This window comes from Gastrolobium bilobum, unplaced genomic scaffold (assembly GCF_033153095.1).
Source record: "Gastrolobium bilobum isolate Gb01-03AN ecotype WA unplaced genomic scaffold, APGP_CSIRO_Gbil_v1 utg4519, whole genome shotgun sequence".
In the NCBI taxonomy this organism is placed as follows: Eukaryota; Viridiplantae; Streptophyta; class Magnoliopsida; order Fabales; family Fabaceae; genus Gastrolobium; species Gastrolobium bilobum.
This window is the reverse complement of record NW_026898712.1, coordinates 200,114-322,009: the sequence shown is the minus strand read 5'-3', so window position 1 is coordinate 322,009 and position 121,896 is coordinate 200,114. Positions and strand designations below refer to the sequence as shown.

The 121,896-nt window shown below is 33.2% G+C and overlaps 13 protein-coding genes across 21 annotated transcripts in view; 7 read left to right on the top strand and 6 right to left on the bottom strand.

Annotated features, from left to right (window-relative positions):
• Positions 1 to 3,902: 3,902 nt before the first annotated feature.
• Positions 3,903 to 7,185, top strand: LOC133318620 (uncharacterized). The gene is made up of 6 exons (XM_061520642.1): positions 3,903 to 4,306; positions 5,530 to 5,658; positions 5,742 to 5,862; positions 5,959 to 6,040; positions 6,530 to 6,683; positions 6,779 to 7,185. The coding sequence occupies exons 1-6, from the start codon at positions 4,073 to 4,075 to the stop codon at positions 6,902 to 6,904; spliced, it is 846 nt and encodes a 281-aa protein (XP_061376626.1). The 5' UTR covers positions 3,903 to 4,072; the 3' UTR covers positions 6,905 to 7,185.
• Positions 7,186 to 17,009: 9,824 nt separating this feature from the next.
• LOC133318629 (putative serine/threonine-protein kinase-like protein CCR3) lies at positions 17,010 to 19,636 on the top strand. The gene has a single exon (XM_061520652.1). It carries the CDS (start codon positions 17,067 to 17,069, stop codon positions 19,458 to 19,460), a length of 2,394 nt encoding a protein of 797 aa, XP_061376636.1. The 5' UTR covers positions 17,010 to 17,066; the 3' UTR covers positions 19,461 to 19,636.
• Positions 19,637 to 22,271: 2,635 nt separating this feature from the next.
• Positions 22,272 to 30,254, bottom strand: LOC133318595 (NF-X1-type zinc finger protein NFXL2). The gene is made up of 13 exons (XM_061520607.1): positions 29,130 to 30,254; positions 28,913 to 29,026; positions 28,756 to 28,811; positions 28,194 to 28,260; positions 27,391 to 27,483; positions 26,315 to 26,400; positions 25,871 to 26,033; positions 25,571 to 25,741; positions 25,150 to 25,340; positions 24,901 to 24,982; positions 24,288 to 24,494; positions 22,738 to 22,827; positions 22,272 to 22,652 (listed from the first exon to the last, which is right to left on the bottom strand). Exons 1-13 carry the CDS (start codon positions 30,252 to 30,254, stop codon positions 22,497 to 22,499), a joined length of 2,601 nt encoding a protein of 866 aa, XP_061376591.1. The 3' UTR covers positions 22,272 to 22,496.
• Positions 30,255 to 31,487: 1,233 nt separating this feature from the next.
• Positions 31,488 to 36,253, bottom strand: LOC133318610 (phosphoinositide phospholipase C 2-like). 4 transcript variants are annotated; one of them, XM_061520630.1, is made up of 10 exons: positions 35,823 to 35,956; positions 35,154 to 35,260; positions 34,861 to 35,057; positions 34,178 to 34,313; positions 33,858 to 34,103; positions 33,526 to 33,758; positions 32,982 to 33,099; positions 32,506 to 32,658; positions 32,171 to 32,257; positions 31,490 to 32,044 (listed from the first exon to the last, which is right to left on the bottom strand). In XM_061520630.1, the coding sequence occupies exons 3-10, from the start codon at positions 35,043 to 35,045 to the stop codon at positions 31,751 to 31,753; spliced, it is 1,452 nt and encodes a 483-aa protein (XP_061376614.1). In that variant the 5' UTR covers positions 35,046 to 35,057; positions 35,154 to 35,260; positions 35,823 to 35,956; the 3' UTR covers positions 31,490 to 31,750. The 4 variants fall into 4 exon arrangements, with proteins under 4 accessions (XP_061376612.1, XP_061376610.1, XP_061376614.1 ...); XM_061520628.1 differs by lacking the exon at positions 35,154 to 35,260 and having other exon boundaries at positions 31,488 to 32,044; positions 33,526 to 33,739; positions 33,878 to 34,103; positions 35,823 to 36,253; XM_061520626.1 differs by lacking the exon at positions 35,154 to 35,260 and having other exon boundaries at positions 31,489 to 32,044; positions 35,823 to 36,252.
• LOC133318611 (phosphoinositide phospholipase C 6-like) lies at positions 35,978 to 43,599 on the bottom strand. Of its 3 annotated transcripts, none has more exons than XM_061520631.1 (10): positions 43,162 to 43,599; positions 40,975 to 41,171; positions 40,700 to 40,835; positions 40,400 to 40,609; positions 39,925 to 40,085; positions 39,693 to 39,810; positions 38,990 to 39,142; positions 38,830 to 38,916; positions 38,128 to 38,451; positions 35,978 to 36,095 (listed from the first exon to the last, which is right to left on the bottom strand). In XM_061520631.1, the coding sequence occupies exons 1-9, from the start codon at positions 43,492 to 43,494 to the stop codon at positions 38,158 to 38,160; spliced, it is 1,689 nt and encodes a 562-aa protein (XP_061376615.1). In that variant the 5' UTR covers positions 43,495 to 43,599; the 3' UTR covers positions 35,978 to 36,095; positions 38,128 to 38,157. The 3 variants fall into 3 exon arrangements, with proteins under 3 accessions (XP_061376615.1, XP_061376616.1, XP_061376617.1); XM_061520632.1 differs by having other exon boundaries at positions 39,925 to 40,082; XM_061520633.1 differs by lacking the exon at positions 43,162 to 43,599 and adding an exon at positions 41,172 to 41,255 and having other exon boundaries at positions 40,975 to 41,085.
• A 1,038-nt stretch (positions 43,600 to 44,637) lies between these two features.
• LOC133318612 (phosphoinositide phospholipase C 6-like) lies at positions 44,638 to 48,612 on the bottom strand. The gene is made up of 9 exons (XM_061520634.1): positions 48,283 to 48,612; positions 47,411 to 47,607; positions 47,126 to 47,261; positions 46,761 to 46,997; positions 46,405 to 46,622; positions 46,155 to 46,272; positions 45,733 to 45,885; positions 45,553 to 45,639; positions 44,638 to 45,066 (listed from the first exon to the last, which is right to left on the bottom strand). The coding sequence occupies exons 1-9, from the start codon at positions 48,610 to 48,612 to the stop codon at positions 44,761 to 44,763; spliced, it is 1,782 nt and encodes a 593-aa protein (XP_061376618.1). The 3' UTR covers positions 44,638 to 44,760.
• Positions 48,613 to 52,845: 4,233 nt separating this feature from the next.
• LOC133318613 (peptidyl-prolyl cis-trans isomerase CYP19-4-like) lies at positions 52,846 to 55,763 on the top strand. The gene is made up of 7 exons (XM_061520635.1): positions 52,846 to 53,048; positions 53,174 to 53,252; positions 54,337 to 54,384; positions 54,494 to 54,517; positions 54,594 to 54,776; positions 54,884 to 54,959; positions 55,435 to 55,763. The coding sequence occupies exons 1-7, from the start codon at positions 52,890 to 52,892 to the stop codon at positions 55,571 to 55,573; spliced, it is 708 nt and encodes a 235-aa protein (XP_061376619.1). The 5' UTR covers positions 52,846 to 52,889; the 3' UTR covers positions 55,574 to 55,763.
• A 1,135-nt stretch (positions 55,764 to 56,898) lies between these two features.
• On the bottom strand, positions 56,899 to 57,672 carry LOC133318630 (protein EARLY FLOWERING 4). The gene has a single exon (XM_061520653.1). The coding sequence runs from the start codon at positions 57,611 to 57,613 to the stop codon at positions 57,182 to 57,184; it is 432 nt and encodes a 143-aa protein (XP_061376637.1). The 5' UTR covers positions 57,614 to 57,672; the 3' UTR covers positions 56,899 to 57,181.
• Positions 57,673 to 72,592: 14,920 nt separating this feature from the next.
• On the top strand, positions 72,593 to 82,437 carry LOC133318621 (GDSL esterase/lipase WDL1). The gene is made up of 6 exons (XM_061520643.1): positions 72,593 to 72,764; positions 74,025 to 74,102; positions 74,995 to 75,135; positions 75,920 to 75,996; positions 76,102 to 76,251; positions 82,024 to 82,437. Exons 1-6 carry the CDS (start codon positions 72,654 to 72,656, stop codon positions 82,235 to 82,237), a joined length of 771 nt encoding a protein of 256 aa, XP_061376627.1. The 5' UTR covers positions 72,593 to 72,653; the 3' UTR covers positions 82,238 to 82,437.
• Positions 82,438 to 86,495: 4,058 nt separating this feature from the next.
• Positions 86,496 to 89,288, top strand: LOC133318594 (cation/H(+) antiporter 15-like). The gene is made up of 3 exons (XM_061520606.1): positions 86,496 to 86,546; positions 86,932 to 87,936; positions 88,041 to 89,288. The coding sequence occupies exons 1-3, from the start codon at positions 86,496 to 86,498 to the stop codon at positions 89,286 to 89,288; spliced, it is 2,304 nt and encodes a 767-aa protein (XP_061376590.1).
• A 907-nt stretch (positions 89,289 to 90,195) lies between these two features.
• LOC133318618 (putative ABC1 protein At2g40090) lies at positions 90,196 to 96,654 on the bottom strand. The gene is made up of 12 exons (XM_061520641.1): positions 96,598 to 96,654; positions 96,264 to 96,489; positions 95,762 to 95,916; positions 95,499 to 95,624; positions 95,275 to 95,370; positions 95,036 to 95,136; positions 94,765 to 94,801; positions 93,341 to 93,559; positions 92,807 to 92,918; positions 91,509 to 91,780; positions 90,987 to 91,100; positions 90,196 to 90,778 (listed from the first exon to the last, which is right to left on the bottom strand). Exons 2-12 carry the CDS (start codon positions 96,439 to 96,441, stop codon positions 90,563 to 90,565), a joined length of 1,626 nt encoding a protein of 541 aa, XP_061376625.1. The 5' UTR covers positions 96,442 to 96,489; positions 96,598 to 96,654; the 3' UTR covers positions 90,196 to 90,562.
• Positions 96,655 to 111,828: 15,174 nt separating this feature from the next.
• On the top strand, positions 111,829 to 114,492 carry LOC133318624 (uncharacterized). Its single transcript, XM_061520647.1, has 4 exons — positions 111,829 to 112,440; positions 112,537 to 112,799; positions 113,957 to 114,135; positions 114,232 to 114,492. The coding sequence occupies exons 1-3, from the start codon at positions 112,164 to 112,166 to the stop codon at positions 114,020 to 114,022; spliced, it is 606 nt and encodes a 201-aa protein (XP_061376631.1). The 5' UTR covers positions 111,829 to 112,163; the 3' UTR covers positions 114,023 to 114,135; positions 114,232 to 114,492.
• Positions 114,493 to 116,646: 2,154 nt separating this feature from the next.
• LOC133318588 (nuclear pore complex protein NUP88) overlaps positions 116,647 to 121,896 on the top strand; it is a 5,952-nt gene continuing 702 nt past the window's right edge. Inside the window, exons 1-10 of one of the 4 annotated variants that reach the window (XM_061520599.1) lie at positions 116,647 to 116,927; positions 117,008 to 117,159; positions 117,316 to 117,438; positions 118,358 to 118,502; positions 119,370 to 119,431; positions 119,657 to 119,873; positions 119,986 to 120,289; positions 120,578 to 120,894; positions 121,023 to 121,070; positions 121,592 to 121,841. In XM_061520599.1, coding sequence (XP_061376583.1) covers positions 116,655 to 116,927; positions 117,008 to 117,159; positions 117,316 to 117,438; positions 118,358 to 118,502; positions 119,370 to 119,431; positions 119,657 to 119,873; positions 119,986 to 120,289; positions 120,578 to 120,894; positions 121,023 to 121,070; positions 121,592 to 121,841 — 1,891 coding nt within the window. In that variant the 5' untranslated portion in view covers positions 116,647 to 116,654. Of the gene's footprint in view, positions 116,928 to 117,007; positions 117,160 to 117,315; positions 117,439 to 118,357; positions 118,503 to 119,369; positions 119,432 to 119,656; positions 119,874 to 119,985; positions 120,895 to 121,022; positions 121,076 to 121,591; positions 121,842 to 121,896 lie in introns of those variants that run through there. The other 3 variants (XM_061520597.1, XM_061520600.1, XM_061520598.1) reach the window with 3 other exon arrangements.

Genomic DNA, 121,896 nt, shown 5'->3' with positions numbered 1-121,896 from the left:
GGTAAAAAATGTTGAAACAAACATGGTGTTTCTAAAAGCCATACTTGAGAAACATAGATATCCTTTGAAAAGCTCCCAACCAAACACCATCTAAAGCATCCATGGCTTTCCTATCTTTACAAGTTGTCAAAAAGCATTTCAACTCACAAGCTCAAGTTAATAGGTGAATGTCACATTAATGATTTTATATTATATTTTTCTAACATGCCCCTCACATAATAGCCCATTGAATTTGAATGATGGATAACTCATCAGAGAAGGTCTGATACCATATAATAAACAATTTCAATCCAAAAATTTAAGTTCTTAGATGAAGGCTATATTAATAATTTTATATTATATTTCACTAACACAAGTCTACGTAGCATTCATTATCTGGGGGAAACATCTCACAAGTAGAGTTGCAATCACATTTTTGGCTTGTTTTATATCGAAATAATATAATTTGCAAACATACTCTGAAGTTTTGGCCCGTTATTTTGATGTTTGGTGCATGGTAGTTAAATCGGAAGTAGGATGAAAAATCGTAAAACATAAAATCTTAACATAAAAAAAAAATCGTGAAAAATCACAAAATCGTAAAAAATTGCAAAATCGTAAAAGAGTTTGGAATTTTGATGAATTCGTTTTGATTAAAAAAAATCATAAAATCATAAAAACGCATATTTAAATCGGAATTTTAACTAACTTGGTGGGTATCTCCAAGCTTTGTCTTCAAATGAAACAGTTTGGATCAATGTTGTTAAAATCGAGTTTCTACGTAGAAACGGAAGGGAATGGTAGAAACGTAAATCATAGAAACGACACGAAACGTAAAGTTTTTACTACTTAAGGTCAAGGTAAAATTATATATATATGCATGTAAAAAAAATATCACATAAGTCACTATTCAAAATTCAATGAATAACTTTATATTTAAAAGATACAAGTCACATAACTATATAAGATATAAGTCCAAAAACACAAAAAGAATTTAACAACTTCTATAACCAAGTTCTACAATAACAAAAGAATAAAATTTAACAACTCTTGAATGAAAATACAGCGGCCTCGCATGAGGATTCTTGTTTTCAAATAGCTAGAAAAAAGATATTGTGCATTTGATTTGAAGAAATGAAAATAGGGTTTTTTATTATTAAAAGTATAAAAATAAAACCAATCATAGGTTAAAAGTTGATCTGATTTGATTTTTTGGTTTAAGTAAAAACGTAAAAATACGTAGTTTTTATCAGTTTTTGCTAATGAGAGTTTTTACTTGCGTTTTAAGACGTAAGTTTTTTCGTTTTTACATTAATTTTTAACAACAATGGTTTGGATAGTATATCCAAATCCAACGATTATAAGAATTAATGAACTCCTTTAAATTGTAAAGTATACAGTTCTGAGTGTATCTCTTTCTAATTTTGATTGAGATTAAACTGCAGAAAAAAAAGTAGAAAGAATTTAACCAATCATTAAGCCAACATGTTTAATAAAAAACGGATCTAATTAGTTGGTTATCATTATTATTTTTTGTGCGTATTAAAAAAATATAAATTTGAGATGGTCTCGTAGACTATTATATTGAGCACAAACCCTTTATTTTCATTTTTTTGGTACAGAGCACAAACCCTTTTTAAATTTCAATTCTTTCTGTGTCGAGAATTGAGAGTGAACCGATATATCCTTTTCCCTATAAAGCTTCCTCCAAAAATGAACATATACCTTTTTTCTTAAAAGACGCAACTCCTTCATTGCACAATTCCATGCGTGTTTCACTTGGTTATTATATTAACTAATATAATTTTAATGAAATCTAAATGGGTTTTAGTTTAAGAGCAGTAGGATTTGGTCGTTTACGGATTAAAAAAAATGTACAATATTTTAACCATAAAATATATTTATTTTCAAGTAAAGTATGAATTATAAAACATATGTTCACTCTATTTATCAAAAAAAGAAATATGTTAATTCTCGAATGAATAAGAACTGCTAGTATTAAATTGAAAGCAACGTTTCGTGTTATTTGATCATAACTATTTATTGATGTTGAAATAAGAAAACAAAAAATATAAATTTTTAAATAAATAATTATGATCAAATAATGTAATTACATAACCATTTTTAAACGTAAATGATTGCCAGCTACACCTATGTATTAGTAGCAGTATGATCTAAAATCTAATTAACAATGACGAGGCTTAGAGGGACACAATCTCAATCTTTAAGGTGGTGTTTGGTTTGGAGCTTTTTAAAAGATATCTATATGTTTCTCAAGTATGGCTTTTAGAAACACCATGTTTGTTTCAACATATTTTCACCAAAATCCCATCTATGCAATTTGTATGGATTTATGAGAAACATAGAGAAACCCAATTTGAAGGTGGAATTTTTTAGAAAACCAGTTATCTCACTTTTAATGCACTGTTGATTTCATAAAGTCACCTAATTTTCTCAGTAAAGTTTTTTCCCACCAAACAACTTTTTGTTACATTTTTCTACTTATCTCACTTTCCAATCATTTCTCTGTCTATCGTATTTCTCTAGTATTTCAAAAAAATTTACTCAACCAAACGCCACCTAATAACCCGAACATTGTCTTCTCTCATTGGCTGATTCTGTATTACCAAAGGTTCTTCCTCTTTTTCCAACCTCTTTTTTTTTCCGTTGTCATAATTAACATCCTCCTCCTCCTCACGCTCCCTCCAAGCGCGTTCTTTTCATTCTCCTCAATCATCTCATCACCAATCTGCTTTCCCTCTTCCCTCGATTACATTTTATTTCATGTGCAACTGATTTATCATTAAGCACAATTTTTATTTTTTTTGTAGATTTCACAGCAATTATAAAATAGTTATTTTAAAAATTAAAAATAATTATTTTTAAATTATTTAACTTTTACTTAATATGAGTTTGTTAGTTAATTTTTTTAATGAATATTACTATAATGGAGCGGGATATACTTATCAGTTATCATAAAAAATATTCACAATCTTTGCAACCAATTTAATCACCGTTGATTTTCTGTTAATCTAACGGTTATAATTTATTAATAATTAATTAATAAGTATAACCCAATAATTTTTAATAAAATATAACTGTTAGATTAACGAAAATCAACGATGATTAAATTAGTTATAAGAGTGATTGTTAGGTCCTGAATAGACCGTATTGCTATACTAGATAGTACGCGCTCAGAGATACCATAAGAATAAGTATGTTTATTCAGGACCTAACAATGATAAACATTTTTGGAGATAAATATATCCTTTCCCTACTATAATAAAGCACTTCACTCCATCTACTTTATAAAACTCTCAAATATAATCTTAATCAAAATACTTTTTAATTGATATTCCGATACATAATGATGAAATATATTATTACATTTTTTTATTTACTTAAGATCTATTAATATATTTAATTTAATTAAGATTTTATATTTAACTAAGATTCATCCAAGATTTCATATTCGATTAACATTATGATTTATATAAGATTTATCCAATCTTTATATTACAAATACTGTGTAAGGATTTTGTATTATTTAAATTTTTGCAAATAACTATAATATTAAAATTTTCGTTTTTCGGTGTAGTATCTGAAACACAAACAAGACAAGTACTATGTGCCTACATATAACATTTTTTATATCGAAATGTTCATAAACGGCCTTAGATATAATAAGATTGCCTTTTATAGTTTTTGTACAACCCATTTTCTGTGTTTAAAAATATTCTGAAATAGACAAACAACACACACACTACAAGACACAGCTCCTCCTCGTAGCAGCGCGTGGGACAGCATCTCTCTCTCTCTCTCTCTCTCTCTCTCTCTCTCTCTCTCTCTCTCTCTCTCTCTCTCTCTCTCTCTATAGACCTGGTCGAAGCAACGTAGCCAACCCTGTCTCTCTGAAAATCAAACACAATATACAGAAAATAAGAAAAAAGGAAAAGGAAATAAAGAGAGAGACAAAGAAAAGTGAAACGGACGTTAATATCGTAGGCATCACGGCACAAATCACAATCAGCAATTGAAGGCATAATAGCTCCGATTGAGATTTGGGTGAATCATATTTTTTTTGTGTTCGTTGATGATAATGGGCGAGTTGACTCAGACCGAGGTGTACCCTCCCATAACTCAGCAAGCATGGAACGCACTGTTGAACTGGTTCGGCTTCTTCTCTCAGATAGTTTCTCAGATCATTGGAGCCTTCGCTCACTACCCTTTACTCTCTTTCTCATCTTCTGATTCCTCCTTCGACCCTTTACCCACCGTTGACCACCCCTCCTCCGCCGTCGATCACCGCCCTCTCCAAAAGCTCACGGTATGATAACTGCCCACATCTTTTATGGTTATTGGTTCCATCGTTTGTTATTGGGTATGGCTCAAAATGCCTTTTTTTTTTTTTTTTTTTAAGGAAGAAAAAATTTGTTGAGGGGTTTTGCTTTTGTGTCATACGTTAGAAATTTTTTGATGGGTTTATTATACTTTAATCGTGGCTTAGCAGGAGGAGGTTGAATTTGTAGCTCAGTGGTGTTAAACTGTTAAATTGTTAATACTTGCTAGAGGGAGAGAAAAAGGAAAATAGGATTTGAAAAGAAAAAAAAAATTCCCATGATGGTGTAGAAATAGAACAGCTTGCCTTTTTGTTTTTGTTTTTTCTTTTTTTGGAGCTATACGTGGAGTATCATTGCTTTAGGTAAAGATTACTGAGTATTTTACGTGACTGAACCGGGGGCGGGGAGCAAAGTACAATAGAAAATTTTGTATTGATTGGATGGTTTTGTTGACTTGTTCAGTTTGGAAAGTGATCAACTACTATCTTCTTAAGGTGCTTTGGAAATATCTGAATAAAAAATGATATTAACAGTAGCTTTGAACAGCTTTGTCTTGTTTGGGGTGATGCCAAACACAATTGCAGAAGCTATTCCTCTGTTGTTGGCTGCATGTAGCATTTTCCATTGCTTAAACTCACAGAATGGAGCGGATCTTGTCACGATCTATGCATTCTACCTTGAAGCTACGAATCTATCGTGTTTTGGCTTCTTATAATGAATATAATTCTGATATTTTTGTTTTGCTTCTAACAGATAATTGTGTTTTCTTAGGACTTGTTATTGGTATTATGGTGTGGCTTTTCTCATTGCATTATCGTATATATTTCACTTCTCCATCACTTATGTGTTTATCCCTACAACGAAATTACAAATAGCTGAATTTGGTATACAACATTGCCACTTGATAGAATTCAGTTAGTGGTTGACGTCAGAGGGTGTAATATCAAATTATGAAACATAGTGTTTTTACTTATTTTTGAGTGAACTTATTTTCTGAAGTCAATTTGTAAATAACAGGCTTTCATGTTAGTTTCAAATATTATGTCAGGCAGAACTCAAAAAAGAAAAGCTGTTACGAGATTACTCTTTGTATTGTTTTCTTTTGTTGCTTCATCCCTAGCCCCCCTTTTTCCCCCTGGTCTTCTATTCCAATTTAATTTGAATTTCCTGTTGTTAATGTATATTCTGATTTCAAATGTGCACTTTATAGGTTGTGCTTGACTTGGATGAAACACTGGTATGTGCATATGACACGTCAAGTTTGCCGGCTGCACTACGTACTCAAGCAATTCAGGCTGGTTTAAATTGGTTTGAGCTGGAATGTGTATCTTCTGACAAGGTGTGTTACTTGATTACTTGTATTTGATTGCTCCTCTAGTGATAGAATATTAAATCTTAACATGGGATTGTTGGGTTTTCAAGGAAGCAGAGGGAAAACCAAAAATCAATTATGTTACAGTCTTTGAACGCCCTGGGTTGAAAGAATTCTTAAGGCAACTTAGTGAATTTGCTGACCTTGTGCTGTTTACTGCCGGTCTTGAAGGTTTGCTCCAAAATACTAAGCTCCTCTTATTTATCTTTGTTTTCTGGGAATTCTTTGGTATTTTTCTGAATGATATCCATCTATAAATTCTCACAGGTTATGCTAGACCCCTTGTTGACAGAATAGACAGAGACAGTTTGTTTAGTCTACGACTTTATCGGCCCTCAACAATTAGCACGTAAGTGCTTCTTCATTTCTCATCTATGAGTCTTTATCTGTGTAATTGGTCTTTCTTTCTGGTCCTTTGTTACTTGTTTCTTTGGTACTAACATACGTCTTTCCATTCTATTCCTGTCTTCTCTATAACTTGAAGTGGAGATCATTAAATAATTTGAACACAGATAGAAACAGACATCAATACTTGGTGCAAATTTGTTGAAATTTTATAAAATCACTTGACTCTTACACTCTATGGCAAGGGACTGATGTGCATTTTTGTTCATCATTTATGTTATGATTTATTTGTTTCTTTTTACATAACTTTAAGTTAGCATGGCAATTCTTTAATAACATTTAAAAGTATATTATTGAATAATCCGAGTCCTTTCTGAAATTTTGAAAGTTATTCTGTAATCTGTGTTTAAGCTTTAAGTTCAGAGTGAAGTCTTCTGGATGAATGACAAATTTGTGTTACTAGTAAATTCTCATAAATGCTGGATGCTTGCAGAGGATACCGAGAACATGTGAAAGATCTTACCTGCATATCAAAGGATGTATGCCGCATTGTCATTGTAGACAACAATCCCTTCAGTTTTTTATTGCAACCAGACAATGGAATTCCATGCATCCCATTTTCTGCTGGGCAACCACATGACACACAGGTGCATTGATTACCTCTCATATATTCCAATCACCCATCTGATGTTTGATGATTTACTAACTGTTATTTTTTGTCTTTATTTTGCATGTTTATCAGCTTCTAGATGTCATTCTTCCACTTCTCAAGCATCTCTCTGATCAGGAAGATGTTAGACATGCGCTCCATGAAAAGTTCAACATGTCTGAATGGTTCCAAAAGCAAGGGATTCCAGTTTCCAGTTGACGTTGTAGGATTAAATTTGTTTACTATTTTAACTCTTGCTCTCTCTTTTTTTCTCGTAAAATTCTTAGTTATATTGCTGGGAAGCTTCTCATTGGACAACATAGATTTTTATGTGTATCATCAATTTATTTCTGTAGTATCCAGAGTTTTCAAATGCTACCATAATTCCGATTCTTGTTTATAGGCTTGCAATCTGTTGGAAAGTGTCTCGTAATCCCTTGTACAGTTATTTATTAATAATTATTAGCAGTTCAAACATTCATTACATTGGTGTAGTTTGTTGTAGCCATTGTTAAAGACAAACATGGAAATATTCTGTGTAAGTCAATCTAAATGATTTGCTTTGTCACTGATTTTTGTAGTCCGGGACAAATACTTATTGAGTTTAAAGTATGGTCGATGGGCTCAATTTAAAGTATGGTCGATGGGCTCAAAGAGGTTGTTAATATTGATAAAATTCAAAGCTACTGTTCTTGGATGGATTGTAGTTTGTAGTCTTTGACATTATGATAATAATTACGTAATGCCTTAAATATGCTATTGATCAGGAACATTATGCCAGGAAGTGAAACTGCAATCCTAGGCTGTTGGATTGTCATGGCTTTCTAATATAATGCTGCTCACAATAGCTTTACTTTGCAAGAATGGAAGATGGTTTTTTTTCCTCTCTGAGAAAGAAAACTCTATTTCCTTAACCTATCTCTTTAACATTCTAATCTCGAACATGGACCCGAACTTGATGCTGCGAAGTAGGTGGCTTTCAGTTTTCACTAGCCTATCAATTATCAAATTAAAGTCAACCTTGTGCACAATGTACTCAATTCGCCTTTGAATGGATGTAAATATGTAATCCATAAAAAGAACATTCTGAAAGTATATGTTTGAATAGGGTTTTATATTTCTGCTTTTCCTGTAGAACAATATTTTCTGCCACACTCGTATAAAAGTGAGTGGTCTCACTAATATTTTATCTGTATTCTTTTTACAATAGAATTCACTTACTTTTATGTGAGTGTGGCAGAAAAATTTCACTTGCAGTATAAGTACAATCATTTTTCCCTTTTGAATTTCAACTTTGAGAGTTCAAGTTCAAATTTGATTAGGATGCAGAGGTGATGCTTTTATGAAAAGTTTAAGTAGGGCCACCTTAAACTTAAATGAAGCCATTCATACAACTGTTTGTTGTAAGAGTGGTATTATTTCAACCAACACCCCTATGGAACCAAAAAGCTGAAGCTTATTGTACCAAAACAAAAAAAAACAAAAACTGAAGCTTATAAATTTAATGCAGGCATGTATTTAAGGAGAAAACAAATGACAGTTGTGGGATCCATTGGCAGAGTAAATGAAGCATAATTTAAGTTTGAGAGTTAAATGGGTGAAATAGTATTGTTCCGATTATAAATACAAGAATTATTATGTATATTACATTAATTGTTTGGGATAGCTCTGTATAGAAGCAAGCCTGGTAGCTGATTTACTGGCCTAAACAGCTAACTTAAGAAAGGATCAAAGGTATTTCTGGAGTATCCTAGGTGTGTTTGCTTCAGGAGTTTTGAAAATTTTCCTGGTGAAGTGTGATTCCAGCTTACGGATCTCATGATTTTTACCCATGAATGACAGTTGCCTAGCTTTCTTGAATTGCATGTTTAAAAATTGACAAAGCACTGTTCCTGAATGCAGCTTGGAAGATGGTATTTCTCTTAAAATCGGATAAGTTAATAATGTGGTACAAAACGGTGACAATATTACCCCTGACTTTGGATTGTAAAGTGTTATTTTTAAAAGGATAATTTTGTAATTTCAATAATTTTTTCCATCAATATTTTATTTTCAACCAAACACACGTTCAAGAATTTTACTCAATTTTTCTGGTAAAATTTTGCTTAATCAAATAACTTTTTTAAAACTTTCATATCTAACTCACTTTCTCTACAGATCTCTAGTAATTATATTTCCCTAGTAAATAAAATTTCACATGAAACGAAACACCACCTTGGAAAACAGTTCTTTGGGATAATGGGATAACCCGGAGGATGTCCTTTTTGAATAATTCCAAAATGAGATCACTTATATATACCTTCCTCTACTTCTTGTCAGTTTGTATTCAAGTGGTGCGGAATCATTCTTGGATTATGGTCTTACAAACTTCTTGGTTTGTAAACTTTGTGATAGCTCCCTTGAGATATGTAGTGGGCCTTTGCATGCCCCATAACCGGGGACTCTAGCACAACTTCTATTTCCTTTTTCTCTTCTATAAGAAAAACAAAATTTTCAAAGAACGAGACATCAACATCAACAACATATTTATTCCAAATTAATTACGATTTGTAATAGATGAACTCAAATAAAAAAAACAATTGAGAAAAAAGATAAAAACAAAATTTAAAAAATATATATTTATAACATTATCCATTAAAAATAGCGATAAGCAATTAAAAGAAAAAATAAATTAAAATAAAGTAAATATAATGATACATAAGAGGGAAAAAAGAATAAGAAATTAAAATTTAAAAAAAAAATGCATAAATAAATAAATAAGAGAAGAAAGATTGAGAGGAAAAAAAGAAATAAAAGAAAGGACAAAAAAAAAAGAAGGTAAAAAAAGAAAGAAAGGGAGATAATGGGGAAAATTATTAAAAAGGGACAGTATTGAACTTAGAAAAAAAAAATGGGTCTAGTCATCTACGATGCTAATACTTCTCCTCCAATCCGTCTTGAGACATACTGTTCGCTAATCAATATCTCACTTCATTAATTTTTGTTTTACTATCTTTCTCCAAGTAAGTTTCGGTCTACTTCTTTCTCTTTTTGTGTCAAGTTCTTGCTAACAAGGTTTTATTCTTACGGTAGCATCTAGGGATCTCCTCGTTACGTGCTCAAACCATCTCAATTTATGTTCTCTCATCTTTTCAATAATCGGTACTACTCCTACCTTTTGTTGAATATCCTCATTTCTTGTCTTATTCATCCTCATGTGTTCACACATCCATCTTAATATTTTCATTTTCCCTACTCTCATTTTTTGCTCATATTATTCATGTGACAGCTAACATTAAGCTCTATATAACATTTCAAGCCTTATTGTAAAAAATTCTCGAGAATGAGAGTCCAAGAAAAATAGAATATCTCTAGACATTTGGGAGGAGTAACTTATGTAAGTTATATGTTCAACATTTCAAATTCTAAACATTTACTAGTTGGTATTTGTTAGTCCTAAAGCCTCTTGCAATGAGATCGGTGGCAAGGCAAACTAAGCGACTTAAAGTACATGCCTTATCTGTTAAAGAATTAACCATTAATTAATGATTGGTTAGCATCCTAACATCATGTTGGGTGTTTGGGTCGTTTAAAAAGAAAAGGCAAAAGAAAAAAAAAAAAAAACTACTCATTCGGTCTTTCCAGCTTGTGCTGTCTCTACAGCTCTATACAATATCCCTCAATACCTTGACAAAAAGGGGCACTTGCTCTAGTTCTCTCTTCTCTTCTGCTTCTCTAAATATTACTTTATACCCTTTATTTATCTGAATACACTAAAGGGTTTATTAATTTCATGTTACATGAGATAGTATTTTTATGTGGGTGACACAAATATGTGAGATTCACAATCTAAAAAGAAAAAGAAGAAAAAAAATTGACACGAAATTCTATGAATGTATGACATAAAATAACTTTCTTATGCAATATGAGGGTATTATATCCCATGCACTAATTCATATGCGTTGTCAAAACGTCACTTTTTAACGTCAAAGGCTGCTTTCAATGTTAATTAGGCTGCTTCAAAGGTTGGTATATGAATATCAAATTCAGTGCTTTGGGATACCAAAGACATTGATTTCATTTTTGCTCTTTAGATTATAATTATTTGATGCATGGAAAATAAGTCCTATTATGAAAACCACCGAGTCCGCGTGGTTCGTGCATCGATTGCGGACATGATTTGCCCACAAGAATAAACAAATGCATATTTACATAACAATTATGGCATATGTTACTCTATCTGATTACAATGAAGATTTGATTGTAAAGTATGTCAACTTGTCAAGGATGTTTATCTTCCAGTAGTACTTGACAATTTATTTAGAAGCTCTTTTGCTTGTCAAGAGCACATGGTTTATATTTCATTTGCGTTCCCATTGTACTATGCTTTTGCAGCAGCTATGATTATTCTTACAACATAATGTCCTGCAGCTCTCAGCTTGCTATTTTTTGTTTAACTCTTTTGTTCTGAGTTGTGTGCATTTTCTTCCGTTTGAAAACAATAATGGATCCAAAAAAGTTGGTTCAAGTGATACATTTTTTATTCCGTTTAGGTAAAATTTTGAGTTCAAATCATTGTAAATGTAAAAAATTCTCTTTGAGAGAGTTAGTCCCACTATAATGTGAATGTTTCGACTCGAGCAAGATTGTCTCCCATAAAGAATACTTGTAGTTTATATATATAGGGAAATAATCCGTTTATAAATTTTTTTTATAAATTTTTGCAAATTACACTATGTACTACTGAAAATACATAGTGTAACCTAGTATATTTTCGGGAGTACATAGTGTAGTTTGTAAACAAAAAATTTGTAAATATAACCCTCCGTATATATATATATATATATATATAGGATCAGGATCATTTTACACCGATGTAAGATTAATAAGTCTTATACCACATCTCAACCGTTGATTTTCGTGCATCCAACGATTATGATTTAGAAAGTCATATGAATCAATTAATATTAATTACACTATAAATGACAACAGATGATTTTCGTCCATCAACGGTTGATTCATATGACTTTCTAAATCATAATCGTTGGATGCACGAAAATCAACGGTTGAGATGCAGTGTAAGACTTATTAGTCTTACATCGGTACAAAAAGATCCTGCTCATATATATATATATATATATATATATATATATATTTATATATAAAGAGAGAGAGAGAGGTAGGAGTCAAATTTGAAATTTGACATCTCACCTGAGAGCCATTAGATAAAAAAAGATCAACGACTCTGATTTGTAAGCATGTGACACCATTGATATTTTTTGATCTAATGGCTCTTATATGAGGTGTTAAATTTCAAATTTGACACTGGTGTCAAAGGATTCTACCTCATATATATATATATATATATGGCTTTAATATTTCTACGGTGAATGTAGATAAGCTATCTACATTCACTCCCAAAATGACGTCGTTTTAGGTTGAAAAATTTAAAAATTACAATACAAAAGACTGTTATAACTCTGGAGTAGATTATAATTACAAAAATACCTTGATTTCCGCCACAAAACGACGTCGTTTTAGGCTCAATGTAAATAAGTTATCTACATTGATTGTAGAAAAAATGAACCCATATATATATATATATATATATATATATATATATATATATATATATATATATATGGGTCAGGATCATTTTACACCAGTGTAAGTTACACTCTTTATCTTGTCCGTTAATCTCACTTATATCTAAGGGTTCAAATTTTTTAGTAATGTGAGTCATTGGATACAAGTGGATCAATGGTCAAGATTGAGTGTAAGACTTCTAACTCTTACACCGGTGTAAGAATATCTTGTTCCTATATATATATATATATATATTATATATATATATATATATATATATATATATATATATATATATGGTTAAACCGGAGCAATTTCACGCCATGGTAAATTCCTCAGTTTTAGCTTACCAAAATAAAATAAAATTTCAAAGCAGTTTTTTAAAAGCATTTGTGAAAGTGAAAATAAGTAACTTCACTTATTTTCTTCTATGCAATCTGTGACTTACGAAAGCAATATGAAACACCTAATATCATATATATTGTTTGGATTAAAGATATTTAAATTTTGCAAACAGATCTATGGGCAGTCAACATCATTTGTTTATAACTTGAATACCATATATATATATATATATATATATTGACATATTCATTTTTGTGTACACACATTCACGTATTCTAGAACAACTATTTGAAAGGTTAATAATGTACATTCTTCCAAATTCAAATGTGTTTATTTAAACTACACTTATTGAGCTTATATAAAAATCCATACACACGGTGGATGAATAAAATAAACTTAAATTACTATTATTTTAAAGAGGATTCAAACTAATCCAGTTGAATGTAGTGTGTACTCACAAAAATTATTCTACGATGCATAATGAAACATCTGCAGTGCATATTTTTATTTTATGCATTCCACTTCTTTAAAAAAACGGGGAAATTAGTAGAATAAGAAGTTTCAGTAAGGTTCTACTGTATTTGTTTGACCCTTATCCTCACTAAAATCTGATCCTCATAAAAACAAATTCCAAGTTCCAAGTAAACAAATGAGAAAGTACCCTTCTCACATTTTCCGTCTCTTTCTCTCGATTTCTTCTTTGTTTTCTCTTTGCAACCAAACACCCAAAAATTTATGTCGTTTAGTTTGACTATCTCATTCTGGTTCTTGGTCTTACATTTGAATTTCAAAGGAAATTAATAGAATTATACAGAATATTCAGCTACTTGGATTGAATAAACAATAGTAAATTACTAACAGCTTAAAATAAAGAACTCATTCAATTATGAGATTAATTAATGTTTGTTATATTATAGTAGATAAATTTATGAAATTAATATTTTTCATATTATAGGAGATAATTTATCTGTTACACACATAAATGTGTGGACTCATGTGAAGGAAAGAGAGAAAAAAATATGAATTTCAGATATTTTTATGTGTGTAGAAGATAAAATCTACAATATGATAAACATTAATAGCTAAATTTATTTTTATATATATATAAAAGTGTATGAGAAGAAAATAGAGAAAAAGAAAATATACTCCAACATGTGTAGAAAAGAAAAAGAAAAATGAATCCTTAAATTATTTAGTTCAGTTACCAAATTTGAAAATATATGATAGGCCCTGATTTAGCATTTAATAATCCAAATCACAAATGATTAAAAAAAAAAAAAAAAAAGCATTCGCAGCGTTTTTAGATTTATGATTATGGTCAAACCCTGATAATTAAATCCACTTCTTACGTATAGTTACGTTTTTTACACCGCGGAGGCGCGTGAGAAAACATTTATGGTACGCGTGGATGTCGGCTGTGGCGAGTACTTCGTTTGGTGAAAACGTGAAAAATTACGACATTATAATGTCCTTCTTCGAAAGTACGTTTGGTCCATTCATTGTTGGTCGGAAAGGCCCTGTTTGGTTTATGCATCGTCCAATACATAATAACTTTAGTTTCACTCAATAACAATAATAATTAAAAAAAGTTTTTTTTTCGATTATTACATTTCGTAATGAAACAGAGCTTGCATTACTTTTGTATCAAATGAACTATAATTATTTTATCCTCGGATTTTGATTTTTTTTTATCATTTGTATATAATTAACAAACAATTAACTGTTCACTTTTGTCCTTGTGATTTAAGGAAATGTTACTTTATCAACCTACAATTTCATTTTTTTAATATAAATAAATACTTTCCATAAGATATGTAAGTGCAACAATTTTCAAAAGAATAGTTTAAGAGTATTCAAAATGAGTTTTTGAATTTACGGATAAAAGAATAATGTTTTAACAACTCAATTTGTATTTTATTTTAAATTCAAACATGTGACAACCGGCTCCAAGGTATGTATTATGTATTTATGAGTTTAAAGATTTTTATGTTTAGAAAATAAAATTATCTTCTATATTTACACATAAAAGTACGTGGAGCATATGTAGGCTCGAGAAGAAGAGGAAAAAAAAAATTTCGCGTGCTTTTATGGGTTCGATTTTTCTGGAGTTACCTGCAGATATATTATCTGTAATAAGTCTAATACGGTATCGTTTTGGGAAGGAAATCATGGTATTTTTTATTTTTAATTTATTTCAGAGATATTATAGTCTTTATAATTATAATTTTCTAATCTTTCAATCTCCAAACGACATCGTTTTGTAAGTAAATACAGATAACTTATCTGCATTAACTGCAGAAATATTTTTCTGTACTTTTATACATGTGTAGGAAATGATTTACTAACAAAGTCCAGCAAACTGATCTCCCGCCTCGAAGGATTAATCTTCCGCTACCAGCAGGAGGTTATTTGAGAAACCTAAAAAAAAGAAAGAAATAATTTATCTCTTACAACACAATAAATTTTAAACTCGATATTTAAAACTTATTAATTTAAACTTTATTAATGTAAGATAACGACATTTTGTTTTCTTAATAACAGCAGACAAATTTCTTTAATACGGTTTCAATATTAATTTTGCACGTGTAATAATCGTTGAATTTTTCATAAATAATTGGAGTGTCGGTTTCGGAAGATGTATACTATTGTTTAGGGTATAGGTTGATTTTCAGGTATCTTCATGATCTAAGACTCTAAATGTTTCGTAAAAGTGAAAAGTATTTTGAGTTTTTGCTCAAAAAATTTCTACAGAAATGTCTTTAATTAATGCTCAAAATTATTTTTAATTTTTGTGTTAGGTATTGAACAAAGAAGTTCAATGTATATAAATAACAGTAAATATCTATTAATTCATAAAAATAAATGTTATTAATTTATTTATTTTAACAAAATTTATAAAATATGTTAAATGTAAAAAATGTTTACCTACCAAAAATAATGTTTCAAAAAATCATATGAATCAAATATTATAAGATTGGAGAAAACTTTGTTATCGTGTTGAACTTGATGGAATTAGTTGAATAATCGATAAATTAGTGGAATATATATATATATATATATATATATATATATATATATATATATATATATATATATTGTGCTCTAAAATTTCTGTTTCCTTTTTTCTAATAATAATTTTTTTTTTTTTATAAAATTAACTGTTATATAATTTGAACATACAGATTTCCAACAAGTATTGTATAATATTGTCACAGGGAAACATTGCATTTGTGAATATAGACATGAGTTGCAAGTCAATCCTCAACACATTTTCAGTAATCTCCACTAAAGTTTAGAAATTCTAATTGTGATTTGTGAAGGTTGATATAATTACATCATTTCAGGAATAAATTCTCTCTCACATTACAATTTTATATGATTTGGTCATGCAAAAATCTCTTCAAAAATAGTAATTGAATCTCGCTTATTTAATGACAATAACAAAAGAGCTAGATAAAAATTTTCCACATTACTAAATCATATAAAATTTTAATGGGAAATACTTTTATTATGTTGTAGGAAAATGTTTACCTCATGTTGTAGAAATAAAATTATAAGTGGAATTCACAAGTAAGAGGAGAGAGAAAAAAGAGTGGTGAGACCCAACCCTTTTTGTATGTGTAAAAAAATTGTTTATCTCATGTAAAATGAGATAAAAATAACCCAATTTTAATATGATAAGATCCCTCCCCACCATTCCCCTCCCGTGTTTCTCTCTTATTATGCTTTATGATGCATCTCACTCATTGATCTATTTTTTTTTTTTTTTTTTGGTACATACTCATGGATCTACTTTGTTTACAACAATCTTCGTACAAAATTATTTGCAAAAAACAATACTCCCCTTCCATTAATTTAATTTCTGAAAGTATGAACACATAATATATTAATCTTAACATTCAAATAATGAAAATGAAATGTGTTAATAAAATAATTAAAACATTAAAAATTTGAAATAATAAAAAATTAAATTACAAGAAACTGAAATGAAAGTGAAAGCATATTTTATAAACTAAATTCTAATAATAAGTGTACACAATAAATACACAAGGATATTTATAAGGGTTTTACTTTTCTCATGTTGTAGGAGAGAAGTTATCTCATGTTGTGAGATAAATTAAGTGGAGCCCATCAATTTAAAAAAAAAAGAAAAGAAAAGAAAAGAGATACACGTCTTTTTATGTGAGTGTAAAATGAAAGAGTAATCTTATGCAACATAAGAGTATAATTTCCCTTATTTATAAAGGGAAACCAAACACAGCCTAAGAGGCTATGCCTATAGTAGTTTTCAGAAAGGCTTTGCATTTCAGAGTCAACAACTACCACTCTGAAAATTTCCATAAGATATATACACTCTTCACTTTTTTCTCTTTCTCTCTCCTTTCTTCTTCTTCGTCTTCTTCTTTTGGCCAACTCTGCCAATGAAGCAGAAACCACCACCGCAACCTGACATCAAAATCCATTCTTTTAAATGAAGAAACCACCTTCCTCCGCCGTCAGTGTCTGTTTCGCCGCCGTTTTTATATTCTGTTTTCTACCTTCATCCCATGCTCTTGGCTCCGGCGTCACCCTGGCCATCACCGACGTCTCTGCCACCGTGTGCGGCATCGTAGCAGGTGAATCCACGCAGCGCATTGAGTGTTACCGTCGCGGGGTGATCGTTCCCATCGTCCCCAACGTTTCCTTTTCTTCCATCTCCGGTGGGAAGAACTACTTCTGTGGCATCAGGTCCGGTAACTCTAGTTTGTATTGTTGGGACACTGTCTCTTCCTTCAAAAGGAAAAGACTTTACAACAATGGTTCTGTTCCATTGGAGAATCTTGCTGTTGGGGATGCTCAAGTTTGCACGACGGTGGTAGGTGATGGAACGGTGAGGTGTTGGAGAACCAATGACACGTTTCAATTGCCATCTGGGTCTGATGAATTTGCTTCAATTTCATCTGGGTATGGCTTCTCTTGTGGAATTCTGAGGATTGGTTCTTTGGTTAAGTGTTGGGGAGATATGGATATTGCGAGTCAGATAGAGAATGAGTTTGGAAACATGTCCATGTTGAGTATTGTAGCGGGTGGTTCACATGTTTGTGGGTTGAATTCAACTGGGTTTTTGGTATGCAGAGGGAGTAACAGTTCTGGGCAAGTGAATGTTCCCCAAGGTGGGGCTTTTGAGTATGGTGGGTTAGCATTGGGAGCTGAGCATGGTTGTGCAATTAGAAGATTGAATGGTTCGGTTGTTTGTTGGGGTGGCAATGGTCAATTCTCTGTGAATGTTACAGAAGGAGTTTATTTTGAATTAATTGTTTCTGGGTCCAATTTTACTTGTGGATTGACAACAATAAATTCTTCTGTTGTTTGTTGGGGTCCTGGTTGGTCTAATGGTTCTGATTCTAGCTCAAGGTTTGAGCTTCCCTTATCTCCTATTCTTCCAGGGCCTTGTGTTCAATCTTCTTGTAGTGAGTGTGGTATATATCTTGATTCTCAATCTCTGTGCTCTGGCTCTGGTAACATTTGCAAGCCAAGGCCTTGTGGGCCTCAAGTAACACCACCGCCGTCCCTATCGCCGCCATCACCGCCGCCGCCGCCGCCGCCACTCTCTCCTCCATCATCATCTCGATCGAAGTCCTTGACCAGGGGCTTATTGGCATTTGCCATTGTTGGATCCGTGGGAGCTTTTGCTGGTATTTGCACAATAATTTATTGTTTATGGAGTGGAGTTTGTTTTGGGAAGAAGAAAGTCCATAATTCAGTGCAACCCACAATCACAAGAGGTAGTAGCAGTTCCAATGGTGGGGGTGGTTCCAATAATAGCCGATCTTCAATATCAGCTACAATTAAGCGTCAGAGTTCAAGAATAATGAGACGCCAGAGGAGTGGAACTTCATCATCGAAGCACACAGAGAGGGCTGAGGAGTTCACGCTTGCTGAGCTTGTAGCAGCCACCAACAATTTCTCATTTGAGAACAAGATTGGTGCTGGAAGCTTTGGTGTTGTGTATAGAGGTAAACTCTCTGATGGTCGTGAGGTAGCAATCAAGAGGGGTGATACAGGTTCAAAGATGAAGAAGTTTCAAGAGAAAGAGAGTGCATTTGATTCTGAATTGGCCTTCTTGTCCCGTTTACACCATAAGCACTTGGTTAGGCTAGTTGGGTTCTGTGAAGAGAAAGATGAAAGGCTCTTGGTGTATGAGTACATGATGAATGGGGCATTGTATGATCATTTGCATAACAAGAACAATGTGGAAAAGAGTAGCAGTGTCTTGAATTCATGGAAAATGAGGATCAAAATTGCTTTGGATGCTTCACGAGGAATTGAATATCTCCATAATTATGCAGTTCCATCTATAATTCACAGAGATATCAAGTCTTCCAATATCCTTCTTGACGCGACTTGGACAGCAAGAGTATCTGATTTTGGATTGTCATTGATGAGTCCAGAACCTAACCGTGATTACCAGCCAATGAAAGCAGCAGGAACAGTTGGATACATTGATCCTGAGTACTATGGTCTAAATGTTTTGACAGCAAAGAGTGATGTCTACGGTTTTGGAGTTGTATTGTTAGAACTTTTAACGGGAAAGAGAGCTATATTCAAGCATGGTGAAGATGGAGGAACTCCATTAAGTGTGGTAGACTTTGCAGTGCCAGCTATTTTGGCTGGAGAATTGGTGAAAATTTTGGACCCCAGGGTTGGAGCACCGGAACTGAATGAAAGAGAGGCAGTGGAGTTAGTGGCCTATACTGCTATGCATTGTGTGAATTTGGAAGGGAAAGATAGACCAACTATAGCTGACATTGTGGCCAATTTGGAGCGGGCTTTGCTTATATGTGAAAGTAGCTATGACAGTACAATCTCTATTGTTTCAGACTGATATATTCAAACCCTAGGAAAATGTGGAAAAAATATTGAAAGTTTTGCCCATTTCTTATTGATTTTTTTCTGATAAATTTTATGGTATATCTGTTGGTCTGTAAAGAGTAGAAGTATCATTTAACATTAAGCCGTAGTATTTGTAGATTGTAAAATTTTACAAAATTACTAACAGCCAAGCCCAATGGATCATTTACAATCTATTTTGGAAATTTAGTTTTTCACAAAATAATTTACAACCTGCAATCCTTGTATGCATTTTGACAGTTTAAAGCATCATTATGCCTGATGCATGTACAAGCACACTAGTATTTTTGTCAGTCAAAATTTGGGGTTGATGTTTGAGCATTGTATTGTACTTGTTATTGCCTTTAAATTAGAGTACCAGGGTTCAATCAGGAAGGAAATAGCAAGTAGGGGTGTTAACGGGCCGAGCTTTGGTCTTAAAAGGTTAAGTCTGTGTTTAAACGTGTCAGTCTGACAAAACCTGTTACCTGTTATGAATATAATTATCGACGTGTGACTTGGCTATTAGCAAGTGTTTTAACTATTATTAAAGCATTGTCATGTAAACATTTATATAAGGCAGGAGGAGAAGGCACTTTTCACAAACTTTCCACTTATTTGGTCTTATTCAGATTAGCGAGCTACGTAGGGGTTTGGGTTTACCAAGTCAACCCATATGATAGACGTGTGGGAAAAGGTGCAGAAGAATGTGAACTGAGTTTGGCGTTTAGAGCATGATTAAAGACTAGGCAATTGCGGTCTTCATTCTTGGTTGGTCTTTTGAGCCCCCACAAGCACCATAATTAATGATTTTCCTCATTTCATACCTTTTCAAACATGGTCCCCACTCCCCAGCACAAGTAGAGTTGTTTTAGTTTTGTCTCTCTCTTTAAAGGTCGTGTCTGACTTCCACGTTGAGCACAAGTTTGACCAAAGGCAAGGAGAATACCAAATTAAGAGGTGGATTGGCTAATGGATATTGCTTCTTTCTTACGCGGAAGGGATGGAGCAATGACCCACCCACAAGTTTTGAACTAAGAAGATTGTAAGTAGGGGTGTAAATGAGCATTGCTATCTAAAATAGGTTGTAATAGAATAGATTTAGACTTTTAAAAAAGCATGTCATGGGTTTTTTTCTACATGCTCGGTCTGTAAATTTACACGTCAATTTATATCATACTATTTGTTTTAAATATAATAAATAAAATTATTATTTTAATGATTTTAAATAATAAAGTAATATTTTTCTAATTATTGAATGCATATAGATTTAAACAAGCTAACATGCCTGGGTTTAAGCTTTTATTTTTTAAATGTAGGTTATGTCAGATTTATAATTTGGGCCTATACAAGGTTAACAGACCAAATCAGGCCTAAAGTGTTTTACATAAGCTTGACCTATTTAAGCTAAAAAAAAGACTTTTAAATACATCTAAAAAAGGACTCAAGACTTACAATTTGTACCAGTTCATGAAAAAAAAGGAATCCATGGATGAATATTTGAGATATTCCAATCGATTCATCGCTTCGCGACTAGTCTGATTCAGAAACCTCTCCCAAAGACGATACTAAAAAGAATTGAACACATATTTTTATCTCCATTTACTTAATTTTCTGATATCAATTGAACTACCATCATTTAATAATTCATGGATGAATTTCTCTCTGGCATATCACATGCAAATCTGTATATACTGAAAAGCCCGTGGGTCAATATGGGCCATTGGTCCAACGGGTTGTAAATTAATCACCTCTTCTCTCCACCTTTCCAGATATGCATCTTATAATTGAACCCCACCTCAAAATGGCCATGTACTGCAGCTCATTTTGGATGAGTAGCAATATCACTATTTTTATTTATTTTTCTAAATTCGTAAAAGGTTCGAGAACACCTCATATTCTTAAGAGGTAAGTTGTATAATTATTGCCTTAAAATTCTCTTAAAGTCAGCACAAGATATATTTCTAGAGAGAAAAGTAACAACGATTTTTATTTTTATTTTGAACAAGTAACAACAAATTTGAAAAGAATCATTCATCCGAAGGCTCAACTTACCATGTCAAGTGTAGAAAAATATTTATTTGAGCTCATTACGTAACACAAAATGTAAAATTATACTCGAAAACTTTTCAAGAATCTTAAATGACATGTCAGTTCTTCCAGTCGCCATTTCCTTATCATGAACCCAGCCAGTCAAGTTTTCCAGAAAGTTAAGACTCATTTATTTCAAGTCTATACCATATTGTTTCTGACACCTAGGACGAGTTGGTTAAATAAATTGTGCTCAATTAAAAATTTTAAGGATAGGTTGTTCAACCTATCTTTTTTTTTCCATACATATCACTCAACACGTTGTATCAGAATCTCAACTAACATTTATCATTTCTCTTTTCTTTTAAGATTCTGATTTAGCGATATTAAAAATTGATAGGCAATGTAGGCTTAAAAAAAAGATAGGTAAAATAAAATATCCCTTAAAATTATACTTGAATTCATTAAAAATAGTAAATTTCTATACTACTCTTTAATTGTTATTTTAACCGAGCTCCAAAAATGCTTTTTAATACACATAACAGCAAGTTATTGACAATTGTGTAATAACCCAAAGTATAATTTCCCAAATTTCAACTCTGCATATCTTGCAAGCTGAATTTTTGCCATATGGTTATTGTAGATGTTAACCCTCTAGCAGAAACAAGGGTACAACCCAATCAATTATTGATAATTAAAATGCTTAATGCTGCTTCATGACCAATCCACCAAAATAACGGGGTCATCATCACAACAATATCACGTATACAAGGATGTCACGTGTTGAAGTATACAACTAAATTTTTAGTAACATTGGACACATGCAAATTCATTGAAACCACACACAACAAAAAAATATAAAAATAAAGATAAATACACTTTTGAAACTCTGAGCATGTCATGTTATCTACGGAGTGATTATTTTCTTGTCTATGTAAAAAGAATGCACTACATCCTCATGGATGGGGGAAAAAAATAATGTAACTAAACTGTTAATAACTCATTTGATTCGAGAATATCTTTGTCTTCGTTCATCAACCTCGTTCATCCATTCAGAGAGCCGTAGAAGTCCCTTGTACCCATAATATGTAGCAGCAAGAAGTATGACAAAAATAAAGACAAATAGAAGAAGTTGCTTTGTTCTGGAAAAGATTTTCTGTTCAATGATTACAGTCATAGGTGGTCAGCGAAGGAAATCATAACTTAGAAATCACTCTTTTTTTATAAGAAAACTAACATACCTGTAGTTTTGATGTTTCCTTGGATTCTAGTACCCGTTCCCGCCTTTTTCGTCGCTTTGGAACTGGTTTTTCATTATCTGGCTCTTTTACCTTCAATAATTACAAGGGTATTAGACTTACATCAAAACAATTTACTACAGTTTTAGACACTACTATTGCAGAGCTTACTTAGGAAAACATGCCTCCCCAATTTAATGAAAACAACAAAACATAATAAAATTTAGAAGTCAAAGCCATTCAGCATTGGGAGTAAGGTAATCAATCAGTCAAAACTAAAAAGTGGAATCACACCCTCACATATAAAGAGAGAGAGAGAGAGAGAGAGAAGTAATTTATAATATAATGAACTCATGCCAGTAATCAGAACAATCTACCACCCAAAGTTCAACCATTTTGGCCACACCATTAAGTTGTTTCTTGAGTTGAGACAAAGTTGAGGTTCAGGCGAAATGGAGCCAAAGCATCAGACATCGCCTTCATCTTATTAAGAGTAAATGGAGCAAAGAAACCGAAAATTACTATTAATGCTGAGTTCTTTTAATTGGTAAAGAGAGAAAACATGCATCCACTCAATTTTTAACCAGTGATCCCCATGTCCGTCATTATTCCTTAACCAACTTATTGCTATGTGGAGTTTAAAGTGCTGTGTGGGACATTCCCAGCAGAAGCAACTTCTTGAACCAGACTGGATAGCCACTAACAAAAAGATTAATCCTAGTAGTAGAACACACTGGTTCTGTTAGTTCAAATTGACCCACATCATTGATCATGGACAATGTCATTGGGGTTTTTTTGGCCTCACGCCCTCACTCATCCACTTGACCTAGCCCTTGAATAATATTCCTTCCTCCCATAATTTCCAACTCTTCAGTCTTTATATATAGGATTAATTATTCTTGACAATTCAAGGTATCGTATTGGTTGAAATTTTAATTTATAGAAATTATAATGACAAAAATTTAAGAATAAAAAGTCTTGCACCCTTTATTAGTTGTTGATTTCACTTACATCTAACGGCTCTAATTTACTAGTCATATGCCATTAGATATAAGTGGAACCAATGTGTGTGTGTGAGAGAGAGAGAGAGAGAGAGATAAAATATATAATTTATAAGCATTGCAAAATTTTTCAACAGAATAATTGGTTAAAATGGTAATTGAGCAAACTACTTCTGTACACTAATAGTGTATTAAGTTCTAACTCATCTATAAACTTCAAGTTCGGAGAAAAGAGAAAATAATTTAATTCTTTCACTCCATTTTTTTGTGCTCTTAAAAGAGTGGTTGGTATTAAGATTTCAGGTGCAAAATATGAACCAGTGGAGAATAATAAAATACACACAACATTTTCCCGGGCTTCCATCTCTATATTTGTTTATGATTTGGTGTACAACTCTAACTTGGTTTTGAAATTTATAGAGATAAAGATGCCCTTTCAGGAGCTAAATCTCAAGGTGTGCAATCCAAATTCATAGTGATGATGAGAACAAATAGTGAAGCAAAGCAGATAACTTTGCATGTATGTGGAAAGCTCTGATGGAAGCGGATTACCTCTGATACTTTAGATTTACGCAATTGTAGTTCTGACTCAACAACCTGCACTTTACTCTTACAAACTGAATCGCAAGGAATAAGTCCGATTCCAAATTGATTTTTTAGTATATCCCTTGGATGGCAACCAGCACGATGATACGCTGCTTGAACATCTTGACAAAGCCACTCCTTTTTTAATGTTTGACATTTGCAACGAACAGTAACCTTGTGAAGAATTAGATCATATTTAAGAAGACAAATTGGATCAGTAATAGGTCTACTGGTTTGTTTAGCTTGCAGTAGTTAGAATAGTAATGCAAAAACTAGATATTTAGGCTCTGTTTGATTACTGTTTTTTAAAACAGTTTTTTAGTTTTCAGAACAAACAAAAAAAAAACTCGTTTGGTAAGGCCTGTTTTGTAAAAAAAGTCTTAAAAACTGTAACTATTTTTTTGTTTTTAGAATCAAATTTAGAGAACATGTCTGAGTTGTTTTTGTTTTTTGTTTTGGTTTTTAACTTTCAAAACAAAAAAATACATAGAAAACAACTGTTTCTATAATTATTCTACAAAACAGTTTTAAGAACAAAAAAACCAAAACACAATCAAACAGGCCCTTAATCTCGCAGTACCTTTTTACAGCATTTCTCAGGATTTGGACATTGTCCGGGATGACATATCTCTGGGCATAGATGTGTACAATTTGGCAACTTTCTGCAAAACCAATGTGAGCAATAAGGGCCTCATCCAACTTTATGAGAACGAGGAACGAGAAGGGAGAAAGGATCAAAAGTCTAACAGATATTTTTAACTGAATGTTGGTTTCAAATGCTAAACTAGATTTTTTTAAAAATAATTAAAACTGCTACTCTCTAAATTACCTATGACATGGTCCACCACATGAACGAGCAGTCTCTTGACCCTTTGCAGACAAGCTGTTGTAATATATGCACTCAAAAGCATGGACCATTGCGCCACAGTGACATGACCGTTTAATGAGCACCTTGCATGGGGGACAGTCTCCGGGATGGCATCGCCGAGGGCAGTGATGTGGACATACAGGCTCTCTTTCCTGGTCAATGCAGTTTACACATCAAGCAAAAAATTCAGTTCTGATTTTGGAAAGTAAAAGGGAGAGTTTCTCAACCTTACAAAGGAACACAAATGAGAAACTTCATAAAATCAGCTTAAATACAGCAATAATACATAGAGAACACATCACAACCCAAGAATGAAGATGACACAAGTACAAAAGAAAAAATACAATACAAAGGATTAACTGAATTATGGAAGATTCAACACCTTTTGGCAAGGAAGAGAACAATTTTCACAAGGCTCGCTCCTCTTTAGTTGGTTCACATAAGTCTGGTCCTCAAAGGGATGACAAGTTTTAGTACAATAATGATTTCCGCATGGTAGAGGATTACCACATAAATTTTCACAGGAGAACTGTGATTCATTAGAGCAGACCATCTGATAGGAGAGTGAAAAAAAAAAGTAACCTCATTAAAAGCATAAAAGCAGTTAATTTTGGACAAAACCATTTAAAAGAATCTTGCATGTCAATGTTCATATTCAGCTTCGATGATAAACAAAACAAACCATTCTATCTGCTCCAATGTGTTGCCCGACACATGATCTCCACACAAGTTCTGGGCAACGAGGGCATGGAGTGCCAGAAACACTTTCACTTTGTTGTATTATCTTCTTTTTCTTTGGTCTGAGAGTAAACTCTGGATTAGGAGGAGGTTTAGCACCATGACACCTTCACATAGAACAAACAGCATCAAGAAAAGATATTAACTAAAATTTGAATGTACGGTCAAATGTTGGTTCAATCATATGATACTATATTTTTATGAAACTTGTGTACAACTTTGTCAAGACTCAGGACATTAGTAGAGACAAAGGAATCTCTGTTTTTGAACTTTCCATTCATGCTTAAATGCTTGAGAGTTTGAATGTCTTAATCATTTAAAGCAATTTCTTCAAAACGATACCTATTAACATCAATCTTATATATATGGAGAGAAAATTTTCTCAAACCTTAATTTGCATGTATGGCCACATGGGAATTCTTCTGCACAAGGTAGCCGACAAGGAGGGCAGGCTCCATAATGGCATTTGTGTGGCTAGGCAAAATAAATATTTGTTAATAATATGAAAAAAAAAAAATACATTACCGGCAACTAAGCATATATTTTCTTTCAATGATTATAGACAAAGCCTAATGATAGGACCAAAGTTATCAAATGCGGATTGCGGTATGTCGCGGCCAATCCCGAAAAACACTATAGCGGGTTGCGGTTGCGGAAATAGCGGAATAGATATATGACATAAATAATGACAAAAAGAAATATTTTTTAAAGGCAGATATAGCAGAAGTGACAGAGAGAGATGCAGATAGACTAAAAAGACCCTTAAAAATTTTCTGTTACACATTTAAATTTAGGACAAAATTGACATTTTGCCTATGACAACAATATGGCAGCGATTTGGCCACAAATGTGACCGCGATGGCCGCTATTGCGTTCCGGTGCGGTTTCTTGCGGCAAGGCACCGCAACACCATACAGCGCAGCTCGCGGTACTATTGCGACGCAATTAACTACTATGGATAGGACTGTTTAACCCGAACCTGCCCCAAAATATTCTCCATTATCCCAAAAAGAAAACAATCACACAATAACAATGAAAAGAATGGATAGCTATTCAACTTAAAATCAATTTATTTATCATTGAAATAAAGGATATAAAATCATAAATGTCTGCTACTATACTAAGCTTTCATCAAATACTAAGGGCTTCAGTACAATATTCGAAATTCAGCTACAACATGCAGAATTACACACTTATGTTTATGATCGTGATCAAATAATACGTTTCATCATAAAATTTAATTTAAAACTCACATGTAAAATAATTTACCATTTGTTTAAAAAACAACTTAAATTAAAGATTTTTGTTTTATAAATTATTTTCCTCTATCATAGCTTCACCCAACTAGTTTGGGATAAAGGTGATGTTGATGTTGATAGCTTCACCCAAGTACACAACATTCCAATATATCTCTGCTTGCAAATGTGAACACCTGAAGCAAAACAAGTCAATAACCAATGATACCTTGCAGTTTAATGCATGCCGACATAAAGGAGTAATTGGACATGGTTTGGGACATTTAGGTGGCTTTTGATCCATTTCGGTACCACAAGGAACCTGCTACAAAATCCATCTATCAGCACAGATTGTTTAAGCATGGGCTAGCAAAAATTGATGAAATCCAACCATAAAGCATCAAGATCGAGAAGATTATATAAGATAAATGGACAAAAAAGAACACACACATCCACCCACGCACGTACGCGCACATACACAATATTAGAGAATGCTATGAAACACAGACAATAACAGAGAATGCTATGAAATTAGCAAGTGTCACAAGTAATATACAACGGGGAATATCACACTGACTATGGTGTACATTACATGAATTAACAACAAAGACTAGTATGAGCTTTGCCATTCATCAAAAATATTTTTCTCTGCTAGTTACAGTCTCAAAATGAAATCAGGTTTTCACTGTTGCTGCTGGGAAATGAGTGACACACGTAAAACCAAACTTTTTTTCACTAAATGTTTCAGCCGTAAGTTTTAAACTTAATAACGGATAATGTGCCTGGCATCATATGGTCATCAACTTCTACGAACTAAGCAACTAATGCTGTTATTGTACGTGATTTCACAGTTCACACAACAATTTGCATTAAAGAATGTCAAGTTTTAGGTATCAGATTATCAAATCACACAAGAAATACAATTATGAAATGGGACTTCACAATAATCACAAACATGCACAATTGAAGAAATAAAATTTTATGTAACATATGATGAGATGTAGACAGAATTAAAAATGATCAAACTCAGACCTCAAAATGTGTCGCCCCACATGCACACGAAATTGTCACCATTATTGGACAAGGAGCACAGGCACCTCTGCAAGAATAAATTTAGCTATGTGTTCAGCCTCTGTCTTACACTTCAGGCTCCACAATTTACAAATTAAAATAGTGTTTTGTCAATATAATATGCATAAGATATCAATTTGGTCCCCATGTTCTTAACTAAACTGACCAGTGAATAGCTCTACTTTTTTCAAAGAATAATAATAATAATAACAACAATGTATTCCTTCTCCATCTAGTCCATTGTGATCACATTATTGGTAGCAGATGACTCTTGTACCCAAAACAAATGACTTCAGGCCGGCCTAATATCAGACCTAAGGTAATTGGGCTGGCCCAATGTCAGCCAGAAAGCATCAGGCTGCCAGGTTTTCAGCTCGGAACTAAGATCATAACAACAAGTTTTAGTTAAGGAATGATGAAATTGATCTTTAATTGAAACATCAAAGACAGTATTTCAGCTATTCATTCATGTTGCCTAACGGACTCCAGGCAAACCTCTTGCAAATACAGAAAGGGAACATACCTATGACATGGAGAAGGGCATTTATGATTCTTACAACGAAGCTTCCTGCCACATATCTAATAGTTTTTCAAAACAAAAGAAAATTGATCAATGGCATTACAACTTACAACAAGCCCCTCGTTGAAATGAAGTAATAAGTAACAAAACATGCACACACCTCTGAGCATGGAGGGCAATCCCCATCACAGCAGCGACGTTTACACGCATGCCGACCACAGTCACGCATCCTCTGACACTTCCTTTCACATGCCAAATCTTGATAGCAAGGAACCTATTCTAAGTTCAATTAACTTAAACCAACTATCACACAACTAGAAATCAAAAAAAAAAAAAAAATTGCATCCAAAAAATTCCAAGAATTGTAACACACTTACATCTTTCTTGAGGCTCCCACAGCGACAGGACTTCCTCACAACAATCCTACAATTCTCAATACATTTCCCACGGTGGCATCGCTCATGGCACCTGTGATATCCACAGCTCAACATTTTATCACAAGTAGCTCCACAAACCTGCAAAGTAGCATCACAAGGCATTCCTTCATACACCTTATTCCCACAAGGGCAAGTTCTCTTCCCCATAAGGGGACACTCACCACACTCACCATAATGACACCCTCTCTCACAAACATGCTTCCCACAACTAAGCTTCTTCTCACACGGTTCACCACAACAGAAAACACCATCACAGCACTCTCTCTCTTCCTTCACCTTCCCGCACCTGCACCTGTACACGCCACGTGTCATGCAAGCAGGGCAAGGACCATTGTGGCAAATCTCAACGCACTTGTGAACACCGCAATCCAACAACTTGGAACAAGTTTTGTTGCAAGAGAATTCCTTGAACCCGCATCTTCTAACATCTTCAAGGGACCCACAAAAGCAACGAACTTTAACGAGTTTCGGGCAGGACGGGCAGGGCCCGGGATGGCAGAGAAGCAAACAATGGTGCCCGCAATTGTGCTTCAATGGCCTCCCACAAACTTCGCCACATGAATGTGGCAAAACCCATGGATCATCACTCGGAGGGTTCTCCGATTTCCCACAGAAGCAGAGGTACGTTTTGGGAATGTGATTCTTCGGGTATTCGACCCTGCATTTCGGGCAGTTCCAGACGGCGGCTTCGGAGGCCTTGTCGGAGGAAATGGGGAGGCGCGTGGCGGCACGCGCGGCGGCGAGATCGGAGGCTTGTCGCGCCCAGCTTTGGATGCAGATGAGGTGGAAGACGGCGAAGCAGAGGGAGGTGCAGGACCACGTGGGATCAGAGGGTTTGATGCGCTCGAGGCATATCATGCATGATAGAGCGCCGGAGGAGGTGGAGTTGAGGAACGATTGAATCTTGGAGAGGTCGGCGGCGGAGGAGGATTGGCCGGAATTATCGAAGTAGGATTTGAATATGGATTCGGAGTGGCGGAGGAGGTCGCTGGTGGAGGCGCCGCCGTCGGAATCAGAGTCGGAGTCGGAGAGTGACGGTGGCTGTTGGTGGTTCGATGAGGTCATTTTGGCAATTCGTATTTGTTTTGCGTTTCAGATTTGGTTCAGCTTTATTTGCTCATGCAAAGTTTTTATTTATTTATTTTAATTTCAAATAAATACTCAATTATTATTGTTTGGTAAACAAATACTCAAATTTAATAGTTAAAGATATTTCTCAATGTTAGAAATTAATATGAATATATGATTGACGCGGTAAGAATTAATTAACTACCAAAAAAGAATTAATTGAATCATTTGTCATTTTAATTTAGGTAAATTACAACTTATATATATATATATATATAGGAGATAGATCATTTGACTCAACATCCTAACCGTTGATTTCCGTTCATCCAAAGGTTATAATTTAGGAAGTTATATTAATTAATTAATTATTAATTATACTATTAATGACAACCGTTGATTTCCGTCCATCAACGGCTGGGATTTGGAGTAAGACTTAAAAGTCTTACTCTGGAGTCAAAAGAACCCTCCCCATATATATATATATATGAGGCCGGATCCTTTGACAACAGTGTCAAATTTTAAATTTGACATCTCACCTGAGAGCCGTCAGATCAAAAAAGATTAATGGTGTCAAAAAAGTATCTAATATTACTTTAGACAACATTGTCTAATGTTCATCGAAATGACGTCGTTTTGAAGATGAAAAATTAAAAAATTAGAATGATAAAGACTATTATAACCCTGAAATAAATTAAAATTACAAAAACACCATGATTTTCGTTCTAAAACGACGTCGTTTCAATGAACAGTAGATAAAGTTATTTAAAGTAACTTTAGAAAAAACAAAGCCGATTTACGTACAGCAACGATAGATGAATTCTCCATATTTAATGTTTTCATCCTTTGTATAGTTATGATTCTCCGCATTTAATACTTTCAAGTATATATATGACAAATATTTGATTGCTGCACGTACAACCCCCCGTGAATATATATACGCAAATGTATCACAAGTTCTTGTAATGTCATTGTATAACACTGTTGATTTGTTATAAATTTTTAAATTGATCAAGAAAATTAAGAGTCATAATAGGCATTTTTTAACCTGATTACAAATGAGGAGTAAGGATATTAAATAAAACTTCTCTAATCAATACCTCTGAAATTGATTTTTTTGAAATTTGTTTTCAAATTGACTACGGTTGGAGCCATACCTAATAACGGTAAATAATAAGAAGAGGAATTTTTCTTGATCAGTAAAAATTCCGAAATCAACACATACACAATAAGATTTAATTACATAAGAAGATATCACACATACACACATATATAATGCATAATTCAAAATCTGTGAAAACGCACTCTATAAGACAGAACCTTTGATATCCCGAACAGGATGAATCTCACACCCTTAGACGTTTGAAATAAAAAAATAAAACAAAAAAAAAATAAAAGAGCATCATCCAAAACAAGCAACATTTACAATATTACATAGCTACATACTAACATATTATGATGGCTGCACAAAATATAGAGCAGAACGACGCACACAATCAAATGAATTCAAAGCCCATGAGAAGCTTTACATTGTTGTATTTATCTCCTTTGCGGGTATAAAGTGGAACTGCTCGAATTCCACTTCTTAGTTCCCACACTGGTAAGCATGTTTGTCCACCAAAGTCATCCTTCTCAGACATGTCATACTCATGAACTTCTATGCGAAGCAAGGCCAATTCTGGAACAGCTAGTGGGAACTGGAATGCCTCATTCCAAGAAGGCAACCAATTATCCTCTTTTGTCTTAGTTTTCTTCATATCAGTATCATAAGGGACTCCAGCAATCCCCACCTGCATAAGAGTTTATCATATAGTTTTGAAAAATGATAGAAGAATTACAGGGAAGGTACAATTATGAAGTGAAAACATGGATGTTATCACTGGAACATAATGATCTAGTAGATTTTCTTAACATACTCTTGTATAGAAGTCTGGAGGTGAGAACTGATCAAAGTGCGTTTGCTTGAAATCATAATACCATCCTTCCCCCATATATACAGTCACCTAAATAAGGGTAAGAAAAGATTGACCCTTGTTAGGATCTAGACTAAGACACTTGAAAGAGGTGAATCTCTATCAATGAACTAACTAACAAATCAGAATATAAGTGAATTTAACACCATATCTTAATCCAAAATCTTAAAACAATAAGTCTATAGTCTTTCCGCTAATATGATTATCATGTAGTCCATTACTAATCGATATGAGACTTCATCACTCAAACTTGAATTCCCAACAAATAAAGCCCTCACCTTCAAAGTAGTCTTCACGGACAACTGAACTTTAGGATCAAAGACATCATTACTCAGAGTAGGCTTTAATAGAAAATCTGGTTTTTTAACATAACCGCATCCTCCATTGGCTTTGAACATTCCATGCATCAACCAGAGAGATCTCCCATACCCCTGCCATGAAACCACCCACAAACGAAAACTGATTAGTTTGTAACAACAATGTCCTGATATTGCTGAAAGGAAATGCGAATGAAATCTCACATCCTCACCACTAGGAAAGTCACAAACAATAATAACACACATCAACTAGAATAAGTACAAATTATCCTTAAAAAGTACTGCTCCAAATTTTCAAATTGGCACAGTGCTACACCTCACAGGTTTAGTATAGTATCTTGTTATTACCTGGAAGCTTGCCAAGTTCTTGTCACCCTCAAGAAAACCCCAAATAAAAAAAATAAAAAAAAGGGCAGGGGTAGGAAAAAAATAGAAACCTGCATGTTAAATGCAACCATTTGAGCTCCATGCATCCACCCAATTAATGGGTTATAATTTGTCGAGGTAATGCGAGTACCTTTTGGATACACCCTCAGTATATTCCGCTGAGTAAACCTGCCAAGAATCAGGAAATAAATACTTTTCTTTTCATTTGCACATAAATAAATCACCCTGCAATAGGTTTGGTTCAAAGCTAAATAGAATAATACAAAAGCTTTGGATCTGCTTCAGTTTTCAAAGAATGAGAAAGCCATTGGATACGCCGCCTAAAACATAATGCACTCTGAAGTTTCAGATATGACCACTAACTCTGAGAGAAAGGTGCCATTAGCATTAATAAGTATTAATTAGTCAGATACTTAAGCAGTGCACCATCAAGAGAGCCAGTAAATCATAGTCAAGGACTATCTAATATTGCATCACATATTTCTTTATATAACAGTCAAATTTTTACCACATTTGCATTACAAAAGAGATTTATAGCCAGAAGCGCGTGCAAATGAGTTCTCTCAAGGACTAACTGGAAACAGTTAACAATACCTGACAATTTCTTTTCCATGAGTTTCAGCAGCTTTTTCAAGCTGCAGCTCACTTAAACTTAGACGTCTCACTTTATCAGGATCCACTTTGAGACATTCCTCTAACCCACCTTTAGGCTTCCCAGCATGAATGGCAATCAAACGTCTGTACTCAGCTGATGCATTTTGACGTGACTTTTCTGCTTCATCAAGATCTTCCTCATCATCAAGATCATCTTCATCCCCATTTCTCTGCTAAAAATGGTAAGTCATAAAATGAATCAACCAATCTCCCTAAAAAAAAAAAGTTAAACGTAGTTGCAATTTATATACAACGTTGACATAGTATCAGACCTTGTAATCAGCTATAGTACCACCTCTCAAACTAGGGACTTCCTTCCCCCATGCTTCTTCATCACCTGAAGGCTTTCCCTTATGTGATTCCTCCTCTTTTTCCTGTACTTCTTTTGCCTCAAGGTACTCCTTAGGTGGTTTAGTTGATATAATAATCCTCTTCTTAAGTGATTTAGGAGAAGGAAATTCCTTCAAGCTTTCTGAACTAGGACAAAATAGTATGTCTCCAAATGTTTGAGTAATCATCTAAAAATTTGAACAGGATTGTCAAGTGTCAACTAAAAAAATGTAAGCATTTTGAATCCCAATAAGTAACTAACCTCGGCCACTTTGGCCTGAAGATCAGGAGTGAGGTGGTCTTCTAAGGTTATTACAACTGGATATTCTGACGCTACAAAGGCATACTCCTTAATTGACCTCAAACATTTGATGAGCGCTACAGGAGAAGTCAACGTCCTGTATTATAAAAATAGATATGCATAATAGAACTATGATTCAAAGTATCTAGGAAAAGAATTTCTAAATTTCATTGCCATTAGTAACAATATATTGGAATGATATAATTTATATATAACTTGTTCTATAACCATGATTTTCAGTTAATTTTTCATGAAACAGATTTTTTCTTTTCTTTTCCTGCTAAGAGGGCGAGCTGAAGCAATGGTAAAACTGCTTCTTTGTGATTGAAAGGTCACCTCACCCCACTCTTGTTAATCGAGATTTAATAGGGAGTGGTTGTTTTTCCTGTGCCAGATTGCAGCATTTTGTTGCAATCAGAAAATAGATGATTAAGCCATCTTCACCTCAAGGCAATGCATGCTTATAATCACGACATCAAATCAGAGTAGAGATAAGATAACTGAAATTAATAATAGCTTTCGAAAGGGATGAATTGCGCCCTTTTTTTTTAAACAAATCATGAGGGTGGATAAAAAAAACAGAAACAAGGGGAATGACTTCAATTCATGTTTAAAAGTCAGCATCATTCAACTAAGAAACATACCTTCCATGAAGAACGTCTACATTATCCTTTGATGCATTAGGCCATATATCTAATTCAATCACCCTTACACCTCTCTGCAGTGCATTGATGATGGGGACGTCACTGCAATCACTGCTAAGCTGATTCCCAGTTAGATAGGAATTATGACCAGTATATATGAAATAATGAGACAATGGTAAAGACATATCTTGGTGCACCTGGAATAGAATAAATAATATTAATTAGCCAAACACTATAATTAAAACAACAGAGTAAATATAACAATACACGATATAATATCAATAATTCAATACCTATGGAAGTTATTGATGACTTGTTAGAGGCTAAGATGGAACCCAAAAGTTTCTTATCTAAAACTTGGCCCCAAACCCTTTGTTTTTAATAGCTTGCAGCTTTAAGTCTACAATTTCCAAATTTGAATAGCCAATGAGTTCAACCAATATGCACTTAAATGATTGAAAGTATAGATTTAGCACCAAAATGAAACTTGATCACTATAAATTCAGCAGAAATTGACCTTATTAATTGTTGAAGATACCATCATACAAAAGCAAAAATAGTTAGAATATAAAAGAAGAACGGCAATCAATTTAGAAAAATCCAATCTAACAACAAAAACATCCACAATGTTAAAGTTAAACTATAAGTATAATGTAAAAAATCAATTCAACACAAAAACTTAAACTATTAAATAAAGGCCGATCAATGATTTATATATTAGACTTGAATGGTGGATAATGCACACGCCAACTTACCTGTGCTAAGAAACTCCACGAGACTTAATTATTTATTAATTAAATGAAGGGCGGTGATAATCGACCATGTAATATTGAAACAATTTAACCAAAAATCTTAAAAGTTTAAGGTATTAAGTGAAGTACTTCAACTCTTTATATACTCCTCTGACATATAGGACAAGAATGAAAGCAAATGAAAGTACAAAAAAAAAAAAAAATGTTTACCCCAAGAGAAGGTAACAGAGGAGGGTTATTGTCACTGAATAGGTACTTGAAGAAACTCTCGAGGTTGAGTCCCCTTCGGTGAAAGATACTCAAATGCTTTTGGCCATCGATGATGGCCTGTGCTTCTTCCTCCGTTGTCTTCTCTTGTCTCTGCACCTCAACCATGAAACTACGCAGGTGAGAAGCTGTCATGACTCCGTGCTCATCAGAGTATCGCCTGAAAAGGGCCCTTATCTCCGGTGGCACCTCCGACACGGCCAGTTTGAACCGCCGCTGGCAGCAGAAGCAAACCTTGTAAGTCTGTTTCGACATGCCTATGTTTCACGAACACACAAACACACACACTCTCTCTTTCCCAATTCTAACGAGATAAACAAACTTGGTGAGCGCGTGCAGGGCGTGTACGTGTGAATTCTGTGTGTTGTGGATAATAATAACCTTGTGATCCGAGATACGTTTTTTTTTTTTTTATGGAAATGAAGAAGAGAGAGAAAGAAAGAGAGCACCAGAAAATCCCGAACATGTCTCGGTGTCGCATGTGAGGGACCCACTTGTGGGTCCCATAATGCAACGTTCAGCCAATCAGACGTTGGACACTTGGCACTTAGTGTAGAAATCTATAAAGGCTCGGCTTTGGAACTTTATATGACTCTGTTTGTATCGGGTTTGGATCGGAGTTGTATTGTTTAACATAATCATCACGTGTCTATGTATTAAAAATATATATAATCATGTAAAAGAATTATATTTATAGGAATATATAATTATAAAAGATGAAAGAGTATAAATTTATATCTTTTAAAAGAATGGACATTAAACTCGGAACAATGACCAAAGTGTCACTATTGGTCAAAAAAATTATTAGACTGTCACGCTAACAGTAAACTTTGTCAAAATACCACGTGACATATTTCGCTACACTGTGTAGCGAAATATGTGTGTAAATAATTCGCTACACAGTATAGCGAAATATGTCACGTCAGACTGCTCAGAACCAAAAATGCCATGTGTCAAAATTGAAGAAATTCGCTACATAGAATAGCGAATTTCTACAATTTTGACACGTGACATTTTTGGTTCTGACGTGGCATATTTCGCTACTCTGTGTAGTGAAATATGTGTGCCACGTGGCATTTTGACAAAATTTACTGTTGACGTGACAGTTTGATAATTTTTTTGACCAACAGTGATAAAATGATCACTGTCCCATTAAAGTCTTTATCCTTATATAATTATCATTCTATCACATTATCATTTTAAATAATATATGAGATATCCATTTCCTTGAATTATACTCCATGCAATGGAACAAACTTTAGTGGCTCCACATATTCTTAACGTGCAGTTAATATGATTGGTGATCTACTTTACACGTGGTGACAGCAAACAATAGAATGAATGAAGCAGATAAGTGGAGCCTCTCCATCAATACCAGTTAATACTTAATAGCCTAGTGGCAGTCTGGCAGATGACCTCATATCAATTTGTATCTTTGCATATGCAGCTTAACTGAATTTGGAGTATTTTTTTAATATATAAAAGTGTTATAGTAACTGAGATTAAGTATAATATTTAATTCATTATAAGTGTGAAGTATTTTATTTAATTTAAAGATAATGTTTTCCACACCAAAAAAAAAAAAAAAAGGATAATGTTTGGACCTTATTTTTTTGGCATTAATACTGGTACTGTACCAATCTTTAGGGTTACTACAAGCAAGGCAGAAGTACAATTCGAAAGAGTGACACAGACAAACGTTCGAATTGTAATGTGAAATCTCCTCTGCGGAAGTGATATTTTACCACATTGTGTGGCTCCCACCAACCTAGATTCATGCATCAGTTTCTTCATTTAGAGGGTATGGCATCACATTCGAACCTATATTATGACTTTCTGGTCTCAGGTCTTGTATCATTATACACCCTAAAACCTGTTTGCTATCAGTGTAAAACCTAAAAGGCCCTGGTACAATATTGGAAGTTCTTAATACTGTTTGTATTGATTTTGATGGTGCAGAGAAGATAACATAATCAAGTCCACAATACTATTTCAAGCAGCTAATGATAAATATATTATCATTACAATGACCTTCCAGATGCACCTAGTAAGAAGGATAAACAATTAAGAATATATATATATATATATATATATATATATATATAGGAATAGGATATTCTATACCAAATCTTGATAATTGATTTGCTTGCATCTAACGGCTCAAATATTTGATAAATTAGAACCATTATATATGAATAGGATTAAAGATCAAGAGTGTAACTTATGACTGATGTAAAATGATCCTTACCCATATATATTCATGGCTGATCCCTATAATTCATCTAAACTGAAACCGCATTAGAAGCTTCACAGATTTTAATTTTTCGCCCTTTTCATCATACAGAGGAACTGATCGAAACCCAGATTTCAGCTCTGAGACTGGCAAACAAGTCTGGCCACAAAAGTCATCCTTTCCATGCTTATCATCATCTCGAACTTCTATACGAAGCAAAGCCAGCTCCGGAACAGCCAAAGGGAATTCAAACTCTTCATCCCAGACGGGAAACCAATTATTTGAAATTACCCTTGTTTTCTTCTTGCCTATATCACCAGGAACTCCAACAATACCAACCTGTTACATATATTGATCAAAAGCTTAGGATAAGTATAAATGTGTATAATAACTTTTTGTATCTCTTTTACAGAATTCTAGCCATGATAACAAAAATTTTGTAAAATCTCAAACTATATATAGCCTGATCAAAAGTATATAAAATCACCCTCGTAGAGTGTGAAATGCACTAATAGCCTTATGAGGGGAAGGGTTAAAAACAGTTAAAGGATTTTTTAATATTAATAAGTATTATCAATAATATTGAGGCATATAAACTAAGCTTATCTTCAAATCCAAATGCAAAACAATCTCTTGAGACCAAACAAATGTTCAACTATGTCCATTGGGAAATTAATGTTCCTAATCTTCAAATACTAACATAATTATCCAACTCACCTTTGCATAAAAGTCTGGTGGTGAGTACGTATCAAAGTCTGTTTGGCTGAAATCTGTGCTCCAACCGTTCCCCATATAGACTTTTACCTAAAGGGCAGACAGAGTAGTTCAGAAAGATGTCACCAAAGTAATTGATTTCCCTTTCAAAATAATATCTCACCGTTAATATCTTCTTCACTGGCAATGTTCTTTTAGGATCAAAAACCTCATTATGTGAACCTTTTTGAATTAGAAACTCAGGCTTTTTCACATAACCACACCCTCCATTTGCTCTAAACATCCCTTCCATGAACCAGAGCGATTTTCCATACCCCTGATATTGGAAACCGCACATTAGAAGGTCAGGATTACCGTTGAAGATGGAGTGATTTGTGAATGAATTTTACACGACTGTCTGTTGAATTGCCTTAGCTCACTCACTATCACATAATTATCAAAGGATGCACTAAAAATTTAAAACTTGAAAGCAGGATCTCACGGTAAGATATGATTATCATTTATCAACAGAAAACTGTCCGATGAAATTCTTCATAGGGAACATACATGATGAAGAAAATCAAAATAGCATTAGCAGTGATTGTTACTGTACTAGTAGAAGTAATCATATGCAATAAAGAAATAAATACAACTTAAATACTATTTCAATAGGCATGTAAAATTGCTTCACGTCAAAGAATTATGCAAAGATGTGACATTGGTTCATTAGTTTCCTACTTAAAAGTTCACATAAACAAAGAGATAAAATACTACCACCGGAACACATTAAGTAGAGTGCATCAAGACTTCAAATAAAAAATAAAAATAAAAAATCCGTCTAAGATAACCCTTTTCTTTGAAAACAGCCATGGTCATAAGTCCCAAACCTGCATGTTCAATGCCACCATCTGGGCTCCGTACGTCCACCCTATGTGTGGCTTGTAGTTTGAGGAGTTGAGGCGTGTTCCCTTTGGATACACTCTCAGAATATTCTTTTGCGTAAACCTAGAAAGGGACATAAAACTTAAAAGCATGTCTTACAGTTGGAAGGTTATAAACTATTGAAGTACTGCAAATCTTTGCATTTATCATTGGCAAGTTTAACTGTTAGAAAACTACCTAACAATATCATCTCCATAAGAGTCAGAAGCCTTTTCAAGTGCCTGTTCGCTCAAGCTTAAGCGCCTAACATCACCAACAACTTTTAATTCATCCTGTACATCACCCTTCGGTTTCCCAGCATGGATTGTTATCAAGCGTTTGTACTCAGGTGCACTCTGCTGGTGTGATTTTTCATTATGCACATTCAAATCAAATGTAAAATATAAAATGTAAATCAAATGCCACTTGAGCATAGCTCATGTAGTTGGGATTTAGGTAAATGGTCAGAGGTTCAAGTCATGATAACAACTCACTGAATCAACATCAATATCACCTTTATCCCAAACTAGTTGGGGTCGTTAGCAGGTGAATCCAAATGAAAAGTATGAAAAAGATTGAGCTAAAAAAAGAAAAACAGCTATCTATATGAGATGAATAACTCACTGAATGTAAGGGGAAAAAAATGTACATCAATTTTCATCTCTATACTCACCCTGTCATCAGTTTCCAGTTCATTAGTAAGGTCTGGCGTTGTTGATCCTTCGTCATCCAATTCCTTTTCATTGTCCTTAGATTCAAGATATTCTTTTGGTGGTTTGGTCGATATTAGAATTCGACCTTTCAGTGATTCTGGTGTGGGGAATTCTGTCAGAGAATCTGTCTGAGGATAATATAGCAATTCTCCAAATATTTGAGTTGCCATCTGCATATAAGAAGATGGAAATTAACATTCTCCTAACAAAATTGGGAATTGAAGAAGATCCTTGAGGAGATAAATAAAAAGGAGACCTACCTCTGCAAGTTTAGCTTGAAGATCTGGAGTAAGGTGATCTTCTAAAGTTATAATGACTGGGTAGTGAGATTGGACAAAAGCATACTCTTTTATGGACTTCAAACATTGGATGAGTGAGACAGGAGAGGTAAGAGTCCTGCAAGAATTCAGGAAAATGTGCATATGTAAGTGGTTTTATAAAGCTGCACGATAAATCTCACAAAACTACAAGATCAAAAGATATGAAAAGGAAAATGATCCAATTTTACAAGATTGAACTGAGGATCAGCCAGTACCTTCCATGAACTACAACGATATCATCTTTAGTTGAATTTGGCCATAAATCTAGTTCAATTACTCGCACACCTCGTTGCAAAGCCTTTATAATTGGCACATCACTAGAGTCACTGCTCAGTTGATTCCCAGTCAGATAGGAATTATGCCCAGTATATATAAAATAATGTGACAATGGAGCATTCATATCATGATGTACCTGGAATAAGACATCATTTGTATTGTCAAGGAGAGACTAAAACCATTGTTCGTTTGCAGTCATTTGGAAAATATGCATCAAAATCACGCCCATTAAGAAAGGGGCGACAACATCTACATGCAAAAGAATAAGAAACTACTAAATTCACCAAAATAAATACATAAGACAGCACTAATCATAAACTTGATAATGTCTTTTACGAATTCCATTCTTTTATATATTTTTCTTTTCTTGTTGGCTCTCTAACACTGTAAAATTGGCTTTAACAAAGATAAGGGTATTGAAGATTTAATTTCAAACACTAGTATAAGTGTATAACTATTGATACTTCAAAAATTATTGTTACATTCACAAACTAAACACTAATTCCAGAAGTTTGATCTAAATTAGGAGGGATTCTTGCAGCAGATGATTATTTAATAAGGATTGCGTTAGTGCACAGTGTATACAAGAATTTCTCCCAAATTGGTCCTCATTCTTTCTGAGTAATTCGCTGGATTTAATAAATAGGGTATGAGCCAGACCAGAACACCGCGCATGCAAACTTATTTCCTTAAGGAAATCACCTCTTCAGGTTGCTATTGATTTTTCTATCTATTCCTTATTCGAATTCCCCCTTCTGTTATTACAAAAAAAAAAAAAAGAATTCCCCCTTCTGCCTTTTAGTTGGGGGTCTTGGCGTTATATTCATAACTCATGACACATTATAAAGTTGCCCTACACAATATACATGCAAAATAAAAGATACACAATATGCATGCATAATGAAAGGTAAGGCTTTTTTTTATCTCTAAAGTAAATAATTAAGAATGTATATATCATTGATTCAATTTAAAGTGTATCATGATTTCAACTCACTAAAACTCAAAGATAAATAAATCCTTATTTGTTCTTTTTTTAAAATTTCTTAAAATATCCTTTCACTAAATATAAAAGAGACTAACTCACGGGGTAGCTCAATTGGCAACAAGACATTGCTCAGGTTCGATCCTTGGGTAATGCAAATCCTTGGAATCCTTTGGCATGAGGAGCTAGCCTACCTCCTAGTTAACTACTAAAAAAAATGAGACTAATCTTCCAAAAATACAATATTACAAGAGTTTTTCCCTGTGATTCAGTGTGAGTTCTTATTGTAAATTTTTCACAATTTAAAAAAAAAAAAAAAAAAACATCTTATTTAAGAATTCTTGTGAAATATAACTTTTATCTGGATTTATTAGCCGATAAGTGCAAAGAAAGATATAGACAAAACCATGGGGCCCCATCATCAATATCACTAATATATATTTCCGTATTTGAAATGTGAATTTCACCACTGATAGTGATAACGGGGTCAAGCAATAAAGCAAATGACCCTAAAGTAAAAGCTAGGAAGCTAAACTCACTTCATGGTTGTAAAGATGGGGTCCAGTTTCTCATCTTTTAATATTTTCACTCTCTTTGTCTTTATTAAACTAAGAACTTTCGTGTGAAACCATTTGCATCAAACATGGGTGGTTTAGATGCATGTGTTCGATCCTCTTCAGTTTTGTTTTTGAAGAGTTTAAAATTTTAATGTCGAAATCTGGCTCGAATGAGACTAGTCACCAATTATGAACAGATTGGAATATTAAGAAAAAAAAAAAAACATGGTGGTTCAGTTATGCACCAACCACTCAACTCAAACAATATCATCCAACCAACTTGCTTCACCTTCCAGTCAAAAAAAAAAAAAAAAATTTGCTTTACCTAACCCCTGTAGTGTTTTTATCAGCAACGACTCAATAAAAACACATCAAATTTTCTGAGATCCTAAGAGGGCGTTTGGTACAGGAGAAATTTTTATTTGTCCGAGAATCTCAATTTTCAAAAATATGATTTTTATATTCAGTTTACCGTAATATCCGAAAATTTAAAATTAAAAAAAATTCAGTTTTCGGGAATCCAAATGCCGACGCCCCCTAAAGAAAATAATTTTTTTAAAAAAAAGAAACTTTTTACGAGAATTTACCTGGGATTTCAAGGGGTGATTGAAATCATCGAGGAACAAGAAACGGAAGAACTCGTCGAGGGTGAGTCCAGGGGAATCGGCGGTGACAGTGCTACTTTTCTGATCCTGATCGTGTTTGCGCCATTGTTTGAGGATCCGGTCGGAATCCGATGGGGTGCAGTCCATTTCGGCCTGGTGCTCCGTCAGGAAGCGGCGGAGGTGATCGGAGGACATGGAGGAGGCGCCGGCGGTGAAGTCGGAAAAGGCTTGTTTGACGTCGGACGGTGGGCCCGGTTCAGTGATGGTGAACTTCCTGTTGAAGCAGTTGAAGATTTTGTAGCTGTCGGTGGCCATGATGAAGGTGAAGCTCACAGTGAGTGAGTGACTGAGTGAGTGAGAGAAACAGAGAGATATTGCTATGAAACTTTGATGAATTGAATGGTCGTTTTTTCAGAGAAAAGAAAGAAGAGAAGAGAACAGAGTGCGTTTGAAGCGGGATGGTTAACGTGACTTCATCAAATCAAAAGTGCTATGGGACCCAACTCAACTAAATTATTATAAGAAAATTTAATTGCTTCGTCAATATAACCCCTTTTTATTTTTTTGAACTTTATTTATTCTATGGAATGAAAAAAAAAAATTATGTATTGAAACATAACGACAGATTATATTTACAAATTTTTTTGTTTACAAATTTTTACAAACTACGCTAAGTATGACCGGTCATACTTTAATTATGCAATATACGACCGGTCGTACTTAGTATAATTTGTAAAAAAAAATTGTAAACGGATCTTATCCCTTAAACTTATTGTTGTTTATTATCATAATCCTCTTCAATAAACCTCATCATTACTTAATTAACGAAGAAGAATAAAACTACCTTGTGAAATACGAGATGTAATGTCATTTTTATACAACTGTTTTTTTTTTATTATTATAAAATTTGCTTAATCATAAATAGTCTTATGATTATACATGAAATTAAAAATATATTATAATTGATAAATATTGAAATGTATATCCCACAATATAAATGGTTATAATATCAATCTATCATATGAGATTTGTTTCATGATAACAAACATCATTTTCAAATATTGGTTCAGGTGGAGCTTGAATGCTTTTCTACTAGCCAGATATTAATTTCAATTTAGATGTATGTGATGTTCTTATATTGGATATATTTAACTCTTCCAGTTAGACATGTTTGCAGGGCTAGGGCAGGTATTTTTGTGAAATTAATTTTTCGAGAACAATTAAAATAAACGAGAAAATACGTGGATCAATTGGTAAGGAATTGTTCTAACTTAACCAACTGAAAACGTAGTTGTATTAAAGCTTGGTTCGGAGAACTTTGCCTTCATGTGGTTCTACCAGACTTGAATTAGACTAATCAAGTAATCGATGAACTAATAGACAAAGGGTTAAATAAATTAGCAACATGCATTTATCCATTGATTGACTATGACAATTACAAACAGCAATCATGTACTACAAAACTATGTGATATTGAAGGTTACCTCCAAATTCTATAGCATTGTCTCAAGCTACTAAAGATGAAGAAGGTTCTTTTCAAGCATGATAATCTAGAAGACCATATAATTAGACAAATGATATCTAGAATTCATCTAGAGTTTCAAGCTGAAACCGTACTAAAAGCTTCACAGATTTAAACTTCTTTCCTTTTGTGTCATGCAAAGGGACTGACCGAAATCCATGTCTTAGCTCTGATACTGGCAAACATGTTTGTCCTGCAAAGTCATCCTTTCCCTTATCTTTGTCCTTTACCTCTATTCGGAGCAAAGCAAGCTCTGGAACAGTCAAGGGGAATTCAAACTCTTCATCCCAAACAGGAAACCAATTATCCATCTGTACACTTGTTTTCTTCTTGACAGAATCAGCTGGCACTCCAACAATACAGACCTGATAGAAATTTTTATCAAACAGTAAGATAAATGCACCACAGTTTATATAGTGGATTCAACTATAATAATGAACATTGTTATAAATATAATGGAGAAGGAAACCAAGGGATCAAAGGACTAAGTTGTAGGTAAACAATATTCATGATCAATATTCAATAATGGAAACTTTTAGCATCAAATTTAATGGTAAAAGATCACTTATGGTATGAGGAACATGTCCACCCAGTGGCGTAGCCACATTGGAACCAACAAGTGACTTGGCATTGGCTGGTTTCCAAAATCAGAAGCTTTTTTTGATCTTCGGTGACTGTAAATAGTTTGCTTCCTTAATAGCTGCTGGTTTTGACACTAACTTCCTCCATGGTTAGCTAATTTTTGGTATTAGCTTCCCAATTTTTCTGGCTCTGCCACTGTGTCCACCTAAGTCTGCTAAGAAATTACTCCAAATCTATCAAATAAATGTATTGAGAATTACAAAACTGACCTTTGTGTAAAAGTCAGGAGGAGAGAATAGATCAAAGTGTGTTGCACTGAAATCTGACTTCCAGCCATCTCCTTTGTATACTTTTATCTATTGTTGAACATGAAAAGTATTCTGATGTCATGAAATGAAACTACTTAATTTCCTTTTAGTAAAGCGAGTAAGGGTATGCTATGCTCTCACCTTCAATATCTGCTTCACTGACAATGTTCCTTTAGGATCAAACTGCTCTTCATGTGGAAGGTTTTGCATCATAAATTCAGGCTTTTTTACATAACCACACCCTCCATTTGCTCTGAACATCCCCTGCATAAACCGAAGTGATTTGCCATGCCCCTGTCATAAGAAAACAGATGTTAATGAATGAAAGGTTTATATTCCTACTATCTAGTATAAAAATTTCCTCGAGACATTTTAGATAATAATCATATGACTCAGCAATACTTCAACATGCATTTGAGATTGCACCACAATATATAAAAGCTGAAAGATGTAACATATGTTTCTTAAGGTTGCCCACTATCCATGCAAATTTATCAAAACACAGTCAAGTATTTCTTTTTTCTAAAGCATTTTGCTTTATGGATTGGTCATAACTTTCCAACCTGCATATTGAATGCCACCATCTGAGCTCCATACATCCACCCTAAATGTGGCCTAAAGTTTGAGGATTGGACACGTTCTCCTTTAGGATAAACTCTCAAGATATTTTTCTGTGTGAACCTGGAAAGCATAACAATGAGTATCAAGTCACATGGTAGGTTTCATTCAGTGATTCATTGGTGTTGTCAGCTATACAAATGATGATCATCTCTACAGATATACTGTTAACTTTCAAGAAAGTTTGATAGGTACCTTATAAGGTCGGCTCCATGAGATTCAGAAGCACTTTTGAGTTTCTTCTCACTCAAACTTAGCCTTCTAACTTTACTATCAATTTTCAGTCGATCCTTCATTGAACCTTCTGATTTCCCACCATAGATTGTAATCAATTCTTTGTATCGACGTGAACCTAGCTGGTTTGGTTTGTTATCACATGTATTTATATCTTCCTCATCTTCATCACTTTCATTCTGCTATCCATTAAAATAGAAAACGTAAAATGCACAGAACTAATAATTCAAATCTCTTTTCTTTTTTCTTTTGGCTTGATTGTAATCCATTTTTAAAATAAATAAATAAATCATATGATGAATATATGTTTCTCTCACCCTCTCCTCATTTTTCAGTTTAGCCATAGAATCTGACAATGCTTGTCCCCATGATTCTTCTTCAGACGAATCACTTCCATTGGGCTCATGATTGCTGGAACTATCAGATTCCTGATATTCCTTTGGTGGTTTGGTTGATATAACTACCCGATTTTTCAATGATTCTGGTGAAGGAAATTCTGTCAAACAATCTGTCTCAGGATAATAAAGCATTTCTCCAAATATTTGAGTTGCCATCTGCATGAATAGAAAGAAAAAAAAAAACCATGATGAAAAAGCAATACCAAAGTAGGCATGTCTATTTAACTAGATCCTTTCTTTTACTTTTCTCTTCTATTTTATAGAAGAAAAAAAAGGGTGCCTACTTCAGCAAATTTAGCCTGAAGTTTTGATGTTAAATGGTCTTCCAAAGTTAGAATCACTGGAAAATCAGATTTCACAAAAGCATATTCCTTTATGGATTCCAGACATTTGGTTAGTGAGACTGGAGTTGTAAGAGTCCTGCATTGATTTCAAGAAGAAAGTCAGAAAACCAAAAAAAGTATAAGAAAGCAATCATCCTAGTCTCTAAGATGAACATTTTTTTTTTCCCTTCTTTTCCTATGCTAACAACTCTCTTCTAAGATGCGATTTTAATAATCAGCTAGTACCTTCCATGAACTACTTTGATACCATCTTTAGATGAAGATGGCCATAAATCTAGTTCAATTACTCGTACACCTTGTTGCAAAGCCTCTATAATTGGCTCATCACTGCACTCACTGGTGAATTGATTCCCAGTCAGGTAGGAATTGTGTCCTGTATACATGAAATAATGTGACAAGGGAGCACTCATATCATGATGTACCTGGAATGACATATGATTTCTATATTGTCAGGAAAAAAAAGTCAAATCTTTATAAAGGCCTGGATCAACTAGATAGACATTTACATGAAAAAAAGAACACATGACACAAATGATAATAATAATAAGGGTTCAGTGGATGTCCTTTAAAAGAACACAAGTTATGTCCTTTTAGTGACTTACACAAATTCTGACCAGTAAGATTTTGTGTAAATCTGAAAAGTTATTTTTTTCACTTTACACGTTAGTGATGTGACTGAGGAGAGAGAGAAAAAAGTAACTTTTACAAGTTTACACAAAATCTTACCCATCAGACTTTGTGTAAATAACCTAAAAGGACACAAGCTTGTATCCTTTAAAATGATAGTTGTTTTTCCCTAATAATAAATAACAATGGAACAAAGAACATGTTGCATTAGTGATTTTTGTTATCTAAGAGTGTTTTTGACAGCCAAAGAATTTTGAATTTTTAGCTCGAGATTTCTGAGCTTGAAACAATAACTGCATATCTCATGACATGACAATTTTGTATATTCATGGAAAATCATTTTTGCAAGACAAGGCAAGGTACATTGCACAAGTGGTTACTAAACTAAGAAGTAGAAACTATAATGAACAGCAATATCACCTATACAGAATTTTTCAGCCTCAAAATTCTCAGTGATCAAACAAACATACCTCGTCCTTCAAGGGACCATTGAAATCATCAAGAAGCAGAAAATTGATGAAGTCATTGAGACTAAGTCCAGCAATACTGATAGTTTTAGTTTTAGAACTTCCAACTTGCAAAACCTTCTCAACAATTGGTTCCAAATCCGTTAAGGTGCAGTTCTTTTCTCCCTGGTGCTCTACCATGAACTGGAGGATCTGATCCTTGGACATGTGGCTCCCACCTTTTGCATACATGGAAAACACTTCCTTAACCTCCAAAGGTGGTTCTGCTTTGTTGACTTCACCCTTTTTGGTCAAGAAATTTATCACCTTGTGCTTGTACATCTCCATTTTCATACTCATCCTTCCCTGTCAATGAACCTATTTATCAATGGATTTGGAAGAGAAAACAAAGGGCCAAAGGGATATATATAGCAGAACAAAAAAAAGTGCTGTTTGAGAGTATTAGAATAAGACAAAAGAGTCAACCTTCGAAACAGAACCTCTGTTTTCCTCTGTTTTCATTGGCTAAAACTTTTGCTTTCCGTGCGTTACTTTGGATTCTGTGTTCATCTGTGATTGAATACTCGAAGACATATGTAAACAAACGATTCGGTAGTCAGAGAAAACACAGCAAAATCAAAATGTTCACACACAAAAATTGTTTTTTTTTTCCTTGGGGTTAGTCATAGAAAAATAAAAATAAAAAACAAAAAAAGGTGGTTATGTTAATTTTTCTAAATGAAAATAAGAGAGTGGGGTAGGTAAGATCTGGTGCTACGATTTAGTTTCATATTAACAAAGTATTATCTGGGGCCGGTTGGAGGGATAGGGAAAAAAATAATAGAAAAAATGAAAGGAGGATTTGATTGTGGGAAAGGTTCAAAGATTTTAAGAGGGGAAAGATTAATTTCTTTGGAATATAGCTTTTTCCTTTTCTTATTGTTTTTAATGAATTATAGCACGTTTGGGCAGATTAACTTTTTGGATTAACAACTGTTTTTTTGTTTTTGATAAACGGGGAAGGATAGTGTAACAATCAACTAGTGTTACTACTCAATGTTAGTATCAATTAATTTCACCGTTAGATAGATTACGTTGATCTAATGGTTATAATTATTTTCATATTTGTATAGTTATGATTCCACATTTTTAATACTTTATATTTATTTTCACCTTTGTATTGTTATGTTATAATGTCTCATATTTAATGTGAAAATAGTTAATGCTTTCACATTAAATATGAGGAATTATAACTATACAAAGATAAAAATAAATATAATCATTGAATCAACATAATTGATCTAACAGTAAAATTGATAATAATACTAATTGGTTGTTATAATATCTTACCCTTGTAAATTACAATATGTTTGCTGTCAATATGCGAAGCTTTTTAGCAAGTGGTGGAGCATCTTGTACCCAAAGAATGTTTCCCATTTGAGAATGCCAATGCCAATGGCTTCAGCTACTCCCACATGAAATTTATATTCTAGCTTGAAAGTTGTAGCTGCAATTATGTTTCCATCCATAACACATAAAAGCCTCAATCCCACGGGGTCAATCCGGGGTAGTTATCCATTAAAAATTACTCTCTTTTTTATCGAGATGTTATATTTTCTAATTTTTTTCTTACTACTAAATTTTAATCATTGATTTTCTTAAATTTAATGGTTATAATTTATTGGATCACATTTATTAATTAATTATTAATTCTCAATAAATTATAATTGTTATATCAATGAAAATCAATGATTAAGATTTGGTAGTAAGAGATAGTAAAAAAATAATAATAAGTATAACATCCCCATATTTTAAATGATAAATTATATAAATAATTTTTCTATTATTAAAATCAGCTAAAAATAATATTTCATTATATATATATATATATATATATATATGGAAAAGGTTATACTTATTACCTTTTTTTCTTATTACTTGTTACTACCAAATCTTAATCGTTGATTTCCGTCAATCTAACGGTTATAATTTATTAGAAATTAATAATTAATTAATAAGTATGAGAAAAAAAAATTACAAATATAACATTTCCGAAATAATAATATTCAAACATTATATTTGAAAAAAAAAATTACTATAAAACTTCCTCAGATAATAAATAAGATAATTTAAATATTCATTAAAAATTTATCAATTTAATAAAAATTTAATACTCATAAATATTTTATTTAAACAATTCGTGCAATACATTAGCTATAATATGTTGTGATTTTTTCACATATGTTAGAGATAATATAAATTTTCCCTCTTTACCAAATATATATATATATATATATATAAATTTTCCCTAAGTTAACTATTTTTTTGATAATTTCATATTTCTTTAATAATCTATTACATAAAAGTGATTCATTTTATACAATTAAAAAAATCTTAAAATTTACTGTGGATTAACACTTAGAATAAAAATTAATTTTTATAAATTTTAAGAAAAACAGTTATTTACTTAATTAATTTTTTTCACATTTAATTTTTCTGTACAAAGAAAATTCGGAGAAGAAAAAAACAAAAACACTAAATATTATAAATAATCAATCTTTTATCTTGTACAAAAAAAAACAATTTTTTATCAACATGGACACGTAACAGGGAAAATGGTTGGAATAGTTAATAGCTATGAAGCACCGACACTTCAAAAATCCTGACGTGTCGTGTCCGATACTACTCGACATTCTTCGACACTCTGGCACTCTCCGACACTCCAATACACGTTATAGAAATTCAAAAAAGGTTCAAAGGTTGCGTTGCGTTGAGTTTTTAGTTCCAACTATTGGATTTGTTGGATTACAATTACCATTTTATTGAGTTTAATATAAATATTTATGATATCTTATGTTTCTTTGCAAATTTTATGAATATTATAAGTTTAATTTCATTTTATTGTTAAATTATTGAATATTAAATATAATATACGCTACATAAGTTAAAAAAATTATTTAATATCAAAACGTGTCCTAACGTGTCGAAATCTAATGTTTTTTAGAATTAACGTGCCAGAGTGTCGTGTCATATCGTGTCACGTGTCCCGTGTCGGTAACGGTGCTACGTAGGTTAATAGCAATGTTGTGAAAATCGGACCGGACCGGCCGGGTTGACCCGGAACCCGGCGAACCGGTCATCTGATTAGTCCGGGTATCATATTGGATCGGTCAAGTATCAGACCTGGTACCACCCGGTGTTTCCCGGCCGATTTTGGTGAAAAATCGGTGACCCGGCCCGGGTTTTAAAAAAAAAATCAAAAAAAATCATAATTGACATATTTGAGTAATCTGTTACTTATTGACTTACATAAGTTATGTACCTATAATACTAATATTATCTCAGTTATGCACTATGCAGGAAATTTTTATTTGATAGTTAGAGATGTTGTTTACCTTAAAACACCAATATAACAAGCATTATGTGTTTGTTTGATCCTTTATTTGAGAATAATGTATAATTTATTATTTTTTATATTAAAATATTTAAAATTTATATTATTATTTTTCATCTATTTGAGTATATTTATAATTTTTTAATATAAATAATATATTTATATATAATCCCCGAGTCATGCAGTTGAACCAGTGATCTATTGGTTGAACCAGTGATCTATTGGTTGAACCAATGACCCAATAATCTGATACCTCGACCGAGTCACTGACCGAGCCGGTTTTAATAACATTGGTTAATAGACTCGAAATCATGTTTGTGTTTTTTTTTTAGATTGTTTGTGCTTTTTATTTTTATTTTTTTGGTAGATTGTTTGTTCTTTTCGAACAAAAAGAGAGCACTTTAGTTGTTAGAAATAATAGTTTCTTTTATGCTTTTGTTGTTGGAAAAGTGTTTCTTCTGCGATACGACATAAATTTATCTTAGAAACCTTAAATGATTTAAGAAAATATATATATGATATTTTAATTTTTTTTTTTCTTATATTAGAATTTTATTAAAATATTCTATATTTTTTATTAAACCCTAAAATGACGTTATTTTATTATAATAGAAAATAATTTTATCTCAAAAAAAAAAAAATAATCCCTTACTGTTACATCCAAAAAAACCCAAAACAAAATAACAATAATGATAAAACTTTGACAGACTAAAATTAAGGGAAATATAATTAGAATGAACTATTAAATTTTTTTCATCAAAATATTTGTTTCTTAGTATATTAATTTTTTAAAAAAATTTATTAACATAATTTAAAAAATATGAAATATTTATTCAATATATCGTTTTATATTACTATATTTTAATATTTTATTAAAATAAACGTAATAATACTTTAATTATGTTAAAGTTTAATTTGATAATAAAATTAAGGCAAGAAAATGAACTTTTTAAACTATGTAAATCAATCCGATCCAAAACATTTTGCACGGAGATAAATCCTTTCATATTAAATAAAATATAACATGATGATGTAAAAAAATTATAATTATGTAAAAATAAATTAACGTGGTAATTTTATAACTATTATTTTAATATTTTTCTCACTCCTCCTTATTACAAGTTTTGCACAAGAACATATCGTGTTTTATTTAACAGGATTTATTAGACACGTGGTGATGAAGGAAAGATGAGTGATGTTTAGGGATTGTTTTCTTCATTGATTTTTGCATCAGAAAATGGCTTCCAGAACCACTGGAACGCTGATTCTGGCGTGTATGTTATGGGTTTTCATGCTTTGCGCAACCATTGCATTCTTTCAGCTCAAATTGGTAGAGAAAGGAACGGACAACGGTTCTTCTCAGAACAAGTTCATCACAACTCAACATCATCTTCCAGTAAGGATTCATGTCTCAACTACACTATTTGTTCATTCTCTCGTTTTGGGTCATCTTCGTTTATCATGGATACTAATCAAGCTCTGACCTTTCCCCTTCCACCAATTTCTTTCCATGTTATGCAGGATACCCCATTGGGCGAAGATTTGGAGGATGTGACCCACAAGGTGTATTTTGATATAGAGATCGATGGAAAATTAGCGGGTATGCTTTCTTTCATTATAAAGTTGAAATTTTTATTTGGTTCCATCCAAAAATTGTGGCTTGACTAATTATTAGTATTTTCATGCGTCTGTTGGATTTTGGCAATTATTTTTTGGATTGTGATTGCAAATTAAGTGTAAGAAGGGATTTCAGATGCATTAAATTGACATTAACTCACTGATTTTAGAAGGTGATTTGTGCCATGAGATAGGAACCATGATATTCTTAGGTATGATGGAAGGAAAACAACGGTTATTTGATTTTTAAAAAGGCTCCCAAACTTGCTAGGAAAAAGGCTCAATCTTATGCCGTTTTATCCTTGCATTTTTATAACGGAAAACTTAAAAAAAAAAAAAAAAAAAAACCTGTCAGTTTTTTCAGAATCACTTGTCCCCTCCATGAATTTTTGAATCATTTATACCCCTAACTTAAAATTTCTTTATCACTTACCCCCGTAAGTTAAAGGGTAAGTGATAAAAAAATTTAAGTTAGGGAGGTAAGTGATAAAGAAACTCTAAGTAAGATTGTAAATAGTTTAAAATTTTGAGAAGGGGGTAAGTGATTCTATAGGAAACTTACAGGTTTTTTTTTTTTAAGTTTTCCCTTTTTACAAAGAGATTATTTTTCATACTCGAACCCTTGACTTTCTAATCATAAATAGCAACTCCACTACACAAAGACTCACATAGAATTTAACATGATTGTGTGGCATTGCACATTGTGGTGGATGGGGTAGTGCCTATTTCACAGTAGTCTAATGACTAATGCAAACTTTTGCAACCTAAGTCTGGTCCAGCTGCCAGCTTCCTAGATGAATGATTTATCTAACACATGCTCGTAACATTTGTTCCTTTAAGATTCTGTAGGCTGTATAAATGACTTGCTTATGAGAAGTTACTTATGGAAACAGTTATTTTTACTGCCTTCTTGAATAAGCATAGCAGGTTTTTAATCCCCATTTTTTCTGCCTTAATTGTTATGTGCTTGATTCATATGAGTAAATAAAATAATGCATATTATATCATTACGTTATGATACCCTAGCGGGTCACTCAGAACTCTAAAAATTTTGTTTCTTGCTTCAGGTCGCATAGTCATGGGCCTTTTTGGGATTACGGTACCGAAAACTGTAGGTATGGTATGCTATAGTGTAATGAATTATATGCTAAAGATGTTTATTTAGACAGGTATTGGCTTCATTTGAAGGATTTGGTTACTAATCTTGTCATCCCTATTGTGCAGAAAACTTTCGAGCACTTTGTACGGGTAGGATCAATTTTGATATCTATAACTATAAGCTATAGAGAGTAAATACTATAAATTAAGCAGCATCACATTTCAGGAGAGAAAGGGATGGGAAGAAGTGGGAAGCCTCTTCATTATAAAGGGAGCGCATTCCATAGGATTATACCGAGCTTTATGGTCCAGGGGGGTGATTTCACCCGTGGTGATGGAAGAGGTGGAGAATCAATCTATGGTGATAAGTTTGCTGATGAAAACTTCAAGCTGAAGCATACTGGGCCAGGTCAGCTTAAGTGCTTTTGTTACTGATATTCCATGTATATCTATAAACATGAAATGTTCATATATTCATATTATTTCACATGTTCACCCTTACTGCATGATTGTCAGGATACTTATCGATGGCAAATTCTGGGCAAGACACCAATGGCTCCCAGTTTTTCATAACAACAGTCAAAACCAGCTGGTAATTTTCAATTAATTGAGTTACTTATTCTGTATACTCTTGGAACTCGAGTAGTCTGATATATTAACTTTTCGTGAAAACCCTGCAGTGATAGTTAGAAATGTGACATTTCCTTAATGGTTGTTTGTTTGTTTTCTTGGAAAATGTAATGTGATACTAATTTTGGTGTAAAAGAAAACTTTTTGAGAGGAGAAGTTTACTTGGATAAATTCCATTTTGTTCACATGCTGAATCTCAGTTGGAAAGGTGCATTTCCCTTTCAATTATTAAGAATGGATTTTATTTTAAATGTATATGAGTAAAAGGCTTAACTTCAGACTTTCAGCTTCCTAATATAGAAATGTTTTCAAAGAATATATGTCTAAGAAGAGGAGGAATCTAAGAAAAAAAGCTTAATTTCTCAAGTTTTCATTATTACTGTTGAGGCCTTTTCTCAAGTTCACTGTTTCACATGCCTCCGTTTGTTTCTTGTAAGGCTGGATGGACGACATGTTGTATTTGGAAAGGTACTTTCCGGGATGGACGTTTTGTACAAGATTGAATCAGAAGGAAGTGAAAGCGGCTCGCCCAAAGTCAAGGTTGTCATATTAGACAGTGGGGAATTAACTTCATGACATTGTTTATATAATAAGTTGAGACTGATTCTACTACAGTAACTACTCAGCTTTTCCCTCTACCATGATTCACAAATTCTTTGTGTATACTTTTATCATATAGTAAATAAACAAAATTTGCAGACTAAAAGTTTGTATTCATGTAATTTTTCTATTTTGCTTGTCTAGACATCATGATGAAGAATGCTATCCTCTGAACTTTAAGATGATTTTTTTAATTTTTTTTTTCTTAACGGGCACAAGAATAATTAATTATTTAACTTTTCAAGTGCATCATATCATATCATCTCCTCTGCTACAGCTTCCACTGCTGCAATTTAAATCCCTATTACAAATGGAGCATAATGAAATAAAATAAAATGTTCTTCTCTTTCTCCCTGTCCTGTGTAAAAGCCAAAGGCCATAAATATCCAGATTTCACAAGTATGATATTGCATTCCAGGGCGCCAAACTCCTTTTTTATTAGTCAGCTAGTCACTCTGAATATCATGTTTCAAAGAAAGGGTATGTAACCTCTCAGATCTTAAAGATTCTTTAGAAAGAGCAAAAGCCACATAGATTAGCCAGCTTACTAATGCCTGTCAAGCATGTGGCCTTAACAATATGTTTAACAAAATTTCAAATTTTTGGTCTCATCATCCTTTTAAACAAGATAGTACAAGCATAAAGAATTGAAAAATGCAAGGGAACACAAGCATAATAAAATACTCAAATGAAACATTTGATACGAGAGATATTTTTTTTTATCAGGAAAAAGAAATTCTAGAAATATGATAGGAAAATATTTTGCCCGAAAAAATAATGAAAAGGTGTTTGGTAACTCAAAATATTATAGGAAAAGTAAGATTAATTTGACTGATGTTATGTTTGGTTGATTATAAAATATTGATGGAAATATTAATCGAATTTATCAAATTACCCAACATTTTTGAATATCTGCAAAATACTTTTACACATCTCCTCATATATTACAAGAGGACATTTTGGTCCCAAAACGTATATACCAGATCCGAATTCAAGGAAAAAAAAAAAATACCATGGTTAAGAAGGGATTATTTTTTTCCATTCTGTAGTTACAAACTCAAACTCAAATGCTGGAAAAATTATTTGGCTGAGAATTTCTTACGTTTCCTGCTGATACACAAAAAATAAACTCAACCCTACTTTCCCATCATTCCAATCAAAATACTCATTCCAAAGACCCCTTAACTTTGCTACCCCAATTTTTTTTTTTTTTTTGAAAAGATAGCAATTCACACATACATTTGCAATCACTAGTTTATTGAATTACATAAACTAGAACGAGAAAACTTATTGTAAAAGGGCAAGATGCCATCAATAGAAGATCATAACCACCTCAATATGTATAGAAGTGAAATAGGACGATACAATGATTCGCCTTCATAGTCCTTATTGACATGATGACAAAACAATGTCCAAAATTACCATCACAATTTTTCAACTCCAACAAAGATCAGATACATAATATAATATTTATTAGAAATAGCCACTTATTACTACTATACTGTAAGGGAGAGGGAAAGAGAGACAAAGTAGAGTAATGGTACAAGAACAAGAACAAGAACAAGAACAAGAAAAAAGACCCTTTTATTTGTCACGGCTGTTATTAGCAGAGTTGTTGGAACGCTGATGGCACACGTTTGTGAAATTGGAATTGAGATCAGAGTAGAGAGAGACAACCTTGGATATGTTCCCGTTGAGTTCCTGAATCAAAGACACGTTTTTTACCATGTTGTCGGCTATCCTTGACTGTTGGTTCTCGTTCACCTGTTGAATCAGCTCGCGGTTCCGATCAAGCACCGACTGCACCTGCCGGAAGCTCTTGTTCAGGTTCGCCCAAACCTCGGGGTCCCCGTCCTCCGCCTCCTCCACCTCCCCGTCTGACTCCCCGGTGGTGGTGTTGACGGTGGTCGACGGGTGGCGGCGGCGGCGGTTCTTCTTGGGGCGGTGGCGGTTTGAGGGGTCTTCCATGGTGGATTCAGCTGCTGAGGAGGATGAATGAATAGTGGTCATATTCATGAAACAAGAGGCTCAAGTGTTGTTGGGTTAGACATTTGCATACTTTTTGTGTTTGGTGATTTCACTTATTTGTGTAGAGGATCAGAGCCAAATATCTTTTTTATATATACACAATTTTTTTATTTTTATAAACTCTTACGAATTATATATTTTTTAAATACACTAAGTTATATTATATATTTTCAGAATATATATTATAATTTGTAAAAAAAAATTATAAATAAATTATTCTCCTGTAAAAAAAAATAGAATATTTTTATTACTAATTTTTTTTACTATTATTCTATTTTCATTTTGATCACCGTTGAATTAGAGAAAAAGTTAAACGAGAAGATAGAAAAAATTGATAGTAAGAATATCATACCTCGTATATGTATAGGAAAAATGTTTTTGTTTTTATTGCAGAATTTTTTTTTATCACACTCATATAAAAGTGAACAGATTCTATTTAAAGAGAAGAGAAAAGAAAATTAGTAGAATCCTTTCACTTTTATGTGAGTGAGGTATATAAATTTTTTATAAACTCTTACGAACTATACTATCTTCTCTCGGGAGAACATAGTACAATGTGTATAAATTTATAAAAAAAAAATTGTAAAGAATATTGTTTCATGATAAATTATCTAATACAACATATAAAAAAAAAGTGAGCAGGACCACCAAAGATAAAAGAATACATTAAAATGGTTAACCTTATGTTCTCTATTATCTTCAAAATTATTTGAGTATATCTTTGGCCTATTTTTTGAAATTACGAGTATGTTACCTATTCATTTTATAATATTAGAGTGAGTAACTTATTCTTACTTTTATTTTTATTGTTTTGAATATATGTTTTTGACATTTTTGCCGAATTGGGATATGGAAGAATCTGGGCTCCGTTTAGCACTTGGATATGAGAGATGGAATCACAGATAATGTTCAATAAAATGGACATTACATTGTTCCAAAAAATGAGCTTACGCGACCAACCATAGGCGCGTGCGTGCAATGCTTTACAAAAGGTGGAAACCCAACAAAGGAAAGATAGATCTAGATAGAAAAGTCAATGAAGTTCGGTAGAATGCTATTTAAGCTTCCTTTAAATCAAATTATATTTTACTGTTTATCAAATTTTAATTAAACCAAATATTATATCTTGTACACAATTTATTGTCATAGGTTGTACTTAATGCAATCTCATCAGTCCGAAATGATTCTCGGTTGATTATGATCGATGAAGTTACTTTATTGATAATTTGATGCAGTTGTTCCATGGATTTTCTAGGAAATGGATGAGAGAATGTACTTATAAATTATAATATAACGTGACACTCAAGTCAGAATTTATTTATACAAATTTAAGTATTAAAAAGAAAATATCACCTTGTGTTTGAAACATTATTGGCCATTGACGTAAGTGGCTTGAAATAAGGTTACACAGAAACCGAAAAATATTAGTGATCCTGATATATCATTTTAGAAAACAATTAAACATAAATCTTGATATCTAACACTAACAGTGGAAACAAACATAATAGTTGTTCAATAATAATTAAAGAATAATTATATTTTTACAAATTTTATTCTTATAAATGAGATAGATTTATTTGAACAATTCAAAAAATAAAATCATATTAAGTCCAAAGTGTTATTCGGTAACTTACATGACAGTTTATAAAACATTTATGAAAGTAAAACTTTACAAATACTTTTTTCAACAAAAAAAATATTAACAGTTAGAAAGTTTATTTTAAAAATTTGAATAACTAAACTTTAATCTAAACGTATACCATTCATATACGATTTCCTCTTTTTATTATCATGCTAGATTACTTCTCTCGATATTTTGAACTAATGCATAATTTATTAACCTAAATAATTCAATTTATCTTTTTATTTATTTATTGCATATATGGTCTATGCTCTTAACAATTTAAGAGATAAATTCATCCCTTGATTAGAATAATAAAAGAAAGGGAAATTAAGGGAGGAAGACTCTCAATATTATTAGTCAATATTTGTAGTAACAGAAAAAGAGTCAACTGAAGGTGGAAAAGTGCGAGTGGGGATAGCATTGAGAAGAAAATATCTAGAGGGTTGGATGCAAAAAGCGAAAAGTGCATTGCCACGACGACAAAAAAAAAATCGTCGTTTTGCCTCCGTGGATGTGTCTGCCGTCAAAAAAATATCCCATCTCACGTCACATGTCACACAGCTCACAACTCTAGTTCTACCAAAATATCTTCCACTTTATTCTATAAAAATAAATAAAAAAATAAAAAATTTATAAGAGTTATACTGTACAAAAATGATTGTGTAATATTATAGAGATTCGTTTTTCATGTCTTAATTTTTTATTTTATTTTTGCTTCAAAAAATGCGTACCCCACAAAATATTGTGTGTGTAGAAAATTTTTGTGTGTCATGTTACATGATGAATGCAAATCTCATAAATAAAATCAAATTAAATTATGATCGAAGAAGAATATATACCTTGAAGTAAAAAAGGCATAAAGGAACAAATTTGGTCCCTACCCAGAAGAGAACATCACTAGTTCCGGTGGTGATAGATTATATATATTATCAATGACAAATATTATTGTTGATTGACTCAGGTTAACCTCACTATTACATTCAGTTTGGACCAAAATATCTAGGCTGGATTACGACTAAAAAATGTCTATCTTATAAAAGAATGGTTAAAATAATACTTGTTGAACTAGGACACAGAATGCACAATTTGAAAATTGTAATGTTCACATTTTTGTAAATGAGCAACCAAAAAATGAGTAATTAATGTTTCCTCTTCCCTCTCTTCTCTCTCTCTCTCTTTCCTTACATTTTGCATCATTTAAATAGGGGTTTAATATGTGTGACACAAGTTGTATTCTTTTAGTGACTTACACAAAGTATGACCGGTCATACTTTGTGTAAATATGAAAAGTTACTTTTTTTCTCTTTCAGTGACATTTAAAGTAAAAAATAAAAGTAACTTTTCATATTTACACAAAATATAATCGGTCATACTTTATATAAATCACCTAAAAAGACACAAGCTTGTGTACTTTGAAATAATACTTATTTTTTCCTTTAAATATTATACTTTACATATGGCTTTTGTGGCACAACTTATAACTAGAGGTGGCAAAGCGAGTTGCTCGCCCCGCTCCGCCCTAGCCCACCAAAAGCCTGTAAAAGCGGCTTGGCCCGCCCTATCCCAACCCGCCAAAAGCTCGTCAAAAAGCGAGTTGGCCCGCCCTGCCCTGCCTTCGAAGATGGGATAGATATCTCAACCTGCCCCGCTCCGTTTGGGCGAGCGGGACGGGCTGCCCGCCAAGCCCATGACATTTTACACTAAAAATTTAAAAAAAAAATAAAAAATCAGCCCGGGCAAGCTTGGCGGGCAGCGGGTTTGAGAAATTCAGCCCGCCCTGTCCCGTTTGACGGGCGGCGAACTCGGCCCATTTTGCCAGCTCTACTCGTGACCACAAGACCTGGGTCAATAAAATTTACTTCTAAGCTCCATTTATAGATGATTCAAATTTATTTTCCACATTTTTTTTAGTGGCCAAATTTCTTGTATTCATAACCTGCCAACAATTTAAAATTACAACACATTGCTTTTAATTTTACAAGGTTGACATAAGCAATTTAACATTTTTTGTCCATTCTTCAACATATCTTGCAATTTGCAGGCCCAAACATTGCCCTAAACAAATGCAAGGTTAGAAAGCAACTATTCAGTTGATTTTCTCTTTCTTCCCTGAATAGAAGCGATCTGAAATCTGGGTCCCCCCATTCGCCAACAACACAAAACATCATGAGCCACGTAGCATCTTAAGGCTAACCACTGTAGCAAAACATTTCCCTTATTTACAAAAATCAAATATCCCTAAACTAGTATCCCTTATTGAATCTGACATATATCAATTGGAAGCAAATTATTAATCAAATTAAAGAACTCGAATCCTACCTCTTCCTCCGTGATAATATCATCAATATCATAGTACTTTGCCATCCAATCCTCCAGCTTGCTGTTGTTACACTTTCTTTTAACTCATCGAAAGAGCAAACCGCAAATAAAGATACCTTGAGCTTGAATCGTGCCATTACATTTTATAAATTAGAAAGAAAAAACCATCTTCTTGAATGATAAAAAATACCACTAAAGAAAGCTTGAATCTGTTCTACAACTGAGAGAACTTCATTCGCTAGCTCTAATCAAAATCACTCTTTATTAAACCTCAACTAGCAAAGTGGGATGAGTACAATACTTATAAACAGTCTTATCCTTACATATTTGCAAAGAGTCAGTTTCCAGACAGATTCAAATCTGTGACCTATTAAAAAGGAACAGTTCTATCACTGCATCAGCCTTTCCCTTTACCCTTTATATTTGCTAGCTCTAATATTAAATAAAAATAAATTTTTACCAATATGTAACCTTCCACAACAGCATCTATTATTGCAGTTCCATAACACTGAAATGCAAAATCACAGAATTTGTTGCTACCAGTAGAACTCCAATATGGAGCCCATAGACACGAAGCAGCAAACAATTTGAGTTGATCGAAATCTTCTCTTCAATTTGATTTGACTCGAAACAAAAATATCCAAACCCAATGAAGTATGCAATTCAGCACAAGTATTATCATCATTTCAACGTGAAATCATGACTTGAAAAATGTACTCCTGTGGAATAAATAATGTATTATCCAAGAAGATAGTGGCACACTAGAAGCCAACGAAAACACAATTGGAACATACTGCTATCTAGATTATAGAAAATAGGTGGGGAAAGAGAAATCCTATAATTGCAAACCTAGAGACAACAAGAAAGCTAGAGACAAGTATATAGAAGGATGCAGGATGCTTATTGGCAGATGCAAACCCTTTTACTTTACCAGAAACCTTCCGCTCAGGTACATGGGATTGTGGTCTTTTTATCAGTCTCGCTTCTTCTCCCTTTCACCAATGTGACATGATTATTCAATACTGGACAAATGTAAGTTGACAACAATTTTCTGGCATACAATTCCTATATAAATATATGGGCTACTCTTAAACCGGTATAAGAATAAGAAGTCTTACCTTCATTTTTGGTCATTGATTCACTTGTATCCAATAGCTCACATAACTAAAAAATTAAAGAGATTAGATATAAGTGTAATCAATGGTCAAAATTGAGAATGTAATGTACACTGGTGTAAAAGAATATATATATACACACCCTAGCCGTACTTGAATCTTCTTTCCATGTATCTGAACTGAGAGATTCTATAGTTGCTAATAAAATTTTAATCATTTGTAATCAGCTTTAAATCTTATTTTCTACCAAATCCCATCAAGCTCATTCAGTATCTACATTCAATCAATGTAATCAAGTATACCACAACGACTAAAATAGTTCAGGAAAAGAACGAGGCAGACCAACCTCAAATCGACTGAGCTTGAAAGGAAATTTCACTTCCTTCCTCTTAGAATGCTTTTTTAACACTCAGATGTGAAAAGCTCTCCCTCATGCTCACTCTCACAACCCTCAGCAAAACAGCGCGTCTAGCCAAACAATGATCGACCGAGTGAACTTAACAGAACACTGAGCACAGTTATTAGATCCAAACTAAAACCGTGAAAGATAGATTCAAATGCTGAGCACAGAGAATTGCAAAACTGGGCTATTACCTTGTGGTGAAGTGAGTGATAATTTAGAAAATCAACCACGTCCAAGGTCGACTAGTGCAAGGAGCTTCAAATCTGCGAGGAAATGGCGAAAATTTGGTATTATAGTTTGTTTTCTATGAAGAAAAATTGGTATTAGGGTTCGTCTGATAGAGAACAATTGAAAAAAGAAAATGTTAAATTTGGAATAATGTGTTATCTTAAGATTGAACCATGCATTCTCTCTGCCTCAACCCATATAATTGAAAAAACTGAAGAAAAAAAATCGATTTATGAAATTTATGACTTCAATTCGTGGCTTTGAAGATTTATTTGTTTGAATTCGTGGTTTTAAAACTTGGCGCGTTTTTTAGATTTTCTGTTTCGGTGATAGCGCGTGTTAAATTTGTTAGCCCAAGTAAATACGGGCTAACCCAGATCCGTACGGGTTAATAACCGGATTGACCCACTTTTTAAACAGGTAAAGAATATGGCCATTCCCGATCCGGTTCTGTTTGCCATTGGACTAACGGGTTGGTCCGATATTCCAATGTTTGTTTTTTAATTAATTGCTACATGCCTCGAACCAACAAAAATTACAAAATGCATCATATTTAAAGGAATCCTAGGGTTGTTATTCTAGGAGGATTTCAGCTAATCATCATTCTTAATATATAAGAAATTAGTCTCATAATTATTATAGAGTATTCTAATTTTGAGAGGTGTAACTAATCTCTTGATTCCTTATGGAGTATTCTATAGTAGATTATTATAGATTTTGAGCTAAACAACTCCTAAAGATATTTGAACCAAATAACTATTAAGCATAATGGATCAAAATCAAGATTATTATTCAACACCTACCTTAAATTTGATTTTGCAACTCCAAGCAATCTTATCATCTCGATAAAGACATATTCATTCTTGAGTGGTTTGGTGGAGATATCTGCTGCTTTTTCTTAAGACATCACACACTTTATATGCACGTTGTTTCTTGCAATGCATTCCCTTATATAAGCAATAGGAGGAAATCCATGGTCATAATTAATTATTATTCATTGGCCGTGTGCCACTATTTACGTCTTGTATCTCTCAACTTCTTCATTTGGTATTCATTTTTTTTTGTAAACCCATTTCACACAAATTGCCTTGTGCCCTTTCAGAAGTGTGGCTGACTCCCATGTTTTATTATTCTTAATCGAGTTAAGTTCTTCATCCATTGAATATCTTAATCTCTTGTTTTGGACAACTTCTTGAAAACTCATTGGTTGACCATTAACAAAGAGGCAAAACAAAGTGAAATTATCTCCATTCTTCTCGCTGCAGGAGGTGGAGGAGGAGGTGGAGGAAGATTATTAGCAGCCATCACTGGTTCTGTGTGTGGCTTAGAACTTGAAGATTCTTCTTGCTTCTTTTGCTTGGCTTGCTTCCGATTTTTCTTTGCAGTTTTCTCGATTTCTGGATCAAACTGTAAAGAATCTTGATCTATTTTACCTCGTATAAACTAGAGCAAAAAGATCAGTAACAAAACAAAATCCAATCAAGAAATTCAAAAGTTACAAATAAAATTGGCGTATTCAATCCCCGGCAACGGCGCCAAAAACTTGTTGCGTAAAATCGGCAAGTGCACCGATCGTACCAAGTAATAAAAGATGAGTAAGAATATCGTCCCACGAGGATTGAGGCACCGAGTTTATTTTAACTATTCCTTTCTTATTGGATGAATAAAAGTTGGTTTGAGGTAATTGTGTTTGTAAAGATTGTGAACTATTCAAGACTTGTGAACAATTCAGAGAATAATTTGAAAACTTGAGAATAAAAGATTAAAGTTGAGAAAAATATTTAAAAGGCTATTGCAGTAAAGGACGCCAACACATTTCCGATCCCCACCTTGTAATATTAATTAATATTTACATTTAATTACTCATTGATCAAACAATTCACCATCTATTAATTGGTTGTTAAGCCCTAATTCCTTAGTGATCTTAACTTTATTAACCCTATTAGAATCCTAATCCCTTAGAAATTCTTTTTCGAGTTAATCCTTTAAACCAGTGAATTTTCCACGTTTGCAGTTCATGTAGCCTATCCCTAGTGCGTACATGAACTATTATTTTACCCTTTATCAGGAACTAGAATCTCAATATTCCTATTGAAAACTCTAACCCTCGCAATCCCAAAAGAGTGATCAATTCTAGAATAATTATAGATGAAGAACAGGATAAAATAAATGCAATTGAAATAATTAAATATAAAAATTAACCAAATTATAAGGGGTTCACATCAAGGGTTGTGACCCTTACCACAATAATAAAAGACTAGCCAGACATATTCATGTCTGACAATTCAAAGTATTGAAAAGAATTCATAAAACAAATTAATAACCGGAAGAATGGAAGAAGAAATCTTGAATCTTCAGTCACCAAGAGCTTGCTCCGATTCCTATTGTTCGCAATTTCTCCCGTGCAAAAGTTATGTTCTCTTCAGGTCTTAGTCTCTATTTATAGAGTCTTTGACCTTGTGTAGAATCTTGATTGAATCTTCATTTAAAATCTCCTTTTAATCTTCTGCTGATACTGATTAGATTTAATATTAATTTTCCGCATCTCCCACGCTACTAGCATGGTTCCCACGATGTGAGCGTGGGAGATTTGTTCACAATACTGGAGCTCCATGCTACTAGCGTGGGTTCCACGCTACAAGCGTGGATTTCAAGAAAGTTTGGCGCTACTAGCGCCAGTGCCACGCTAGTAGCGTGAATGCCTCGGGCTGTTCCTGAACTCTGGCGCTACTAGCGTGAGTTTCACGCTAGTAACGTGGATGCCTCTGTCTGAAAAGTCTTCTTCATGCTGCCAGCGCCACACCCACGCTATCAGCGTGAGCCTTCAGTTTAGCAATTTCCTTTTTAGCTCCAGTTTGTCTGTTTTTCCTACGAAAGCAACACAAAATCAGTTGTGCAATCTCTGATTGAGATTTTAACAGATCAACAGTAATTATTGCTTTTTTGCATAAGATTAATCAACATTCTCTCTCTTTTTGACTTAGATTTTCCCATATGCTGGATGCATATCAACAAACATACCCAATTAGAGTTCTCTATAAATTTCATTGCCTGCAGAGAGAAACATAAGAAAACCAAAGATTATAACGTGAAAAGAAGAAAGCAAAAAGCATAAGTTGTTTTGGGTATTTTAAGGTAACCTTGGAAGCTTATAAATCCCTCTTCTTTTACAGTTTTTGAATAAGTCTTAAGAAACTTATTTGTTGTTTTTATAACTATCTTCTTGGTTGTTTTCATAATTGTCTTTGTCATGAATGTACTGAAGTCGAGAGATTTTACAATAAGGACAACTTTGAGAACATTCTTCTTCACCTTATTTTCTACGCTACTGCTATACGAAGAGAAGGTGGAACTTAATAGTAATAAAATACTACAATGTTTCAAATAGGAGAAAATTGTTAGCTTCCCTTTCTTTCAGGTGCTGCTCTGTTTCGAACACAATAAAATTGTTAGTTTTCCTATATCTGATGTTAATCTATAGCACCACTTCGTTTGAAATAGAAGAAATGGTAGTCTTCTATTGACAAGGTACTGTTGTTAGTACACACATATCGAGTACTATAGGTAACTTAACAATATGGAGCTGGTTTTGATGATATATTAGCAACAAGGTACTCATGATGTCTTATTATAATGGGTGTTTGTTTGATACTTTGTATGCAATCTTTGTCACTTGCCTTGTTTATACCTTCCATTATATTGTTTATAGTGTTTTATTTCTGCTTGTCATACTAATATACTTGTTTCTTGTACTAATATTTATATGTTTTATAATTATAATTAACTGCAATAAATTGTATTTTAACACAGTATTTTACATTACATGATATGCTTAATTGGTATTATTTATTGTTTGTTGTTAGTTGTTAGTTGTGATTATGTATTTTACATCTCTTATATTATATGACAATACTATTATAATGTAAAATAAAATAAAATAATAAAATAAAATATTTAATATTCCTACTATATACCATTAAGCATATGAGAACACTTTGAATTTTTCCTACTTTGAATTCCATTAATCATTCCAATATATGAATATGTGTATAGCGATTTGATTGAAAAAAGTTATATTGATTTAGATTATATGAATTGGAAATTTAGTTATCTTACATATAGTGTTTTTGAATGTTAATTTAGAATTCAGAATTTCAAATAAAACAAAAGAAACATAAACTGTAATATATATATATATATATATATGTATATATATATATATATATATATATATATATATATATATAATATTTAAAATGATATTTCTGATGTGTATTTATCCTATTAATAACGGGATCAGTAGGCTATATAGTAGGGGACGCCTTACTCTGATTTAGAGCTTAACCATATGTTAACCTCTCACCATCAGCGCCCTTTTTTGTCTGGGCAAATAACAAAATATAATTGAGATTGTTTTATTTAATTGTTGATATATTGTATACTATTTATTTAGTGCTGAAGAGGATTTTACGTGCAGACACAACTGAAAATGTTATAGTTCAAAAACTTCCAAGATTATCGGCAATATTTCTCACCTGTTTATTTGTTGTCTAACATTTCCAAATTAGTATAGATGGACTGGATTTACTTGTGCGGAACTGGCTGGGAAATGTTAATACTGATATATGAGGACCATATGGAGGCTCACTTATGCCTCTGTATGTTTGCTTAGACATGCATATGTAGCATGTAACATCCAGAGCGCTGACAAGGACGGGGAGTGTTCGCCGGTGCGAAAGGGCATGGACAAGGAGCGGCTCCTAGCAGGCTTCCAGCGACGGGGGTACATGAATGAATCGAATCAACACCCGCAAGAGAGGGATTCCAAAGACTGTGCTGGTATGAGACGGTATAGTTGGGAATGGCTTATAAGAATTAATTGATACTACCTATACTAACAAGATGCATCTACTTTTCGGTAGCCCGGAACGGAATAACTCCATAGTTAAGCGTGCTTGACTTGGGGCAATTCTGGGATAGGTGACCGCCTGTGAAGTTTTCCTGGGAAGTGTGCGAGTGAGAACAAAGCACGCTGAAAAGTCTCATGTTAGTGTGTGGGGACAGTCGTTGATCCTTGCAAGGGTCCAGACGTTACAAGTGGTATCAGAGCAGAGCCTCTCTTCCAATACGGTGTGGTTCGAGGACGAATCAGGCGGAAGCTGGGCATGTAACATCCCAGGCGCTGACGAGGGCGAGGAGTGATCGTCGGTGAGAAAGGGCATGGACAAGGAGCGGCTCCTGACAAGCTTCCAGCGGGGGGTTACATGAGCGAATGAATCGAATCGACACCCGAAAGAGAGGGATTCCAGAGACTATGCAGGTATGAGACTGCACAGTTTGGGATAGCTTATAAGAATTAATTGGTACTACCTATACTAACAAGATGCATCTACTTTTCGGTAGCCCGGAACAGAAGAATTCCATAGTTAAGCGTGCTTGACTTGGAGCAATTTTGGGATGAGTGACCTCCTAGGAAGTTTTTCTAAGAAGTGTGCAAGTGAGGAAATAACATAGGTATCATTGATTCTTGAAGCGGCCGAGCATTACAAGTTTCTTTTTAATTTCTATTCTTATTTCTTGAACTGTAAGTGACCAACCTTTTGAACTAGAACTAAATGAATTGTAGTTTTTATCAAACTTGTATTTAACAAAAATAACATAGGTATCTATTCAACAAATGCAGCAATTATAAGATACTAGAATTATTGAATCATGGATTTTCCAAAAAAATTTGCATTCCTGCATTTTACCAATGCTAAGGCACTTTAATCACAGAATTTGAACTACGATGGCTATTTTAGCTAGAACTTTCCAGTTCCAGATTTGTTCCTCAGAAGGGTATTTTCCCAAAGTCTTCTGAATCTTCAATAATTATTTCAAAAACCTCCTTGGGTTATCCCAAACCTCAAGGGTTTAATTAGCAAAATAAGATAACCTGATTTCCCAAGCACAGATATGCTAAAAATATTCCAAGATCCATTCCCATGATTTTCTTGAACTTTAAATTGAAATCTTGCTAATCAAATGAGACTAAATAAAACATTACAATGTTCAAAAAAATAAAAGAATCATCCAATCATCTTGAATCCCAAAAAAAGAATTTAGAAACTCATATTAACTAAAGCCGACAAAACGGACTCGGCTTGACGGGCCTACCCGCCCCACCCGCCAAACAGGGCGGGGCAGGCTGAGTCATTTTTTGGCGGGCCAAGACGGGTCAGTGCAAAATAGGCTCGGGTTAGCGGGCAGGCCAAGTTTTTCAGCCCATTTTCAAAAGCGGGGCGGGGGGGGGGGGGGTGACTCATTTTTTGGCGGGTTGATGGCAGGGTGGGGCAGGTAATAATTGCAAATCTAAACTAAAAGAAACATGCATTATCAAATATCTAAAAAATAGAACTCAAAGTGAAAGTTGCATACCAGTAGTTGAGCAAATGAAATTCCTAAACTAAAGCTAGGAAAGGGTAGAGATTTCAGCTTGCATGAAGATCATTGCTTTCTTCGTTGAAGATGCGTTGTCAATGCTCTTCAATGTCAAGAACTTGGAGAGGATCACACAAGTTTTACAAAGAAATTCAAGAAGACTCTTATGGAACTTAAAATCTTTCAAAAGCATAACGAAGACTAAAAGAATCTAATTCTGGTTTCTCTCTTTTTTACAACCCACAAAATAACTAATAACTAAAAAAATCCAAAAGTTAGTAGCCGTCCATCTTTTCGTTCATCCAATGGTCCAAATTTGTCCCTTGCTTTTATCAACTTGGTCAGTGCTTCCTTTTTTAACATCTACAAGCATTGGGTAATGAAATTTATAAGTAAAATTACATTGACTTTCTTTTCTTTTACCTTTTTCCAAATTGGGCCATATTATTTTTCTTTTTGGTCCAAATACCTGCATATCACACTTCATCTAGCCCAAATAAATCAGAATCTAAACCATTAAAATATGGGTTTTATTAATCTCCTTTTACATAAGATAAGTATCTTATGTTGTAGAGAGAAACTAAGTGGGTCCCACCATTACAAGAAAAAAGAAAAAGAAAAAAAAGTGAGGTGCAGAAATCGAAGTGAGAGAAAATGAGATAAGTTACCTTATGTAAAAGGAGACTAATATTTTTCTTAAAATATACATGATTCAAAGCTAACACCTAGTCAATCCATTTATTATATTATCAATTTTACTTTATATCGCCAAAAAAATTAAATTCATAAAATATAAATTAAATTACATAAGGGAGTGCACTTATTGAAAGAAAACACGCTAATTAAAACCACCTTGAGAGTAAAAAAGAGAGTCAACAAGTAAATCTGTTTTGGTTTAAATTAGTTTGTCCATTATAACAACAACAATAATAGTAACAATTACAGAGATCTTACTTTTCAACATAGAAATTCATTAGCTTATTTATTTAAATACAGTCTGCCATGATATTGAATGCACTAAATAAAAATAGGTTTAACTGTACAAAAACGCAATAAGTTCGTTTGTTTTGGTTTGATAAGGTAATAATAATAATAATAATTCGAGACAAGAATACTTCAAGATTCTTGCATGCTGAGATTCTTAGTAAACACCAAGTTTCTTGACTTGGATATCATTTTTTTACACTCGTAACATGTGCGCCTTCCATTAAAAAGATGACATTTGGATTAAAAAATTATTTTTCTCTCCTCCGTACACGCATCACCGTCATTGCCCTGTATTAATTGACCCGTCACACTGATTTAGTGATGCGATGAGAGTACTGTAATAATTTTGCGGCCTAAATTTTGTTCTAGAACAAATAATATATTGATAGATGACAGATCTAACTATTTAATATAGAAATTATTAACTTATTTATTTAAATACAATATAAAGGGAATATAAATGTTAAATTCAAATTTAAAAAACAAATATTCACTTTAAAAAAAGAGGAAGACAAAATCAAATCCCAAACCAAAAGAAAAAGTAAGTACAAACTACTTAGGGTAAAGCTAGCACCATTGATCAGTAAAAACACCTCCAGTTGCAGCATTAAAGACCCAAAGCATGTGACAAAGATGAAGTACGAACTAATTTGTGTTACTACTTAATAGGGGGGAATTTTGGAGGAGTGAAATTGTAAGTAATGTGAATTTGTGACAAAGATTCTTAAGTAATGTGAATTTGTATTTTTTTTTTTAAATGGAGAGATCACATGTTTAGCGTCTTGAAATAGGAAATTGTTGGACTTTCAAATAAAAATTGTGCCGAACATTAATAAATCATTAATCGCAAAAACAAAAGTAGTAATCAATTGTAAACATAATTGATTTCGTGTTAGAGATAGCATTACTAAATCTTAAATGCCTTCAGCTTTGTTTGGTGAACTCCCTGCCGAAACAAGTTGTGTCAAGTGGTAGTTTCATTATGGAGTCATAAAGGATAACCTACTCCCATCATGTTCATGTCTCTTCTACGGTACTTATTCAATATTCATTCATTTCATTTCTGTCTCTCCCTCACCAACTTTTCATTTCTTGGAAAAGTGGATCATCCATTTGCTTTTCTTTCAATTGCTATAAAATAAGGTAGTTCATTTACTCTATTACTATACATACATATTTTATATTCTTATACCTTCGTGGTTTCCTAATATCTACTAGTTCTATGTTTTTGTGACCTACTTGGTAATGTTGGACTTCATTATACCTCTTTAAGGGATGTTTGGTACGCGGGATTTTGAAGAATTCTCGGGAAATTAAATTTTTCTAAATTTTAAATTTTCAGATATTATCGTAAACTGAACGTAAAAATCATATTTTTAAAAATCGAGATTCACAGACAAATAAAAATTTTTCCTGTACCAAACGCTCCTTTATTTTCTTTTCTTTCTCTATCATTTTTTATTTATGACATCAAAGCAATATGGGGAAAAAAAATTAAATGATTGTAAAAGTATAATTTTATGATTTTTTATTTATTTCAATGATAAAGAAAAACAAATAGTTTGATATCATAAAAATAACTATGTATAGTAATACATACATTAACTGAGTAGAAAAAAGAAAAAAGAAAAACAATTTTCCACGTGACGACATGGTGTAGGCTGTAGGGAGTAATTCTGAGTGTGAACACAGGAGAGTTGAATTATAAACCAACGATTTTGCCATGCAATAAGTCATTATCATCATTCATAACAAACCAACCAAACACTTTGATTTAGTACTACTTAGTTTTCGCTGATCCTCCACGAGCTGAGGAACTTGGAGTTGGTGTTTCTGTTTGTTTTGTCGGAGTCTCTGTTTGTTAATCTTAATCTTAATCCTCAATTACTCAGAAAGAGAGAGAGAGAGAGAGGGAGAGGGAGGGAGAGGGACATGGTTGGACCTGCGAGGCCTCAGTTTGTTCTCTTTGGATCCTCCATCGTTCAGCTAAGTTTCAGCCATGGCGGTTGGGGTACCATTCTTTCTGACATATACTCTCGTAAGGTAATAACTACTAATTAACTTGTTGACTCATAAGATTGTTCATTGGTTTGCATTTGAAATGTTATAAGCTTTCTGGGTAGACCAAAAATCTTCACTTTTGAATGGAGGGTTTCATGGGCTTGATCTCTTCTAATGGGTGCATAGCAATTTTTCAATTAAAAAATGTTACTTGATTTTATATTCTAATCTCTATCACACATGCATGATTTGAGGACTCACCATCATAATAATAATCTTGATGCTTCCAATCACCGGCTTTATATTTGGGCAATACTTGTTTACATTGTACCCTTCACTTCATTTTGTATCATATTATATTTTGGGGCCATGCTTAATAAAAGAAAAAAAATTATGTAAAACTAATTTTGAAAACTTTTGGTTTATGTGAATTCCCTGTGAGTCTCAAAGCTCATACTTTCTTAATCTTACCTTCAAATTTTGTAACTAATAAGAGGAAGTAAACATCTATTTTTTCCCCTGAAAGGTTGGATTGATATCACTTTGATCCCTCGAAGATATGTGATATCAATTCAGTCCCTAAAGTAACATCAAAATTATCCTTCTGTGCACAGACCACGAGATTGAGGAACTAAATTGATGTTCCTTGTCTTTCTAAGACCAAATTGATGCAACCCAATCTTAAAATGGTAGTTTACTATGAAAAAAATTGTTGTAATCCTGTTCTTTCTTAAATATCATCTTCAACTTTTGTCTCCTTGGTTGTGTATACTTTTCAAAACATATAAATGAATTTGAATAAACCTTACTTCAGAGCATGAGTTATGTTGATGAAGCTAAGCTTCAAGTGTAACGTCATAATTGATTTCTTTGGAAGTTTTGCTATTATTACTTATGGTACTCTTCCCTCATTTATCATGTTCAGTTATGAAATGTTGAAGAGATAAAGAAATTATTCAATTGTTTTAATTTACAAATTCTTTCTTGTCGACCTCCATTTTGGTTACAGCTATGTCTCTGTCCTGGTCAATTCCTTCAATTTTATACTTTACCCTTCCTCATGTTCTTCAAAAAGATGCACTAAATGATTACTAAGTTGAAAGCCTGTGCAAATACTGCATACTGGCATTTACATTTTGTAAGTGTATATATGTAAAGTGGTAATCTAAGTATCCATGCACCCTCTTATGTGGGAGTGTATCCTTATCATGAACTCTTTTCTTTTTGTTTCTCTTCCTCTAGAGGAATGTTAAGGAGGACTGTCATCTGTTAGTTATGCTGATGCAAAAGTACTCATTGTAGGCAGACATATTGTTACGAGGTTACTATGGATGGAACTCAAGACGTGCCCTTCAAGTCCTCAATCAAGTTTTCCCAAAGGTATTTTACCTCAAAAGCAGCTATTCATATTGCAGATAATATTTTCAAATCTAAAATGTTGCTTTTGGTGCAGCTTGTGTTCTTCATTATAGCTGATTGATGTATCTTGTAGTTTTGAATGATTTGTGGGTTAAATACACAATTTCTTAAAATGATATATTCTCCTTTGTTGGTTCTTTATGCATTTTTATGTCCCCAGAGGATATCTTTTCAAGTGATACTTTCTCAATTCATTATTAAATAATTATACTTTATTTAAAAAAATAAAGGAAGATTATATTTACAAACTTTTTGTTTACAAACTACACTATGTATGTCTGACTGGTAATACACTCTTGAGTAGAGTATTACCGGTCAGACATAGTGTAATTTGTAAGTTTGTAAAAAAAAAGCTTGTAAACGCATCTTTCTCCAATAGCTGCTTAATGTAATGGAATCGGTAAAACCTAAATCCACATCTGGCAAAATAGAAAAACAAAATTACAATACATTGATAGCCTTGCATTGCATTTCCCTGTTGTGTTGGCTATCAAAGCTTGTGGAACTTTCCTCTAACGAATTGGGTTTATTCTATGGGTAAAAAAGCTGGATACGAACTTAGGATGAACAATTTCGAATTTTCCCCTGGTTGCATATATGCTCTTCTAGTAGTGTCACAAGTGCACCATTGTGTAGGAATTATATTTTTACATTTGCATAGGATCAGGAGCTCTATATAGGCAGTTGTTTGTATAATTTCATACAGGATAATGTTGGAACCATGGAATTGGGATTCTTCTGCTTATCATACATCCATATATATTTCATGCTATCTCTTTATTAACTTTTTATGTGATTTCATTATAACATTATCCTGCCTGCATCATATAATCTTCTTTATCTCACTTCCCAGGATGCTGCTGCACAGCCTTCTCTTGTGATAGTTTATTTTGGAGGTAATGATTCCATGGGTCCTCACTCATCTGGCCTAGGCCCTCATGTGCCTCTTCATGAATATATTGAAAACATGAGAAAGATTCTGATTCATATTCAGGTACTTCTGTTCTTAATCACCTGGTTTTTTCTCCATAATTGCACATTACCTTACATTGGAGACAGATATATCTTCACTTTCAGACACATCGGGCACTAAACACGTCATTTTGTAAATATGGAAGCTAAACTGTTTCTTTAAAATATGAAGTTTGAGGAAATACTGTTAACTTATAGGAGGGCCCTTTGATGACAAACATGCGTAACTCATTTGATCTTAAACCAGCTATCACCGTGTTGTATATCTTACCCTTTCAGGGTTCTACAAAGTTGTTTCCTCTCAAAATTCTCGTTAGCATAGGTTAGCATAACTCAATGGTGTATTCAATTGTGAAAAATAGTCTGCTTAAGTTCATTATATTCATTTATAAGTTTGTATGAACAACATATCTTAACACAATGTGTTTGTAGAATTAAGATATAAATTTTTTGTCAAGAAAATATAATCTGTGGATAATATTGGACTCTCAAGAATGGGCAAAGTGAATGTGGCTCTAATCCATTCCATGTCTTTATGAAACAGTGCCAAGCCAAACAAATCGGGGTAATAAGATAAAATAAAATGGCAAAAAAAAGTTATCAAGGTAGGAATAGTGAAAATGATTTGTTGCATTTTGCAGTTAGTTATCTAGGTATGGCAACAGATTGTAACTCTTTAATAATGAAGAAAAATAGATCTTAATTATAATGATCTTTTGCCTACAACAACTATCTTTTATGCATTTTTTAAAGGGGAAGTATTGAATGTATTATTCATAATTTAATGTGTGAATATTGACTATCAGAGCCTCTCTGAAAGGACACGCCTCATTGTTCTCAGCTGTCCTCCTGTCAATGAGGAAAAAGTGCGTGGAAACACAAGGTAACCTGAAGATATTTTTCTTTTATATTTTCCTCTCTGTGCTTGTATTCAGATAACACATTAAGTTCTAATCACATATGATATTTGTTTTCCTTTCTTAATCAGTGGAATTTTTAGTGAGCTGGTAAGAACAAATGAATTATGCCGAAGCTATTCAGAAGCTGGTATAAAGTTATGCCGGGAACTAGATGTGAAAGTTGTTGATCTTTTTACTGCACTACAGAAGAGAGATGACTGGATGAATGCTTGTTTTACGTAAGCTTCTTGACCTCTTGCTTTTATCATTCTTTTTTTCCCAAATGCCATGACATTTTAGAACTGAGTCATATTGCAATCTAATTGTTAAATTTCCAAATCCTTCCCTAGCTCTTGTAAGTATCTTGTGTTTGCTTTCCTTGCAAGAAGGTTTAAGCCTTGCATTCTTCCATATAACATATTAAATGCATATTGAAAGATACAATCTTTGATTAATTTAAACCTGGATTGATCACTTGCTTGTAAGTTGTAACATATGTCATTTTCATCTTCCCTTTACTGGGTTTGTAAATCCGTAAAATTTAGAGTAAACTATCATATTTGTCCATAAAAGATAAGTGACATCAATTTAGTCTTCTAAATTTTTTTATCAATTTATCCCCTTGGTCATGGAAGATTGACATCATTTTAGTCCCTTAATCTTGCGGTTTGTGCATGGATGATTTTGATGTTATATTCTGTTAGAGAAATATAATATAAATCATTAATGTGGCCTTTACTTAATAGCTTAAACTTTTAGGTTAAATTGGTTATTTACATGATATTAGAGTCTTTGTGATCAAGTGATCATGAGTTCGATCATCACCTCCCCCATTGCTTTAATAAATAATTAAATATTATGGAGTTTCTTAGCATAGGTAGATGGACCTATGCATTGTCCATCCTTCAAGCTCAATGAGCTCTTCTGTGAGGGGACGTGTTAGAAAAATTTAATATAAAATTATGAATGCGGCCTTCACCTAATAGCTCAAGCTTTTGGGTTATATTGGTTATTTACCTATTCCATGATTGAGGGACTAGATTGATGTCACATATCTTTCAAGGAGCAAAGTGATGTAAACCCAAACTTTCAGGGACCAAAATGGATGTTTACTCTAAAATGTATATGGACTCTTGACTGCTCTTACATTTAGTGTCTTCATTTAATTGGCTGGCATCTATCAGAATTTAGTGTTGAGAAACGGTGCTTGAACAGTATGTTGTGGAACATGTTTTTCTGAGAGGTAAGATTTTTCTTCTACCTTGCAGTCTGGAACTTTGATATTTTTTCAATATGGGGAATTCACTAAATTGGACTTAGTTGACTAATATAATGGAAGCTAAAACATTATTTAGCTGACTATTGCTCTTTGATCTGTTGCCAGCATGTATCTAATCCACAGTACTTTCCACTTCCAGTTCATTTGGATTGGTTGCTTACAAGCTTTGTTAGCTGAGCTAATCATAATTAAAAAAAAAATTTGAATGTGAAATAGGATTCAAAAATAAAAAATAAAAAAGTCAATCCGGGTGCTAAAACCAAAGTTTATCTGCTTTCTGATTTCTTATGAAATATATTATTGTAAATAATAATATTTATTTATTTATTTGTTGTATTGGACTTAGCCCATTAGGTCATGTAATGTCTTTAAATAGAGAACCCCTTGTATAGTTTACATACAATTCAATAATACATCAGATTACCCTTTTTCAAGTTGATATCTGAGCTCTTGATTCTGAGGGTTCTGCTTCCGCAAATCACCTTCTTTAAAAACCAAACCCTATTTGCCTCTCTCCGCCACAAAGCCGCCATCGGAAAAAAAAATTTCGGGGACCTTTTGGACCCTTGTTTCACTCTGTTTTCTTAGATCTATCATTCTACGTAGGTTTCTTTTTCATCAGACGACCGGAACAGCTTAAAAAAAAAAACACGGCACTGTTCATCGCGCACTGTTCAAGCAGTACTGTTCACACAAAAAAAACAAAAAACAAAAACTTTTCCTGCTTTGTTTTGTCTCATCTCCATGGATCAGCTTAAAGCCGCTATTGATAATATGTGTAAGTCATCTGACCGTTCTTTGATCTTGTCTGGTAAGAACACACGTTCTACATCTCTTCTTGCACTGATTTTAAAACCTCATGGATTTTGGATTCTGGTGCAACTGATCATATGACTTGTCGTACTGAGTTTTTTCGTTCTTATCATCCTATTGTTGGTAGTCATACTATATCCGTAGCTAATGAATCCCATAAATCAGTTATTGGTTCTAGTAACATTCAAATTAAACCTTCCTTGTTTCTTAAAAATGTTCTTTATGTTCCTCAGCTTTCTACTAATCTTATCTCCACTCAAAAACTTACAACTGATTTGAATTGTTCTATCACATTTTTCCCTTCTCATTGTGTTATTCAGGATCTTACCACGAAGAAGACAATTGGAGTTGCTAATGAGCAGGATGGGTTGTATTATCTCCTTCTAGAACATGCTATAAATGATAGCAAAAATCAGTTATTAATGACACGTCATCCTTCTACTGCAGAGTCTATGATTTGGCTCCATCACAAGCGTCTGGGGCATCCACCATTCAGTCTATTGAAGTCAATGTTTCCTTCTCTGTTTCTAAATCATTCGGTTGAGACCTTCCATTGCGATGTTTGTGAATTTGCAAAACACCATCTAGTGTCATTTCCTTCTAGCACTATCAAAAGCAGCGAACCTTTTTCTCTTATCCATTCTGATGTTTGGGGCCCTTCTAAAGTGCATAGTGTTTCAAGTGCAAAGTGGTTTGTTTCTTTTATTGACGATTGTACTCAAGTAACATGGATATTCTTGATGAAAGACAAGTCTGAAGTACCAGAGATATTTATTCGATTTCATCACATGGTTGAGACTCAGTTTGGTAAGTGTATTAAAAGACTAAGATCTGATAATGGTACTGAGTACGTCAACCAACGCCTGTCACAATTCATTTCAGACAGAGGAATGATTCATGAGCTCACATGTGTTGATACCCCTCAACAAAACGGAGTTGCTGAAAGGAAAAATTGTCACCTCCTTGAAGTTGCTAGAGCACTACTTTTCCAGACATCTGTTCCTAGTTCTTATTGGGGAGAAGCCGTGTTAGCTGTAGCCTTTTTGATCAACCGCTTACCTTCACGGGTCCTTAACAATACCCGTCCTATTGATTCCATGACTTCCTTCTGTTCCCATTTTGCAGAGCCTTCCACCAAGAGTGTTTGGATGTGTTGCCTTTGTCCATGTTCATAAACAACATCGCAGTAAGTTAGATCCTAGGGCTCTTAAGTGTGTCTTCCTTGGTTATACCCCTGATAAAAAAGGGTACAAGTGTTATCATCCATTAACTCGAAGATTTTTTGTTTCTATGGATGTCACCTTTCAAGAATCTGAGTCTTATTTCCTGGGTCTTCATCTTCAGGGGGAGAATAGTTCTTCAGAAGACTCATCCCCTTCCTTCTTTGAGTTTGGATCGTCCTTGTCTACTCCTACACCTCTTCCTAGTGTGTCTGCTCCTGGTGTGTCAGAACCTTCAAATACACCTGAGATACGAAAGATTTTGACACCTGAATTGGTATATCAGAGGAGGAAACAACCCATACTGTCTCACCAGCAACCTCAATCGTCTGAACTACTGGTAAGTCCTGAATCTCCTGTTTCTGATTCTAATATTATTGTCTCTCATGATTTGCCTATTTCTTCTGATACCTCTGATGACTTACTGTTGAGATATATAAAATCATTGATGTAGCCTCACCCAACAGCTTAAGCTTTTGGGTTGAATTGGTTCTTTACATTCTATCAGAGCCTCGGTGTACCGGGTTCGATCCTCATCGCCCCCACTTTCTTTCTAGTGGAATTTCTCTCTTCGCACAGGTAGGTGAGCCAGTGTATTGTCCACCCTTCAAGTCCAGTGGGCTCTCGTGTGAGGGGGCGTGTTGAGATATATAAAATCATTGATGTAGCCTCACCCAACAGCTTAAGCTTTTGGGTTGAATTGGTTCTTTACACTTACCCATTGCTTCTGCTTCTTATGACTTACCTATTGCCCTAAGAAAAGGGAAAAGATCTTGTTCAAAAAAATCTTGTTCCTCTTGTACTCAATACCCTATCTCCCATTTTGTTTCTTCTACTAATCTTTTTGTGCAGCACAAAAGCTTTGTTTCAGCACTAGATTCTATTTTAATCCCAAAATCAGTAAATGAAGCATTGAAAGATGAGAATTGGGCTCAAGCATGCAAGAAGAGATGAATGCGTTGGAGAAAAATAAAACATGGGAGGTTATTGATAGACCCAATGGAAAGAAAGCAGTAGGGTGCAGATGGGTTTATGCCCTAAAGTATAATTCTGATGGCACTCTTGAGAGATATAAGGCTCGGTTAGTCGCCAAGGGTTACACTCAGACCTATGGCATTGATTATGAAGAAACCTTTGCTCCAGTTGCAAAGATGAATACAGTGAGAGTCTTGTTATCCCTTGCTTCCCATTACAATTGGGATATAAATCAATTTGATGTGAAGAATGCTTTCCTTAATGGTGAGTTAGAAGAAGAAGTCTACATGGAAATCCCGCCTGGTTTTGATTCTGTGGACGGAGAAAATAAAGTTTGTAGATTAAGAAAAGCCTTGTATGGATTGAAGCAGTCACCTCGTGCCTGGTTTGGGAGGTTTAATAAGGTTATGATGACCTTAGGATACAAACAGAGTCAAGGAGATCACACTCTTTTCTTTAAGCACTCCCAAGATGTGAAGCTCACTGCGCTCCTTGTATATGTTGATGATATTATTATAACAAGTGATGATTTTGTGGAGAGACATATTCTGCAAACACAACTAGCCTCTGAATTTGAAGTTAAAGATCTTGGGAAACTGAGATATTTCCTAGGGATAGAGGTAGCTCATTCAAACAAAGGAATTTTTATCAGTCAGAGGAAATATGTTCTTGATCTTCTCAAAGAAGCAGGAAAGCTTGGGTGTAAACTCTCGAATACTCCTATTGAGCAGACTCACAAGATAGGTTATGAAGAGGAGAGTCCTCCAGTTGATAAAGGACAATATCAACGGCTAGTTGGGAAACTGATATATCTGGCTCATACTAGACCAGACCTAGCTTATGTTGTTAGTGTTGTCAGTCAATTTATGCACGATCCAAAGGAAACACATGCAGGCAGTGGAGAAAATTCTTCAGTATCTTAAAGCCACTCCTGGTAAAGGACTATTATTCTGGCGTGATGGCGATCTCTCTTTAGAAGTTTACACTGATGCTGATTATGCTGGATCTGTGACTGACCGTCGTTCTACCACTGGTTATTGTATGTTTCTTTGTGGTAACTTGGTGACGTGGAGAAGTAAGAAACAAGATGTAGTTGCCAGATCAAGTGCAGAGGCTGAATTTCGAGCTATGGCTCAAGGCATTTGTGAGTTATTGTGGCTGAAAATTGTACTTTATGATCTCAAAATGAAATGTGAGGGACCTATGAAGCTGCTATGTGATAACAAGTCCACTATTTGTATAGCTCATAATCCAGTTCAACATGATCGGATTAAACATATTGAGGTCGACCGCCATTTCATCAAAGAGAAACTTGATAGCGGGTTGATTACCACTCCATATATTCCCACTGGGCGTCAATTAGCTGATGTATTGACAAGGGAACTTCCTTCAGACAGATTTCAAGAGCTTACTAGCAAGCTGGGAATAATAAATATCTATTCCTCAGCTTGAGGGGGAGTATTGTAAATAATATTATTTATTTATTTATTTGTTGTATTGGGCTTAGCCCATTAGGTCATATAATCTCTTTAAATAGAGAACCCCTTATATAGTTTACATACAATTCAATAATACATCAGATTACCCTTTTTCAAGTTATATTAATAAAGAACAGCCCATTTAGTAACATACAAATAGTTTTAACTTGTAAATGAGAATGATGTCAAATGATAAATCTACCTAAAATATCTTTGATTTGTTCTCATTTTTAATGAATTTTGCAGTGATGGTATCCATTTAGCAGCTGAGGGAAGCAAAATTGTGGTGAAGGAGATACTGAAAGTGCTTAAGGAGGCTGACTGGGAACCATGCCTCCACTGGAAGTCCATGCCTACTGAATTTGCAGAAGACTCACCATATGATCTTGTTGCTGCTGATGGGAAAACTACACTGAATCCTTCTGAGTGGACTTTTTATAGAGAATTTCAGTGGGATTAGCTTCTTAGTTTATCAACTTTAATCATTTTTTCTGGTTTCCATTTAGAAACAACTTGCCTGCCAGATCTCACAGGATGTTGCAGTTTTTCTTATTCATGTTTTGTTTAGACATATTGATTGGTTATTTGGTGACAGAATAGCCTTATATTTTTTATAGTCTTTGTCATTCATCAAGTTTGTAATTTTATGATTCAACTGAAAATGAGCTGAATAGACTAGATCCATACTTTCATAGCTATCTGCAAATTTCATTAGTTTGATAGAATGGTACCAAACTCATAAGATGATTTGTTTGGGTTTCAATTGAGGGAACTTTTTTAATCAGTATTGGATATATAATGAATGAGACATCATTCTTTTTTTTTTTAAAATGACTCCTAATGATAAAAATGAGATCCAATCTCAAATCCTTGCAGTTAATGTAAAATATTACTATCAACATGTGTTGATCACTGATTCATGGCATTCGAATAAATTTTTTCAATCACTTTCATACCATTTTAACACATGATTGGTTAACAAAAAAACAAATAATTTAATGAATAAATAATGTTATTATTTTGGACGGTTAGTTGTAGCCTATTCTCCACTTCGACAGCAGGATAAGACATACACATTATCGAATGCCATAGACACATATTTATCAGGATACGACGTCGAATTCTGGTGTATTTTTTTTTTTAGAAAAAAATTAGTAGGTCTCGTTTTTTGTCTCTGCGACATATGTTTGTTTTCTGCTGCTATTGCAGAAAAATCGAACCCTTAAAATAAATAATGAAAAGCTTTTAGATAGTCGACGTGGCTACTTTCTAATCTTCTACATACAATTACTTCAAGACCATAAAAAATAAAATAAAAATTGACTGCACCATTCATAATGGTTATATAGTTCAAATATCATTGTGGCCATTCAATGTGTAATTAAATTAAGGAAGGTGCAGGCCACTGAACCACCTTTTGTTTTGTCAAGTCTTATTAAGTTGTAGGAGGCACCTACCCTTAAATTTCAGCAAAGAATGCACATGGTAGACGTCATCAATCAGACACTGCATCAGTCTCAAAATTAGGAAGCTATACTTACACCATAGAAAATGTCATCAGCCATTTATCATTTGGCAGTTGTGCTGGCTGTTACCCATATGCAAGGGCTGTATTTGCATTGTTGTTATAAATAGTCTAGACTTGATCCATAACAAACACAACACAAACGTGGCTATAATGGTCATCTTCTAGTTTATTCAACTCTGCGACACGTGGCATGCCCCCTCCTATGGAAATATATGCTCACATGGTGACACAAATCCAAGAAAATGGGAAAAATATCTTTAATACTACGGGAGTACTGAAGACTCAGTGCATCATTTACTTAATTTAGAAATAACAATATATTATTTTTACTATTTTACCCTTCATTGTATGGTTATTTTTCCTTAAACCATTATCTTTTTCTACTTTTAGTAAAGGAGTACATACTCCGGTAGTGCCAAAGATGTGCTCAGAAGATGGAATTATGACCTACGCATACATAAAAGTTAACAATGTTGGGAGTTGTTCATTCTTTAATGTTTGGCTAAGTTCCAAGAAGTTGGAACTCTCCATTTTTGGTGCAAGGCTCAAGGGACACATCCGTTGAGTGGTTTAATGTCTCTCCATAAATGAAGGTGCAAGGCTCAAGAGACATATCCTTTGAATGGTTCAACTTCTCTCCATAATTGAAAATCTAGAATCATCTTCCTCCCCTATATAAGCTTATAGTGTGTGAGGTTTAGAGATATGAAAAAGAATTTGAATACCTCTAGAGAGAAGTTTGAAGTAAGATACCTCTTTAGGGAAGTTTGAGATTACCACCATTGTAGATGAAATTTGATTGTACCTCTAGGGAAAGATTAGAGAAGTTTGATTGTTGTAACCCATTATTCTTATAGTGGAAATTTGATTTTGGATTAGTGTCCCGTGGATTTTTACTTCTTTACATTGGAAAAAGTTTTCCCACATTAAACAAATTGTCTATGTCCTTCTTCATCTCTCTCCTCTTGTATTTTATTGTTTCGCTTCTGCAATCGACTTGAGGGTCCGACTTGACTCAACAAAAAAACATATGTTTATTGACTATATATTTTTTTGGCAAGACAACCACAATAATAATTCCTACACATACATAGTTTATTGGCTATATATATTATTATTTTTTGGCAAGACAACCACAATAATAATTCCTACACATACATAGTTTATTGGCTATATATATCATTTTTTTTTTCAGTTATGCTGTTTTTATTGGCATCCTTTATTTAAATAAGGTTGGATGTTTATCATATTATAAAAGATAAAACATATCCTATACATACAAAAAAAATGTGTAGAATTCATATAAGGCAATGTGAAGAGAAGAGATAAGAGAGAAAAGGAAAACATAGCCGCACCCACTTTTACGTATCTAAGAGATAATTTTATTTCCTATAATATCAGAGATATTAAACCCTTTAAATAAATAAACAAATAATTTTCTGCATTAAAAAGAAAGATATCCGAAATAGGTATTATTATTATTGTGGTTGTCTTGCTATCTCGCTGAAATGGATAAACACTAATTTAAACCAAAACAGATGTCTGTACAAAGAACAAAACAAAACAGATGTACGTACTGACTTTTTTTTTACCATTAAGTTATTTTTTTCTATGTGACAGTTAAGATGATTTTATTTAAGGGAAATATAAGAATCATGTTGCAGGAATGACACTGTTCATTCCTGCAACAAGGATACGGCGTCGTATCCTGATTTTGGTTTGACTTTTTTTTTTTTAAGCGTGGGACCCACACTTGATTTGTGTGTGTAGGAAAGTGCTCTTGTCATGTCAAATGACAAAAAGGGAACCCTTTATTTAATGCGTTTTTTTTTAAATAATAATAAATGCATTCGCTTATTTAATTTAGTATATATTTTTTAAATTTAATTTTCTTTAGGTGGTGCAAAATTAAATTGGTAACGTTAGCTGTAAGCCCCTGGTAATAGTAATTAACTATTAATAACAGAGAATGACTAATGAAAATTATTTGTGAAATGGTAGAATGAGTAAACAACAACAACAACAACAAGAGAGGTAGGGGTTAACAGCAGAATCAGTTAAGGTTTTTGTAATTTCTTGACAGAAAATGAGACAGAAATAGAGAAGCAGTTAGGAATTTAATTTTTGTAATGAGGTTTCTACCTGAAAACATCAACCATGAGATGGTTGTTTCTGTTCACTCCTACGTATATATTTACATTCATTTCCCTTATCATAAACTTTACATTAAATGATTATTATCTATGTTTGGCTGCAAAAAGTGTTCAACTTTTTCTCAGAATTAACAAGAAGAAGAAAGGAAGATAACTTAGAAGGAAAAGGCAATTGATATATCATCATAAGTGTTCAATTCCCAACAACTTGCACATCAAAAGAAAGCAAGTTATGGGAGATAATCAATATGAAATACCACACGGTACGAAAGGATGTTACATGGCAGATATCAATAATGCAAACGAAATATGGAAAAGTGAAAGCGTCCTTTTCTTTCACCTTCCTTCCTTCGCAACCCAAGTTGCCTTAACGTTGATAACCACTCGTTGTTTATACTACATTTTAAGACCCTTCCATCAACCTCGTCTTGTTGTTGAGATTTTGGTAAGTAAGTACATGTGGTAATCTATGACTCTGTTTTCATATACTTACATGCATTTCAATCATGTATCAACCAGAGCTTATTATGTATATAGCATGGGAAAACATTTTCTCCTTTTAAAGAAAATTTTTTTCTCATGTTAGTGACTCAAAGCATATGTGGGTCTCACCTTTAATTTTTTTCTCTTTCCACTATTTTGTGGGACCCACTTATACAATGTGTCACTAACATGAGAAACATTTTCTCCTTTAAAAGGAGAAAATGTTTTCCCATATAGTATTATAGAGTTACATAAAGGATAATATTACTCTCATGTAACATGAGAGTAGTTCTCTCATGTTACAGAGAGAATCCAAGTAGGGTCCGTTATTTAAAAGCAAAAAAGAAAAAGAAAAAAGAAGGGGCACGATTTTCGAAGTGAGAGAAAAGGAGATAACTACCTCATGTAAAATGAGAGTAGTATTTCCCTTACATAAAAGCACAAAATGTCTTATAAAGAATACTTTTTCTTTTTTTTTCGGATATATCAACTCTAATTACTTCTTTGAGGCAAGCCAGACGACCTGTTGGATATGGTTCATACTTCGCATACTGATGAGGGCCCTTGTTGGCGAAGTCAGCAAAAAGCCAACTGGGGCCTGTTGGGTATGGTTCATGCTTTGCATACTAAATATAGTACAGACAAGTTGAACGTAATCTACATTGAGTGAATCAGGATAAACCTCTGTGTTGATTTTCTCTTCCGTTTCTCTCTTCTGTTTTCTTGATTTGTGTGTGTCAATTTCCAACGGGCCCTCGGGTATCCCACAAATTTCAACTCTTTGATCTGGTTATGGGATTAATACTGAGTCGGGGTTTGGTCATAGTTAAAGCTCTTTGTCCGTCCCAAAGATGCATTTGATGGGAATCGAATTCTTTCCCTACTCTACTTAACCTGTGTTGCCAATTAAGCTATTCATCCGTTGAGTTATATAGAATACTTTTTTATTTTCCTCATTCTGATCAATTTGTGGGTAATTAATGTTAACAGACGGGTTATCTGTTCAGTTCAGAAGTACTTGGGCCAACCCATTTTATGCGGAAACTCGTGCCTATAAAGTCAATTGTACCTACTGAAACCATATCATATGTGGGACTCGTTTACTATGTCTTCCTTGCTGGCTTGGAAATGAATTTAGATACTATCCTGCAAGCAAGAAAGAAGGCTACAAGCATTGCTATTGCTGGCACTATTATTCCAATGGCAATGGGGGGTGGCATGTATGCTTTGGTTCAAAAACAGTTCAAGAGAAATGCTGAGTACTTCTCACAGTACAACACAACTGAAGCATATTTATTCTGGGCCTTAATTTATAGTGTAACAGGTTTTCCTATCCTTACTCAAATCCTTGCAGACCTCAAGCTCATTTATACAGGTCTAGGTAGAGTGGCCTTAACAGCAGCCATGGTTAGTGACTTCTATAATTGGGTCATGTTTGCAATGTTGATTCCATTTGCCAATAAAGATAGAAGTGCCACCCACTCCGTGCTAAGCACCATTATCTTCGTCCTTTTTTGCTTCATTGTAATAAGACCCTATCTGGTGCAGTTAATAGTGGACAAAACCAATCAGAATGAATGGGACAATTACCAGTTGTTCCTTGTTGTCATGGGAGCTTTTGTATGTGCTTTTGTTACAGATATCCTTGGTACACACCCTGTTGTTGGGGCTCTTGTGTATGGAATAATGTTACCTCGTGGTAAATTTACTCAAATGCTGATAGCTAAGTCTGAGGATTTTGGAGCTGTTTATCTGGCTCCACTGTTCTTCGCTAGAAGTGGCATAAGACTCAAGATGATGTATGTTATGAGAACCCAAGGTTTGACCCTGGTGGTGCCACTTTTGCTATTGTCATTCATCCCAAAGATTTTAAGCACTTTAATAGCAACTAGCTTCTTTGGTATGCCTTCTCAAGATGGTGTGGCTCTTGGAGTGCTTATGAACACCAAAGGCATCTTACCACTAATATTGCTCAACGTTGCCTGGGACAAGAGGGTATTGATTTATATAGTTAAGCATCTTCATATATAATTTCTTAGCTTCATATATAGTTAATAAATAATTCTATTTTTTTTTTTTTTTCTCTCCCTCTCTCTCAGATTTTGAGTGTGGAGTCCTCCACATTTATAACTGCATCTGTTCTTTTAATGACCCTATTGGTGCCTCTCATCGTCAACGCTATATATAAGCCTAGAAAGTTACATAAGCAAAAGAAAAGAAGGACTATACAGAACTTAAAGGCTGAAGCAGAGCTCAGAGTTTTGGCTTGTGTCCACAACCCTCGCCATGCCACAGAAATTGTCAACATCATTGAAGCCTGCAATACCATTAAAATGTTTCCTTTACGTGTGTTTGCTCTTCAGCTTGTTGAACTAACAGGAAATGTTACTTCCCTTTTAACTGCTCATATAAATCAGCTCAATCAACAGCAGACTGGAGAACAAGCCCTCACCAAATCACAAGAAGAATTGGAAAGCATTACCAATATTTTCAATGCATATGCTGAGGAAAATAGTAACACTAGGGTAGAGATCCTTTCTGCTGTGTCCACCTATTCAACCATTCATGAGGACATATACAATGTAGCACAGGAGAAACAAGCAAGTTTGATTCTCCTTCCTTTTCACAAACAATCAAGCATAGAGGGTGTACTAGAGATAACCAACAATGCATTTAAAGACATTAACCAAAATGTCATGAGAGATGCACCTTGTTCTGTGGGGATATATGTTGATCGTGGTCTTGGATCATTTTACAAAGTCAACTTGCGTGTCATTATGATTTTTATTGGAGGGCCTGATGACCATGAAGCCTTAACTATTGCATGGAAGATGTCAAGGCATGAAGGGATCCAACTCTCCATAGTGCGGATTTTTTTGCGTGGGGAGGCTGTAGAAGTAGATACATCATCACAGGTTGAATCTCATGGGCTATTATCTGCAGTACTAGACAATGAAAAGCAAAAGGAGTTGGATGATGAGTATATAAGTTTCTTTAGACTCAAGGCAGTTAACAATGAGGACTCTATAACTTATTCAGAAAAAGAAGTACATTTTGGTGAAGATATTCCCACAATCCTTCATGACTTGGACCAAATTGGCTATGATTTATATATTTTAGGACAAGGGGTAGGTAGGAACACTAAGGTTATGTCAGAATTAATGCAAAAGACTGAAAGCCCAGAACTTGGAGTTATAGGGGACATGGTGGCATCAAATGATTTTGGTTCATGCTCTTCACTGCTTGTGGTACAGCAATATGGGTTTGGTGGTATGTCATTTGAGAAAACCACTAAGAATCCTAGCCACAATGATGGCTCTGGACCACTATTTGTGAAACTAGAATAGCATTAGTGGTGGTTATTTAATATTGGTGATGGGATATGGGTATGGCTTATACCCAAGAAGGAAAGAGAGGCTGGGTGTATTTTTGCCCATGGAGGCTGGGTTGTTTGTTTGAGTAGGTGAAAATTTAGGTGGACTGATTGGAGAACGAAAATAGAATGGATTCAAAATGTTAATTACTCATTATTATTCTTGTGTAATTTTCTTGGTGAATAATAAAATAAGTAAAACATACATTTCATTCTAACATATTTTTATCTTTCTTTTTTAGCACAAGATATAAGGATTAGTGTGAAAAAATGATATGCAAGAATCATTTATTTAGTACAAAATTATTTTCAACTCACTTTAATGTTATATTATCAATGAGGTATTGGTTTTAGGGTCCCTCGTTTCTGCTGTCGCTGCTGAGGAGAAAAATTGCAGCAAACTATTAACACTAGGATACGAAGCCGTATCCTGGCTTAAAAAAAAAAAAAAAACACATCAGGATACAGGCCCGGATCCTGATAAAAATAAATGTTGCTGCACGTTTTCTCATCTGCAATGACCGGAGAGCTATTAACGCCTTGGTTTTAATACCATGTTTGTAGCAAGTAATGTAATAGGATGGGTACAGAGATATTTTTGTATTGAAATTAATGTTACAAGGTAAAGGGGTAAATTATTTTAATTGAATGCGCAGAATGGTTCTTCTGAATAAACAATTAAGTGCAAGGTGGTTAACTGTAATTTGCCCACAAATAAAAGTGGGTAAACAAATATAAGTGGGTGTAGTATCTACGAATGCTAAAAATGCGTAAAATAGGTACGAGCTTTGTTTGAATGCACCCGAACTATCAAAGAAGTTACACTTGCAACCATTGAAATTGATGTAAAAAATATTCTATATATATTTCTCAATGCACTTTTCCCATATCAATGGGGATTCACAACAACATTCTGGTTCACGAACACCTGAATACTGTAAAGCTTACAGGCTATAACAAATGCATGATTTGCTCCTTTCCATGCTCTCTTAACCTTATATAAATAAACTATAAAAGTGCATGTTTGGTTTAAGTTTGAAAAGTCTAGTATCACGGTTTGGCAGAAAGCGAAACCATGGTTTTGCGGTTCTCAACACAAAACCAAACATGCTAAAAATTAATTATCAATCCGTGCTCAGACAAATGTCCAGATTGAGAAGGAATTTCTGACCACGGAGACAAAGAATATGAGCTTATTTTTCGAAGACAAAAAATGTAGCAGAAAATAAATTAGGCAGATTACGTCCTTTATAATCTTTGTTTAGACCAAGCCAATGCCTTTCTTAGTTGCAAAAGCCACAAGGCCATCTGCATTCCCCAAAGACGTACTTCCAGCAAAATCTTATCCAATTTAACGCTAAACCAAGTTAAAAGTGACTTGCTTTGCGACATCTTTGAATCAATGAAAGCCTCAGAAGAAACCTTTCCAATGATATAAAATGTCTCCAGAGATGATCCCGGAACCTAATAAAGATAAAAAAAACAAAAGAGAGACAGAGAGTTCATTATAAACAGAAACAGCAACTTAGACATTCTCAAAAGTTATTTTTACTTGGTGCTGGAATGGCTATTTTACAATTAGATGCAAGCTACATTTGTTTGTAAGAGCATTCATCAATCAATCACATGCTGTGTGATGCAGTAGATGGAAAACATGAGAAAAGGTATGTACCAGAGAATTGTTGACTGCACGTAAACAGTCATTTGTCTTCAGCATTAGAAGAATCACACGCGGTAATCTCCTTAGAAGCTCCGAGATTTGATTGAAATATTGAGAAGCATACATCTGCAAAACAATTAGGAGAGTCATTTCATTGCTTCTTTTCTTCAGGGGCCTGGCATACAAGGATGTTTTTATTTTAAATACTATTTAAAATGCTAAGCAAGGAAATTCAACCATGCAGAACATCTCTCTATCTTGTTAAAACAGGTTGACTTTATATTTAGCAAAAAGTGAACTGATGTAATATAACAATTCCATAAAACAGGTTAAACTGCAGAAAACAGGCTATACAAGAGAAGAATTATGAATTTTGAGTCCTTTGGTGAGAAAACTAGCATGAACATGGGTATGAAATAATTCACAATGTTAAAAGGCAGAGAAGTAAAGTGCAAGAATTATCATCCAAAAGAACATGAACCAATGACTGAAAAACAAAATCCTGGAGAAAGAATTTCCCTTAAACCATCTTACCTGCAATTCTGATCGATCACTCTCATTTCCCTCTATAACTAAATGATCCATAGATGAATCAATAACTCTATTCCATGGTCTCATTGTTAGAACTCCAGCAAAAAGTGCATATAAATCTTCCCCAGCACCCAACTTTGCACTGTATTCCTTGATTGCATTAGAATCAGCAAATATTAATGCCTTCCATAGTGCAGCATAATTAGTTCTTGTGTCGAAGTCAAGCTCTTTATAGAGTCCATTGTCTAAAAGAATTAACTGTGGTTTTCTTCTGCCTATACATGAGAAAAGAAATAAATAAACGGAATTAACAAATAAAAAAAATGAAAATCATAGAATATCAACAATGCAGTTATTCTGAAAACCAAACAAAGATCTGCAGGTGAGCAGACAAACCAAAAATTTCAAAGGGACAAGATCACTAATATTTATGGAGACAGTAGGTGTCTGCATATGGATGAGAATGGAAACGTGAATACGGTATTTGCAAATGGAAATTGCCATTTTATAAATTTCAAAATCAGAAAATATTTATTACAGTCCTTAAATATTTCTGTCAACCAAAAAATTGAAAAGCAAGATCTTTTAATCGAAATGAAAAATTAAAATAAATAACCATTTTGCAGCATAAGATCACTTTCAATTCATAATGTCACACATGGACACATCCATCTCAACTTTCAATCTTAATCTAAATGGGCAGCAGGGGATAGCATTCATTCTTCTGCAGTTCTTTATCTTTTTCAATCCTTCTGTCAATACTTGTAGAAGTCTGGTGACTGCAATATCCAGTAACCCCTAGGTTCCCTCATTCTAATGCATCAGTGCTTACATTACTGCACATTTTTACCGATACCACATACCCCAGTTGTGTTTTAACAGTTTATTACACTAGTCCCCAAATGATTCCCCATCATGGAATTTTTTAATGGTAATCGGTGCGATTGATTTTTCCTTGGAAATCTAAAACAAATTTTAAGTTCCCAAATCAAATCAATGGAACTGCCACCATAATTCTAGAAAACTAGATTCAAGATGTTCATGGCATATGGTATAGGCAATTAAAAGCTTCTCCTGGAAGAGCCAAATTTAGTTGGTTCAAGGTTGTGCTATTACCATCCAATTAGTTAGGGTAGAGACCCTCATACCTAGGGGAGAAACTTAAGAGAATTTTTTTTGAAGTAGTAGCTAAATTAGCAAACAAATAGTCTAAGATATCCAAAAAACACAAAACAAAGGCTATTTCTGGACATTCAAAACTTACAGAAAGAGTTGAGTTTGGCAAGGGAAGGAATTCTTACCCAGAATGCTACCTTTACTGGAAGGCAATGGGCGAACCAATAAGTTAGCAGCATGCGGATCGCAATGCACAAACCCATGCTTGAACATCATTTCAGCAAAAGTCTGACTAACCTGCAAAAATAATGATCACATTTTACTAAATAAAATGAAGGGGAGTCTTGGCCCAAGTCACCGTGTGACCAAGAGATCACATGTTTGAGTCTTGAAATCAGCCTCTTTAAGATGCAAGGTAAAGCTCTTTACTATATATAATTATATACCCACACAGTGGGTTTGACCCTTCCGTACCCCACACATAGCTAGAGCATTATGACACCAAGCTTCCCTTTATTTTGTTGATAAACCATAAAGGGTACCAATTGCATGAGGGACTCAAAACACTCATCATAAACTTGCCCAACTTCATTGACAGATGTTGTCAGAGATATCATAAAACCAATAATGCTAAAAAAACCTAGGCACCGTCAAGACCAACTATCGATCATTGTACAAGCATCTATAGACTATAATGAAGTCCATAAACATGAACTTACCAGCATTGAAAGTTCATGTGGACGAATCCCAAGTTTCTGAATGGTCTTTACATCATTTACATAAGCACCATCGATGAATTCCATTGTTAGCAGCTTTGAGGTACTTAGGTTCCAGTATACTTTTGGTGCATATACATAATTCGCGATATGAGGAGACAACTTTCGGAAGTTCTCCAAACACTTCTCGCTGTTCTTTGCCTCATTTAAAAAATCCAATTCCTGGTAGCCATGATATTAATAAACCAAATCACAAATCATCTGGTAAAAAGGGAAAATATGAAGGAGATAATAAAATAGAACCCAAGAATCATGAATAAGAAACATGAAATTCCCAAATCCTACATATATCAAGCAAAATTTCTGACTAAAACAGATATTAGTCATGCTAGCATACTATAACTCATAATCGTATCAATGAAGGTACGACTATACTTTTTGAAAAATTATGACTTGAGTCAAAATTATATATATCATAAATGATTCTCAAAGCGATAAGGTTTCTGTTTGTGACCGGCGGAAGGTCACGGGTTCGAGTATGAGAATAGCATAATTGCAAAAATGCTACACTAAGACTGCATACAATCAACCCTCACAAGTCAAGAGCCTTGTGCTCTAGGGTTTTCCCTTTATAAATGATTCTCAAACATTCAAATATAAAATAATAAGGTTAACAATATAACTACGTAAATTTTTTAATAACAATTACCAAAAAAGAGATCAAGGTTTTAATGCAGTATATAATGGAACCAAATAAATCTAATTCAATCCCTGCCTCCAGGCCCCAAAGACCAAAAAAACAAAAATTCATGGAAACTAACAGAAACAGAAAATGAAGATAAACTACCATCTTGACATGAAAACCTGACCATAAGAGAAAAGCGAGCTTATATGAGGTATGAAATATATTGGAGGATTAGCGCATGAATGCACTATAGTTTTAAGGAAAATTTCTCAATCCAACTAAAGAAGTAATGCTTTTACACTACATGATTTATGTAGGCGATGAAAAGGCAAGCATAAAAACTTATGCTTTTCCAGCTTAGGTTTTCTTTGAAAACATTGATTAATTGATTCAACAATCCCTTCAACATGCATAGATTGGCTTGTTAAAAGGAAAAAGACAAATTACTTTAGTTGTAGAATGATAGTTTAACTGTATTTATCATGTATTTAAGGTTCCCATCAACTCTTGGTCAAACAATTTTAACTGCATACCAACTTGTTCACCCCAAAAATTAAATGACTAGAAAATTATACTGAAGTATTCATCAACTATGAAGTCAATTTTGAAAGTAAAAAAAGTGGCAATAATATTAACCAATAGTAAGACATATAAACCACTAGTCCACCAGGCAAGAACCACTAAATAAACATGGATATACTTTTAGGCATAGGTATTGCTTTGAAGTTAACTCGCAACTTACCTTGGGTAAACTTTCACTGATCTCATCAAGCAACCATCTGTAGATAGAAGTAAACAGAAAATTAATAAACCATCAATGCAAAGCAATCTAGGGAAACTAGAGATAAAAAAACTCTTAATATAGAGATAACTTAGAACATTCAGTTTTTCAATAATTAAATGTATGCACATCCATCAGTTAAGGTTAGCATGTTGCTGATCTAGATGGCTTCTAAATACCCCATAGTCATGATGCTGCTAATTCCTAACAGCCAGTAGCATTATAGCAGTACCTATAATCAAAACAAGGAAAAAACCTATGCAGAGTGTTCACAATCAACTCGACAGTGGCATGATCAGCAGCTGCAGTATCAGTCAAGTGACTATGCTGAACCTGAACATTGAGAGATAGCACATAAATGAATAATAAATATTCTTAATAGAACACTAATACTATTATTCATGCAGAAGAGAGCTGATCCAAAATACTCTCAATAATAAATGACCAAGGAAAAGCAGCAACAACTGGAACCTTCACAGCAACTTTTTGTCCATCATGTGTACGGGCTACATGTACTTGTGCAAGGGAAGCACTTGCTATTGGGACTGGATCGAACTCAGAATATATCTACACATTAGAAAGCAAAATTCATCCACCTCAACAGCGATAACCACAACCATGACAGACAAAACTACTAGACAAAAATGAGGCATTTCCGCATTTGTCAAGAAGGAAAAAAAACAAATAATAAATACTTTATCCGGTGTGTCCCCAAGCTCTTTCTTGCAGACTTCACATATTTGCTCATATGAAGAAACTGGACATCTATTTAGCATAGACTCCCTCATTGTCTGAACATATTCTTCAGGAACTAAGTATTCCTGTTAATAAATAAATGAACTCAGCATTGCATTTTGTGCGCGCAATAGATGGACAATGGCAATTAGTAAAGTCAGTGTTCTGCATATCTTTCTTTTTTTTCCCTCTTCAAAAACAATAGAAAAGAAAAAAGGTATACCAACTGCCCAAGATGTTGTCCAAGCTTTATATAAACACCTCCATTCTTAAAACACAGGTCTTGAAGTTTTTGTGCTGACCGGAGGTGAACTTCACGCTTGACTTTCTCCCTCTCACTACTTCCTTCCGCAATTCCCCATAGGGAATATTCATAATCTAACAATAATACAAAAACAGAACCAGCTCCATTAATCCTAGCTTCATTTTCACATTACATAAAATTATGTTAACCTACACACACACATCATAATCCACAATTCAGATAAAGAATCATATACAAATTTAATTCTTGTACTATTTTTGCCTTAAGTATATACAATCCACGTCAATTTTCAACAATTTCTATTATCATAACCCCTAATCATGTTTCAGCATTCATATCCATGAACCAATGAGTTGAGAAATAAAATTGAACTCCAAGGAGAGAAGGAATAAAAAAAATGGAAGTTCGTAAATTCACAGAAACTTCGGGAACTACAGAGATTCGGTTAGATCTACAGTACCGAAAGCAATGTTGGCGACAGTGACGGCGTCACGGAAGAGGCGGTTGGGGACGGTGGTGCAAAGCCTCAGCGCTGTTTCGGGGTCATCGGAGGTGGCAATGAGTGCCGCGGTGGCGCCACCGGCAGCGGCGGAGGCAACCAGAGAGAGCTTGGCGCATGCGCGCCATAACGAGGCCATGTTATTCTTTAGTGACAATCGGTGAAGGTGCACAAATACATCCTATACCTAAATATACGAAATAATTCATAAAATTATATATATTTTTTAATATAGAAATACATTAATATGATTAACTATAAGATTAAATACTAATATTTTTTAAAATAAGGACACCTTGATGCATAAATGTATTCATGTATGTAAAAAACGCAAATGCAATTAATCTGTGTTAATTGTGAATGAATGATTTCTATAATTAAATATTCAAAATATTGAAATACTTAATATAATTTATATACTTTAAATATGGAGGAAAAGACCTAAACGAAAGGGTAAATGAGCCACATCTCTATAAATCAATGAACCTAATATATAAAACATAAATATAAATAGGGTTTGGTATTTATCCCTTTAAGTGAAAGAAAAATATACATAACGAAAATTATAAGGGGAAGAAAGCGAATGATTTCTTTAATTTAATATTTAAATAGAAAAAGGTAAGTTTTAACTAAAATGATCATCCTTTAAAAACACAAACATTTTTCTTGTATAAATAATAGAAAAAAATATTTATCATTTTAAAGACATAACTTTATATCATTTTAGATGAAACGATATCGTTTTTTTTTTCCACTTAAAATAACATAATTTTATGTTTTTTAAAAGAACAAATATCAATCACAGTATTAAATGGCAATAAAAGTTGTTAGGTTATACCCATTATTTATAGGGTTATGTTTATCTCATTTTACATGAGATAAATAACTTTTCTACACTCACAAAAAGGGATTGGGTCCCATCACTTTTTTTCTCTCTCCTCTTATCTGTGGATCTCACTTATATTTTTATTTCTACAACATAAGAAAAATATATCCCTTATTTATAATAGACTAATGTATAAGAGTTCAAATATAATGAGTTGAATAGTATTTGTAAAGAAAATGTTATCCTAATATTTATAGAGGTAGAATATTGTAACAATCAATTAGTGTTACTACTAATGTTACTACCAATCAATTTCATCGTTAGATCGATTATGTTGTTCCAACGGTTATATTTATTTTCATCTTTGTATGATTATGATTTCTCATATTTATTGTGAAAGTATTACATATAGGAAATCATAAAAGGTGAAAATAAATAAAAAGTTTTAAATATGGGGAATCATAATCATATAAAGATGAAAATAAATATAACCATTGGATCAATATAATCGATCTGACGGTGAAATTGATTGGTAGTAACACTAATTGGTTGTTACAATATCATTTTCCATATTTATAAAAAATAAATAAATCTTATGATCTAAAAGACCAAAAAATATCCAATATCAAATATTGCATTTTAAACAAAAAAATTATTTCACTTGAAAAATCAACTATACCTAAACCCTAAAATTTAAAAAAAAAAACTTAGATATTTCTTCTTTACTAAAACCATTTATATTTTATCTTCTTTCTTAAAAACAAGGGAAAAGTGTGTGTCCTTTTAAAGGACACACACTTATATCCTTTTAAGAGAGGTAAAGGAACAAACTATGGGGGGAGAGTGGAGGAAAAAGTTTGTAATTTAAAATTTAAAAAAAAAACACTACATTCATCTAAAAGGACCATCCTTTTAATTAATAAACATTTTTCCCTAAAAACAATTGTTATGATTAGTGAATTGTATAATGACCCCAACTGGTAAATTTTAGTTAGAGATTTAATTTAAGGATTTAAATGTCATAATTAGATTCAGAACGTGATTTCGAGTGTTTTGACTATAATCATGACTAGGTCATGAATAGTGACTTCTACCCGATATTTTGCACTGCTGTAAAAGCTAACGGTAGAACTCAGAAATGAGAAAATTATATGAAAAATATGTGAAAGCCCAATATATGCCAAACAAATCATGTGAGAACCAAAGATAATATTTTTAGAAATTTTATGAATTTTGTGCAATTAAGGTACTATTAGTGATTCATAGTATACTCAAACTCTACTGTGAGTTGCCGATATTATTCGTTAGGAAAAATAAATGTATGTAATGGAAATAAAAATCAAGTTAGTAAAAATTAAGTTTCAAGTTGGATTAATTAGTGGAAAAATCAAATGGAAATTAGTTTCAAGAAAGTGTGATTAATTAGAAACCACTTAAAGTCACTTAAGTTACATTTTCCTCTCCCACCGTCGCTCTCTCTCTCCTTTTCTCTGCCGCCAACCGTGAGCTCTATTGGAGATGGAGGGAAGTTTGATTCTTCCATTATTAGTCATCTTTTGCCAAAAACACATCTCACAAAACTTGTTCCAAATCACCTCCTCAGCTAGTCACCTTAACCTACCACTTGGATCTTCTTGGGTAGCCTTCAACTTCAAAAAAAATCCCCTCCAAGGCTGTGAGTTACTATTCATGCTGAAGAAAAAATGATGTTTTGTTGGTGCTTTGATGCTTGAAGAATGATCCTTGGTGGCTTGTGAACCGGTTTGAAGTAGGATACCTAAATTCCTATAAGTATTTACTAGGGTTTTGAGTTAGTTTTCATTCAATGTTATGGCATTTATGGAGGTTGATGTGAGTTAATGTATTGGAGGATTTATTGATGATTGATGATGGTATTATTGATGTTTGTTGTTGTTGTGATGATTTGGTTGGAAAAACCTAAATGGATGGAGTGGTAAATGCAAAATGCACATGTAAACCCTAGGCAAAATGGTGTAAGTAAGGTGTTTGGGGAAATGCTTGAGAGAAAAATGATGTGTATCATTTGAATTTTGATGAGCGTAGGTGTAAAATGTATGTTGGTATGAATGAAAAATAAGTTGGAACTTGTAGAAAACCTACACCAGACATTTCGAAAGGGGTATGGAAATGTGATGTAAAAATGGTAATCATATGTGTATGATAAGCTTGAATTTGATGGAGTAAAGCATTGAAATCATGAAATTGACATGGTTTCCTTTATGTGCCTCTTAGCCATTTACGAAGGAAGTATGTTTTAAGAGTGACTATTTGTGCTAGTGAGCACTTATACGGTATAAGGACTATAGATTAGATGTTTAAACTTTTGGTTGGGTTAGATAAAAAGAAAAATGAATAAGTTCCTTCTTTGGGCCTTGTATGTGAATATGGCCATTTTCAAAGGAGGTGTGTGCTAGGAGTTACTGTTTTGCAAAGCGAGCACACTTTTATACGTAGAATAATGTTCTAAGGTGTGTGAACCTTCGTTTTGATGAAAGAAAAAACAAAATAAGGTAACTCCTTTGTATGGCCTTAAAATGAGTTTTGACCATTTTCAAAGGAGGTATACGTTCAGAGATACTGTTTCGCAAAGTGAGAACACTTTTATGCGTAAAATAATTTATATAGGTGTCTAAGCTTGGGTTTAGGCACTAGACAAAGAGAAATCTTATAGCTCATTTGTAATTTGCACTCTTCCTTAAATTAGGAAAAATATGCTTTAAGGTGCTAAGAGGAGTTATGAGTATTCTAAAAGCCTTTTGAGACTATCCTAAGACTAGGTAAATGTGTGAAATTATGTGGGGATCTATTGAACAAAGAACCACCACCCATGGCCTAATATGGTTAAGTTAAAAGAAAATCGGCTATGACTTGTGTGTATGACATAATATTGGCATAAGAATTGATAAGTAAAAGAGGATATCAATAAATGGTGTGTCTGGTTAATTACTTGGCTTTAAACCATTTTATTGATATTTCTGTGGATTCTCTATTCTAGGTGTGCCTAAGAGTCTTGTTAAGGATCCTACATCAGAGGAGGCTAGGTAACTCGTGTTTCAGGTAGGCCATTTATACAGCTTCAAGAGGTAAGTTCTATGTTTAAGGGACTCGTTCCTACTTTGTGTTTCGCCATAGTGTACGGACTATGGTCGGATTGTATGATATGTATGAGATATGTGATATAGATGCATTCATATAAAGCTATATGATGATGTGATATGACATGTTTTATGTGATATGTATGATAATTCTTGGCCATTGAATCAGTATGCATCAACTCATGTAGGGGAGAGACCGTTGGGAATAAGTGTGTTGATTTCCACTTTGAGAGATGCCCTTGGGGAATGACTGCGTGCTTCAGAGATGTGATATGAGATATGTTCAATATAATATGATATATGATGTTTTGTATATTATTTATCTAACTGTCATGCAGGAAGTGGGCCCAGGAAATGGAGTGTTCTCTATAAACCTTGAGCTTACTGGAGATTCATCTCTTACCCCGTTTGGGGATATGATTTTAGGTACTGGAGAGCCTTCACAGGGCAAGGACCCTACCCATGGCTAGAGATGCTAGCATGAGGATGTGGAGTTTTGGATAGCCGGAGGCTACTATTTATCGTAGATGTTATTTTTGGAGAGCATGTATTGTTGTATTTGTGCTCTATTTATTTAGGGATCATGATGTCTGATCCAGAGTTATGTATATGGCTTGTATATGTGTTGTACATGTTTTCCGCTTTTGATGCATGTACATTTTAGTATTCAGACATTATTATGAGATGAGGTATATTCTGATATGTGATTATTGCATGCTGTTAGTTTTAGAGGCACGGAGCCTTGTATGCATGTGATGCGCCCATGGATGGATTTTATAGTAATATGTGATATATATCTGATATATTATGATGCATGTGCTTATCAGGACATTATGAGAGTGAGATTATATCCCCGTTTATCCGAGAAACAAACGGAACTCTGTTCGATTTGAGACTCCGCGTAGAATGACACTTGTGGTCATATCATTATGGTAGGTGATCTTTGACTATGGTCATTGATTACGTATATATCATGTTAATTAAAAGGAAAGAAAAAGAAAAGAAAAATGAGCTCGTACTTCCGCTAATCGAGTTGAAAGATTAAGTAAGACTTCCGCTTATACATGTTTAACTATCATATGTATATTAATTAAATTGGCTCGACCGCTTATACATGTTTAACTATTATACGTATGTTAATTAAATTGGCTGGAGATAGGGATGTTACAAATTGAAACTCAAAAAACACAAGACTGCCAGCATTCTTGTTTTTAAATATTAATAAAATGAACTATTTAATTCAAAAAAAGAAAAATCGGTAACTCATAAATTTTTGCATGACACAAATGTTTTTCTAATTGTAATAATACGACGGCGTTGTTGTTGATATGGCTAGAAGCAAGAAAAGTTTATAATTTGCGATGGGCCGAATGTTGGTGTCCAGAGATGTCAGTTTGGAACGAACTTATTCTTCAACAGCCCAGAAAACGATTACGCGAGAGAATTCCCAACATTTTATTTTAATGTTATTGTTTTCTTTCTTAATTTCTTTTTTATTTTATAATATTGGAATTTTTTTTTGAAAATCATGAGTGCAGTGTAAAAATTTATTTTGTTTTCTATTATACTAATTGCAGTAGTGAAGTGAAGGATAGGTTAACGAGTGCAATCGTTTTGCTTTAAATTTATATGAATTTTTAATATTATTTTTAATATTTTAATCATATAATTAATGATCTTCCCCTCCAAAAATTATAAAATATTTTACGTGTGAGTATTATTATTTTTGTTATATAAATAACCAACCATCGCAATGAATCTTTTTATTAATGTTATTAAACTCGAATTAACTACTAATCCGGTCAAGGTATTGTTTAATGAATTGTTAGTTAAAATTATTTGAACTGAATTTACATAAAAACATATAATATATATAATAATAAAATAAGGATTTGGTGTTTGTCATTTTAAATGACATAAGTCATATTATTTTAAGAGAGAGTTAGACACAATGAATGAAAATCATAGGAGAGAAAGTGAGTATTTTTTTTTTAATTTAAATTTCAAATAAAAAATATTTTCTTGTGTCTATCTCTCTCTTAAGATGACATAATTTTATGTCATTTAAAATGACAAACACTTTTTTCATAAAATAAATATAGCAAAATATAATTATAAAATAGCAGTTGATATCACGTGCATCTTCTATTAGGTCATAGATTAAAATTTTATATTTTATATATAGCATTTTCTTTAAATATTTTGCATAAAATTTCAAAATAAATCCATTTTGAAGATTCATCAAACTGGCCGGTGGATCTGATTTTTATTATTCAGACTTTTTAATCAAACAGGTGGCCCATGAATTAACATGCATTAAATGCAAAATATGACTAAATTGTCTTATGTCATATTCTTATTAATATACATTCCTTTCTAGAAAGTGGCTTATTTTTATTTTAATCATAAGTAAACAATATATTTCCTTGTTATTCTGATTCGTAACTTCTCCGCGTAGCATGCGTGTGTAAATCACAATGATACGTGCCATGCTATCCCTTGGCTAATACGAAATTAAGGGTACCACAACGTGTGTTTGGTACAGGAGAAATTTTTTGGTGACCGGAAATCATGATTAATGGGAATTCAGTAGAAATTGAGTTTACTTAGAATCTTACGAAAGATGTGTTTGGTTCGCCAAAATATTACCGGGAATATTGGGTAAAAATTATTGATTCCATATTTGGTTTAGAACGAAATATGACTTGGAATATGAGGTTATTTTACAAAAATAACCCCAAACTATTTTTACTTTTGTAATTGATAGATTGGGTCTAGATTTTTATGTGTATTGGAGTATTTTTGTCTCAAAATTTATTGTTGTGCTTTCCCTTTACTTGGTATTCTGATTGGTATTCCGAATTACCATATTATTTTTGGTAATCTGAATAGTGACTTTTCTTTATAAATCAAATTACCGGTAATCCTTGGATATCCGGGAATCGTAATTTATTCCTTCTACCAAACGTGGTAATTACATTTACCAAAGAAGGATTATCAGTAATCATCTCCAAAAACTTGAACCAAGGTTCAATTTTCAGGAGGCAAAAACACACTTTGTCCTTTTGGGTGATCTTTCATTTTGTGTCTGTTTTCCCAACACCATTATTAGGTTACGTGGCTAACCATTGCTTTCAAATCCAATGGACATTTTTATTTTTTATGCTTCATCCTTTTAAATTGTTTGTGGCAGTTTTTCTTGTGCTCGCGTTCCCATCAGAAGTTACCAGTATAACAACACGTACCCTATTATAGGAATTTTATTTGTCATAATTTCTGAAATTAATTCTTTTTGGCTCCTTAAATATCTCTTTCTTATCACTTACCGAAAGGGATTCGTGTAATGCAATAAAGAATGACTCAGTACAGACAAAGAGATTGCATTTTATCCTTCCTTTATCAACGTCATAGGATCCTTTTTCATCGTAATCAAAAAAATAAAAAATATTATGTTTCTTCCACCTAAAGATTGTAAGACAGATTCAGGTGTCCTCAATCTGTTCAGCAAAGATGATAAATGATTCATTATATATTATAATTTATTTGGCGAAGTTGATTTCATGTAGTTGTAAAAAAGAACAATCGAAGTGTTTGGTACAAAGAAAATTTTTAAAATCCTCAAAAAGTGAAATTGAGAATTGATTTTACTCACTTTGATAGGAGGATTGTAAAAAAAAATTCGAAAAAGATAGATTCTTTATAAAAAAAAAAAATTATCTTAAAATACCACCTAATGGGTGATATTTTAATAATCTCACGTTATAGAAATATTTGATAATTTTTTTAGGACATAATTAATCTTAATTCACCTTTCTAGCAATATTTTACAATCAACCAATTATAGCATCAAGAAAATTAACCAAACATTTCCGTGAATATTTTTGTCCATCAAATAACTTTTTGACAATATTTTTGAAAAATTTATTTTTTTACCATATTCTCGAAAATTGTGATTTCTGAATAATTTTTTTTCCTTTATCAAATACCTCCGAAAAATATTCTATGTAATTGGCATTATAAGTTGAGTAAGTGAGAAAAAAATTTAGATTCCTTTCTCACTAAATATATATGTGAAGAGACAATAACTTTAACGGTTAGGTTAGGTTGTGTAAAAAATAAAAATTGATAACATAGATACTTTGGATAAGGATTAGAAGAATGAATCTGATTGGTCAATGATCGATTGTGTAGCTTTTATTACACTTTTATACAAGTAGTAGTTAGGTTTGAGCTAGCTAAAAAGGTGTTCAAGCACTCTGATCTTTCCAATCTGTCTACTAGGGATCGTTATTTTTAGAATTTTAGTGCGCTGTGACATTATTGATGATGTCTTGAATGTCTTCACACAAGAAAAAATATCTTTAAGAAAATTCTGAAAGTGTTTTCCAAAAAAGAAAAAAGAAAAGAAAATTCTGAAAGTAGAAAGTTCCTTGTATTGGATTTCAAAGACATAACACACAACTGACACAAGATAACGGATTATTCAACACACTCAACACAAAAACCTTTTCCATTTTTTTTTTTTCAATTGAAAAACTATTGCCTCCAATACTCCTTCTAGAAATTCTTAAATTTTACAACATCATTCATTATTTATATGTTTTTGTCAATGTGAAACTGGTGTATTTTCTCACTTTAAGTGAACGTCAATCAATATTAAAAGTAAACTCTTCCAATTGAATATTATTAGGTCAAAACGACAAAATGAAGTTCGTAAGAGATGACAAATTGAATTACGCAATTACCTTCATTATATAATCTCAATTATATTGTTTAAAATAAAATAAAAACCAAAGACTCCAAAAAGTGTTTTTTTTTTTTATATCATAATGCTGACATATGTGTTCTATAACTATAATCTACGTTGGTTTCAATAAAACCTTGATGAATGAGATTCAATTTCAAGGGACTCAGTGTTACATTTGATTGCACTTTTTTTTAGGCAATTACTATTCAAACATGTTAAGTGAATAGCTTATATTGATTTTTTGATTCGAACAACTATCCACGGTTAAATTCTAATTTTTTTTTGCTTGTACGTATAACTTTCATTCACCTTCGTAAAGAACCTTGAAATACATCACCCCAAAAGCTAGCTCAAAGGGTAAGAGTATCCAATGTCTTATAAAGACCACATTAGTTGCACATACAAGCTTGGGATACACCACCTCAAAAGCTAGCTCAAAATGTGGGAGTGCCCAAGACCGTATAAACCTCACATTATAGTTGCCCATACAACCAATGTGGTACTATATTTCTCAACACGCCCCCTCACACGAGAGTCCACTGGACTTGAAGGGTGGACAACATACAAACCCACCCACCTACATGTGAAAATTTCACTACAAAGAAAGTAGGATCAAATCTCAACACCCTTAACGGGTTTGACTGAAAAACAATCAACATATTTAACAAAACTGAATAGAGTTCATATCATCATATTTTCATTCGGATCATTAAATCAATTAATCTAAGTTTTATAGATATGTTTAGTATTTTTTTTTTTTAAAAATATGTGTAATCTCTAGAAGCACACCCCCTCACAGTATCTGTGACATTCATTAATTGTCCTGGTGTGGCGGCTAGAGCTAGTAGTCCTATTTGGCATGTTTGACTGCTACCTACAGAAGTAATTTTAATAATCTTTGCTTTCGCTTAATTTGACGTAGGATTTAGCTTAGGGGCTGCTTGGCAAGTCCACAACAAAACTGATTTTCTCATGTCTTATTTGGCACTACAGAATCTTTTAGGTTTCTACATTTTCACATGCACCTATTTCTCAATCCATATTAATTTTTAGAATATGTCATAAGCAATGACGAAATTTCAATATTTGTAATCTGCAAACTAATTGCTATTTAATATTTAAATTTCATCCTTAAAAAAGGACGATATATCATCGGTATATTTTATTTAATTTAAAATCTTTTTATTTTATTTTTTGAGAAAAATATTTTTGTTTTTGCTGCAGAAAAAATTTCTATGTCACACTCATATAAAAGTAAATGAATTCTATTATAAAGGAAAGAGAGAAAAAAATTAATGGGAACAATGTATTTTTATGTGAATGTGGTAGATAAATTTTTTATGCAATAAAAGTAGAAATATTAAAACTTTTTTTTCTCATCTTTATTCTACTTTTGGAGAGAATGACAATTTATTATATCCTGCGCTATAATTTATGAGGAACGTTATATTTATTATTATTTTAGTCTTATCACTCTTATCATCTGTTTGGTTACCGTTGAATAATTTTAAAATTAATAATAGTTAATTTTTCCTCTTTTTAAACAGTTGATTTTAAATTGATTTTAAATTGATTTAATGAAAACCAAACAAATAATAAGAGTAACAAGAAAAAAGGATAGTAAACTGTCCCATAATTTATAGCCCAATTGATTTTGAAATTATTTAAAAACGAGGTTGACTATTTGCATTATTTTCCCACTCCTCTAAAAGGGTAGGTGTATATACATGTTCTGGATTTAATTTTTAAACGTTTAAGTTCAGTTTTTATTTATTTATGAAAAAACAGACATGTTATTGAATATGTATATGAACAGCATAATTTCTCTCAATAATAACGAAACCAAAAAATAAAATATAGTATATCCCTCTCTTCCTACCATTATTATATATTGTTATGTTGAATTATATAGGAGTTGCTGGTCTATCTTAGTTTTCAGTTTGCTTTCTTTTCCTTATTGTATCCACACACAAAAAAACATATGAGGTAGGAATAATTAATCTTACATCAAATTTTAATGGTTAATTTTTATATATCTAACGATTGTAATTTATTAATAATTAATAATTAATTAATTAGTGTAATCTAACAAAGTATAATCATTACATTTATGAAAATCCACAATTAACATTTGGTAAAAAATTTATTATTCTTACATTTGTGTAAGTTGATTTTGTTCCTATATATATATATATATATATTTTATTTATTTATTTATTTTATTTTCACAATTTCGATCCAAGTGATCAGCTTCTCTCCATCCGTATTTCTCCAAGGATCAAATTTCCAATCTTAGGACAGATAATTTTTTCCCACTCTAACCCTTGATTTGTTTTATATTCCCCTTCATGTTCTTTCAAACTTTTCTCATTTAGTGAATGAGTGTACCAAATTCAGTACACACATAGCATTAAAAGTATTTCCCACCCATTGGGTGTTATGTTCACTTTCTAATTAAGGATGAGCTTGCAAAAGCTTAAAAAATAACTTTATAATTAATTTTTTTGTACAATTTTTTTAAGAAATTATTATTTTTATTTATGAAAAAATATTAAATGTACCAATAATAATTTTTTCCAAAAAATTTATCTAAATATCATAATTTTTTGAAATGTATTTTAAATTAATTTTTTTTAAAAAAAATAGGCAATTAAATGGATTCTAGGTTGTGCTTTCTTGTTTCTTTATTCATGTTGCGTATACATTTCATCTAATACAACAAAGTTTATCATTTGCTATTTGGCCAGCAAACAAATGCTGGAAACATGTTTTGATTAATTTCTTAATAAGAGAAAATTGCTTTTTGTTAAAAGGTTATGTATATTAAACTTTATCTGGTGTATACAATCAGACCAACCACTACCAATCATTCAACAAACGAACATACCAGACATGCTAGGCTGTTACAACTAGTATATTTATGATTAATTTTATATTCGTCTCGCTCCAATACAACTTGCATTAACGAAATTATACGATTTTTAATACACCTTTGATTTTAGCCAAAGGATCAAGAAAAAATATATTAAAATTTCTAACTATTAAGGTGAACTTTGTTCAGATTTATAGCGGCGCTGCTACAATTTATTATTATTATTTTTAATCCTATCGAATCTATATAACTAGAAGATAAAAGCTACTAGAGGACAATAATGACACGTGTCTATTTTACATCAATCTCAATCTGTATATTGGCCAAACTTGGTTCTAAGGAATATTGTGCAATGAGACAAAATTGCTTATACAAAACTTGGTAAACATGTTGTTGAAGGACAAATCCTTTCAAACAATAACATAGGTGAGATCGTGTTAATTCTAAAGATGAATTTGAGTCCTAATTACATCTTCCTGTAAAGTTTGAATGCAGGCAATTTCCATTGGTTGTTTGCTTTGCCATGACAATAAACAAGAGTTAAGGTCAGACTTTATCTCATGTAGGAATTTATCTTCCAATACCAATTTCTACTCATGGCAAATTGTATGTTGCTCTCTCTAGGATCAAAAGTAAGAAGAGATTAAAACTTGTTATACTTGACGATCATGACACAATTTTCAACGCTACAACAAATATTATGTTCAAAGAAATTTTTCAAAGGTTGAAATAAGTTAATTTATCTTATTTGTTAAACTATTTTACATTAATTTATAGAGTTTGCTATTTCACTATAATATATAATGTATATGTAATTTTATTGTTTATTTAATTCTATTTTATATTTTTTTATTTACAACCTTCACATGCGAGGACACGGATCATGGACTAGTTGTATATAACTCAGAATCTCGGATGATAACGCGGCTCTTAAATAACTATGTTAATTGTAATTTTTTTTTTAAAATCCAACTAAAATAAACGTGAAAGACAGAGAGAATGAAATTATGACTGAAATGTCTTGAGGTGAAAAGTAAGATACTGGATTTTGTTTCTCTTCTAACTCGAAAAAAAAAATAGTAGTAAGTGAATGTAAATATCCATCTTATAATATTTATATATAAATTATATTCACAATTTATTCCTATATTTTTTGAATTAAAATTAATTACCCATTCAAACATTATAGAAATATAAAAATTAAATTATATATAGATCTTATTATTCATTTATCAATGATTACAAATACTTTTATTCTTCCATTACAATTGCTTTCAAATACTTCTCAATTTTCACTATATAATTATTATTAATTTTGAACACTGTTATTACCATTATCTCACCTAATAAAAAGCACAAGTTTAAAGACATGCAATGCTAGTTAGTAAACTAGTATACATCACGATTTCTACTTGTCATTATACTTCACCCTTGCCACTACTGTATTTTTTATAATTATAAACTTTTTATTAAAATTTACAAAAAAATTACCTGTTAAAAATATACTGACCGATTAAGGAATGCAGTCAAGCTTTTATGCATACATTTTGTTTACTTGTATAACTTTTTAAATTTCACTAACGAGGAACACTTACTATAAAAATATAAGAAAAAATTAAATCAAAATTAAATTTTTATTATATTGAACTTAAATAAATTTAATATTTACTTCTTTGAATAGTTATCAGTATTTACTTCAAGATATAAAATAAGTATACATTATAATTCTTCTTTTTCCATTCTTTTTCGACCAATAAACCTTATTATCGTCACCGTCAATTAAACTCTTTAATTCAAATCTTCTAATAAATGCAATTGATTGTCAATGTACTCTGTTCAACATTTTTTCTTATACGTTAAGCACAATTAAAATTAATGGCAATTGGCTCCACGATAAATTGAAATTGTGTTTTTAGGATCTACGATACGATTGAAAATCCCTTCACTGTTTCAAATCAACCTAAGTTATCTAACTCTTTCCTTTGGTCCAAGAGTCAAAAAAATATGAGTCAATGGGTGCAGCTCAGTTGATAATTTGGCGCTGAGTTAGTAAGGTTGGACATGTGTTCGATTCCTACTGAATGCATTCTTGGGGAGGAGGTTGGACCTTTAGCCATCACTGCTCCCCGCACTCCGGATTAGTCCCATAGCCGGCTCAAAGAGTCGAAACTCGTGAGAATACCGGAGGGAGCCAACTCGCCTCAAAGAGTAATTAGGGTTGGGTAACTCAAAAAAAAAAAGTCAAAAAACATGGCTCTTATTTTACGTGTTACCAGATTTTTTTTTCTTTTTTTAAAAAAATGTTTTTATTCATGGTGTCACTGTTCACTTCATCTGTTGCAAATTATAATTTATAACTGTAAAAAAAAAAAAACTATAAATTTATTGAAGAAGAGAATCCCACGCCTACCACTAAGGACATGAACACATGTTAAATTGATTGATTGAGAGCTCAATACAAATGTTTGTAAATTCAATTATATAGCAGGAATCAAGTAACAGTATCACATCATCATCCTCTTATAGTTAGAAATGGTTTACTTCTCTGCTTTTTATACTCATCTATACAGAACAAAACAAAATTCATTGTGTACATATTAAAAAAAATAGTGTATGACTCGAAAAGGCAAAAATACAGCATGTGATCACATGCTTACAATCTTTCGGTTCCACTATACCCGCTTAATTTGCATAAATATTGTAATCGCCCACTCCATGACCATGAAATGAATAACATGATGTCTTCTTATTTATATAATATTCCATCATAAGTAGTGTCAATTTAATTTTAATATATATATAAATATAATATTTTTCATTTTAATATATATATATATATATATATATATTTATCTATATATATATAATATTTTTCATACAATAACAAATAAAGTTATCTCTAGCAACACTAAAACTACATCGTCTTAAAATTGAGACAATTAATTAAAGATATTTTAAAGATTTTATTTATTTCATTGTTATATAAATTTTACCAAAATACTCTTCATTAATTTCTCCGATGCAATTTTGAAATTATTGAAGATGACCTTATTTCATGTGGTAGAAGAAACAATAAACTCTATATATATATATATATATATATATGAGTTTAATTTTTCTCATATTATAAGAGATAATTTTATTTTCTACATCCTACACGCACATAAAAATATGTTGGGCCCATGTTTTCTTTTTCTCTCTTCTCTTCACATGTTCCGACATTGGCCCACACATTTTTAATGTATGTATGTATAGAATGTAAATTTATCTCATATAACATAAGAAACATTAATCCCTACATAATATAAACATATCTTGTATGAGGCCTACATCTATTAAGAAAATCGAAGGTCACTGGTAGGAGAAAATAACTCTCCTACAACATAAGTGTTGTCCCGCCACCCCCACCGCCCTTGCCCATTAATAATTTTTATGTTGTAAGAGATAATATTATCTTTTATATATACACAGTGTGTGGGGTCTATTTTTTTTTTCTCTTTTTTCATATGGGAAATTTTTCAAATGCTACTGTTGTATTGAGTTAGGTGCATCTTTATTACTAAAACAGGAAGTTTGTTTTTCATTTTAATCCCTTACTTTTTATTTATTTCCTTTTGTATACTAATTATTTTCTAATTTAAGAAAAGAAGTACCAATAACAGTGGTACCCAGAGTTTGCTAATTCATATAACCCTACGCGGAGTCTACACATTTTTATATGTAAGTAAAAAAATAAGTTATTTCTTATAATATAAAAAATATTAATTCCTATATATATGAGATGATGTGTAAAATCTGTGTGCATCCGATATTATTGGGAACAACACGTGGAGTACGCGTAAAAGATCTATAAGTCAATTTGATGGTGGGGTTTCACAGGGAATAATTCTCACTCAATAAAATAACATTGGAGATGATATAGTTAATTGTAGTTTAAGCTTTTAGGTATTGCCGTTGGGGTAGAGAGAGAAAGTAACAATGTCTTGGGGCTCCTCTATATGAACGATAAGGGGGCTGCGTGTAAAGTCTTATACATTTGTCATCACTTAGGGAGTGGACAAGTCAAGTCAAAATTGCTGCACCTTGGCCTGCACCTTCCTTGCACCCTCTTCTTCTCTCTCTAATTCTTCAACCTCTTTAAGGCTTCGATTTCCCTCGTTGGCCTTGTGAACACAACATAGTGAACCTACAACAACAACAACAACAACTAACACATAATCAAACACACATAGGTGTTGGTTGCTATAAGCCCACAAAAGTTGAGACAGATTTGGAACCAAATCATAGGAACCAACCAAAGATGGGTTTTTCATCAAAGGAAGAGAAATCCAAAAGGATATTAAGGGGTGTGAAGACTGTGTTCTTCTTGATCACCATGGTTATTTCGCTTCTTGTTTTATCAGCACCGGTTCTCTTGATTATTGCTGATGCACTTGTTCCTTCTGCTTTGCTCTCTACACTTTCACCTGCTTCTCTTTCCTTGGAAACTCTCTCTTCCCATTTCCACAATTACGATTTTCGATACTCTCTCATTGATATACCCCTCGTCTCCATTATAAGATCCTTCATTATATTCTGTAAGTATTTGTACATACATAAAAAGAGAAAGTTGCAATTTTTGAATTATTTTCAAGGACCCTTTTGAATTTTGAATATTGGGTTTTTCTATGTAGGTGTTTATAGTTTGTGTGATGGACCAAGACTTTCACGAGGACCCTATTTGGGGATCACGACTATGTGCTCTGGTTTGTCTCTGATATTTGTTTCGTTCAAAGCTGTTTACATCTTTAGCCATCGAAGTGAGTATGTTGGAGCCTCCGAAATAGCTTTGTTCGTGTGTTCTTGTGCGTTGGCTGTGGGGCATATTGTTGTGGCCTACAGAACAAGTTGCAGAGAAAGACGAAAGCTTTTGGTCTACAAAATTGACATTGAATCTGTAAGTGTCTCTTCCATATTCCAGAAACTTCAAAATAATTGAGTGTTTAGGTGGCAGATTAGATGATAAATTTGCAAAATTGTATAATTTTGTAAATTAGTCTCTTTTAATGAAAAAAAATAAAGATAATTTCCAACTTTTTTTTTATTGTTTTGGTGATCATGATGGGAAATAATGGGAATTTTAGTGAGGTAATGAGGTCCCACGTAAGTACTCAATTGAAGAATAAGGAAACTACATTAGGGGTGCTTATTTATTGGCGTCAGTATAGAAGGGTTGAAATCTCATTCTCTCTTCTGGAAGGTCAATACCAAATACTTAGATGACAATGTTTGCTTGTGGAGGACCACTAATTCTCCTCTTGAATGCTTGAACGCAGAATTCAAATTGGCCATTTATTTTCAGCTTTGGCAACATATCAGTTTGCTGACTTTTCGAGACAGCCAAATTGAGCTGGTTGGAAATTGGGGAGAGGATACTCATCAAATAGTCTAAAAGTGACCTTTCCCATTAAATTTACTTTTCCAAAACGGTTGAAACCTGCAATATTTAATCATAGTTTATAATTTTGATAAAATTATTTTGGTCTAGAAACATGCTGATTGTGAATTTGTGATAGAAATATGACTTGGTCTCACTCTCACATGTGAACCCTGTTTTTTTTTTTCTTTTCATTTTTTTTTTTCGGTTTGTTATTCAAGTCTCATTCGGCCTTGTGTTCAAAGAATCTACATAACATGGAACTAGCCACCCTTAATTGATTACCAAAGTTGACTGTATATAATTTGGGAAAAAGTCTTTTAAAATAAATTTGTTTTTAAACCAAAATAACTACTTAGGAAGAGTATTATTTTATAACTTACAAATATATTGGTATATTATTTGATCATGTGCATAGATGCTTTAACTTCTATTGATGTTAAATCTTGATTTTCTAGCCTTAAGATCATGGCCTTCAATATTGCCATCCCAATTGGCATTCAGCAAGTTGGAGGCTGCCCACTAACAATAATTAATGATAGGTTTCTCTCACATAGTCAGAAGATATAAACAAATTATTCATACGCGTGCTTCACATGTCATATTTACATGTTTATCTAAACAAACACAAAAGTGATGAAGTCATTAACCATGTTTTACTTTTGATATCTGTGCAGATTTCGGCTTGCAAAAATGGGTATCCCAGGTATCCGAAGATTCTTCAAGAAGAAAGAGTCAAATGAACCCACTATGGCACTAACAAATTATTGGAGATATCAACTAATAACCTATAGATTTTCAGCTAACAACTTCAGCTATTCATATTAAGTTCTTATGTGCGTCAAGGGATGCTACGGTAATTATCTTTTAAAGATGAACTGTTTTTGTTGTAAATTGAAATTGTGATTTATGAAAACAAAACCTAATTGCTACTCTTTTTCTCTTGTTACAGGTTTATCCTAAGGATACCCAGTAACCTTGACACCTAACACTGAATACAGTCTAGTTTGCACTTTACCGCTACCATGATACATAAAGTTGTTGAATGGTGTTTAGGCATATATGTAAACAATAGAGCTTCATCTTTGGCCATTATGTAACATTTTTTATATACATATATATTTTAATGTTTCACATTTTTTTAGTTTCATTTCCCCCCTTGTTTCGTGTATATCTTCTTTTTGTATATATATAAGTGTGAATGGATTGTTTGTACTGGTTAAATGCATACTTAAAGTATGAATGATTGAATTCGATTAATTAATTGTTGCATTAACTCAATGTTTTTGTCGTCAAGGGATTTATATATATCTTGTATAAAGCTTCCTATTTATTCTCATATTCTCAAATTTAAACTTTTGAAATAAATTCTTGATAGTTGAAAAAATAATCGCGTGATGTAAAATGAATATTTAAACAAAAGAAGAAAAAAATCAAATGTTAACTGACTTAGTTTTTTTTTTATTGGAAAAATAAAAAATGTCAAGTTTTGGCTAAATTGTTAATTTATATATGGGTTTGGTTTTTGCACAATCAATATAGATAATTATCTACATTGAGATCAAAACGATGTCGTTTTGGAGAAAAATTAAGATATTTTTGTAATTATAATTTATTTCAGAGTTATAATAGTTTTTTTCATTATAATTTTTTAATTTTTCAATCAAAAATAACATTGTTTTGAAAATAAATATAAATAACTTATCTATATTCACTATAAAAACGTTAAATTCCTTTATATATTTTACTAAATGAATAATATGAGATTCTGAATATTGCCTGACAAGAGAGAGAAGTCTATTTATAAAGCTTCGGTTAAAAACTCAATATTAAATTATTGTTAAATTTCTCATCTCTAATTTGAAGAGCATACCAAATTCAGTCTTACGTGTCCTTATAAAAATGGTGGTAAAAATAAAATAAAATAAAAGATAGATTTTATGAGAAAAAAACCAGAAACTATTTTTATGTGAAAAATTATATGAAATCTCGTAAACCTTAATATTTAATTAAGGGTATATCAAATTGGCTTTTCAAGAGGAGAAGAGTAAGTAAATGAGGGTTATCTCACCTGGTTATCCTTCCATTTATCATAATTGCATTTGATTCTAGATGTTTTTCATCCTAAACTTTGCAGTATAAAAGAGAATTGATAAGAAAAATGTCAAAAACATTAAAATATTACTATTTTAATAAATAATTACGAATACATAGCAGTTTCGAAACTATCTACGAATTTATTGCATTCATTTACGCCCAAATTAGGCGTGAATGAGTGCAATATATTCGTAATTAGGTTCAAAACGACAACTTATTCGTAATTAATTATTAAAATATATACAAATTTATATAATATTCTACCAAGTGTTTAGAATATTTATTTAATTATTTCTTTATTAATACAGATTTTTCAAATTGATTTTTGAGTTTAAATCACAAATTAAATATTTATTTTGTTTTTTTATTAATAATAATTTTTTAATTTTTTTTTGTAATACACTATATAATACAATTATTGTAAATTTAAATCGTGTTTGTGAGAGATAAAATATATCAAATGAGATGTCATTGCGTAGATCTCGAAAAGTTATGTGGAATCAAAAAAAAAATTACCTCATTCGAATATCCGAGTCAAAAGTTATGGCTTTCCAAAGTTTTACGGTTCGTAAGTTAACTTTTTTTGTCATGTGTCAACACGAGATGATTCACGCCTAAATTAGGCTTGAATGCCTTGATAGTCAAGCCTAATTTGGGCGTTAATAGTCACGCCTAATTTGGGCGTGAATAGTTATGCCTAATTTGGACGTGAATAGTTACGCCTAATTTAGACGTGAATGAGTGAAATAAATTCGTAAATAGTTTCGAAACAGCTATGTATTCGTAATTATTTATTAAAATAGTAATATTTTAATTTTTTTTTCTAAGAAAAATAAAAATTCCCATGAAAAGAAAGTCTCTCTTTCATATATTGGAATATTTTAGGATGCTAATAATAGAATTAGGGTTTCATCACGAACAATGGCCAAGGCTCTCTTTTGGGAGAGAATTTATTGTGGTCCGGGACCACTATTTTTTAGGTGGTTCCTTAGTGTAAATAGAATGGTAGAATTGGAAAAGAAGAAAAATAGCAAGAGGTAAAAAGGAAAAGAAAAATTAATATTGTGAGAGGGAACACCAAATCATTAGGTGGTACTGGAACATATTAAATATTTTCCTCTATTGGACCCCTCAACCCACGAAGAGAGAGAGAAATTTTTTTTTCAAATTATTCAAAATCAAACTAAAACAGATTACGACGTCGTTTTAAATCATCTAGGAACCCGCCAGAAAGAAAAAGCAGCAAGGGTTCAACTGTGAAGGTGGAGAAGGAGAACGATGAGGATCACGTTGGACTTGGAGCCGAACTCGGAGCCAAGCCGATCTCAAACTCCGAAAGACGAAGTCGAATGGGTCCCACTTCCCAAACACCCTCTCTTCACCGCCACCGCAGGCGGCGGTTCCGCCGCAACCGGCGCCGGAAACCTGCTGGCCTGGGACGGAGCCTCTCGACTCTATTTCTGGGATTCCAACAACAACTTCCTCCATCGCCTCTCTCTTCGACTCGGCGATCCAGATCCCATTTCCGTCTTCGCCGCTTCCCCCTCTAAGGTCCATTTCTTCTTTCTTTCGTTTAGGTTTTCGTAGAAATGTGAATCGAATTTGTTAAAATCGGCGATGAATTTCGATAGGTTTTGCAAGCGGATGTTTCGCCCACCTTTGATGTTCAGAAAATCTCCATCAACAGGAATGGAACAGCTATGCTACTTTCTGGTTCTGAAAGACTCTCTGTTATGTACCTCTATGGACGCACATCCAAAAAGGACGTAAACTTGATTTGCAGGTACAACTGGAAATCACTGAATATGTTTTCTCTCTATTGCTCCTTATTATGAATTAACTCTAGTTAAGCATGTTTTGATGTTTCTTCAATACTTGTCCTAGTCCACAGTTGTTGTATGTTACCTTATTTTATTTTATTTTGATTATCTTATTTCAGGACTATAACAGTTGGTTCTCAAGCATATTCCACCGGAAGCAATGATATTCGTGTATTAAAAGCGTTATGGCACCCTTACAGTGATACTCATTTGGGAATCCTTTCTTCTGACTCAGTTTTCCGGTAAGCTTTTTTACTAGAATAAATACTCTTTTCGTTCTTTAGCAAATTTTAGGATGCGCGCGCTTTAGTCCTAGCTAATAAAAAGGCTATTCGTGGTCTCTAAGAAATTCATAGTGGACCCATCTTAGTCCTTTTGAGGGACTAATATGAATCTTTTTTGAATTTGTGAGGGACCACGATTTCAACTAAATGGATTCATTTTGAATTTCTTAGAGACTACGAATAGTCTTTTTATTTGCTAGGGACTAAAGCGAGCATCATGAAATTTGCTGAGGACCAAAAAGGGTATTTACGCTTTTTACTATGTGGCTAGAGTGACCTCTAAAGCGTAATGTTGATTGTTCAGTGGGTCATCTTTCTTTTATGTTACACTAGGAAATACATTGGAGTAGCCTAAGAAGCATTAAGTAGTTAAGATTTGCTGAAATTCAGAACTTCGGAGACCAAACTTCATAAGGAAGGAAAGATCAGTTTGATACTGTAATATCTAACAAAATATTCAATAACAAATGCGCTACATTATTATTTGGAGTCTGTTAATGTCATCAACCTTAATAAGGGGATAACGAGCCTAGCTGATACATGCTACTATTATTTGTCTCCATGACGAAAATGAAAATTCCATCCAAACCATTAGCTGACATGTTTGACAGATAAAGATTCTCTTATCCTTATTTCTACTAATTAAATTTGACCATAACGTTTTAATTTTTTTTTTCTTGGCTTTTGACTGAATTTTTTTCACATGCATTATGTGTTCCTTAACCATAAAAAAATTATGTTTTAAGTTTAAACCCCAACATTTCATACAGATGCCTTCTGTTTTGTCTATATCTATTCTTTCTTGCTTGGATAAGAAGTTATTCAACTGAGTCTTATGTTGTCACGTTTCCCTCTAATTGCAAACTCATCTTTGTAGGCTTTTTAATCTTGCTGTGGATCCTTTGCAACCAGAGCAAGAATATTATTTACAGCCTGTGGAGCCAGGTAGATCCAGAAATGCCTCATCAGTGTGCCCAGTTGATTTTTCTTTTGGGGGAGATCACTTATGGGACCGATTTAGTGTAAGTTCTGCTGATATTCTTATTAACTTAATTTTTGGATACTCTTGGTCCATTTTTCCCCTTCAAAATCCATGATGTTAATCTTTTTGGTTTGTCTTAGTCCTATCATTTGCTATACATTTTCATTTCCTTGTTTTTGTCCAAGAGATTTTTGCTTTGTTACGTTGATCATTTGGTTACCATGTTTTGAGAGTTATTCATTATAGAACATACTATGACATTTGCTGTTTGGAATAAAGGTGTTGTTGATATTGATATTGATACTTTGAGATTCGTCAGATGTAAAACCATTCTAGAGCTTTCACCGAACAACTTTAGTTTTTGGAAGAGTTTATTATTGAGGCATCAACATGGTATGTAGCCTCTATGACCATGTGGATCCTTGCCTCCCCAATTGTTGAATAAAAGTTGAATTTCAGCACAATGGATACGGTAGGCCTATGCAATATATATATAACCATTCATAAACTTTCACGGAAGAACTTTAACTTTGGGGAGAGTTGGTCGGTAACAAGATTGTTCATTACTGGTAATTGCCTTATATTACACTTACATATGGTTGATTGTCCTTAATTTATGTAATGTTGTTCGGTTTTGGACTTTGGTGAACAAGTGTAGGTGTTTTCCTTTGATTTATGACAATATTTTCTTAATTTTTTTATGGTTAATGATCTAAATGTTTAAAACCTTTGTTATGAAAGGATTCATTGATGCTTTGGGGTTGCTGACTTTGTTATCAGTATGTATTAAAAACTACTCCCTATTTAATCTCGACTTGTTATTATTAAGTATTTTTGAACTATATTTCAATCTCTTGTGACTTTACTTTTCAGTTCTAAACATTTTATATTTTGTGCTATTGAACAGGTTTTAATTTTGTTCAGTAATGGGGATATCTATGTAATTTGCCCAGTGGTTCCATTTGGAAGGTATTTTACTGCTCATATTTCACCTATTCGTCTTCTTCTTTTGCTGCTAAGATATCATCAATATTTCCTGGATTATTTGACAAAAAATTGCTTTACTACATCTATGTCTTGCCCATTTTAATGCTCATTGGGTTCATGTTAGATGCAATTATTTTCTTTAAATTGCTCATATGCTACTCTCGATACTTCTACATTTGTGATGCTTTTTTGTCTGCTTATCTGCAGTCTCTTCAAATGTGAGTCTTTATTAGAAATATATAATGATGCTCATACATTTGGGCTAACATCAGCCAACTCGGTAGCAGCTAGTAATTCAAAGTTGGCAATCTCCTGGTTTGAAGCTACATTTCCCGAGTTACAAAACCAAGAAACTGAAGGAGACAACCTGTCCATGCTAAGAGCTCAAGCTTATGCTTTATTTGATGCATCTCTTGTCTTGCAGGTATACATATATTCTAAGTTAGACTTTTGTCAGTTGTATTATCAATAGACGGAAAATTGCCTTTAACAGTATGTTCCATATGCATATACTTCTTTCTGCTTTAATTTTGTAGGGACCTCTGCGAAGAGTAGGTCAGGGCAGAAATGAAGATTCAGTTAGTCGTAGTGCAGAATGTGAAGGTCGTGCAATTAGTTTTCTCTACAATTTAGTCAGCAAAGATTCTATTTTGGTGACTGCCTGGAGTGGTGGGCAATTACAGATAGATGCTTTAGCTGATGAGATCCAACCTGTCTGGAGTATCGGTAGTCCACCTCGTCTTCGTGTTGATTCCCATGACCAAATTCTTGGCCTTGCTATGATTTGTGAGTCGATTGCCAGCAGCTGTCCGGAGAAGCTTGATCATAATGCCTGGTCGGGTAATCCACCCCCTCTGCTGAGACTGGCTGTTGTTGATTTGGCTCTTCCAAAAAGAGCAGAAAGTAGTTATAATATTTCATTGTTCATTGATACCCTTATGCCAGAAAGAATATATTCCCTTCATGATGGAGGGATTGACTCAATAGTGTTGCATTTTCTTCCATTTACTAGTCAGACAAATGGAAAGGATGATACAATGAGAACACCTTCTGTGCATCCTGTTCTAAATACTTGCCAGAGTGGATGCACCTCAGAGCCTTCACTTTGTGGTTTTGTGTCATTGTCAGATTCATTTGGATATTCGTGGATTGTAGCCGTTACTCTTTCTCAAGAGTGTGTTGTGCTTGAGATGGAAACCTGGAACCTCTTGCTTCCAGTAAGTATTGAGATGGAGAAGAAACTCATTCAATCAGAGGGGGAATCAAAAGAGAGAGATATACCGACAATAATTAGCAAAGAACTACTTAGTGGGCCCAAAGAGGTACTTGTTCCTCGTGCCTCTCCAAGTTTGCGTTCTGTTGCTGCTGATTCAATTGAAGGCCGATCAACATTACATCAGTATTTCAGGCTGTTTCATGAAACTTATGTGGAGTATGCCCATAAGGTAGGACTACCATCATGTCCCAGCCTTTTAATGTTGGTTGAGTTCTGTTTCCTTATTTGGACCTTGCATATTTATCATATTTTCTAAGACTGGAGTAGTGGTAAAAATTGTTTTTTTGTGATTGAAAGGTCACAGAGATCGAATCCGGGAAACAACATCTTTGCAATTACGCAAGAGTAAGGTTACGTACAAGGATTACCCTCATCCACCTTCATTAGTCGGGGTTTAATGGGGAGTGGTTTTTTTATGGCATGAATATGCTGTTATTTGCTATTTCAATTGTATTCTCAAATAACATTTGACCTAAAATGAAATAGTAATCTTAGGCCAATAGTCATTGATATCTCTACTGAAAGCTATCAGCAATACCTTTATCCCAAACAAGTTGGGATCAAAGGCCGATGAACCCCCCAAAAATAATAATAATAGATTGAGGAAAAAAAAAGAAAAAGAAAAGAGAGAATATATTAGGTTAACATAATTGACAATAAATTCTTTCAGATGAAGGAAAGAGTTACTGATGATCACTTGTGCTATATCTTTGCATGAGATCTCTTTAGAATATATTAGAGCTTGTCTATTATTAAAAAATTATGTGAATTAAGTTAGTTCATTAAAAGTAGATGGGATTATACAAGCATATTTGAATACAGGTATGCTTTTTGTGAATAACAGTCGGCTCTTTCTGTACTACTAGGTTCACATGGAGCTCAAGCATCATGCACCTCAGTTGAAGAGAATAATTAATGGCCAATATTCTCGTATAGGTGATGCACAGCAGAAACTTTTGAAAGTTGAGGAGAAACAGTCTATATTACAGAAAAGGATAGATTGTGCAATTCAAATGCATGATTCCTTGGAAGAGCGCTTGCAACAATTAAGGAACTTGCCTTGCGCTCACAAAAAACCGCTGTCCACAGCAGAGCGACAGTTTAAGTCTGAGCTTGGTAATAGATGTTTGATCCCTTATTTTTTAGTATTTAACCGTTAATGGCATTTTGA

What these genes read in the sequence shown, in the direction of transcription:
- LOC133318594 (XM_061520606.1), top strand. Translation starts at nt 86,496, where the DNA reads ATGAGGGCCCTTGTTGGCGAAGTCAGCAAAAAGCCAACTGGGGCCTGT. An exon ending in AGCCAACTGGGGCCTGTTGG is followed by an intron (nt 86,547 to 86,931) that starts GTATGGTTCATG and finishes TAATGTTAACAG; the next exon opens with ACGGGTTATCTGTTCAGTTC. An exon ending in ACGTTGCCTGGGACAAGAGG is followed by an intron (nt 87,937 to 88,040) that starts GTATTGATTTAT and finishes CCTCTCTCTCAG; the next exon opens with ATTTTGAGTGTGGAGTCCTC.
- LOC133318621 (XM_061520643.1), top strand. Translation starts at nt 72,654, where the DNA reads ATGGTTGGACCTGCGAGGCCTCAGTTTGTTCTCTTTGGATCCTCCATC. An exon ending in TCAATCAAGTTTTCCCAAAG is followed by an intron (nt 74,103 to 74,994) that starts GTATTTTACCTC and finishes CTCACTTCCCAG; the next exon opens with GATGCTGCTGCACAGCCTTC. An exon ending in AGATTCTGATTCATATTCAG is followed by an intron (nt 75,136 to 75,919) that starts GTACTTCTGTTC and finishes ATTGACTATCAG; the next exon opens with AGCCTCTCTGAAAGGACACG.
- LOC133318630 (XM_061520653.1), bottom strand. Translation starts at nt 57,613, where the DNA reads ATGAATATGACCACTATTCATTCATCCTCCTCAGCAGCTGAATCCACC.
- LOC133318613 (XM_061520635.1), top strand. Translation starts at nt 52,890, where the DNA reads ATGGCTTCCAGAACCACTGGAACGCTGATTCTGGCGTGTATGTTATGG. An exon ending in CAACTCAACATCATCTTCCA is followed by an intron (nt 53,049 to 53,173) that starts GTAAGGATTCAT and finishes CATGTTATGCAG; the next exon opens with GATACCCCATTGGGCGAAGA. An exon ending in GCTGAAGCATACTGGGCCAG is followed by an intron (nt 54,777 to 54,883) that starts GTCAGCTTAAGT and finishes CATGATTGTCAG; the next exon opens with GATACTTATCGATGGCAAAT.
- LOC133318595 (XM_061520607.1), bottom strand. Translation starts at nt 30,254, where the DNA reads ATGACCTCATCGAACCACCAACAGCCACCGTCACTCTCCGACTCCGAC. An exon ending in ATTGCCCTCCATGCTCAGAG is followed by an intron (nt 28,812 to 28,912) that starts GTGTGTGCATGT and finishes AAAAACTATTAG; the next exon opens with ATATGTGGCAGGAAGCTTCG. An exon ending in TGCCCTTCTCCATGTCATAG is followed by an intron (nt 28,261 to 28,755) that starts GTATGTTCCCTT and finishes TTATTCTTGCAG; the next exon opens with AGGTGCCTGTGCTCCTTGTC.
- LOC133318620 (XM_061520642.1), top strand. Translation starts at nt 4,073, where the DNA reads ATGATAATGGGCGAGTTGACTCAGACCGAGGTGTACCCTCCCATAACT. An exon ending in GCCCTCTCCAAAAGCTCACG is followed by an intron (nt 4,307 to 5,529) that starts GTATGATAACTG and finishes TGCACTTTATAG; the next exon opens with GTTGTGCTTGACTTGGATGA. An exon ending in AATGTGTATCTTCTGACAAG is followed by an intron (nt 5,659 to 5,741) that starts GTGTGTTACTTG and finishes TGGGTTTTCAAG; the next exon opens with GAAGCAGAGGGAAAACCAAA.
- LOC133318612 (XM_061520634.1), bottom strand. Translation starts at nt 48,612, where the DNA reads ATGAAAATGGAGATGTACAAGCACAAGGTGATAAATTTCTTGACCAAA. An exon ending in ATCAAAGTAGTTCATGGAAG is followed by an intron (nt 47,262 to 47,410) that starts GTACTAGCTGAT and finishes AAATCAATGCAG; the next exon opens with GACTCTTACAACTCCAGTCT. An exon ending in TTCAGGCTAAATTTGCTGAA is followed by an intron (nt 46,998 to 47,125) that starts GTAGGCACCCTT and finishes CTATTCATGCAG; the next exon opens with ATGGCAACTCAAATATTTGG.
- LOC133318618 (XM_061520641.1), bottom strand. Translation starts at nt 96,441, where the DNA reads ATGGCCTCGTTATGGCGCGCATGCGCCAAGCTCTCTCTGGTTGCCTCC. An exon ending in TCAGTGAAAGTTTACCCAAG is followed by an intron (nt 93,560 to 94,764) that starts GTAAGTTGCGAG and finishes CATGGCTACCAG; the next exon opens with GAATTGGATTTTTTAAATGA. An exon ending in GTGATCGATCAGAATTGCAG is followed by an intron (nt 91,101 to 91,508) that starts GTAAGATGGTTT and finishes ATTGTTTTGCAG; the next exon opens with ATGTATGCTTCTCAATATTT.
- LOC133318624 (XM_061520647.1), top strand. Translation starts at nt 112,164, where the DNA reads ATGGGTTTTTCATCAAAGGAAGAGAAATCCAAAAGGATATTAAGGGGT. An exon ending in AAGATCCTTCATTATATTCT is followed by an intron (nt 112,441 to 112,536) that starts GTAAGTATTTGT and finishes TTTTCTATGTAG; the next exon opens with GTGTTTATAGTTTGTGTGAT. An exon ending in ACAAAATTGACATTGAATCT is followed by an intron (nt 112,800 to 113,956) that starts GTAAGTGTCTCT and finishes ATATCTGTGCAG; the next exon opens with ATTTCGGCTTGCAAAAATGG.
- LOC133318611 (XM_061520631.1), bottom strand. Translation starts at nt 43,494, where the DNA reads ATGGCCACCGACAGCTACAAAATCTTCAACTGCTTCAACAGGAAGTTC. An exon ending in TATGGAGATGATATTGTTAG is followed by an intron (nt 39,811 to 39,924) that starts GTAGTTTTCTAA and finishes GTCCCTTTCTAG; the next exon opens with GTTTACGCAAAAGAATATTC. An exon ending in CACCAGACTTTTATGCAAAG is followed by an intron (nt 38,452 to 38,829) that starts GTGAGTTGGATA and finishes TATATGTAACAG; the next exon opens with GTTGGTATTGTTGGAGTTCC.
- LOC133318629 (XM_061520652.1), top strand. Translation starts at nt 17,067, where the DNA reads ATGAAGAAACCACCTTCCTCCGCCGTCAGTGTCTGTTTCGCCGCCGTT.
- LOC133318610 (XM_061520626.1), bottom strand. Translation starts at nt 36,134, where the DNA reads ATGTCGAAACAGACTTACAAGGTTTGCTTCTGCTGCCAGCGGCGGTTC. An exon ending in TTCAGGCCAAAGTGGCCGAG is followed by an intron (nt 34,104 to 34,177) that starts GTTAGTTACTTA and finishes TCAAATTTTTAG; the next exon opens with ATGATTACTCAAACATTTGG. An exon ending in CCGTGAAGACTACTTTGAAG is followed by an intron (nt 32,258 to 32,505) that starts GTGAGGGCTTTA and finishes ACCCTTATTTAG; the next exon opens with GTGACTGTATATATGGGGGA.